We start from the raw sequence: 143,420 nt of genomic DNA on the forward strand, positions 1-143,420 counted from the left end.
GAGGGCATGTACCTCATCTGCCGATCCTGGCCCTGGTCTGCGCTTGTGGGAGGCAACCAATGGATGTGTCTCTCACATTGATGTCTCTCTTTCTCTCTGTCTCTCCCCTTCCCTTCCACTCTCTTTAAAAATCAATGGAAAAATATCCTCAGGTGAGGATTATCAACAACAACTACAACAAAAATGTCTGCTGTTTATGCCGAAACCGGTTTGTCTCAGTGGATAGAGCGTCGCCTGCGGACTGAAAGGTCCCAGGTTCGATTCCGGTCAAGGGCATGTACCTGGGTTGCGGGCATATACCCAGTAGGAGATGTGCAGGAGGCGGCTGATCGATGTTTCTCTCTCATCGATGTTTCTAACTCTCTATCTCTCTCCCTTCCTCTCTGTAAAAAATCAATAAAATATATTAAAAAAAAAAAAGTCTGCTGTTTAAACATGCAGGCTATGGCCTGTTGTTATAATAGCCCAAGCTGACTAATGCAAGGACTAGAGCTGCCCCCACACCTGACTTTCTTGACTCAATACTCTTTATTGGGTATACAGTGAGGTCTTTTTTAGAGTGAGTGAATTGTGAATAAAGTGATTCCATATTATATTTTTTCAATATGTAAAAGTTGATATGCATCAGGAATTTTTAATATAAAATGTATACATAAAAATATAAAATATAAAATTATTTATTTTTATATAATTATAATAATTTTATATAATAACTAGAGGCCCGGTGCATGAATTTGTGCACCAATGGGATCCCTCAGCCTGACCTGCGCCTTCTCATAATCTGGGACCCCTCGGGGGATGCCAAACTGCTGGTTTTGGCCTGATCCCCGAGGGATGTGGCAGTGCCCACAGCGGCAGGCGGCCAGCGAGGAGCCCAAGCCTGGCTGCTCCGGTAGCACCCGGCCGCACTGCGCCTGCCGCCGGCTTCTGGCTGAGTGGTGCTCCTGCTGTGGGAGCACACTGACCACCAGGGGGCAGCTCCTGAATTGAGCGTCTGCCCCCTGGTGGTCAGTGTGCATCATAGCAACTGGTCGAGCGGTTGACCGGTCGTAATGGTCGCTGAGGCTTTTATATAGATAGATTATATTAATTATTTTTTTATTTAAATAATTATAATGTATAATTTACATGTTATGTAACACATAGTTTATGTTTTATTTATGTTTTTCTCTTAATGTAAGAAGCCACGAAACCTTGGGTGAGATGGTCAGGAACTGGGAGAGGAGTTATTCCCCAGAGACAGATGTCCCAGCACCCATTGCTCCCAGCACCGCGATGAGTGTCCTGACCTCTGACAGTGGAGCCAGCTTTGCCTGTGGCTGTAGGACAGGTAAGTAGCATGGCGCAGCATGCATTCTTCTGCACCGACTCCTTTCCCTCAGCCTCTGGGTAGTGAGGTCCATCCACGCCGTGTGTGACGCTACAGGCGGCTCACTTTCTTTTTAAATATATTTTATTGATTTTTTAGAGAGAGGAAGGGAGAGGGATAGAGAGTCAGAAACATCAATGAGAGAGAAACATCGATCAGCTGCCTCCTGCCCGCCCCCTACTGGGGATGTGCCCGCAACCAAGGTGCATGCCCTTGACCGGAATCGAACCTGGGACCTTTCAGTCTGCAGGCCGACGCTCTATCTATCCACTGAGCCAAACCGGTTAGGGCCAGGCAGCTCACTTTCATTGTCTCGTGTCCCATCCTGCCCCACTTCTCCGCACCTTGTTTGTGTTCACTGTGGCACTTCTGTTCAAGTCTGTCTCCCCGTATGTGGTGTGGGGAAACCTCCCTAATGTCCCTGTCGGGGGTAGGGCCCACTTGTCTTGCTCCCTTTTGATGACAGCGTGACGGCTGGGTATTGCTTTCCCTGCCTTCCTCTGTGCCCCAACGGCATGTGTTCCCCCGGGGGAGCCGAGGGTGGTGGGCAGGGTCAGCTCTTTTGGGACCAAGTGCAGCCATGGCTGGGGGTCCTGGTCTTTTATTCCCTTCTGACCCATTGAAATGTCCTGTCTGGGGCTCACTCACAGGGCCATGGGCACGTGCCATTCCGGTGGGATCAGGCCTGCTTCCCCGACTCAACCCGGTGCCCGGGAGCCTTGGCAGCCCTGCCTGCCTGTGGCAAAGCGGGAGGGGAGGGGGGGGGGCGTTCTTCTGTGGAGGATTTTCACTTGGAACTTTTCCTCCTGGATTTCCTGCTTATTTTCTTGGCCCCCATTTTGTTCTTTTATCACCACTGCCGAGTATTGGGTGTTGAAACATGAAAAGAAATTCTTCCTGCAGGTCTTGGCGAAGGGGCCTGCACTGGGCCTGCCTCTGCCATGTTTGCCTTGAACAGCTTCTGTTTTCAGCCCAATAGATTCAGGTGAAATAAACAAAATCGTGGAACTCATTCTAGTAAAAAACAAACAAAACCCATCAGATGTTCATTATTTTGCCAGAAGGTGGTAGCAAAGGTACAATCTGACTCTGGGTAAAATGTGCAGTGTCAGCACTCAATGAGAACAAACACGCCTCCCGGCCCCCCACGCCCCCAAAAAACACACAACACCCCCCCAAACCAGGAAAACAGTGACATGCCGCCTGCTTATTTAATTCTTGATTTTTACCAGCTAGTCCTGTTTTTAGAACTCAGAATTATTAAAAGGAAAGAACTAGAAGAGAAATAGGATTGTCACTCTGTGCGTTCGGTGAAATGGATGATTCTGAAACAATTCTGTAGTAGTCCAAGCTTCTTCATGAAACTAAATGTCTACCCCGTCAGCACTACTCGCTCTTGAATTTAGGGTCGGAAGTGACAAGTAGATGGATGGTAAGCGGATCGAGCTCCCTGCTTCTAGAAATGCGCACAGTGGTGCGCCAACCGGGCCATCTGACCACAGTCAGCACGCTCTCCAAAGGAAAGCGGTGGAACGAGAAAGCGGATCACGCCATAGCTGCTGTTTCAGAAAGGAACCCAATAAGAGAAAAAGCTGAGGGAGAGAACGGCGTCAGGACAACCTGTCTGCATCTTCTTACCCACCTCTGGGGAACGGAGGGCCAAGGCGGGCCGGGCAGCCTGTCCAGAGCCGCGGCATCTCCCAGCCCGGCCTTGGCAGGAGGGGCCTTGGAAGGCTTCTTTAGCCTTAAAATTCTGTCATTCTGTTTCCACAGAACAAAATCCCACAGGCTCCTCTGGCAACAGAGCCGCGGTTGCAATGCCTCAAGTCTTACGGTCAGGGAGTTCCGGGGAAGTCCTCAACAGTGTTCTAATCCGTGGCTCACTTCTGAGCACGGGCACAGGGCAAGGGTTTTGCAGGGAGTGGGGCTGTGGGCTGTGAGGAGAACCAAGAAGCAAAGAATGCCTCTCTGGGCCTGTGGATTCATTAGATGCCATTTCTCAATCCGGCAGTTGGCATGTATATGTGTGTGTTGTTTTTTAAAAATACATATTTATGAGAGGCCCAGTGTACGAATTTGTGCACGGGTGGGGTCTCTGGGTCTGGTTGGCAATCGGGGCCAATCGGTGCGGGGGCAGGGTAGGGGAGGGACCGCAGGAGGTTGGCCGACCTCAGGAGGTTGGCTGTGGGAGTGCACTGACCACCAGGGGGCTGCTCCTGCATTGAGTATCTGCCCCCCTGGTGGTCCGTGCGCGTCATAGCAACCATCGGAATGGTGGCTTAGGCTTTTATAGACATAGATTGATTTCAGAGAGGAAGGGAGAGGGAGAGAGAAACATCAACGATGAGAGAGAATCATTGACCAGCTGCCTACTGCACTTGATCCTGCTGGGGATCGAGTCGACATGTGCCCTGACCGGGAATCAGACTGTGACCTCCTGGCTCGTAGATGATGCTCAGTCACTGAGCCGCCGCGGTGGGGCAGCCGTGGGCACATTTGAAGGGGAGCTTTGGACAATGCAGGAGGACACGCGGTGAGCAAGCTCGTTCATTCTGTGGCGCAGCTGGCCCTGTTCCCACACGCACCGGCGATGGCCCTCCAAGCCCAGGGCAGCTGAGTCTGCTTCAGAGCCCCAGGAGGAAGGTTGGAGAGGATCCAGCCGGGGAAGGAGGTGAGTGAGGCGGGCTGGGCGCTAGGGAGAGGAGGGGACGGGCCAGACCCAGGGGAGGCCCCTTGTCCAGAGCAGCTGCTACTGGGCTCAGCCAGTTTTGTTCGTTTGGAAATGTAGGCCCAGGAAAGCCAGGTCTGTTTTTATCTTAACATCGATAATGACTCTTTAAAAAGTCATCATTAAATGAGCGTCAACCTATGAACCAGGAGGTCACGGCTCAGTTCCCGGTCGAGGGCACATGCCCAGGTTGTGGGCTCGGTCCCCAGTAGGGGACGTGCAGGAGGCAGCCGATCAATGATTCTCTCTCATCATTGATGTTTCTATTTCTCTCCCTCTCTCCCTTCTTCTCTGAAATCAATAAAAATATATTTAAAAGTAAATTTTAAAAAACCCTCAGCATTATATAGGTTAAGAAGCAACAAAAGCCAAAAATTGCCCCCAAATCTAATCACATTGGAGCCTTGACATGACCCATGAACCACCAAATTTCAGACTCTGCATTTACAACAGCTTCTGTGGAGTCGCTTCCGGGTGCAGAGAGGGGGTGTGGGGATGTGGCTGCGGGAGCACAGAACCTGGGTGTGAGCCTCCAGAAACAGGCCGACTAAATAAGGAGGATTTTGGTAAGAGTAATAAAATGACAACAACAAAAATCCTTGCTTTTTTTTTTAGGCTCAAAAGTCAGAGAAATGTTTAATAGACACACAGGCTGATAGAGATCAACGGCGGGGGTTGGCCCCCACAGATGAAGAGCCCTAAGCAAAGGCAAGGATTTTCCCCAAAGTTTTTAGGTTTTACTGTGTCAACACCTCATAACGGCCACGACTCATCCACAGGCAAGGAAGCGGAAGTGTGTCCACGTCCCAGGGCACAGAGCACGGCTAGTTGCCCCCCAAACTTCACTGTACAACCGCAATGCTCAAGCGTGGGGAGATACCGCAAACTAACAAGGTAAGCATTTTGATCAAAGGAACGGCTGTGTGGGGAACGGTTACGTTTATTTACAGCAGCGGTTCTCAACCTGTGGGTCGCGACCCCTTTGGCGGTCAAATGACCCTTTCACAGGGTCGCCTAAGACCATCCTGCATATCAGATATTTACATGACGATTCATAACAGTGGCAACATTCCAGTTATGAAGTAGCCACGAAAGTAATTTTATGGTTGGGTCACAACATGAGGAACTGTATTTAAAGGGCCAGAAGGTCGAGAACCACTGGTTTACAGTGATGTCCGTTACCTTATTGAATAGTCGTGTTGCTGCTCTGGAAGGAAAGTTATTGCATATCCAACTCAACCCATTGTTCTGACCTTCATGGGTCAGAGACAGCTTTCGAACGACCTAAAGGAAGGAGCAGAAGGTACCTGTTTTACTCATCCAATGCTGCAAAAAAACCCCAAAACATTATATCTTAAAGTCCCAGTCTCTTCAACCGCCTGTATCTCTAGATTGTATTTACTATGTCTTTTTGGTTCAGATACTTCAAGAAAAAAATGGTTTATTTGCATTTCAAATTCCTGGGTTCTGCGTCGGTTATGACTCAGATGTTCTGCTGACTGTCTCAAGACTGCTGTTTTATAACGCTTTTCTGACAAGACGCCAGGAATGTTGAAAGAAAAACCAGCTTGAGAAACCTTAGTCAAACTGAGGCAAAGATGAGCAAACGTCACCCACGCGAGAAAGAATCCCAGTTGTCAGCAGGTGTTTCAAGTGGCTGGGTTCTTGTTCTGTTGAATGCCATTGCGTAAGCCAACATCTCCTGGCTGCAAGCCCTCTGTGTACCCCCTAGGGCTGGGAGGTAGGATGCATTCTCATTCTTGCCCTCAGAATGGTTGAAATTCACAAATACGGTCATTGGTCTTTTCTTCTGAAGTTCAATTGAAGTTGACAGATAATGGCTGAGGGCCCACTGTGTTCCGGGCAACAGGCTGAACATGGTGCTGTCCCTGCAAGAGACCAATTGGAATACACAGCTTCTGAGGAAGACCATGAAGTGCTGCCACGGTGTTTACAGCCTCATGGATGAGGTTCTCTGAGGAGGGGATGTTTTCTGGAAGAGGAAGTGCTGTGAAACCACAAGGTGCTGGTGTCTTTTGATCATGAAGTCCCTTTCCCCTGGGAGCCCAGGGCGTGAAACTGAACTTTGTGCAAACCATCAGCGAGTTGGTGGACAGGCCCCTCCCCAGAGGGGCCCATCCTTGGAGACCTTGCGTCAGTGTGACTACATTCCGTTCCCAGGCACCTCGCCAGGGGCCAGGCTGTCCCAGGAGCGAGGGCCTTGCCGTCTGGGTTCGTCCGCTTGGGCTGCCATGACAAATACCCCAGACCGGGGGGCTTGAACAACAGAAATTCATTGTCTCACAGTTCTGGAGGCTGGAAGTTCGAGATCAAGGTGTATCAGGGTTGGTTTTGGGTGAGGCCTCTCTCTCTCTCTCTCTTTTTAAAAAATATATTTTTATTGATTTCAGAGAGGAAGGGAGAGGGAGAGAGAGATAGAAACATCAATGATGAGAGAGAATTATTGACCCGCTACCCCTTGCACACCCCACACTGGGGATGGAGCCCACAACCCGGGCATGTTCCCTGACCGGGATTCGAACCGTGACCTCCTGGTTCATAGGTCGATGCTTAACCACTGAGCAACACCAGCCTGGCCCTAAGCCCCTTTTCTCTATTTCCCTTCCCCCCCTCGCTGGTTACCCTGGCTGTGACCACTCCTCTGCAGAAAAGACCCAAAGGACTTTGTGATCACAGACGCTCAAGGTAACACTCTATAAGGGGTTTTCAGCTCTGCACTCTCACTTCTGCTGCTGTTTTCTCTCTACACCATCCCTGGAATGTCCCCCCTCATTTAACTGCTTTTGAGTCTTCCAAGCTCAGCGAAGCCTTGTTTCACCTGGGAGGCGGCAGTGTCTGCCACAGGCAGCAGATGTCACTGTCCAGCAGCTCAGGTGTCCCCCTAACCCAGCGCTTAGGGCAGAAGCCTCAGGCTCCCTGAGCTGGAGTGGCTCCCTCCTTGGTTGGCTGGGTCAAGTGTAAAGTCTGTGCGTAGCATTCCCCTGGGACAGGGCCGCAGGCCCGTCTCCATTCCAGGCAGGACGTTGGAGACGTGCTTTGCGTGGGGTCCGGTGCCGGCTCTCGGCAGCCGCGGCCACAGCACATTGCCTCATGCCCGAAGAAGCCACAGTTGCCCTTCCAGGCTGACCCAATGGCATTTCATGGTATCTACCCTGGCCCCTTGCCCTCTGGACTCAGATCTTTAGGTTGCAGCCAGAATCTCAGCTCCGAAGATGGAGCCGGGATCGGGTGCCACCCAGTCCTGTGCGCAGGAGCCAGTCTGGATGTGCCTGTCACTTGATAGCAGACAGACACTCTTCAGCGGCGACTCAGGACTCCGGGCGCCAGGAAGCAAGTTGAGGTCAGGGAGTTTGTTTTATCTACTGATTTGGAAAAATATTTCGCCTCCCTGGAACAGGGGTGTGCATTCCGTGTGCCTGAAGCCATAACACTTGGCAAGTCCCATGTCGGATGCCGAAAACTGTTATACAATGCAGTCTAATTTAGATTGTAAGGCTGCCAGAGGGAGCCGGGTCTCGCCCTTGGTCCAGAAGTCCCCTCTGACAATTCTGAGGGCCCAGCAATCAATATCAACCCATAATGATGATGATGGTGGTGACGATGAGGAGGATATCCACTGCTCAGGTTTGACCTGCAGTTCAAGAAGCACAGCTTTGGGTGATCAGAAGCGAGAAGGTGGCACCCAGGGACATGGGCGTACTTGTGCAACCATTTGGCCAACCCGTAAATGAAGACAAAGGTATCTGACAGTGTGAATTAGAATGGAACATCTCCCAGCCTAGTTTTTCTTCCACAACGGACTCTGGCAGCCAGAAAAGCAAAGCCATGTTTCCTGTAATTTTTCAAAGAAGAGGCCTGTTGCATGCCTCAGATAATTTTTTTTCCTCAAAATTGTCTTAAAAATATTTAATTCTACTTAATTTTGCATGGTCTAGATCAGTGGTCGGCAAACTCATCAGTCAACAGAGCCAAATACCAACAGTACAACGATTGAAATTTCTTTTGAGAGCCACATTTTTTCAACTTAAACTATATAGGCAGGTACATTGTTATTAACTTAATTAGGGGACTCCGAAGGCTTAGGAAGAGCCACACTCAGGGGCCAAAGAGCCGCTTGTGGCTCGTGAGCCGCAGTTTGCCGACCACGGGTCTAGATGAATCTTCAAGAGCAAGCAGCTGAGATTTTGTTCTCTGAGAAACGAACACTTAAAGCAGACAGGTGACCTCAAAGACGGTTGTCCAACACTTCCTTCCCAGATGATGAGTAATACTTGGGGGCATCTGCGTGCCTGCACAATTGTGGAAGAAGCATGCGTTTCCAACTTGTCACCCAGCAGATTCTTCAATCTTCTCAGCTGTATGTTCTGTTTATCACAGCACCGTGTGTTCTGTGGAACACTAGTCTGTAGACTAGGAGAGAAAGGTCCCAGGAAAGAAAGTGGGAACTGGAGTTAAGTACAAATGGGAAATGCCAGGTTGAATCAAGTTCAACTGGCGTTTTAATTGTAGGGTCATCCGGAGCCTTTAATGTAGTAAAGTACAAGGAGACTAGCAAAGAGGGGAGAACTACGCACATTAAAATACAATGAATATCCGAGGGCTGCCCAGACCTATCTAGATAAACCGTGTTCTCCTAGACCTGTGGTCGGCAAACCACAGCTCGTGAGCCACATGTGGCTCTTTGGCCCCTTGAGTGTGGCTCTTCCACAAAATACCACATGTGGGAGCACACGTACACTGCGATTGAAACTTCACGGCCCATTCACAGAAGTCGGTATTTTGTGGAAGAGCCACACTCAAGGGGCCAAAGAGCCTCATGTGGCTCATGAGCCGCGGTTTGCCAACCACTGTCCTAGAGCATCTCCTGGAATTCAGGAATTTAGGAAAAGAATCACTATATTCCTCAAGACTCTTCAGGTTACAATAGGGGCCAAACAGTAGTTTAGGCAAAAAGAGAAAACCATTTGCTCAGGTAATCAAGGCCAAGGCAGGAGCAGCCGGCTGGCCAGGCCGCTGGAGCCGCTTCTGACAGTGGTCACTGGGGGAGGACCGTGTGCGGGCACCGGGCTCCGTTAGGCGCGCTTCACAGGCACCGAGTCCTCCCGTCCTCACAGCAGCCCCGCGAGGCAAGTGCTCTATGACCCTCTGTTTACAAAGGTGGGAGCACGGGCGCAGAGAGGTTGTGTCCCAAGGTGCCCTAAGCGGCCTGACTCTAAGCCCACACTTGGCACCACCACGCACTGTGTCTCCGGGGACGTGACTGCAGTCACAGTTCACCTTCTCGGTGTGACTCTCGTGTCCTTGGGCCTCTCTCTCTCCTCGGCCAGCTTTCCCAGGAGACTAGAGGCCTGGCTCCCGCCTCTGCGTGTGCCCCCTCACCTCCTTCCCAGGAACGGCTCCTCCTCCTTCGGGCTCCAGGCATGGGGCTCTGGAGAAAGGCTATGCTTCGGCCCCGGCCTGAGGCATGTGCCCAGTCCTGGCGGGCGGGCGTGTGGGGCGTTCGAATCAGCTCTGCTCACACGGCGCTGTGAGGCCAGGAGAGCAGAGAATAAGGATTAGCTGCGCCCACTGTGCCCATATGGTCCTCAGGGGCTGATGGGAGCAGTTCTCCCAGAGAAAGGGGGTGTGTTTCCCAGAAGAGGCCTTGGGCACTGATATTCCGAACCCCGCACACTGGGGCCTTCTCGGGTTGGATGGGATGTGTGGGGAGAGCGCAGCATGGCTCCTGGCACCCCAGTCGGTAGTGGATTCATCATGGCTGCTCCTTTATTCAGGCTGCAGCAGAGAAAGCCCTTCCTTTGGACAGGAGTGCGACACTAAGCCGTGGGAGAACGAGCCAGGATCGAGCTGTGTGTAAGAGCCTCAGAGCGAGAACAAGACGTGGCCGGCAGGCAAGGCCTCGGTCTCAGCGGTCAGGACCAGCACAGCCAGGTCAGGAGTCCAGGGAATGAACAACAAGATCCAAAACGGTCAGAAGGCACAGACCTGCTCAGACAGACCGGGCCCGGAGCCAACGCCCGGAGCCGGATCTGAGTGAGAGGGCAGAGGCAGCGGCCCAAGCCGGCGGGAGGTGCCGCGGCGGCGAGGTCTGGATGGACCCTGGGGCTGGGGCGCAGGATCCCCGCGGGTGAGGTCAGGGAGCCGCCCTCAGACGCAGAACCGGACACAGGAAACAATGCCTGGGACTCCAAGGTCAGGGGTTGATGACGGAGCCAAGTGATGCCAGAGAGAACTTCCTCCAGTTCCCAGACAGGAAAGTCAACAGAGCACACGGGCTTCCTTCAGCCACCTCGACCCACAGACCCCACAGGCCATCGCCGGCTGTCGGCAGGGGCGGGTGGTCGGGTCCCAGGCGGGGCCGTGCTGCGGGGCCCCGACATGCCAGTGGCTCCCGTCCCGGCTGGCGGCTTCTTCGGGCCAGTCCGCACGCCCGCCAGCCTTGCTCTCGGGACCACAGGCGTGGTGCGCCTCCTCGTTAGTGATGGCACCAGGTGGACCCTCACCACCTCTGCTGGGGTGAATTTCACATTCTACTATAATAATTGCCAGGGACTCCGTGACCTAGGACACGAATGTATTCCCTCACAGTTCTGGAGGTCAGAAGTCAAAACTGGGTCTCACGTCTGGCCAGTGTAGCTCAGTGGTTGAGCATTGACCCAGGAACCAAGAGGCCACCGGGTCGATTCCCAGTCAGGGCACATGCCCGGGTTGCAGGCTCGAGCCTAGTAGGGGGCGTGCAGGAGGCAGCCGATCGATGATGTTTCTCTCTCATTGATGTTTATATCTCTCTTTCCCTCTCCCTTCCTCTCTCTAAAATCAATAAAAACATTACAAAAAATAGGTCTCACTGGGCCCAAATCAAGGTGTTGGGGAGGCTGCAATCCTGGAGGCCCAAGGGAGGCCCCCTGTCCTTCCCCTTCTCAGCTTCTAGAAGCCGCCTGCATTTCTTCCTCTTCCCGGGGCAGCCCAGCATCTCCCAGCATCTCCCCAGACCCCTCCTGCGTTTTGTTTGATAAGGGCCCCTGTGATTACATTGGACCCCACTGCCCCTCCGGATCCTCCCGGTCCTCCCCTCGTCTCAGCTCCTTGGCTTAGTCCCGCCTGCCAAGCGCCTTCGGCCACGCGAGGAAACACGCACCGGCTTCGAGGGTTAGATGTGGGACTCTCTGGGGGACTGTTGATCAGTCCACCGTTACTGTGTGTTCCCCTTTGAACCTCCAACCAGCTTTGGCTGTGTGTCCTATGCACACACCATTGCTTGCACCGGTGGTTCCAGATTTTGCAAGCACCTGCCTGGCCCTCCAGCTGCGTGCCCCGGATGTCTTAGCTCTCATTGTGGAGAACGGGCTGGAAGGTACGTGCTGCTCCCCCTTCTGTAAGAGCTGTGGCATGCGCTGGAGGCCTGCGTCATCCAGAGAGCCCTGCCAACCTTTACGTTTCCTCCATGAGGGGAAGAATTGCGCAGCCACCTCTGGGCCCTCGCTACAGCCGTATACACCCCCTTCACGTAAGCAATGGAAGGCAAGTGGGATGGAGAGGTCTCTCTGGAAAATCTCGCCTCCCTGTGCTCCAGGAAGAATGCAGAACATTCATCACAGTCTTTTTTGTTTGTTTGTTTTAATATATTTTATTGTTTTTTACAGAGAGGAAGGGAGAGGGACAGAGAGCTAGAAACATCGATGAGAGAGAAACATCGACCAGCCGCCTCCTGCACACCTCCCACCGACACAGTCTTGTTTGTAATAGTGAAAAATTGCTAACAACCAAGATTTCCTTCGGGAGCAGAATGGATAGATAAACTACTGATAAGACCCTACCAAAATCACCAGGAATGAATTAGAAGTATGCATATCAATAAGGAAAAATATTAAAACTGTAACATGAAGGGAAAACAATAGACTTATGTTGTTTATGTACATAGGATGTAAAAGTGTAAGAATATGCTGGGGATGAATGCGCCAGCCTCAGAACAGTAGTCTCTGGACCAGAGGGATGGGGATGGCACTGGACAAGGTCATACAAAGGACAGAAGCCACATTGGTGAATTTCACTTTTGTAACGATAAAAAAATGTAAGTGATTGGGAAAAATGAAATATTTGTTATATCTAAGTGGTAGAAACCATGTATATTTCGAAATATCCTATATAATAAAAGCCTAATATGCTAAGTGTCTGGTAGACTGGTCGGCCATTAAACCAATCAAAACATAATATGCTGAGGGAGAAACCAAGATGGCGGCATAGGTTAACGCCGGAGATTGCTGCCTCGAACAACCAATTCAAGGTTACACCTAAAAGACTGAACGAACATCATCCAGAACCACAGGAAGGCTGGCTGAGTGGAAATTCCACAACTAGGAGGAAAGAGAATATCATACCCAGACTCAGAGGAGGCGCAGTGCTGAAGTGAAATACTCAGGTGCGGAGTGCGCGCGCAGAGCGGGCTGGCGGCAGAGGGCATGGTTGTTGTTTTCAATCGGGAGGGAGTTTCAGACTCTGAGCTCCAGATCTGGGCGAGTCTCTAGGGACCCAGACTCAAACGGGAGAAGCGGGACTGTCTGGCTTCGGTCGGAACTCGAAGGCAGCTTTCTCTCCGAGGTTTGCAGCGGTTGCTGGGACTCTGTGAGGCAGAGCACCTAGGGATGGAACTGAGAGCAGCCATAACTGCTCGCTCCGCCCGCCCTGTTTGATCCAGTGTGACCTGCCCTGCCTAAGCCCTGCACAGAGCCATTTGCCAGATAGCCTCAGGCAAAGGCTAGATTAGCACCTCCCCAGAGGACAGAAGTTTTCCCACTGCAGACACAGCTGACTCTCATAGCCAGTTGGCCTGGAGGTCAAATCCCCCCAGTATTAACTACAACAATCAAGGCTTAACTACAAGACTGCGCACAAAGACCACTAGGGGGTGCACCAAGAAAGCATAAAAAAAATGCAGAGACAAAGAAACAGGACAAAATTGTCAATGGAAGATATAGAGTTCAGAACCACACTTTTAAGGTCTCTCAAGAACTGTCTAGAAGCTGCCGATAAACTTAATGAGATCTACAAGAAATCTAATGAGACCCTCGATGTTATGATAAAGAATCAACTAGAAATTAAGCATACACTGACTGAAATAAAGAATACTATACAGACTCCCAACAGCAGACCAGAGGAGCACAAGAATCAAGTCAAAGATTTGAAATGTGAAGAAGCAAAAAACACCCAACTGGAAAAGCAAAATGAAAAAAGAATCCAAAAATACAAAGATAGTGTAAGGAGCCTCTGGGACAGCTTCAAGCATACCAACATCAGAATTATAGGGGTGCCAGAAGATGAGAGAGAGCAAGATATTGAAAACCTATTTGAAGAAATAATGACAGAAAACTTCCCCCACCTGGTGAAAGAAATAGACTTACAGGTCCAGGAAGCGCAGAGAACCCCAAACAAAAGGAATCCAAAGAGGACCCCACCAAGACACATCATAATTAAAATGCCAAGAGCAAAAGACAAAGAGAAAATCCTAAAAGCAGCAAGAGAAAGAAACTCAGTTACCTACGAGGGAATACCCATATGACTGTCAGCTGATTTCTCAACAGAAACTTTGCAGGCCAGAAGGGAATGGCAAGAAATATTCAAAGTGATGAATACCAAGAACCTACAACCAAGATTACTTTATCCAGAAAAGCTATCATTCAGAACTGAAGGTCAGATAAAGAGCTTCACAGATAAGGAAAAGCTAAAGGAGTTCACCACCACCAAACCAGTATTATATGAAATGCTGAAAGGTATCCTTTAAGAAGAGGAAGAAGAAGAAAAAGGTAAAGATACAAATTATGAACAACAAACATGCATCTACCAACAAGTGAATCTAAGAATCAAGTGAACAAATAATCTGGTGATCATAATAGAATCAGGGACATAGAAAGGGAATGGACTGACTATTCTTGGGGGGGAAAGGGGCGTGGGAGATGCGGGAAGAGACTGGACAAAAATCGTGCACCTATGGATGAGGACAGTGGGTGGGGAGTGAGGGCGGAGGGTCGGGCGGGAATGGGAGGAGGGGAGTTATGGGGGGAAAAAAGAGGAACAAATGTAATAATCTGAACAATAAAGATTTAATTAAAAAAAACAAAAAATAAAAAAAACCATAATATGCTAATGATATGCTAAGGCCGCTCAACTGCTTGCTATGATGTGCACTGACCACCAGGGGGCAGGCACTCTGACCAGTAGGTTAACTTGCTGCTGGGGTCCGGCTGATTGGGACTGAGTGAAATGGGCCAGACATGCCTTGGAACCTTCCCATGGCCCCTCCCCGGCCCCGATTGTGCACCAGAGGGGTCCCTCGGCCTGACCTGTGCCTCTTGCAATCTGGGACCCCTCGGGGGATGTCAGAGAGCCAGTTTTGGCCCAATCCCACAGGCCAAGGGACCCCACTGGCGCATGAATTCGTGCACCGGGCCTCTAATTTAATAATAAAGCATTAATTAATTTAAAAATCTAAGCATAAGACATAGTGTAGTTATTTGGATGATTTTAAAAAGCAATTGTTTTCTATAATTCCATGTTAAAAAGAAATTTGAAATAGTTCCATTAGGGCCCTGGCTGGTGTTGCTCTGTTGGTTGAGTATCATCCCATGCACCAAAAGGTCACTGGTTTCATTCCAAGTAGGGACAACTGCCCGGCCCTGCAGGCTCAATTCCCAGTAGCTGGTATGTAGGTGGTAGCTTTTCTCTCTTTTTCTCTTTCTCCTTTTCTCTCTCTCCAAAAATCAATAATAATAATAAAAAAAGAAATAGTCCCATTACGAAGTCAAACTACATATTGAGCCAATGAATGAGTTACAGTTTTTCAACACTGCACCCCAACTAAAAATTGATGTAGCACGCCAACTTCAAGCCCTTCAATTATTATGTAATTAATAATTTGCCTCCTTGTCTTCTTAAACAGCATGGCCAGTGGGAATTTATTCTCTTATTCTCCTTTTATACAAATGCCACTTGAAAAGGGGAGAAGGAGGGTTTATACCAACACTAATTCTTACTTAAAATCTCTGGTTGGATGATTTCAACATGAACTCACAGGGTAAGATCAATGTTCTAGAATTTTTCTCCCCCAGGAACTTATGCAACAGATATTGGAGCTAGATGAAAACATATGCTAGCTAAAACTTTTACAATGAATGCAGAATTATCTTCACTATAATAATATTGAGTATCAAAACAATAATATGAGAATCAACCTCAGTAGGTCTAGGTTTCTGCCTTATACAACATGTTCCAGGCAAGTTCAAAAGTAATTGCCATTTAGGAATTTAACTCCTGCCCTTCCTTTTCTAGTCACCTGGCACTTGGTACAGTCTTTACTCTGAGCATCACTTGCACTAGTTCTCCAGTCTTCTCATCGGCATGAGAAACCTAGCTCCATTATCTTTATTTATTTACTCATTTGATCAACCCCCTGGTATGTAACTAGTCTACCACCTCTGCTGCCACCCCTTCCCCTGCCCGTGTCCTTACTCCTTGGGGGCTGTCCCCATTTGCTGGGCTGCCTTTCCACAGAGAGACTGTTCTCAACCTTCCCGACACCCCATCTAGTGTCTCCCTGTGGGGAAGCCCTCCTCTTCATGCCAGCACTCCCACGAAGGAGGATGGATAAGATGAGGTGCAGGTGGGGGGGGGAGGAGGAGGGATAAAATGAGGTGCAGGTGGGGGAGGAGGAGGAGGAGGGGAACTGCATGAGGTGCAGGTGGGGGGAGGAGGAGGAGGAGGGGAACTGGAGGAGGAGGGGAACTGGATGAGGTGCAGGTGGGGAGGAGGAGGAGGAGGGATAAGATGAGGTACAGGTGGGGGAGGAGGAGGAGGAGGGGAACTGCATGAGGTGCAGGTGGGGGAGGAGGAGGAGGAGGGGAACTGGAGGAGGAGGGGAACTGGATGAGGTGCAGGTGGGGGAGGAGGAGGAGGAGGGGAACTGGATGAGGTGCAGGTGGGGGAGGAGGAGGAGGAGGGATAAGATGAGGTACAGGTAGGGAGGAGGAGGTAGAGGAGGAAGAGGAAGAAGAGGAAGAGGTGGTGGAGGAGGAGTTACATAATATGTACTATATAATATAACTAGAGGCCCGATGCAGGAAATTCAAGCAAGGGGCTAGCAGCCGTGGGCAAACTACGGCCCTCGGGCTGGATCCGGCCCATTTGAAATGAATAAAACTAAAAAAAAAAAAAGACCGTACCCTTTTATGTAATGATGTTTACTTTGAATTTATATTAGTTCACACAAACACTCCATCCAAGCTTTTGTTCCGGCCCTCTGGTCCAGATTAAGAACCCATTGTGGCCCTTGAGTCAAAAAGTTTGCCCACCCCTGGGCTAGGCCCTTGCAGCCCAGGCTTCTTCCAGAAGGTCGTCCGGAAGGTCGTTGGGCTGTCAGGTCTAATTAGCATATTTCCCTTTTATTTTTATAGGTATGTTCATAGACTGACGCTCACCCAGTGAGCACACCGGCTGGGCTATGTGTGCTTTTGAATAATGAAAAGCCCCTCCTCCTAACCTCGCTACATACACGTGGAGCCATTTAAGAAAAGAGCTTTTGAAGAACCTGCTCCCTGCTTGGCCTCCCCGGGCTACGGGTCTCTGCTCAGCCCTGGCGGCCAGCTCTCAGGGCGGTCAGTCCCTTCCTCCCGCAGCCCTGGGCCGTGGAGCAGGGGCTCCTCTCCGCTCCCTCACCTCCGCAGGCTTTGTGCAGAAACGCAGGAGGGTTTACCTCCAGGCTCTGTCTCCTACAGCCCCACTTCCACCCGCGTTTCCTTTTCTAGATACGCCCCAGGAGTCACGTGGTTTCCCCAGGGCTGCGGCTGCTCTGCATGTTCCTTCCGGATCTGGAGCTTTCCTGGGGTTCTTTGGGCATGTGGCTGGCATTGCACCTGGCCCGGAGCTTTCCTGGGGTTCTTTGGGCATGTGGCTGGCATTGCACCTGGCCCGGAGCTTTCCTGGGGTTCTTTGGGCATGTGGCTGGTATTGCACCTGGCCCGGAGCTTTCCTGGGGTTCTCTGGGCGTGTGACTGGCATTGCCCCCGGCCCAGAGCTTTCCTGGGGTTCTCTGGGCATGTGGCTGGCATTGCACCCGGCCTGGCCTGGCCGTCGGTGCGTGTCTGTGGGGAAGCCACGGCGAGGATGGAAAGTATGCTTGTCCCGGATCAGCAGCAGAGACCCCGAAGCTTCTGGCAACACCCACACCACAATCTCCTCTTTCTTCAGCCAGAGGAGAGCGTGCCAGGAGCTGTGCTGGGAGCAAAGGGCCCTGCCTGGGGTTCTGGCTGGTCCCACATGGCTTTACTAAAGATTGAATAGCCCACTTGGCAAACGCACTTGTAGAGCAATGTGTGCTGACGTCTTTTGGGGCAAAAGAACAATACTGGAGTCCTGGGGGCGGAGGCTGGAGTTTGCCCCGAAAGGAACAGACAGCCGGACCACCAGCTGTCCTGGAAAGAGGTCAGTCCTGGGGAAGGAGGTGGGAGCATTGGCGGTGGGGGAAGAGCACCCTTTGTTCTCTGAGGCCGGGCCAGTGAGGCCGCCTGTGGTGGTGGGTGCCCTGGGTCTGGGCCCCGAAGGCAGAGGGGCAGGACTCCGGGACAAGGTGCAGGATTTCAACCGATGCTCTGTTTCTCCTCCAGGATTTTGGAAACTCACACACATACGCACACAATTTAACTCATCTAGACTAGAAAACAATCCTTGGACTTATGGGTAGATTTCATCACGTGCAAAATGCAGAGAACAGGCCCTAGCACACAGGGCTGCTGTGGGTTCCGTGGGACAACCCAGCTCAGAGGAGCTGCAACTGTGCTCATTCAATGTGTTTCCTTGCCAGCCAGCGTGGCTCAGGGGCTGAGTGGCAACCTATGAACCAGGAGGCCACGGTTCCATTCCTAGTCAGGGCATGTGCCTGGGTGCGGGCTCGATGCCCAGTGTGGGGAATGCAGGAGGCAGCCGATCCATGATTCTCTCTCTTCATTGATGTTTCTCTCTCTCTCTCCCTCTCGCTTTCTCTCAAATAAAAATATATTTTAAAAACTGCGTTTCCTTTCCTCTCCATAGTGAGCTACGCAAGGAACTCCTCCCAGGTCAGCTTCTGCCTCACACACCATGGACTTGCCGGGGCCTCCACTCCACCCTGACAAGCTGCTTCTTTCTCCACAGGTTTTATTTCGATAAAATATCCTTGTGTGTGTGTCTTGGTGGCTCACAGCAGTTACTTATCTGTTGTTCCCGCAGAACCGTAAAGAAAATAACGACACAAAATAAAAGATAAAATGTCAAAGTGGAAAGCACCTCAGGTGACCCAGGTTAGTTCCACAACAGGCTCTGCTGGTGTTCAGATGGAGACAATTCTGTTTATGGGACTGTCCTCCCCACCACAGGGCATTTAGCATTTTCAGTTCCCTTCGTTTTTGTGACAACCCAGAGACACCCCGCACAGTTCCCGATGTCCCTGGGGTGGGAGACAGTAATGTTCTGTTGAGAACCACTAACGCCTTCACTTTCACTGGGAGACATGGAGGGCTGCAGAGGTCGTAATGACTTGCTGAAATGACAGAGTGACTTAGCCAGGGGAGAAACCCAGCTCTCTAACTCCTGTAGGGAAGTCTTATTATTTGCTTTACCTGGACTGAGAACCCAAGCTTGAGAGTGGTTAAGGACATGCCTGAGGCCACACCGTTGGTAAATGGCAAAGCCTGTGTCAGCCCCAGACCCGGCTGGTTTTAAAGCCCACCCGTGACATTCCCTCACATGACGCTCATCAGGGAGCTCACATCCCGCGAGAGAATGGAGACCCTGGCATGCTCCACGCTTTCTGCAGGGAAGGGGTACTCTACATCTGCTCTGGTATTTCTAACATTTCCCAAGTTTCCTCATAAGATCCTATAACAGCTGATACTTCACAGTGATAGGGGATGCCGAAGCATCTAAACATCTTTTGGGTATTATCCACCGATTCACCCATCTTGAATCGGGCAGATAATTCAACTTGCCCCAGTCATGACCTGGCCCTCTGTCCCAAGGTTCCCGGGGGATTGACTTGTTGGGACAAAGTGGCGGGAGAACGGAGTCATCACAAGACCGGCCACAGCACAGCCACGCCGAGTTCCACGCGCCCGCCACACCACCTGCCAAGACCAAGTTCTGTGAGTAATTGGAATTATATTGCTTCTGTCATTTTGTTTGAATTTTAAAACCTATTGCGGCTTTATAATTTAAGAAGTGCTGTAAGTCGAGAGATTTTTATCTCCCTAATTTTATGTTTGTGCACCTCTAAGTAACGTTGCCGTCAAAAGTCATTTGAGATAACACTAGACGGCTTGTGAGAGCTTTCCTTGTAACCACTTTTATTTGCTTTAAGTGGAAAGCGATCCTTTTAAGAAGCAGCATCCTAAATGGTTTGGACCTTTCTTCAGGAGGTGCTGGTAGGGAGTGTGTTTCTTTGAATGCTGCCAATGGTAGAACTCTTGCTCCTGCGGTCACGGTCACGGTGTGTCACCGTCGTTGTAGCCGACGTTTTGTGTCCCTGTGTTTTCCTTTCCTGAACGCAGTCTTGGTGGAGCTGCCTCTCACGGCGTCCCGCTCCTCTGTACCCTCATCCCTGGCCTCGGGCTGGACACGGGTCCAGATGATGTCAGTCAGACGTGCTGGAATGCGAGGCTTGAAGCAGTGACACAAGGACTGGAAATAGTGGCAGCCGATTCACCCCGTGGTGGAGGCCCAAAGAGCCCGGCTGTGACTTTCTGTGTCTTGACTCCCAGTTTTACCTGCTTTCTGTCTTTCTCAACAGCTGGTCAGCGGTTGCTTTTTTTTTTTTTTTTTTTTAAAATATATTTTATTGATTTTTCACAGAGAGGAAGGGAGAGAGATAGAAAGTTAGAAACATCGATGAGAGAGAAACATCGATCAGCTGCCTCCTGCACATCTCCCAGTGGGGATGTGCCCGCAACCCAGGTACATGCCCTTGACCGGAATCGAACCTGGGACCTTTCAGTCTGCAGGCCGACGCTCTATCCACTGAGCCAAACCGGTTTCAGCTGGTCAGCGGTTGCTTTAATTCCATGGGCTAATCCTTATCTTTCCACAAATCCCTTTGTTTATTTACTAGTGACCCGGTGCACAGATTCGTGCACATTGAAAGGAAATTAATTAGAAGGTGGCCGGCAGGGTGGGACTGGGCAAGACGGGCCCGTCTCGCCCAGTCCCACTCTGGAGCCAACATCCCGTGGTCCCTCCCCAGCTGGCCACACCTGGGGTGGCACTGTGGCTTGAAGGGCCTCTGTGGAGTGAGTGGGGTCCCTCTGGCAGGTGGGGTCCCTCGGCCTGGCCTATGGGGATCGGCTGAAACCGGCTCTCCGACATCCCCCAAGGGGTCCCAGAGTGTGAGAGGGCACTCTGCAAAGTTGCTGTTGTACAGGGTGTGGAACACAAATGCAAGTGTGCAGTAAACCAGATTCAGGGCCAACAGTGCCCCAGCAACAACATAGCCCACAACAGAAGGTGGAATCACGCAGCCCCGCTAGGAATTGAGCTCCCTCCTCTCTGGTTTTGGGGTGCATCACCTGAGAACCGCTGCTGCCAAGTCACTGCAGCTCAGCAGCTCCTGTGTTGAGCGCCTGCCTCCTGGTGGTCAGTGTGCATCATAGCAACTGGTCAGAGGGACACTTAGCATATTAACCTTTTATATATATAGATGTATTTATTTAATTAATTTATCTTTATTGTTGAAAGTATTACAGATGCCCCCTTCTTTTCCCTATTGACCTTCTCCTCTCCCAGGCCTTCCCCACACTATTGTCTGCATCCATGGGTTATGCACATGTGCATACAAGTTCTTTGGTTAATCTCTCTGCACCTCTCCAAAAATCCCTTTATTTTTGATTAATTTAGCCAGACTCGATATTTGTTACATGCAACCATTGATGGAGTCATAAGAGTGAAGCTTGGTTTGTGATAAGGCCAGGAAATTTTGTTTGGAGTCAACAAAACAATGTGGAAGTAAAGTCACATGTACAGGATTTATTGGGGCTCCTTGTCTGGCTATTTGTTCTAGAAACACTTATTGAAAGACTAGAGGCCCGATGCACGAAATTCATGCAAGGGCCTTGGCCCTGGCCCCCGCCCGCCGCTGCTGTGGCCAGGGGCCTCTGCCACCTCTGCCTTGGCCCCTGCCTGCTGTGGCTTTGTCTGGAAAGAAGGATGTCTGGTCTAATTAGCATATTACGCTTTTATTATTACAGATGCCGTGGGGACTAGTGTCTTTAGAGTTGGAGAGAGCTGGTTCTCTCAGCGCCGTGTGTGACTGTGAGCATTCGACTTAGCCTCTCTGAGCTTCAGCTCTCTCGGAGGTTAATGGGGAATGACGGCTTGGAGGAATAGTGACCATCTTGGTGTCCCACTGTCGAGGGGAGTGTGCTAGTGGGACCTGGTTAGGAAGCAGCAAACGTCGTGATCCTCAGCAGGATACGTGCATGCTGCTGACAGGCGATGAGCCCCAGGAAAGGCTAGGGCTTTGCCATCTCGGCAAGTTTCTAGAGCCCAGTGATCTGGGCATTTGGAGATATTCTGAGCAGCGGTTCTTAACCTGTGGGTTGCGAACAATGAAAATACATCCTGCATATCAGATATTTACATGACAATTCATAACAGTAGCAAAATTACAGGTATGAAGTAGCAACGAAAATAATTTTATGGTTGGGGGTCACCACCACATGAGGAACTGTATTAAAGGGTCGTGGCATCAGGAAGGTTGAGAACCGCTGTGAGGGAGAGCCAGCCTTGCTCACCGCTGAGAGTGAGGCACACCGCTCGGTGAGCCTGTTTGGGTGTCGGAGGCATGGGTACCCCGGTTGGGCATGCTGCTTTCGCTCAGTTACTGGGCAACCCAGAGGGTGTGGGTTCAAATGGGGCCTGTAGTAAGACATGGTCCTCCCAGCTGCCCTGTGACTGGGGCAGTGGTCGGCAAACTCATTCGTCAACAGAGCCAAATACCAACAGGACGACGATTGAAATTTCTTTTGAGAGCCACATTTTTTAAACTTACACTATGTAGGTAGGTACATTGTTATCAACTTAATTAGGGGACTCCTAAGGCTTAGGAAGAGCCACATCCAAGGGGCCAAAGAGCCGCATGTGGCTCGCGAGCCGCAGTTTGCCGACCACGGGACTAGGGTCTTATGACCCAGCAGAACCAACAGTAGGGAACATTTCTTTGGGAATGTTCTCTTAAGATACAAATAAGGAGCAAGAAGAAAATCAATCGACTATAACCTCACAAGCCATATAACTGTGGACCTCACCGTGGGCACATCTCCCCAGTCTCTCCTTTTTATGCTTGTAAATAACTTTCCATTTTTTTCAGCAAAGCAGGTCATATAGAACATGGGATTTTGTAACTTACATTTTTCATGTATGTTGACCACTTCCCATCTTACTCCTCATTCTTCAGCAACAGTATGTTAAACCCCTGTTTCATGTTTCACTGCGTGTATATTTCAGGGTTTTCTTGCTCTCTTAGCTGGGGATAGTTAGGTTGTTTTCAGCTTCTAGCAATTGTGACAGGTTTTGCTGATCGACACATTTTATTTTGGGTTAACTGCCTAAAAACAACTTGTGCAATGGTTGTCTTCTGTATTAGTCATGCTTTTTACGTTGTATGTTTTATAATGCTTTCACGTCTCAGGGGCCTGGCTGGCTGGGGAGAGACCGCCCCTTCACAGCTAGCTGCTTCCTAGAGGTAGCCAGTGACTCTCCTGTGAGCACCTTTCATAGGCAAATCAGCCACCCCACGGCCCTCATGAATTGTCACACCCCTGCCCGACACCATGCACCAGACAAATGCAGAGCACGCCTAGAGCTCACAGTCTCACAGAATTGTTCAACCATTCCTTCCTGAACTCGCTCCAACTTGTCTGCCATCCCCGCTTCCGTCCCTCCGAATCCACAGTGAAGGCTCTGGCCCACCTTCTTCCTTTGCTCCTCTGCCTCCTGACCGAGGGACCACGGTGCTTCCCACGAGGCCCTGTGTGGAGGGCCTGCCCCCTTCCCTTAGGACAGTGGTCGGCAAACTGCAGCTCAGCAAACCACAGCTCGTGAGCCACATGTGGCTCTTTGGCCCCTTCAGTGTGGCTCTTCTACAAAATACCAGCTCTTCCACAAAATACCGACTTCTGCGCATGGGCCACGAAGTTTCAATCACACTGTATGTGCACGCCCGCATGTGGTATTTTGTGGAAGAGCCACACTCAAGGGGCCAAAGAGCCACATGTGGCTTGCGAGCTGCGGTTTGCCGACCACGGTCTTATGAAACGTAGGTAATAAACTCTTCTTTCAAAGGCAGTTGCCTCTGTCTGCCACCTCACCTTCCTGATGAAAACAAGTCCGTCTCTCCTGGCTGCAAACATTCCACAGCTGCCCCGGGTCCCAATTCTGTTTTGTTTTTTTTTAATTGATTTCAGAGAGGAAAGGAGAGGGAGAGAGAGATTGAAACATCAATGATGAGGGAGAATCACTGGTCAGCTGCTTCCTGCACTTCCCCACATTGGGGAATCTAACCCCCAACCTTGTGCCCTTGACAAGAATCGAACCCAAGACCTGCCTCAGTCTGCAGGCCGGCGCTCTATCCACTGAGCCAAACCAGCTAGGGCTCCCGGGTCCCAGTTCTGTGCGAATGCTCAGCAGGTGCCCAGCTCTTGGCAGCGTCCACGCAGGACGTGTGCCTCTGAGGCTCTGTACACCGTGGACACATCCCCCCTCCCCCACTCCCCGCCATAATACCAAATACTCTTCGGCTGCTGCAATTTGTTTGTTTGTTTGTTTTTTTAAACTGGATTTTCATGTGTTTTCCCTTGTTCAAAAGAAGAATAGACCAACCCATTATTTTGCTTCATCGTCTTTGAATAGAAGCAAGAGGCCCCCTGGGTTTTATGTGGTGGAACATGTCTACGCCGCCCAAATGTAGACTTTGCACAATGTGGCTCTTGCCCGCAAGCCCAGTAACTGGACATGCGACAGATGTGTCACCCGCAGTGTCCGTTTGATGTGCACAACCCTGGCTGCTTCAGAATGACCGCCACTGGGAACCCGCAGCTGCTGCTCTGAGACGAGGAAACAGGACTTCTAAGAAAACGAGTGATTCCTCACTAGAGGACAAATCGAACAGAAATAGAACCACGGGGTGAGGCACACAGTACACGTTTCCCCTGCAAAATAAGTGTGATAGATTAAAACAAGACACGTGATACAGTGCTGAGTTTAGAAAATTAAGTCAAACATTAAAGGATTGGGTAGCACCTCTACACACTTCAGGCTCGAACAAAACCCCACAGAGTTCTTAGCATAATGTATTAACGCGCAGTAACCTCCATCGGGCGAGGAATGACAGAGCCGCGGTGCCTTGGTTCTCGGTTTGCTTGGTTTCATCTGGTGGCAGTGGGCCCTCTCTTAGCTCCCCAGGGCCTCCCTTCCTGAAATGCAAGGATTGGATGGCCGCATTCTCCCATTCTAAAATTCTAACGTGAATAATTTATGCGGGATCCTCTCTATGACTCTTCCAGGCCCATCTTTAGGTCATTAAATGGAACCTCCTGCCCCTCCCACCCCCCCGCAGAGACTTTGCCTCTCAATTTATTAGCACTACCAAAGACTTTTGATGTGCCACAATATAGACACATGCACTTACATTTTATAATAAAGAAATGAAAAATAAAAAGATGAATGGCTGAAATGGAAAACTCTGACAATTATCCCTCAAAGCAAGGAGGGTAGCTCGTGTTCAGCACAGTTAGAGTCGGGGGTCCCACCATTGGGTTGGCAGATGGGGGCTCAGAATTGCTCTCTGATATGGAAGTGACCGTTGACTTGGGCAACTTCAATCCTCATGCGGGTAGACTCCAGACCCCTTGTTTTGCCCGTGGAGTGCTTGTTAGGAATATGAGCGATAGTTAAAAACTGGATTCAAACTCCAGCCCTGTCACCTATGACCAGGGCGAAAGCAGACACATTATTCCAGGCTTTGAAGCTCAGTTTCATCATCTCTAAAACAGAGCTGACGAGAATCCGGACTGGGAGTGACTGTGGGGATTGGTGAGACAATGCACGCAGGGCACTTAGCCCCTTGCTCTTGCTGAGTGGTGCTGGAGAAGCACTTCCTGTTGTTACGCTCTATTGCAGCGGTTACCAACCTGTGAGTCGTGACCCCTTTGGCGGTCGAACGACCCTTTCACAGGGGTCGCCTAAGACCATCCTGCATATCAGATATTTACGTTTCGATTCATAATAGTAGCAACATGACAGTTATGAAGTAGCCACGAAAATAATTTTATGGTTGGGTCACAACATGAGGAGTTGTATTTAAAGGGCCAGAAGGTTGAGAACCGCTGGTCTATTGCCTCTGCGGACCAAAGAGGGGCCGCATACTAAACCTGACAGGCTCAGAGGAGGCCTGCAGGGTGGGCCTTGCAGACTCAGAGACCAAAAGTAACCACCCAGGAGGGTCTGAACATTAAAATTCCCAACGAAAAGCAGGTCCTGGGGGTAGTCACATCCTAGGCCTGTAGCTTCCTTGACAGAGGTCAGTCTTTACAGTAACGGAGCCTGTCTGTTGTCCTTTTGCATCGGAGATAACGTACCTGTGAAATGTCAGAGTAATCTCCTTTTCCAGACCTTTCAGGGCACAGCCACACACCAGAGCACAAGCCCACAGACACCCTCATTGTTATCTTGTTCCCAGAAATGCCATCTCCCTGTGCTGTCAATGCTGATGGTTAACTGTCCTTTACTCTTCACCCAACCTCAGAGGCTGCCCTCCTTTGCTTTCTCCTGCCCCCTTCATCTCCAGCCATGGACTTCCTGTGAGCCTCCTTCCACCTCCTCCTCCGATTCTGATGTATCAACTCAGCTGCAAAACTGCCATTTTCTCAATTCCTGGAGATTTCGTTTCCCAGCAATTGTCAGTTTGGCCCAAATAAGCTCATACCAATTCTCTACAGCAGTGGTTCTCAACCTTGGCTGCACATTAGAATCACCTGGGAATCTTTTTAAAAACCTGATTTCTGGGCCTCCTCCTCCGGAAATTCTGTTTCTTTGTGATGCGGTGGGGCCACAACATTAGTCATAAAGAAACAGAATTTCTGGAGGACGAGGCCCAGAAATCAGGATTTAAAAGATTCCCAGGTGACTCTAATGTGCAGCCCAGGGTGAGAACCACTGGTCTACAGGTTTAGACTTTTCTTATGTCGACACCTTGGACCTCAGTCCTGTGCTTTATGGTCTTGTAGGATTAGGAAAGCTGAAGACAAAATGAGATGTGATTTGTGAACACAATAAAGGATGTTGGAGGAAAGGAGAGTCTAGTGTAAGAGATGAACCATGTTGCGCATGTAGAAAGATCACAGTGGAGTTTACAAAGGCAGAGATTAACTTAAAAATTATATAAAACCCCCCTCCAGTATCCGACTGGGGAGGAACATAACGTCTGGTCTCCCGTGAAACTGTAATGCCTCGGACATTTTAATAAGCAGAGGGCTGGCGGGGAGGGCTCTGCCTGGCATTTTGATGGTAACAATAGGAAACAGCCAATGGTTTCATACCCTGTTCATGTCCCTGGAGAATAACATGAAATAGATGTGAAGCAAAAATAGGTCTTTTTCTGCTTGGGGTGGACATTTGTGTTTTTTGGTCTTTTGAGCATCCAGCTCTTCTTTGTGAGCACCCAGCTTATGGGACACGTCTGGGGTGGGGGCAGCACCCATCTCCCACCCCGAAGACAAAGGGCGCATCTTCTTTTTCCAACCAGGGAGCATTGGGGAGGAGAGTGAGAAGAGAGATGGGGAGGGGGGGGGAGCTAATGAAGGGCATGCACTCAGCCACGAGGGCTCCGCTCTGGATCCGCAGAGGAGCCTGGGAAACAGTGGTGGGAGCCAGGGTCTCAGCATGGTCTTGCTTAAGTGGGGTGGGCCCTGGGGTGTTTATACACCGACCTTGGGTGGTGCTGGGCTGCTCCTGGGGGCTCGCCGTCCCGCCCTCTGGCTTCTGTGTTGGGGAAGCTCCAACCAGACGTGGGCACTGGCCATTAACTCTGGGCGGGAGCACACCGGCTTGTCCTGCATGGCTTCAATTTTTGGCCAGAGAGTCATACCTCTTCCCTTAGGTGACTTGAAACTCGCCATCTTAGTGCAGTATGTTGTGGATGCTCTTATAGAAAAGACAAGAGGTAAGCAACAGCCAGGGTGTGGAGGAAAGGGAACCCTTACCCTGCTGGTGGGAATGTAAATGGGTACAGCAATTATGGAAAACAGTGGCAGTTCCTCAACATTTAAAAAATAGAAGGAACATATGACCCAGCAATCCCGGTCCTGGGTGTACACCCAAAGGAAATGAAATCATATCTCAGAAGAGACACCGGCGTTCCCGTGTGCATGACAACATTATTCCCAACAGCAAGGACATGAAACAGCCCGCATGTCCTCCTGGGCAAGTGGATCATGAAAATGGGACACACACACAGTGGAATATTATAAGGAATATACAAGGAAACATTATGAAGCCACAGGAAATGCTGACATTTGGGACAACGTGGGAGAAACTGCAGGGTACTGTGAAAAGTGAAATAAGCCAGGGAGAGCAAGGCCAATATTGCATGGTATCACATGTGGGATTAAAAAGTAGCCGATTCCATATAAAATGGTGGTTGGCAGGCACTGGGTGCGGGGGAGGAGGGGAAGTAGGGAGATGTAAGTCAAGAGTGTAAACTTGCACTTGTAAGAAGTTCTGAGGGCCCTGACCGGTTTGGCTCAGTGGATAGAAGTTCTGAGGGCCCTGACTGGTTTGACTCAGGGTTTGCGGACTGAAGGGTCCCAGGTTTGATTCCAGTCAAGGGCATGTACCTTGGTTGCGGGCCCATCCCCAGTAGGGGGCGTGCAGGAGGCAGCTGATCTATGTTTCTCTCTCATCAATGTTTCTAACTCTCTATCCCTCTCCCTTCCTCTCTGTGAAAAATCAATAAAATAAATTTAAAAAACGAAGTTGTGAGGGTTAATAGTGCAGCATAGTGACTATAGTTAGTAATGTGGTATTGGCCACTTGAAAAGCTGCTGAGAGTAGATTTTAGGCATTCTCACCACACACACACACACACACACACACACACACACAACTATATGAGGTGATGTATGTGTTAATTGTCTTGGTCTTGGTAAATATCCACAATATGTATCACACAAGTTGTACAATTATATTTATCAATTATTCTACAACAAAGTTTGAAAAAATATTACCAGTTCTAAAAATTAAACAAAACCAAAGTAATAAGGTAGATTTTTCACCTAATAGTTAAGATCTATCCATGTCACTCTCTGTGAGAATAAGAAATAGCATAATACAATTTCTATACTGAAATAACACATGCATGCACAAGAAATACTCTTTTTCAATGATTTAGACCCATCTACATATATTAGAAACAGAAGAGTCATATGGAGCAAAAGGAATGAAGAGAGCAATGAAGGGAAGACATTAAAATAAGACAAGAACCTTGCAGATTGATACTGAATGTGCCAAGAGCTGAAATAAAAAATTTTGTACCTGAGGTTAAAAATAACACCACCAAAGTGATTCACTAGAACAGGAATGATTTACAACTTGAGATACTTAATACACTTACATACACTTGAATATAAGAAATTGCCCAAGTAGAAAGTCATTTCCATGTCATACCTCAAGACTTCCAAGAGTCTGTAAAATGACAGATTTGAGTTAAAATAATCTTTGTTACTCCCCCTCCCCCTGCTCCCCGTCACCCCGGCAGTTAGTACAGGGAAAAAGAAATAAAGGCTGAAAGAATATTTTTGTAGGATGGATGAAGAGCAAAGAACATTTAATGCCAAAGGAGTTACCAACAATTGGAAAATATCAATGTGGGGGTTGGGGGCCTGGGTGAAAAAGATGATGGGATTCAGCAAAGAAAAAAACACTTATAGACACAGACACCAGTGTGGTGATTACCAGAGGGAAAGAGGGGTAGGGGAAGGTAGAAGGGGGCGTAAATGATGATGAAAGAAGACTTGATTCAAGGCGATAAACGCACAATACAGTATACAGATGTATTACAGAATTGTGCACCTGAAACCTATACAATTTTGTTAACCAATGCCACCCCAGTAAATTCAATAAACATTTTAAAAAATTGAAACACGAGAAATGTTCATGGGTCTTATTTAAGAATAATAATAAGAGCCTGGCCAGTGTTCCTCAGGGCTTGAGCATCGACCCATGCACCGAGAACTTGCCGGTTCAATCCCGGTCAGGGGGCATGTAGTAGGCAGCAGATTGATGCTTTTGTTTCTTATCGATGCTTCTCTTCCTCTCCCTTTCCCTTCCTCTCTCTCTAAAATCAACATATTTTAAAAAGAAGAAAAGACAAAATATATAAATAATAAAATGGAGATAAACACATAGCTATTAAAAAAAATAAAAAAATAACAGTGTAAGCTTGATGAAACAATTTTCTCCACTAATGTCAGAGTGAAATTTAATGTTAGCAACATGATCACCAAAAATATAAGAAGACAAATGTTAAGAATTTTCCTGATGTTTTCCTCATGGCATTCTATTCTATTTTAGTCTCATGCATCAGCTACCCAAGATTTAAGACCTCGTGGAATGTACTCGCTGGAAAGAAATAAAAACTATATCTTCCCACATTGTACATGGCGGTAACAAAAACTTTCCTCATCACCTTTAATTTCTGTTCACAGCATTACAAAAAAATAATGTTCTTATTTATTTTTGGGGGGATCCGGCATTTTCCTCTTTAGCAAGGAAACAATCAAGAATTAGGTGATGAGGTGTTGGTATAGCAATGTGTTAAGACCTCAAAGCTGGTATTTAGGATCTTTGGCTTCTCATATTCTTTGCATAATCAGAAATCCAACATAATATTGGAATATTCTGAAAATTATTTAAAAAGTTTATATGTATATGAATTTATACACATATGCTAATTTTTATTTTGGATTTATCATTGATGAAATTAAATTTAAGTGCCTACTTCATATATCATTCTTGAAGGAGGGAATGCAGGATTAAAGGGAAAATATCCTCGCCCTCATGGTGTTTATATTCTCACGGATTAATGATGGCTAATTTAGAGCACAAAGTGTTCAATATGTTGATGCAATGACACCAGGAAAATTATTTTTATAAGATGTTTTTGAAATCGAATATATTTTTGTCCTGCTCAAGTGTCTCTTAAACATAGCCCATGTGGCTGTCATAACACGACTGACGACCACAAAGAGTTAAATATAACTTGGGTCAAATCACATCCCCAGGCAAACGAATGTCTGACACAACAGGCTTAAGCTGGAGCACCATAGCTCTTGACACACTGTGGATGTTTGAAGGCTGAATTAAACAGGAACATTAAACCCCGGGCCTGACATCTTTGTAGCCTGTGTACTTAGTACATTAGGATGCATTTTACACTTTTATCACTATTAATATACACTTGATCTAGAAATTAAATACATTCGTTCTAGCACAATCCTCTTTTGCTTCCATATATTCTTTTTATTCCTCCCCTCATCCTCAAAGTCCTGACCCTTTGTACAGCCACTTCTATTTTTTCCTGTTTTTTGTTTGTTTGTTGTTTTTCCCCTATCACTCTGATGTGCCTCCGTCTCCTTAAGGGAGCCGGGCTCCCGCTGTCTTTGTGAACTGTGTAGAGAGAGGAAAGACTATTGAACCCGCTCTTGTCTCAAGCTTACCAGGAAACATCTGAGTGGGGGAACCCAGGGCTAATCTCAAGGTAATTGCCAAGTGGTTCCCCCAGGGGAGCCACCGTCACCAAACCAACGTTATTAAATAAGGTCTGTTGTGATCGGACAATAGCTACTTCCAAACAAGTTACACATAGCCACCTCATTTTGGGTTTGGAAGTCATTCCTTTATTTCATCACATTTAGTGAACACTTACTTGGCGTGCACTCTTTACCAGGCATTCAAGGGCCTGTAAGACCTGCCATTTATTCATTTCCCACTGCATTCGAAGGACTTGGCATCCATCCTTTCTGATCCTTCCTTCTGCAACACCAGGCCGATGACATGATCTCCATGTTAGAAGTGAGAAGACTGAAGAACAGCGAGGAAACTGAAGGTCAAAGAGCCTCGGTGACCACCTCAGGACGTGTTTGTGAGGCTTCTAAATGCCTCCTGTCTCCATGGAATCCGGCTCCGAAGCCTGGTCCGCGCAGACACCCCTCCCAGAAAACGGAAAGAAAACCGGCTGTGACCGGGAACCCTAGAACTCGGATGGGGAGGAAGGTGCTGCGGAGGCTTTGGAGTCACGTAAAGGCTGGAGGGACAGCGTCGGGCCCAAGAGTGTCGGACCCGATGGCTGTGCGTTTTGGCCTGAGGAAACTTTTCTAAAATTTCACTTTTTATGTGTCTTCTCAAATCCTTTCTGGACGAACGCAGGGTACAACTAAATAAACCAATGAAGTACAGTCAATATTGGTGTGCGTGAAGTTGAGGCCCACCCACTGTTTTTGTGAATGGAATAATCTACATCAAATGATGTGTCCATAAGTCAGTGATATGGGAATTCTTCGTGTGGCTTGCAAATCTTAGAAAACTCATGGTGATACTCAGGTTAAACCACGGACCGGCTCTGTATTTTCCGGAAGTCTTTCTAATGTCATTTTGTCTCAGAACAGCTCCAAAGAAATGACAATAAGACTGGTTGATGGAAACTTAAGAGGGCAGGAATAGCCCTGACTGGTTTGGCTCAGTGGATAGAGTGTCGGCCTGCGGACTCAAGGGTCCCGGGTTCGATTCTGGCCAAGGGCATGCACCTTGGTTGCGGGCACATCCCCAGTATGCAAGAGGCAGCTGATCGATGTTTCTCTCTCATCGATGTTTCTAACTCTCTATCCCTCTCCCTTCCTCTCTGTAAGAAATCAATAAAATATATTTTAAAAAATTAAAAAAAAAGAGGACTGGAATACAGAAACAAATGTGACCCATCAGGCGATAAATCTGCTAGGGCCGTGTTTTCACAAGCACCCCTCAAGGCCACATTTGACTGCCATTTATGATGAAATTGAATCAGAAACTTAACTAGAAAAAACACATGACCACTATTATTTTTAGTGCTGGCAAAAAAATCTTAGATTTGTATTAAAACAAAACAAAAGGATGGGGCCAATTAACAGAGTCCCTGCTAAGGAAGGCTAAGACCTAGAGGCAAAGTTTTAATTTTTTCATTGATTTTCCTCCCACATCTTGAATGTTTTCTCAGAAACACCAACTGCATGTTAAAAATAAGATCCCAGCACTCATTTCACGCCAAACATATTCCTGAATTCTGTGCAATATTGTTTCATCTTTTCTGCCTCTAGGGGGAAGTGTGTTTTCAACAATTCTGTCCTCGGAAGGTATTTTCTTTGTGGGCTACGGCGTTGGGGACGATCTCCAGTGTGACTTCAGGGATGGCTTGACAGGAAGAGGAGACTCTTTGACAACCTGGAAGGGCTCCTTCCGACTTTAGAGGGTGCCACCAGGATTTGGGGGAGAAGGTCAGACGGACGACAATTGGTGGAGAAAACTCTGTTGGCATTTCTAACAAAGAACCACATGCTAAGGTTTCCCATGTAACGCTGTCTGGCCGGCGAGCAGAGGATGAATGTAGACAGGGCTGTTACTTCACAGAGCTGAAAAACAAGTAGTCGAATATTTTATAGAAAATTTGCCACCGTATTTTAGCAACTTAAAGTTAAAAAATATGGTTTGTAGATATTGATGAAAACATTTCTGAAGCCTATAAAAAAGTAGTAGTGTCTGTCACATCTTGTTTAGGGCTAACATTGTTTTTAAGGTTTTCTTTTCTTTTTTTAAGAAGTAGTAATGTGTTTATTCACACGTTCCACAAACTAAATTTCATCAAACTTTAAAAATAATTTCTATATCTGTAAATAAAATTAGCCCCTTTCAGTACTGTGGGTTACAAATATTTCCCCAGGTTTTTTTTTTTTTTTTTGGGGGGGGGGCTAATTTTATTTTGCAGTGTTTCCCTGTAACTTTCTTTTGTTTTTATTCAACAATTGTAGCCTGAAAGAATGCACTCAGTGAACAGGTTAGCAATTCTTTGAGAGTTAAAAAGGTGGTGTTCCCCCCTCCCCATTTCAGTATTTTACAGATTGGAAAGAAACAATATTTAAAAATTGACAAGTTATTTAAATATTTTTTTTCCTTCTTTCTGGGTGTGATTCATCTTCACGTTTATAAATGTTGCAAAAAGTCTATTATAAAATGTTAGTAATCTTACTGTGTTGTATATTCTCAAAACTTCACTCAAAGTGAATTTTTGGTATAAAGGATGGTATCATTAAAGTGAAAGCTAGCTTTGTTCCCTCTCTCACCTGGTGCATGAGGTGGGACCCGCTTTATTTCTAACCCAATTCCACATGGACATGTTCCCAGGGGGTGAAGTTATTAAATATGCCGTGCACATCCTTTAGGCCCCAATTCTTCATCTAGTGAGTGCTGGGTGACTCCCAGTCTTTTCCAGCCTTAAGATTGGAGAACTCCACGACACTCATAATATTCACACAGATTTTCAGCTGCTTGGGAAAAATCTAATTTGATGGAAAGTAAACAAACCCATTAAATTAAAATCTGTATGCTTGTATCACTTGGTGGGTATTCCTATAGCCTATTTTCATTTGAAAGCCCCCCTCTTTTTTGGGGGGTGGTGGAAATCATCATTTCTGCTCTTTGGGAAAACGTAAGGGTGCGTTGAGCGGCAGTGAGAGCAGCGGCACCGGCTTTTCTGGTTCTGCGGTCCAGGTGGGGGCTCTGCCCTTCCCGGCCTGGTGCTCTTGGAATCTGAGAGCTCTGAACCGGAGGCCACCGAGGGGCCCACACGCACCCACACGTCAACTCCCTGCCCTGCGCGTGACCCTGGGCGCTGGGCAGCGCCTGCAGGGGGAGAGGCATGCGCGCCGCCCGCCCGGTGGCACTGAACTCCCAGGCTCCCGAGTGAGCCCAGGCTCCACGGTGCGCAGAACCCTGTCGCCACTGGCCGGCGCTCCCCAGACACAGGGCACAGCCGGCAGTAACGGGACACCCTGGTTCCTGGCGCGTCCTGGCCACCAATTTGGAAATCCATAAAAACCCTTGGCTTTAGCCATTGTTCTCTCTTCCTTCCTTCTTTCTTTCTCTGTTTCCTTCCTCCTCTCCCTCTCTCCTGCCTGCCTGCCTCCCTCCCTCTCTCCTAGGAGTTCAGGGAGGATTTCATTGCTGCGAAGCTCTAAATTTCCATGTCCATCGTGTGGGTCTTCCCTCGCTTGTGCGTTTAAGTTTTGTGCAGATAGATGCCTCTTTTGCTACTGGTTGGCAGCGCCAATGAAATGAATGAAGTTCTCACAGGGGTTAGAAGCCCCTACCTCAGGGGTCATGGTGCATAGTCTGAAAGGTGCATGACCCGGAGGATGAAAAGTCACCCATAATTACATTTTCGGTTCCAGAAAGACCTGCACGGAGGATGCTATGAACGGGGGCGAGCGCTGACGCCTGGAGATGCCGCATCTCTGGAACCCCGATTTGCAGCGATGGCTCTTTGGGGTCTTGGTGTCTAAACGAACGAACACAACAAACACACAGGAACTCGGATGCCTGGGCTCCAGCCACGGGAGGCACTAGTGGCTCCCAGTTCCTGCCGAAAGGGGGCGTGCGCCTCAGGCCGATGCATATTTGTGGAGAACGGCACCCAGGCGTCACATGAAAGACCATTTTAAAAACATTTTCAATTTATTTTAATTTGTGGGACTTCAGTGTCCCCAAGGCCGCATGTTCGCATTGCAAATGACCTCAGCGTGTTACCACGGGATGGGGGTCAGGTTCCATTCGGAGCTCCCTGCAGGGCCGCGGACTCCGCGGGCCACGGACGGCTCCGGCTCCGCGGCCGGTTCCAGCCCCGTCCCCACTGCGGTTGCGGCTGTGACCAGTGGCAGGACCGGGTCCGAGGCAGGAGCTTCCTCGGAGTTGCAGGACCCAGAGCACCGAGCCTGGCGCGCTCCGGAGGAGAGACAGTTGGACTGCCCGCCCAGCGCTCGGGTCGGAGCAGAGCGGGCGCCTGCACTCCGGGACCCCCAGGGTAACGGTTCGGGAGAAGGTCTCGTTGTTTGGTTACCTGGGCCCGGAGGACGCCTGGAGGATGCTTCTCAGGCTCTTCGCCGCCTCAAGAAGCCCAACCCTTCGCTCGCCGTTGGGAGCAACAAGTTTCGCTTTCCTGCTCACAGCACCGCGGCCGAGGGTCTGTGCGTGGGGCCGGGCATCCCCGCAACGCGGAGGCTTAGCGGGCACCTCTGGCGGACACCTCTGGGGGGCACCGGCGCTGCCCGGGGGCGGGGGCCGGGCCTGGGCTCGGGGAGGAGGGGTGCGCTGAACACTGAGCCAGCGGGGCGCTCCCGGTCCGATCCCGGATCCCGCCGCCTGCTCAGGGTCCCGGGTCCCTGCTCCCTTACCTCGTGCCCAGGGAAGGGAGGGTGTCAGAGGGAAGGTGGCCGGAGTGAGGAAGAGGCGAGAGCGAGCCGGACCTACGGGCGTTTGCACCGAAACTACCATGTTTGAAGGACCACTCCTTTCTCTGATCCTGTTTATTTTTGCACGTGGTGTGCGTGCGTGCGTGTGCCTGCGCGCATTCCTGTACTTTCGAAAGCATTTTCATTTTTAAGGCTGGATGCTGGGGAGAGCGCGCCCGTGCTACGCCGGGGGAGAGGCGGGGGCCCCGGAGGCGGTGCGGGGCGGTGGGGGCTCCCGCGGGCGCAGACGGGGGCGACTTCGGCTTTAAGGGAAGGCCCAGGGCTAGCGGGGAGCCGGGGTTAGGGACGGCGGAGGGGTGGGAAAGGAAGGGGTGCGGGGAGGAGCCCTGATGTAAGAATGTTAATGAGCGCTCCCCCAGCCCAGCCCCCACCGTGCCCCACCCCGCCCCGCACCCGCTGGAAATACAAGCCCGGCCTCTGCGCGCCCCGTGTGGTAACGCGCTCCGCCGCCGCCACGCTATTTGCTATTTAAACGCCGGTTATGGATCCAGGAACCGGCGCGAATCAATGAGATCAAACGCGAGGGAGATGCACCGTCAATTACAAGCACTTGGACAAGTCGAACTTTTTTTTTCTTTTACAAATGCGCTTTCAAAAGCCACCTTAGCAACGCCCAAATAGAAGCCACCTCTAAGCAAAATAGTATATATAAAGGGAGGGCGAATATATATATATATTTATAATAAGTATATATATGTAAATATTTACAGGCGCACAGGTTTACTCCCGGTGAACTTTTTTTTTCTTTCTTTTTTTTTTTTTTTTTTTTTTTTTAACGAGTGACCTTGCAAAGAAGGACTCTGGTTCCTCTCTATCTTTTGGCGAGTGCGCGCAGGGGGGTATCTGGTGTTCTTAGAGCGCCCGAGGGGGCGCAGGGACCGGGCGCGGAGCGTGGGGAGGACCGAGGAGGGTGGGCGGGGGGCCGAGGGCGAGCGGGCGGCGCGGGCGGGCGCTTTCCTGCGGCACCATGCCGTCCCTGCGGGCGCTGGCTCTCTCCGCGTGCGCCCTGCTCGGCTGGGCGGTGCTGGCCGGCAGCGCGGGCGGCGGCGGGCGCAGGGGGAGAGAGACGCCGCCGCCACCGCAGAAGATCGAGGTGCTGGTGCTGCTGCCCCGGGACGACTCCTACCTGTTCTCCTTGGCCCGGGTGCGGCCGGCCATCGAGTACGCGCTGCGCAGCGTGGAGGGCAACGGGACCGGGCCGCGGCTGCTGCCGCCCGGCACTCGCTTCCAGGTGGCCTACGAGGACTCGGACTGCGGCAACCGCGCGCTCTTCAGCCTGGTGGACCGCGTGGCGGCGGCGCGGGGCGCCAAGCCCGACCTCATCCTCGGACCCGTGTGCGAGTACGCGGCGGCGCCCGTGGCCCGGCTGGCGTCGCACTGGGACCTGCCCATGCTGTCGGCGGGCGCCCTGGCCGCCGGCTTCCAGCACAAGGACACGGAGTACTCGCACCTCACGCGCGTGTCGCCCGCCTACGCCAAGATGGGCGAGATGATGCTCGCCCTCTTCCGCCACCACCAGTGGAGCCGCGCCGCGCTGCTTTACAGCGACGACAAGCTGGAGCGCAACTGCTTCTTCACCCTGGAGGGTGTCCACGAGGTCTTCCAGGAGGAGGGTCTGCACACGTCCGCCTACAGCTTCGACGAGACCAAGGACTTGGACCTGGAGGACATCGTGCGCTACATCCAGGCCAGTGAGCGAGGTGAGCGGGAGGGGCGCGGGCCCCGCGGCAGCCCAGCCGCTCTCCCCGGCTCCCCCGGCACCTCCGTGCGCTTCTTTGCGGCACGAAGGACTCGGGGAGGGCGCGTGTCTGGTTGCCACGACCCTTCGACCCTTGGTCTGTCGCGGGGTGTAGGTAGAAAGCCCCGCGGAGGGGATGGGGCCTCGGGGAGGGGCGTCCGAGCCCGCAGCTCCAACAGGTGTGGGGAAGCCGCCTGCGCTTTTTCTCCCTGGCTCCCCCTTCGCCTGCACCTGGCGAGCGATTAGGGGCGCGCTGCGGGTGGGTGCCAGGCTCCAGCTGGGACATGAAAGCATTCGGAGGCCCGAAGGACTCGCCCAGCCCTTTCCCGACGTGCGCCCCTCCGGGTGCGGGAGCGCGGGCGGACTCGTTTCAGCCGCGCCACCACTCGGCTCCCCGCTCGGGTCTCGGGTCCCCTCTGCGGCTCCCTCCGCAGACCCCGCCTTTCTCTTAAAGGCTCATTGACCGCCCCCCTCAGTGCTTCCGTGGCCCCTCCGGCCTCGTATAGACGAACGTGTGTGGTTCCCACCGAAAACGCCTGCCCTGCCGCGCCTGCACCGGCGGCCGCTCCCCGGCGTGCGCGGCATCGGTCGCCTGCGCGCTGGGAGGGCGGCTTGGCCGGAGCGCGCTGGAGAAGCGGCGCGGACGCCCCTTTCCACGGGCCTCCCAAGTTCTCCCCGCGGGTCTGGGGTGGGGGGTTGACTAAGGTACCGCTACAGGGAGCGGGAGGGGAGCAGGTGGTCGCGGATACATAATCGCGAACGCGCCCATGTGGCCCGTCTACTGCCGAGTAGACGGTGGGGAAGGGCGGGCCGAGAGGGCAGCCAAACGCAGTTCCCTCCTGACCGGTGTCAGGTTTGGGGTGCACAGAGCTGGAGGGATCCCGCCTCTGCTCCCCCTCGCGCCTGGATTGTAAGTGGTGCAACCCCAGCAAAACTCCCCACGACCTCACGCCCAGCGGCCGAAGGGGCCAGGGCTGAGCCAGGTGCAGAGCTATCCCCGACTGGGCACGGTCGGCCGGGCACCTGGGCGCTGGCCGTGGGAGCCGGGAGGTGTCAGCAGCCGGTGAGAGTGGGTGGAGGGGCCCTGGAGGATGGCGCAGTGGCCACCGCCCTTCCCAAGTTGGCCACTCAGCCTCGTAGGGAGCACACGCTTCAGCGCGAGGAGGAGGGGGGTGTTGACAGTGGGGGTGCGTGGCCAAGTTTTGAGCTTTCAAACTCCAGTCGGTCTGCGCAGAATCCCTGCCAGCCAGCCAGGCGGGGCGTGCCGGCTGCGCCGATTATGAAAAACGGTGCTTGTCTCCTAGGCTGAGGACTGGCCACGCCCGGCCGGCGGAGCAGCCCACATCTGCTTCTTGCCTCCAGCGTTCCGGGCTCCTGCGGGCTCCTGCGGGCCCCTGCGGGCCCCTGTGGGCCCCTGCGGGCTCCTGCGGGCTCCTGCGGGCTCCTGCGGGCCCCTGTGGGCCCCTGTGGGCTCCTGCGGGCTCCTGCGGGCCCCTGCGGGCCCCTGAGGGCTCCTGCAGATGCGGGGCTGCTCTGGCCTCCGGAACCCCAGGCTCAGCCTGGGAGCTAGGAGTTGGAGATTTCCCAGGGCTAGTTGGGGTGGGTGTGTCCCCCAACCTCAAGATCTGCTCTGAAGATCTCAGTGCCCAGGGTGGTCCCTGAGCACATGGCCTCGGGGTTCCCGGCCCAGGGGACCTGTCATCCCAGATTAGGGCAGATCTCAGCCAGGGGCCCCTCAGCCGCACAAGGGGTGGCTGAGCCCAGGCAGCAGGGAGGGCAACTGTGCCCTGGTGGGCCTGGGGGCCTCCGAGGGGTTGGACTACAGCCTGTTGCTGCGGGTTAGCTTTTCATTACAAAAGCCTCGCCCACGTACCCAGTCTTTGCTCCTTTTCGTCTAAACTTGAATTTCGTGGTGGAAGTTTGCTTGGCTGACCTGTGTATTTTACAGGGGACAAAGGGTACCATTCCTACTCTAAAGTGTATTTCTAACCGTGACTTGGCAGATGTCAGAAATACAGAACAATTTCTCCCCCTCGCCCCGAAACCCCCTACCCCCAGGGGAGAGCTGCTTGATGACATGGCTCTCTCTGGGGATCTTTTCCCTTTTGCTAATCGCCATTACTCTGCCATAAGCAGTTAATGGGTTAACTGGGTTCAATGGGGTTTCATTTCCAGAGCCGTTGTCCAGGCTCAGGCCTTCACTGGAGAGGGAGCTTGGGCTGCTACTAAACCTCAGATTCCTCAGGTAAAGTGGGGGGCGTAGGGGCACCCCCATCTTAGGGATGCTGGGAGGATTAAATGAGTGAACACAGGCACGGGCGCCAGGTGCGTGGTGCACAGTGGACGTGAAGTGTTATCGCAGTGGCTGGCAGTCTGTGTACGTGATGAGCCTCACTGCCACTAGAAGGCCAGCCGTGTCCTGGGGAAGGACCCGGGGTAAGAGGCGGGTGCTCCGGACTTGCTGTGTCCTCTCCACGCAGCAGCTGCTTGGCCTGGGCGCTCACTTACCTGCTCTGAGGCGGCCCTTCCTCTTTTGTGAAATGGAGAGCTGGCCCAAGAGCCAGGCCCTTCACACTGCCGGTCGGTGGTTCTGATGGGTGCTCACTCAAGTGTGAAGATGCAATGGACTGTGTTTCTGTCTTTGAATATTCCGTATTAAACATCATAGAGCTAGAGAGTCCGCCCCCCCACCCCCACCACCTTTGGAGATCACATTTTAGCACTTTTTTGGGACTTAAGTTCATCTTCAAAATCAGATACAAATATTTGAATCTTTTAAAAGGTAAAAACTAACAATGCCACTATCTCAAATACTAATATGACTAAAATTTCATTTGGCTATATGCTGTACTGTAGAAAGAAAAACTAATATATAATAAAAGTATAATATGTTAATTAGACCGGACAGCTGAACAACCTTCTGGATGTCATTCCAGACGTCCTTCCAGATGAAGCCGCCGTGGCAGGGGCCAAGGCAGAGGCGGTTATGGGCAATCAGGCAGGCAGGTGAGTGGTTAGGGGTAATCAGGCAGGCAGGCAGAGTGGTTAGGGGCGGTGAGGCAGGCAGGCAGGCAGGCAGTTAGGAGCCAGCGGTCCTGGATTGCCAGAGGGATGTTTCACTGCCAGTTTAAGCCCGGTCCCACTGTGGGATTGGGCCTAAAACGGCAGTCAGACATCCCCCAAGGGGTCTCGCAAATCACCTGGATTGCAAGAGGGTGCAGGCTGGGCTGAGGGAGAGTCCTCACCCCATGCACAAACTTTGTGCACCAGGCCTGTAGTTAATAATGTGTCATTACTCTGGGCCTGCATGGCCACTGTAGAGATAACTGTGTTTAATCAGAAGAGAGCCATTTATTTTTAGAATTAAGCTGGGGGAAATGACCAAATGGTTGATCAGCAGAATTTTTAAGCAAAGAACCCATGATAAGTGAAATAACTGACCCAGCAGCGGGGAAGAAGCACTGCAGGCTGCCCTGTGGAAATGCTGAAAACCTTGGGAGTAGCGGGAGCCTTGTGAACAACAAAAATAAAGGTGCAATCTCTATTTTGCAAATAAAACCCGTTGTTATGTAGTGTAGGATCAGCCAGAGAGAAATCACTTTTCTTGAAAACATGTTATTTTTACGTAAGTTAGTTATACAGTTATATTGTTTACAAAGTAAGAAAATTCCAGGTGTCAGTACAAACCAGACCTACTGTCTCCTTCTCCCCATTTCTCACTGCCCAGAGGCAACTGTTTTCAACGCTTGCAGCTGTTTCTGTAGGTATTTGACCTCATACCTCTAAGTCCCATGTTGCTTTTGATTTTTTCAGTTTTAGATTTTAATCTCTTACCATCCCAGAAGAAGTTGCTGATTTAGTTCTCGTCTACTCCCTATTAACCACACACTCAAGTTTTCCTTCCAGTCTCTCCTCCAAGATGATTGCATTATAATTTTTGGTTAGCTCAGTAGTATTTAGTGTCTACATTATTATTACCTTCTAAAAATTATTTGTAGCTGAGCCATACAGGCTACTACGATGACATTTCCTTTCTCGCCCTACTTGTTTTCCTTGGGGTTAAAAAAAAGTCTATTTTTGTTTGTCTGCTTAGTTTCCTATGGAATTACTAAACCATCTACCAATTTTATATTTTAAGTCTCCTGAGCTGCCCCAGTTTAGTTATTTTCTAAACATGCTGCATTGTTGTAACTCCGGGTTCCTTCTTCAACATCCTCCTGCAACTCCCCCCCCCCCCCCCCCCCGACTAGGTCCCTCTGTGTTCTCTCTTGGTTCATATTCTTGTTTTAGTGGAACACATCCTCCAGGAGCTTTCTCAGAAAGGATGAATGAGAGCTAAAGTTTGAGACATCTCATGACTGAAAATTTCTTCATCCTACCATTACACGTATTTACAGAATTCTAGATATGAAATTATTTTCCCTCAAAATTTGAAGGATTGTCTTTTAGATTCCAATGTTGCTATGAGGGAGCTGGAATTGATTCCACTTCTTTATCAATAGAATGTTGTGTTTTTCTTTTTGTCCTGGAATTTTTTGGACTATTTTTATTGCTCCCAATGTTTTTACATTCCATTTTGATAGATTTTTATGCCAGTATTTTGCCTTATGCACTTGAGGATATTCAAGGGTAGGCCTCTTCAATCCAGAAACTCGTGTCTTTTAGTTTTGGGAAGATTTCTTTTTTTAAAAAATTTAAATATATTTTTATTGATTTCAGAGAGGAAGGGAGAGGGAGAGAGAGAGAGAGAGATAGAAACATCAATGAGAGAGAATCATTGATCAGCTGCCTCCTGCACGCACCCTACTGGGGATTGAGCCAGCAACCCAGGCATGTGCCCTGACCGGGAATCGACTTGTGACCTCCTGATTCATGGGCCAATGCTCAATTACTGAGCCACGCCAGCCGGACAGTTCTGGGAAGATTTCTTAAATTATTCCTTCAGTAATTTTATCATCTTCATTTTCTCTGTTTTCTCTTTCTAGAACTTGTTTTATTTGGATGTTAGATCTCCTGGATTGATACTTTACTTTTCTTATCCCCTTTCTCCCATTTACCACCTGTCTTTACAAAAATCCTTCTTGCCCTGGCTGGTTTTGCTCAGTGGGTAGAGCGTCGGCCTACTGTCTGTAGGGTCCCTGGTTTGATTCCCGTCAAGGGCACATGCCTAGGTTGCAGGCATGATTCTTAGTAAGGGGCATGCAGGAGGCAGCCAATTAATGATTCTCTTTCATCATTGATGTTACTATCTCCCTCTCCCTTCCTCTCTGAAATCAGTAAACACATATTAAAAAAATCTTTCTTACTTATTCTTTTGACGACTCCCAGGGTGACCATGGAGATTGGTTTTCCATCTCTGCTATCATGTTTTCAGTTTGCGGCACATGCACACCTTGCTTTGTTGCTATGCAGAAGCACCCCGTTCCCTTCAGGTACAGAGTTAAATGACAGACGGATGCAGCAGTCACATAGACAGTATGAAAATACGATTTTTAATATCGATAAAACTTACTGAGAACATGGACTTAGATCTGCTGCCAAAAGGGCTGCTCGTTACTTTCCCTCTGAATTAGGCAGGTTCATCCACTGAGTTCCAGATCAGCTGTCCGGCTGCAGGCCCCCTCCAGCACAGGCCGCTGGCCACATGACGAAGGTCTGCACACCGTGTGCTCTCCGAAAGCAGACACATCTCAAAGAGGAAGGAAGAAAGGGCGGTGTCCAATGTGCCCAGGGTTTTCTTCTCAACTCACCGGTCAGACAATTCGCTCTGTGGGGACAGAGCGGGTAAGTGAAGGCAGTTTGAGAGCTGAGTGTCACCGTATTAGAAGTTGCTCCAAACATAAACCGGAGCCTGGGGAAAGGCACGCGTACCCCCATTTCAGGTCTGCTACCTGGAATGTTTCTGTCTCCGGATGGACTTCTGTAGCCATCCCTTCGCGCTTCTCTCTGCCGTTCCTAGGGTGCCCTCGGGCGTGCACAGGAGCGAGGAGCCTCTTACAGAGGACACTGGCGAGATCAGGAAGTGGAGGGTGACATGGAACATTGCAACTTCTGTGGCAACTTGGAGAAAACAGGGCAGATTGACGGAAACTGCATCCAGAAACTTAGAATCACACCACCCTCCCTTTTAGAATATTAAAAATTTGACTCTTAAGTTAGTATTTGTATATTTAAATATACTTAAATACAGTAGAAACTGTCTACATGTTTAAATTAAAAAAATTTAAAAATATTTTTATTGATTTCAGAGGAAGGGAGAGGGAGAGAGAGATAGAAACATCAATGAAGGGAACCATCAATCAGCTGCCTTCTGCACGCCCCCTACTGGGGGCCGAGCCCACCACCCAGGCATGTGCCCTGACCAGGAATCAACCGTGACCACCTGGTTCATGGGTGGATGCTTAACTACTGAGCCACACGGCTGGGCAGAAACTGTCTTACTTGACCTCAGCGTTAGCAGCTTAGAGGATTAGCTGATGCCTCTTCTCTATAAACATTTTGCCCACTGGTGAGCGCTGCCAGGGGGCCTGCAGACCTCTCACACTTGTCCAGAAGCTCCCCAAGAGCTGTCCCAAATCTGTTCCTGCCAGTTCTGCTTACTCATTTAAGCATGTAGTTTGATGAGTTATGTAAACTGATGAAACACGAGTAGGAAGAGAATGCTATTTTAATGAAAACTATTTTAATCTCCTGATAGACCGTCTAAAGGCAGGTTTCTAAAAATACTTGCTGTTGAGCTAGGCTGGAATGAAACAACCATCCGAGATTAGGGATTATCCTACCAACCTAGGCGGATTCTCCGCTCTGCCCGCTTTGCCAGCATCTTGAAGTCCTTGCTCCAACTTAGACTGAATCGTGATTTTTATGCAAGAAAAACAGTACCCTGCCCTGAACTTGGAAGCTAAGGGTTCCCTTTGAGAGTTAAGCCACATGGTCAACACACAAATAATCCAAGTCTGCTCAGATACACACAGTGCCACTGAGGTCACTCTTGCTCGGTCCAAGGAGGCACTGACATTTAAAGAGAGAATGTGTCTGCCAGAAGGAATGGGCCTTGATGATGAGGGGGACGGAGAGCAGCAGATGGGCCAGGACTGTAAAAAATAGAGAAGTGACACAGAGGCCAGTGCCGGGCGGATCCCAGCCAGGACTCAGGGAAGCTTCTGCTCTGGCCCGAGGACCCAGCCTGCTTGGTCTTGGGCCGGGGAGATGTCTCTTAGGCACGTAGAGTCATCAAGCCCCGATGCCTTCCATGCCTGAGTCATCCAACGGAGGGACCTGCTTCTGAGTTCATCCTCACCACCCCCCCAGTCAGCGTGCCTGGGTACCCGGCGGCGCAGACATGTTCATGCGCTTTGGTCCTCGTTGAACTTCAGTCATCTGCCTTTCAGCTCATCTGAAAATGGCTGAGTCAGGTGATGAGGACTCTGTCCTCCACTAGTGATGTGCTGGCAGAAGGAGGTGCTGCGTCCGGGAGGGAGAGGCAGACTTCAGACTATGAGGAATTATCAAAAAGTGATGAGGGCTGCGGGCAGGCCGCCGGCGCGAGTCTACCTGACCCTCCCAGAGACGCCCCCTCATGGAGCCCACGCTCTTCAAACGTGTCCAGCTTCAGCCCCTTGTTGGCTGTTTTGTGGGACACCTTCACTCTTTTTTGATTTCAGGGACTAGAATTAATCATTGCTGAAACAAAGCTCTAAATCATAATGAGTAACGAGGTGTTTCTTCGAAAACCCCCTTACAGAATTTGATTATGTTTCCTAAACGTGTAAGTATTTTCATGGGCACACACAGCACCTACTCGTACAGTGGCAGCTCTAACGAGTTCTGTATTGTTTAGAAGCAAGTGCTCCGGAGCCTGAGGCCTGGACACGGAGCCCCTTTGCATAAGGAAGGTCGGAGCCGTGATCCGACGCTCTCCGTGCAGGTTGCAGCACACGGAACGCCAACAAGCCCTGACCCTCGCATTGCCAAGGCAGCTTTGGCTCGGCCTGGAGTTGGCCTGACGTCTTCCCGCGCCCCTGCTTTCACAGAGAGCAGACACAGCTCTGAGAGCCATCGCGCGGGGTGGCACCCAGCCTCTCCAGGTCGCTCCCCTCCTCTGTGTGCACCAGGCACGGGGTCCCCGTCATGGGGACGGACAAGGGACAGCGACAGTGATCACGTTTCCTGGGTCATGGCCAGGTCCCTGCTTCACTCCAGGCCGTGGATGCTCTTATGAGCAGGCAGCAATACTCTGGAGCTGCTCAGCGCGCCGCGTGCCTGACAGCGTGGCTCTGAGCGGAGAGAGCAGGGGAGGGCCCGGCGCTGTGCCTGTCCCGCTGATGCTGCACAGCTCGGGAGGAATGTTTCAGAATCCAGGCAGCAGAAAGCCCAGGCCCCTCCCTCGTCCTCTGATTTGCCACATGAAGGGCCTCCCCAGAACCATTAAGTTTGCTTTTTCGGGAAAAGGTATTTACCATGCGATTAGGTATAAAAAGCACTTGGCACTCCTCGCTGTCTCCTATTGGGCAAATCTGGCGACTCATTGGGAGCAGTTTGTAAAACTTCATTTTGAAGGAATCTTATGTTTTGGGAAAAGATGTAAGAAATTAATAAAAAGCCATCTGTGCTACAGACGTCACCAGGTTTTTAGCAATTGTTAGCATTCTGCCGCTTTTGCTTCATCATTCCAAATCTCTCCCTTCTCCCCTCCCCTCCCCTCCCCTCCCCTCCCCTCCCCTCCCCTCCCCTCCCTTCCTCCCCCCTCCCCTCCCCTCCCTTCCCTTCCCTTCCCCTCTCCCCGCTCCCTCCAAATACGTACACATGTAACCACACGGACAATTACTATCTTGTAAGGAACTATTTGAGAGTAAGTACAGCCATCATGCTCTTTGACTACTAAGTACTTAGGTGTGTTTCCTCAGGAAAAGGACATTCACTTGCACATCCACAGCAGAACTGTGAAAAAACAAATGCAATACTGTTACCTGGTTTTCAGACCTTATTCAGGTTTCTCCAGTTGTCTCAATAATGCCCTTTATAGCAAAACTTTTATTATTATTTTTTAAAGGGCCAGGGTCCACTCGAGGGGCACACATTGCACTGAGCTTTCTGTTCTTCCGTGTCTTTTCGTCTAGGACAGTGGTTCTCAACCTGTGGGTCACCACCCCTTTGGGGGTCGAACGACCCTTTCACAGGGGTCGCCTAAGACCATCCTGCATATCAGATATTGGCATTCTGATTCATCACAGTAGCAACATGACAGTGATGAAGTAGCCATGAATATAATGTTATGGTTGGGTCACAACATGAGGAACTGTGTTTAAAGGGCCAGAAGGTTGAGAACCACTGGTCTAGGACATCCCCCCAGCCTGTCTTTGTTGGTCACGAACTTGACCATTTCAAGGCGCATAGGCCAACTCTCCTACAGACTATCCCCACACTGGCTGCTCCCCCCCCCCCCCCCCCGTTAGGTTCAGGTCACCCACTTTTTCGGCTTTGGTCCTGGGTGGGCTGCGTCCGGAGGCTCAGGAGCCTCTTCCTAGGGTTGGTGACATTGGCTTCCATCCTTGGCTATGGTGGCATCCTCTGCATTTCGCCACTGTCATGTCACTACTTTTCCCCTCTGTAATCCAGATGTGTTCGCGAGGACACTGGCAGGGATGTGAGGACCCCGCGCCTTGCCGGCCGTCCCCCGCTGGTCTCGGCGTCCTCACCGTGTCCTGACAGGGCGTCTCACACGTGTTGTTGTTCCTCCCTCCCAGTGGTGATCATGTGTGCGAGCAGCGACACCATCCGGGGCATCATGCTGGCGGCGCACAGACACGGGATGACCAGCGGGGACTACGCCTTCTTCAACATCGAGCTCTTCAACAGCTCCTCCTACGGTAACGCGGCCCCTTTCCCTCGCGGGCTGGGGTGTCAGGAAGGGGCAGGAGAGAGCCAATAATGTGAGTTGCGTCAACAGATTTCATTTTCACAGCTAGGAGTTTAGAAATTGGGGATCCTGAACACGGTTGTGACTTCTAAGTTCTCAAGCTTTGCTTCTCTGAGAACTCAGCAAGGAAGATCCCACATAACCCTGATGCTAGGGCATCTGTCTCCGGATGGTCTTAAATCCAGGCCCTACACACCCCTGCCTCGTGCACTTCCAACGGCAGGTTGCCTCCAGATGGACTGCTGGGATAATTTTTAATAGGATGGAATAGACTAGAACAGTGGTCGGCAAACTGTGGTTCGCGAGCCACATGCGGCTCTTTGGCCCCTTCAGTGTGGCTCTTCCACAAAATACCGACTTATGCGCATGGGCCACGAAGTTTCAATCGCACTGTATGTGCGCGCCCACACGTGGTATTTTGTGGAAGAGCCACACTGAAGGGGCCAAAGAGCTGCATGTGGCTCACAAGCCGCCGTTTGCCGACCACGGGACTAGAACATATCAATGTAATGGAATAGGATACGTCAAAGTGGGTCACACATAGCATATGTATTGTTTCATAAAACTTTTATGTTAGTAACTAGAGGCCCGGTGCATGAAAATTCATGCACTCAGAGGGGTCCCTCAGCCCGGCCTGTGCCCTCTCGCAGTCTGGGAGCCCTCGGGGGATGTCCGACCGATGGCTTAGGCCCGCTCCCTACCTTGGCTGGCCTGGCGCTGCCCGCTCGCCGGCCCTGCCCCCCGCCAACCTGTGGTTCTGCCTTTCAGTCGATTTGCATATTAAGCTCTTATTATATAGGATACGTTCATGTGTATATATTTATGCATGTTACTCATATGTTTGTAATGGGCCACAGTGTGAAAGAAAGAAAACAGTCATTACTGTAAACTGAAGTGCAACATTTTGAAAGTCTCTGCTCCCAGCCCCCCTTCATTTCAGATTACTTATTACTTATTAGTTAAGCTCCCATGTAGAAGCTCAGGAGGCATCAACATAGGCAATGGAAAGCATTTAATTTCTTTCTTTAAAAAAAATACTTGTATTGATTTCAGAGAGGGAGAGAGAGATAGAAACATCAATGATGAGAGAGAAGCAATAACTGGCTGCCTCCTGCATGCCCCCACCCCACTGGGGATTGAGCCTGCAACCCAGGCATGTACCATTGACAAGAATCAAACTCAGGACCCTTCAGTCCGCAGGCTGACACTCTATCCATTGAGCCAAACCAGTCAGGGCTTTACAAAAATATTTCTAATAAAATGAGCGCTATAGTATGGGTACACAGTATTTTATTTATTTATTTATTTATTTATTTATTTATTTATTTATTTATTGTTTCTATTTATTAAAGATTAAGAATGCATTGAAAATATAAAAAAATATATACAATTTAATGAATTATTTGCACAGTATTTTATAATGTCGACATGTCATCTTAACTTTTTCTGTCTCCTATTTTTAAATATTTGTGTTGCTCCCAGAACGAGGCTAATTGAGTGTGCATGCCTGTATGTACACACACACACACACACACACACACACACTCACACACATTTGTTCTGTAAGATAAATTTCTAGAAGAATTTCTGGGTCAAAGGTTATATGCATTTAAGTTTTGATAGATATTGCCAAGTTATCCTCTAGAGCAGTGATGGCGAACCTTTTGAGCTCGGCGTGTCAGCATTTTGAAAAACCCTAACTTAACTCTGGTGCCGTGTCACATATAGAAATTTTTTGATATTTGCAACCATAGTAAAACGAAGACTTCTATTTTTGATATTTATTTTACATATTTAAATGACACTTAACAAAGAAAAATCAACCAAAAAAATGAGTTCGCGTGTCACCTCTGACACGCGTGTCATAGGTTCGCCATCACTGCTCTAGAGAGCTTACCAATTTACACTTTGCCACAGTGTTTGAGATGGTCTGTTTTCCTACATCTTTGTCATCTCACTGCTAAATTACTTTACTTATTTTAATTTCTTTTCATGTCCATAAGCAAAGATTCGCATTTTTTCTTCATTTGAACTCTGCCACGTTCAGTGCCCCCACGCCCCACCCCCGCCTTCCCTCTGAGAGGCGTCCGTCTGTTCCACGCTTCTATGTCTCTGGACCTATTTTGCTTATCGGGCTATTTTGTTCATTGGGTTCCACAAGCTCCTTCTGTTTTTCCGCGCCCTCAGTCATAGTGAATTGCACCCAACCTCAGTGACACAAGAGGACAGTGAGGGCTCCAGGGGCCGTGTCTTCATTCCAGGCAAGACAAAGGGGAAGATGAGAGGCAGCTGACTCAATTCCGTGTGAAGAGCTCTCTGGAAGCCCCTCACTAACTCCTGCCTACACAGCATTGCCTGCCCCTCCTTGTGAGCGGGGCCAGGAAATGTGTACATCTAGCTGAACCCACCGCAACCCCTGATCAACGCAGGAATCGTTAGGAAGAAGGGACGATGGCTGTAGGTAGAGAGGCCCCTGTCCATGCTTGTCCCAGACCCCGAAGCACCTTTCCTCCTCAGAGCAGAGACCGTGAACAGAGCCTGTGGCCGGCAGAGTGGCCCTGAGCAGGGCCCTGGGCCCTGGTGCCCATCGTCGGTAAAGGGCCTTCTCTGAAACGTGGTGCCCTAAGGATCCTGCATGTTCATGCAGAGTTCTGCAGCACCCTTCTCCCCCGTGCACCCTCACCCTGAGCTCTAATGCCCATTCTAGAGAAAGGTTCTATTTCAATTAGTATTTAATTGACATTGGATTTTTTCTTTCTTTTTTAAAAATTTAAATTCTTTATTGTTGCAAGTATGGCATGTCTCCTTTTTTCCCCATTGACCTCTCCCCACCCGCTCTTGCCCCCCAGCACATGCCCTCACCCCTACTGTCTGTATCCATTGGTTATGCTTATATGCGTGCATACAAGTCCTTTGATTGATCTCTTTCCCACCCCCCACCCCTCCCTTGCTTTCATATTGGATTTTTTGAAAACATTTTGACAGTGTGTTCATATTGACTGATTACTAGGTTGTTTGATCCTGATGAGCTCTCAAAGATACTCTCATGTCTGCCTGAATTGTATTATTACAGGAGCTCAGCATATATTATGGGGGAATTGGAATGATGGAACATAAGACTGAAAGGATAGATTTACAAAATCTAGAGCAGGGGTCCTCAAACTTTTTAAACAGGGGGCCAGTTCACTGTCCCTCAGACCATTGGAGGGCCGGACTATAGTTTAAAAAAAAACTATGAACAAATTCCTATGCACACTGCACATATCTTATTTTGAAGTAAAAAAACAAAACGGGAACAAATACAATATTTGTATTTGCATGTGGCCCGCGGGCCGTCGTTTGAGGACCCCTGATCTGGAGAGAAGATGACGTACGTTGTTCCCTTGAGTTTTTGTTAGTACCATGGTGGCGTCTTCTTTGCAGTGAGTTGGGTGGAAGGCTACTGGGGCAACCCCGCTGGGACTGTTCGGAACTTTCCCATCTTCTGAGAACTTGGAGGGCACAGGATGTGTTCCTTTCTGCGTAAATGTAGCAAGTGCAATGGAAAAAACAAAGTTTTAAATTTTATTTAATTTTAATTAATTTACATTGAACTAGTCACCCATGTGGCTAGTGACTCCTGGGCTAGATGGGTCAGCTCAGCGCAGTCAGTGACGTTTCCAGCCATTTCTTCCTGGAAGCCCTGTTTTCCCGAGCGTTGGTGGCACCGGCTACTTCTGGTTCTCTGTGAGCTCCTGTCTCCCTCTCCTCCTTCTGCCCCCCCAAAACAGCCAGCCCTCCTTCCCACTCCCCTGCACTCTCTCACCCAGTGCAGTCAGCCCCTGGTTCTGACCCTTAGGCTGTAGAAATGACACCCACATTCCTCGAGCCTTCACCCCTCTTTCTGTTCAGACTGTTGTTCCCCACCCAGCCTGGTGCTACCACCGGGCATTCTGCAGGCCGTCACCTTGGGTTGACCGTGACCCTAACTGACACCCTTATGATGTCCATCCGCCTCCTCCATCTGACTCTGCTCTTTCCTCTAATGACACCCCCTTCTTCCCCCTCTGCATCACCGCTGACGCCTCTCGCTGTTGTCCCTCACTCCCTCGCTCTGCGGAGTCTTGAGATTCCTCTTGCGCCGTCCTCTGCTTGCATTCCCAGGCCCTCCCTGTTTTTGTGATTAAAAGAGCAGTAACTAATTATGAGGGAACATTTCCTAGATTCAGAAAAACACACCCCAGACAAAAGAAAGGGAAAGAAAATGGAAGAAAGAGAAAAACTCGCCCATGATTCTCACCACCCAGAGAACCGCGGTTGATTTTGGGGGTATGACTCCCCACGTGGAACCTCTCGCCTGGATGCCTGTGGCTGTGAGCCTTCCGTGCCCCCCACCCTAATCCATCGCGATTTCCCAGGCCTGGTTCTGATCATGCATCTCCGTTCCACTCATAAATCTCCAGAGGCCCCCAGTTGTCTGTGGAATTAAATGTGTCCCACACGCCAAGCGCCAAGCCGACCTCTGCTTCCCTCGTGCCCAGCAGCCCCGTGTGGGAGGCGTTACTGACACAACACACTGAGAAACCCACAGCAGCAAGTCCTAGGATCAGTTATGTTTGCGACTAGACACCTATTTATTTTGGCTTAAGCTTATTAAGCACTATTGTTTCCATTCTTTTTTTTCTCCTCAGAAAACAAAACTTCAAAATCATTATCTTTTATTTTTTAATATGTTTTTATTGATTTCCGAGATGAAGGGAGACAGAGAGAGACAGAAACATCAGTGATGAGAGAGAATCATGGATCGACTGCCTCCTGCACGCCTCGTACTGGGGATCGAGCCTGCAACCCGGGCCTGTGCCCTTGATGGGGAATTGAACCATGACCTCCTGGCTCCTAGGTTGACGCTCAACCCACTGAGCCACGCTGGCCGGGCTTATGTTTAGATGATGGCAGACAGATTTATTGGATTGGATTTCATTTCTTTCAAAATAAAAAAGGTTTTCCCTATTGTAGTAGCAGAGGGTGGCTGTTTCCAGTGGCGTGTGCTTGTTCTGGTTGCACAGCCCAGCACCAGCAGGGTTAAGCTTTCCCAGGAGAGAGCCCTCCCCTCCCAACCCCCAGCTGAGAAACTCCACCCTCTTTGCCTCAGACACACCACTCCTGCTGAGTCTTGGCACCGCAAATCAATGAGAAACAAATCAATAAGCATTGATCGCAGGCCTCTGAGGAATGGCTTCCTCCACGGCGGCGGGCAGAGGTTCTGGGCATCTCCACACTCTGGGGCCTTCCTGACAGCAGCTGGTCCCCAGCCGACCCCACAGCTCCCTCTCTGAGCACAGGCATCACGGCTGCTCCTCACACCAGGCCTCCTCCGTGTTGGGGAGGCTTCGTGTGGGAGGAGGAGGACTTTGTCAGGTCCTGTTGGGTGGCTTGACATTCAGGCTTTGCTCACTGAGCACAGATCCAGCCCTTAATGAATTTTGCCCGTGGCTCTGTCTTATTGTTGAACAGCTGCTGCGGCCGCATTTGCACCTTAGCCTGTGCCTCCTGCTCTGCCCGGCGAGCCTTCCCGTCCTCCTCGCCGCCTGTTAAAATCCTTCCTTGGAGCTGGCTGCCTCTTCCTCTACACCCTGCACTGTACCCCCTCTTTCTCCCCAGGGAGCTGCCACCTGTAATAACTCAGCTGTCACCCGGCTATCTCTACTCCTTTTCTCGAAGGGGGTGGAGACTGTCCAAGACACTTATGAAGTCCACGGGGGTGGCTCCACGGACCTCTGACCAGGGCTCAGTGACCCCATGTTGTCCGGCTTCAGCCGTGACGGAAATCCCAAGGCCACCAGCTCCTTTTCTGTAAGAGTGGGGACGGGCCTCGGAGCCCTGGCCTCACACTCCAGCGTCTGCCAGGGGCCTGGGCTCAGCGCGAACAAATGACTTTGGAGTCGGACTCCAGGGGCTGACTTCCCTGCTGTGTTCCCAGGTCTCCAGGGATCACAACGACAATTCATGGGAGCATCAGCTTATTGTCCACCCTGGACGGCCACATTTCCTTCGGGGCGCTGAAGGCCACGCATTTTCTAAAAAAGCGAAGTAATAGAAAGTGCTGGTTTCACCCACGTCATTTGCCTTTGCTTTTGTGAAGGGAGAGCTGGGAGGCAGCGGGGCACCCAGCTTCCCGTGCCTCGGTTTCCTCTCTGTGAAATCGAGACGATCATTGTACCCACATCCCTGGGTCCTGGGAGGAAGAAGTGAGTTTCTCACTATAAAGTGCTCGATAACGGGAGATGATTGCTATCTCTCTGCTCAGTGCGTGGGAGCAGTTTTCATTTCACGGATGCACCGGTGAACACCGTCCCGTAAATAATGTGATGGTGTTGCCAGCGCTAAGCCCTCGCACTCACCTAAACGACTTCTCATTCTGAAGAGTTCCAAAATGCTTCAAGAACTATTGATAATCTGAAACTTGTCCGCCTTAGCAGTGCCACCTCTCTCACCCTGCGCACACCCGTCGTCACACAGCCATTCCTGCCACCCCCTCCGCCCAGTGTCAGGCCGATGGCACCAAAGCAACAGCTTGGCTGACTGAGTGTGAATGAGAAAGAGTGAAACTTACTTCTCTTAAAAAATGTGTTTTTATTGATTTCAAAGAGGAAGGGAGAGGGAGAGAGAAACATCAGTGATGAGAGAGAATCACGGATCGGCTGCCTCCTGCACACCCCACACTGGGGATCGAGCCTGCAACCCAGGCCTGTGCCCTGACCGGGAATTGAACCGTGACCTCCTGGTTCCTAGCTCAATCCTCAGTTACTGAGCCACGCCGGCTGGGTGAAACTTACTTCCTGTACCGCCCATCCTGCAGTTCTCGGGGACTGAGAGTACAATTTCACGGTGACTATAAGTAGTTGAGGCCACAGAGCTCTTATTTCTCTCACATTTCAAAGGGACACGTGTCCGGAGGGCCTTCTTCTTTGAGGATCGCGATGCTCGTTGTCACATGGTATCCAAGTGCAAGACCATGACAATACCTCTTGCCCCGGCTGCCCCTAGTAACCTGTCGAGACACATGGGAGTTGGGAAGGGAGAAAGGGCCCTTTATGGTGACTGGCTTGGAATGATAAATATTTTCATTTCTCCCGTAGGAGATGGCTCGTGGAAGAGAGGAGACAAACACGACTTTGAAGCGAAGCAGGCGTACTCATCCCTCCAAACAGTCACGCTGCTGAGGACAGTGAAACCCGAGTTTGAGAAGTTTTCCATGGAGGTGAAGAGTTCTGTGGAGAAACAAGGGCTCAATGAGGAGGATTACGTAAGTGCCTGATGGCGAGCCGAGGCCGCCAGCATTCTGAAAACAGTCCCCTGCTTAAACCAGAGGTGACACAGTGTCCCGTCTGAGCCATTCGAGGATTCCCAGGCTCACGTCTGAATGTCACTGTGCTTTCTCTGCGTGTGTTTTTTTTCTGGCCAGCTCCCTCCACCCCCCACCCCCCACCCCTATCCCAGCACCCCCCAGCACCCCCACCCTGCACCTACGCTTTCCAACTGCTACAGGGAGCAAATTGCTTGTCGTGGGCGCTTGTGGTGGGCCGAGCAGATGTCTGTAGACTTCCATCACTTGGCCGGCGAGGAGCGTGCTGGGGAGAAGGGGGACGAAGGGTGCGGAGCTCGCGTGCCTGATTTTCCCCGAGCTCGGAGGCAGGCGGTATTTCGGGGTTGAGAGACTGTCTGTCGGCAGTCGGTCTCGGCTTTCTGACAAGCCTCTTCTCTCCGTGGCTGTGCCATGGCCCCTTTGGCTGCAGGCTGTTTCCTCCCCCGTATCCCAGAGCTGCCCATCAATTAGTGCTGTTGTGACTGCGGCATTTTCCAAGAGTGGACGGGAGTCAGGTCAGGCCAGACTATGGGAGACACAGGGGCACTCGTCTCTTTGATGCCACCTCACGTGGCGCCATGTGTTGCTGTCGCGGGCAGGCTTTGCTGGGTGCCCGCACATCCCGGAGCCACTTCTGTGAAGAGCAGGGTGAGCAGGAGCCCCAGGCGGGTTGGGTAGACGTGCTGCGTTCCCAAACTGTCCACTCCCCGAGTCCAGAGCAGAATAGAGCACCTTCTTAATTTTTTAAAAATTTGCTTACATTTTCAATGACAGGTGACTGAGTATTGTTTTGTATTGGTTTCCAGTGTACAGCACAGTGATTAGATAATCGTATACTCTACAAACTGATATTTTCAGTATCCATCCAGCACCATACAGCGTTATCACAGTATTATTGACTGTATTCCCTATGGGGTACACTACCACCTGATTATTCTGTAGCTATGAGTCTGCTTCTATTTTGTTTATTTGTTCATTAGATTCCACACGTAAGTGAAATCATATGGTATTTGTCTTTCTCTGACTGGCTTAGCTCACTTAGCACCGCACGCCCTGCGACTATTCCGTAACTTCCAACTTGTACTTCTCAATCCCTTCACCTCTGTTACCCAGTCCCCCACCCCCTTCCCTCCGGCAATCACCAGTCTGGTCTCAGGGGAGCGGCTTTGTAATGACCGATGGATGGCGTGGGTAGTCCCTGCCCAAGGTGGATAGCAACCACTTCAAAAGAGAAGGTCACTTCCAAACAGGCCTCTCCCAGCTTCTTTCCTTGAAGTACCACGGGGTATAGGCCTTGGCCTTGGGCAGACCTCCATTCAGAGCCTGGCTCTAGCACTTCCTCGCTGTGTGAGCTGGGCCAAATGACTTAGTCTCTCTGGTCCAAATTATTTCTCCCTGTTGGGAGGATTACAGATAATCTATCTGAAGCACTTAGCAGTATCCCTGTCAAAAGCTGGAACTCAATAAATGAGGCCTCTTTTGTACTATTGTTATAATATTATACCTGTCTCCATAGGAATTTTCCATCCAATGACACACGAAGGGTCTTATAATCAAATTGAGTAATGTTTTCCAAGCATGTCAAGCTCGCAGATGGCAGGCCGCATGCCTCGTTCATTTAAACTACATGCTTGTCTAAGATGTTGCTTATTATACCTACATCATTTAGAATACCGTTTGTCTCTCTAAATCAGCACTGCCCAGTGATTACGCAATGTGAGCTGCCAGAGAGCCACATATGTAATTTAAAAGTTCCTAGTAGCCACATTTAAAAGAATGACAATAACCAGGTGGAATTAATTTTAATAAGACATTTTACTTGGCTCATAAAAAAGATTATTTCAACATTAACCAATGTAAAAATTATGAAGGAGATTGTATATTCTTTTTATTGTGTGCAGTCTTTGAAGTCCAGTGTGTATCTTGCCCTTACCACATACCTGCAGGTCTAGGGCTCAGGAAACATGCGTGACTGGTGGTTGCTACACCGGACAGTGCGTTCGGAGTTATGACTGAAACAGGCCCAGCGGCATAGAACCCAAGTGTAAGGAAAGCCATGGCAGTGTCACCACCAAAGCCTTTGCCCCAAGAACATGAAAGGACAGAGAGGGCGCGGAGCTTCCTTCCGCGGGCTGTCTGCGGTGGCCTGGGCCAAATGGAAGACACCCAAGTCTTTCACACCTGCCACTGTGTTATTTTACTTTACCAGGGTTATATTAATCTATGGCTTCAGAGCTCAACAACGGTGTCCTTTTTATCTGGCATCCTTCCTGAGGTGGTTGAAGTTCAAGTATTTCACTATAGGCCGTCCAACTTAATGATACTCATTGGGAAAAAAGTGGCATTCCAACATATTACTGGATCATTCTTTTTTGTTACCAGTCTTTCTTCTATTCAGACTATTAAGTCTTATTTTAAGGGTAGTGCAAGAAAACTTTTCATTGGGAGGGTATTCCTACGACAAAGATCCGTAATACATTCCAAACCAAGTGCATTAGAGATTATTGGTAGTTGTAGATTATAGTACTGCTTCTCTCTCATGGTGGGATCATCTAAAACCCTATATAATAAAAGCCTAATATGCTAGGTGTCTGATCATCTGGTGACTGGTCAACTGTTCAACCAATCGAAGTATAATACAGTGGGGCCTTGACTTACGAGTTTAATTCGTTCCGTGACGGAGCTCGTAACTCAAATTACTCGTACGTCAAATCTTAAAGTGAATGAGTGAGACACGTGATGCTGGGCTGATGTTGTGGCATTCACTGTGATGTTCGCTGCACCAACTAGCGGTGGGGTATCTGAAGCTGGCTAGTAGCCCGAATTTTAGCTCACAATTCAAAGCAAAACATCGGAGACAGCTCGTATCTCGAAAAACTCTTTAGTCGGGACACTGGTAAGTCAAGGCCCCACTGTATGCTAATGATATGCTAAGGCCGCTCAACAGCTCGCTATGATGTTCACTGACCACCAGGGGGCAGATGCTCCAACTGGTAGGTTAGCTTGCTGCTGGGTCTGGCCGATTGGGACTGAGCGAGATGGGCTGGACATGCCCTGGAGCCCTCCCGTGGTCCCTCCCTGGTCCTGATCATGTACTGGTGGGGTCTCTCAGCCTGGCCTGCACCTTCTTGCAACTGGGACCCCTTAGGGGATGCCAGAGAGCTGGTTTCGGCTCAATCCCGCAGGCCACTCCCCTTGGGAGGGCGCCAGGCAAAGGGCTCACGGCTGGTGAGCACTGCTGCTGCTGCTGCTGCAGTGCGAGCCTCTCCCGTTCGGACTGATTTGGCGTGAGCCCGTGGAAGGCGCAATGGGGCCAGGATGAGTGGGAGCAGCAGGTAGGAGCTGCAGGTGGCATTGGACTGCGGGTTTCAGCCCAATCCTTGCAGGCCACCCTGAGGGACCTCACTGGTGCCCGAATTCGTGCACCGGGCCTCTAGTTGATTTTATAAATACAGAAAATGGTAATTTTAAGTAGAAATTGGAGCTCATTGTAATTGCTTATTGCAGTGCTGAAGGTGGTCTGTCTGTCATATCCATGCCTGTGTTCCTCAGGCTCTTTGAAGGCCAGTTGCAGGTTTGTCAGGTGAGCATAGACAGGTGGCTATGGTGACCACAGTGGGAGAGGGAGACCCGGGCGCCCAAGAACCAGGAGCCAGTGTGGCTGGGACTCATGGTCAAATGTGCGGGAGATGCTAAACAAGACCAGCAAGACTTAGTGGTCTTCATTCTGGGGCTCAGCTCTTTTCTCGGTCTTTCTGCTTCTCTAATTTGTACTCATCTGCTTACTTAGAACTTAAGTTCAGGACACCCATCATGGGCTCTTCAGCCCCTGCTCTGGATCCTACATCCAGAAACTTCCATGGACTCTCTGGTTAGTCTCCCAATTTTCCACGCATTTTCTACACAGTCACTTGGCCTGTGAGTAAGGACACATTTGTTTCTTTTCAATTCTTCTAAGTATGCTTAATTAAAAGTTTACTCAAGTGTATTAAATGAACTAAAGTATTTAGTAATAATAGCTTACTTTTATTGGCTGCTTCCCATGAGCCGCGCATACAGGAAGGGAATACAAAATAAACTTTGATGGGCCTGGCTGCGTCCCAAGGCAGCACTGAATACAAGCAGTGAGGTGGGCACCCTTGCCTCGTTCTCCACTTTACTAGGAAGAACATAACAGACTTCATCCCTGTTCATCTCACCACGTAAGCATGATGCTCACTGTGGGGTTTTGGGGAGCGCCTTCATGAGATTATGCAAGTTCCCTTTTACTCCTTGTTGGTGAAATTTTGTTTTGTCAAAATGACATCTTTTTTTAGGATAATTAAAAGCAAAACACAACAAACACCACACTTTTTATAATGCAGGTTGAGGGAAGACTTTGAACACGGGACCTTATTGCAGGTATTCTACATTGTATTCTATCCCTGACTATGTCATACATGTTCGTGTCACATTTGTCATATTGGCATGTTGGTGGCATGTGATCGTCTCAAAATGCAAAAATTCAAAACTTTAACATTTTTTTGTAAGGCTCTATTGAAACATTGGAAGGATGGAGTGGCTATGATTTTTAAAATCAATTATTATTTTATCTTTTAAACTTACCAAATTTTGATGGCTAATGAAATTTTGTTTCCAGAAAGTTGATTTCCTCTCCCATCCTGGCCCTTCTCCCTTCCTTCCTCTCTCCTCATTCTATATCCACCTCTTGCCCTTTTAAGTATCGACTTTTTAATTGAGCTAATTGGATATTTACATCCAGTTTTAAGATGCAGTACAGAGATCACTTGTATACATGCCCGTTTCCCCCACTGGTAACATTTTGGAAAATTACATATAAAATCACAGATGGATATTGACACTGATACAATGCACTGATTTCAGATTTCCTCAGTTTCATTTGTGTGTGTGTGTGTGTGTGTGTGTGTGTGTGTTAAGTGCTATGCAATTTTATCATCTGTGTGGGTTGGGGTATTTGAATTTTATCAAATACCTTTTCTATTTCTATTGAGATAATCAAATGTATTTTTCTTTATTCTGTTATAGCATAATTTGTTGTATTACTAGATTCCCCCCCCCCAGTTTTATTGAGATATAATTGACATATAACCATGTGTAAGTGTAAGGTGTATAACATAATAATTTGATATATATGTTTATAGTGAAGTGATTACTACAATTACTTCAGTTAACATCCATAACCTCATTTGGCTACAAACATTTTTTCTTGTGATGAAACATTTAAGATCTCTCCTCTTAGTAGCTTTCAAATGTGTGCCAGTGTTCACTACAGTCACTGTACTGTACTCGATGTCCCAGAATTTATCATCTCACGAATGTAAGGTGTACCTTTTGATCACCTGCATTGCTAGATTTTTCTAGTTTTAATACTCTCTGCGCTCCTGGAATAACTCCGGTCTCTCTGTACCTCATGACGGTGACCTTCTCTATTTCCCCGGCCGTATGTTTGGTTCAACATAATTGCGGTTGAACCTATACAAGTTTGCCTACATGGCATTTCCTGGGCTGGGTCGTTTCAAAGGCCAGTGCTGCCTGTAGATCAGTGTCTCTGGGTCCAGTGTTTACACTGGTTTCATTCACCGCTGGGGTGGCGGGGTGGCGCATGTGTGTGGTGTGACAGAAAATAAGGCTGCGTAGGGCCGCTGTCACTGGGCTCTGGGTGTTGCATATACCGTAACGGTCTAGTTTCAGGACTTGTATCTCCTGACAGTTTCTCCCCCATTTCCCTGGAGAATTTGATAACATTTTCAAAAGCACCTTTGCCCTCCTAACAGTGAACCAGGTGGAAACCAATTCCATTCTGACGTGTTATGTTTCAGTAGGGCCCAGTGGCGACCACTGGAGGCGGTATGCCCAGTGGTGAAACACGCAGGCTTGGGGTGTCATCTCCCCCGGCTCTGCCTCTTACTATCCTTATCTCGGGCGCATTTCCGAAATTCCGTGCCCTGGTTTACTGACTATAAAATGGGGGGATAATGTTTAAACTGAGAGGCTGTTGAAAGAACACAAGAATTGTATACGCAGGTGACATCTAATGCAATGCCAGGCTCGCAGCAAGTGTCCAGTGGATGGTAGCTGTTCTCTCTTTTAGTTTTGCTTCTTCTTCTCCTGACCAGGGGATTTGCTGCTCTTGCTTGCCCGATGTTCCCAGAACTGCTGACCCGTCACATCTTAACTTAGCTCCACCTTCTCCAGGCCGCCTCCTGGCTCTCCCTCCTCCCACCATGGCCCGCCTCACAGGCTGTGATCACACACACGGGCGTGGGATTTTCTGACGAAGTGGGCCTCTGCCACCAGCTGACCTCTGTGGCAGCAGAAACATGTCTCTTTCTGCTCAGCCTGCGTTCCCTCCCTTAGCCGTGGCACATGGGGAGCAGCCAATCAAAGGAAGCCGTTACCACTGGGTTCATTATTTTAGTTATCAGAGACCCAGAGGACATAGGTCAGCCCCCTCCTTGTACGGTGGTGGGAACGGAGGCCCAGGAAGGTGAGGGCCTCCCCGAGTGTGACCAGCAGACTGCGATCGGGACAGCAGCGCTGGGGGACACGGTGCCTCGCCCTCACCAGGTGCAGAGCCAGGAGCGGTTCCGCTTCCGCTGTGACAGCTGGTGTTTGGGGGGAGGTAGTATCGGGTGTTCACAGTGGGCGTCCTGAAGACCCTCTGGGGTGTTGTCAGAAACCTGAAGTTAGACTCCAAGGCCCTCAGGCACCCGGGGCGGCCCCGACGGTGTTGCCAAGCGCCTGGCTGGCTTCTCTGTGGTTGGGGGTGCCCCCGTGTGCAGTGGCTTTCACTCAGGGTGTCTTTGTGGAGGCGCTGGCCTCTGCCCCGCAGGCGGTTCCAGTGCGAGGCACGCTGTTTGGCTTTAGAACGTGCGGTGTGGCGGCCAAGCGGGATTAGGTGCACCCCCTGACTCCTGGCTCAGCGACTTTTTCCACTACATCAGTCTGGCCCTTTAAGAATGATGTGCCCGACGTGGGGGTGAGCCCATGACCCGGAGATCAAGTGTCTCACGCCCCGCAATGAGCCTGGCTGGCGCCACGGGCTGCAGAACGTCCTCCCTCTCTTTGCACCCTGCCCGCCCGAGTGCACACAGGTGACCAAGGCTGGCGAGGACGTGTCTCCTCTTCATCTCCTCTGGACGGTGACCCATCATTTCCTCGCCTGGCAGAGGCTGCTAGGAGTGCTCCCGGGAGCATGGCCGTGAGCTTGACCCTGGACCACGCGGTGGCCCCCTCTGCAGTGGGAGCCTCATGACCTAAAGATACGTAAGCAGGCGCGTGAATGCCCACGGCCGTGAGCTCCGGAGTCCGCAGATCCCTCCTGCACAGACACAGGCTGTCACACTGGCACTCCCAGAGGTCTGGGCAGGGTACCTCGTAGCAGCCCGATCCCAGAGAAATGACATCAGACACGGGGAGTGGGTTCACTTTAGAAGGAAGCTACTTCCAAATTCGTCCACGTTTCCATGACTCTTCAGTGGATGAGGCTTCCTTTTTAAAAAAATACATATTTTTATTGTTGGTAGCACTACAGATGTCTCCCATTTTCCCCTCATCTACCCCACTCTCCCCAGCCCCTACCCACCTCCCCCAGGCCTTCACCACCCTATTGCACGTATTCATGGGCTATACGTATAAGTATATAAGGTCTTTGGTTTATCTCTTCTCGTCCCCCAAACCCCACACCAAGGTATGTCAGTATGTCCCATGTCGCCCTGCTTTGGGTCTTATTTTGTTGGTCAAGAGGGTTTCTTGACTTCGGTACATGAATTCTTTATGACAATGCACAACATGTGCGTAACAGCACATGTGTCTATTTCTGGAGAGAGGAGCCATCAGCCCTCATCCGATTCAGTGTCGCAGAAAGGTATGAATCCTTGAACGGGGCAGGCTGGTCCACGTGCCATTTGCCCAGCTATTGTCTCAGGCCCGGATTGTTCACATGGAGAGGCTACACCATTGTGCATGTGCATCTGCACCTGAAGAGTCACATTTATATTTTATTGATTGCGTAGCTGGGTATAAAAGTTTTAGTGTGAAGCTGATTCTCCCTCAGGATTTTGATGTTATTGCCGCATTGTGTGCAGTGTTTGTTGTTGCCATCCTGACTAGCTATGTTTTCCGCACTGCTTTCTTTTCGTCTATCTCTAGAAGCCTTTAGTGTTTCCTCTGCGTTGTCGAGGGCAGCGGTCAGGAACACAGAGCTTATACCAGGTAATTCAGCAGAAGGAATTTAAAAGGAGAGACTAAATTTAAGGTGTAGGAAGAACTGAAATGCCAAATAGGAGAGGAGGGTGAGCCAGAGATTAGCACAAAGCGATGACCACCCCGAGAGCTAGAAGAACCAGGGAAGAGAGAGTTTCACCAGCATCTGAGAGTGAGGGCACTCACGGGAGCTGGAAGCACGGAGGAAGCACAGCTTCAGTTGGAGATGAAGTGAAGGCAGAGCGAGAGGGAGGAACATCTCAGCTCCCCCTTTCCTGCTTCCCACCAGGATCCTTGTCTGGACCCAGGGGAAGTCAGCTGGGAGGGAAATGCACGTGCAGGCCCTCCTCCTCTGATGGGGGACAGAGCAAAGCAGGGGCAGCGAGGGGGTGGGGGTCGCATAGGCAGACAGTTGGCGCCTTGGCGTTCTGAAATTTAACAGTGATGTTCCTGATGTGGGTCTTTCAAAAATCGGTGTGCAGGGCACTTGGTTTGCTCTTTCTGGAAATTTAGAACTTGGGTGTGTGTTCTCCTCGGTTAATTCTTTCATTTTCTCTCCTATTTTCCAATTCTGCCTTTTCCTTTTGTTTTTGGAGAGAGTGCCTCAATTTTATCTCCCAACATGTCTTGTGAATTTTTAATTTCTATCATATTTTTAATTTCCAAGAGCTCTCTCTTATTCTCTGAGTCCCTTTTAAAAGAAGAAAACACACACACACACACACACACACACACACACACACACACACACATACACCCTGACCTTGTTTCTTAGATGTAATCTCTTATTTTTCAGAGTATACCCTTTCATTAGTTCTAGAATACACTTCTTTAACATTTTAACTTATCTAAAGTTGGGATTCATTTTTTAACTGGTGGGCTGTCATAATTTTTCTTTCTAAGGGCATGTGAAACAAAGGGGCTTCTTATACCTAACATTTATTGAGATAAGATTTTTTTTTTTTTTAGTTTTCTTTTACTTGAAAGAAATTGCTTATTTCTTTCAAGTTTATTCTTAAAATAATACTTTTGATTTCTTTCTCTTTCATAATACAAGCTTTCCTTAAACTTCTGGCAATCCACAGCTGTCTGTTGAGCCATTAAAGAGCTGTCCGGAACCTCTGGGTGTATGGGAACATTCATTTACTGTCATTTCAGTCAGGATTTTGGAGAAAATATTTTCAGTAAAATTAAATTTATTGGAGTGATATTGGTTAATACATTATATATGTTTCAAGTGTACAATTCTGTCATACATCACCTGTATATTGCATCGTGTGCTCACCACCAAAGTCTAGTCTCTTTCCCTTAGCGTATATTTATCCCCTTTACCCTCCTTATCACCCTCACCCTTCTTCCCCTTTCGTAACCACCATGCTGTTGTCTGTCTGTGAGTTTCTTTGTTTCTTTGTTGCTTTCTGTTTTATATCCCACGTATGAGTGAAATCACATGGTTCTTGTCCTTTTCCGTCTGACTTATTTCACTTAGCTCAATACCCCCCAGCCCATGTTGTCACAAATGGCAGTATTTCATCCTTTCTTATGGCTGGGTGATAGGGAATGTGTGTTTAAATGGTTGTGATTTACTAGAAGTCTCTCTGGATTGTTGAATCTCCATTCTATGCAAGTATTCAGAAATGGTGGCTCCATCTTTTTGGGGGGTTTGGGATGTGGTGGTGGTAATCTTGTTATATTAAAATCAAGGAAGAAAGAGGGAAAGAGTGTGTTTTTGAGAGAGGGAGCCAGCACGATTCTTTTGGGCCAGAATGCTCTAGCTCCTTTAGAAGTTCCCATTTGGTTACAGTTTCCCTTCTGGTGGCTATTTTTCCTGATTTACTGACTAGTGCTTACTTTCGTACCCTCACAGTCATGCCTGGCTTCTGTCATTCTTTCAAAGTAATTGTACAAAAGCAGCATATATTAACAGTAATACATACTCCCCAAGAAAAGGCTTGTTCTTTTACAGGTTTGTCGTACTGGTGTGTGAAGACTTTATGTCCAGAGCTAACCCATTTCCTTAAATATAGCTCTTATGCCAGTTTCACTAGAGAAAAAAAACATATATAGGAACATCATCTAGAAACCCTATTGCCCGTGTAAGTAAAAGTTTAGGTTTTAAAAGTGGATTTTAAAAAAGCCAAGTTGACTCAATCGTAAAGTTAAAAAATGGGAAACTTACATAAAAATAATTAGAGCCTGAGCAGTGGTTGAGCATTGACCTATGAACCAGGAGGTCACGGTTTGATTCCCAGTCAGGGCACAGGCCCAGCTTGTGGGCTCAGTCCGCAGTGTGGGGCGTTCAGGAGGCAGCTGATCAGTGATTCTCTCTCATCATTGATGTTTCTATCTCTCTCTCCCTCTCCCTTCCTCTCTGAAATCAATAAAATTAAATTAGAAGATAATTAGGCCTGCTCGTGTCCTGGCAGGTTATTTGTAATGTATCACAATGCATTGGTAGACATTTTACATCCTTTCTAGAACCCATTAGGACTCTTTTATTGTAAAACAAAATACTTCAGAGAAAAGGTTAAAAAACAATGGACGACATACATGTTAAGAGAGTTCCCACGTGGGGCTGTGTTACCTTCCAATGCAACCTTCCATGGCAGAGACCATCTCTTCTGGATAGGACCCACTTGCTAGTAATCTCCAAGGTCGCAGACAGCATTGTTGCAGAGCCACAGGCAGTCCGGCTGAAAGGTGCTGTGGGAGAGAAGGCGAGAGAAGGCAGAGCTCCCGACCCTGGGCCTTCACAGGGGACTTGGGCTGAGAATGCCTGTGGCTGGGTCCTTTGTTCTTAGGGCTTCCTCTGTTGTAAAACCCAGGATTTGAGCCACCACCTCCAGCAGCTTTCATATTCCCAGCTTTCTGTTATTAGTTGAAAGTATCTTTCCAACTTTCTTTAGTCTTGTTTTTTTTATAAAAATATATCTTTATTGATTTCAGAGAAGAAGGGAAAAGGAGAAAGAGATAGAAATATCAATGATGAGAGAGAATTATTGATCGGCTACTTCCTGCACACCCCCTACTGGGGATCGAGCCCACAACCCAGGCCTGTGCCCTGACCAGGAATCCAACTGTGACCTCCTGGTTCATAGTTTGATGCTCAACCACTGAGCCACCACGGCCGGGCTCTAACTTTAGTCTTAATTTAGAGGGTGTGTTTCCCTGTGATTTTCTGGGTATGGATTTTACTTCTCCCTTATTGAAAGATCACAGTGAAACAATCATCACCTCCCCCTCCTCCCGCTTCCTGTCCCCCCTCCCCCCATTTTAGGATAATTTTATTTCAATAAGGTAATCTGCTGCTTGTGATATTTCATCAGAAAACTCGCTTGGAAATTTTCATGACTCTGGCTTTAAAAGACAAAAGACCAACTTTTCTTCAGCTCCAAACAGGTCAGCATTCTATGGCGTGCAGCGGTTTGCGTGTGCAAAGCTCACCTGTGTGTCCACACAGGAAGGAATCGCAATGTTTTCTGTCCAGTTTGCTTTGCGAGGGCACAGCTGCAAGTGTCGTTTTGCAAGACACAAAATTAGAGCCTAGTTTTCAAGAGTGGGTCCGCAGTGTTTTTTATTTTTATTTAGTATTTTTCCAACTAATCTCAGAGGTGGCTTTTTGTTGTTATTGTTGTCGGAGAGAGGTGTTTTAATTATATAGAGTGTGCGGAGTCCATTTTTTAATGAAATAATGCGCATCCTTAGGACTTCAGCTTTCCAATTCGTTTTCATGCTTCTTAATGCGACCTCTGTTCTGGTCGCGGAGAACCTGGCCAATACTGTTTTTATTTCTAACCAGGTATTCTGAGCAGGCGGTGATTTTATAACCTTGGCTATTTGCTCGTTTGAGGTTAGCAGGCCACCCATAGCTTGTTTTTTCTCCTTATTTAAAAGTTGAGAATTTAACTAATTAAACAAATGTTCTGGCGGCGGCGTTGGGAGCACGGTAGCATTGTCAGGGAGGCGGGTGTCCGCGGGGCCCCCTCCCGCCCAGGTCTCCGTCGGCACTGGGTGCGAGGTAGGAGCCGGGAGCCGGCGATGTCCTCCGCCAAGGTATTTGACCAGAGACAGGGTTTAATAAATCATTGTTTAGATAGGCCAGACATTACACTGCGGAAAGTCCAAAATGTTGCAAAACAACGCGCTCATTTCCTGCGACGAGGGGCAGGCCGGGCAGGGGAGCTGTCTGAACCAGCTCGTGTTTGCCAGGCTGTTGCACAGAAGCCGTGCGGGAGGTGACATGGGATGAAAAATGACCAGATCATCAATAACATCCTGGCCAGACACTTCACCCCCTCTTGTCTGACCTAATATCATTTAATTGGAACTGGGTACTCTTTCCGAGATGGTGAAAAGTTAGCTGTTCAGCAAAGCCAGTGAAAGGGGAAAGAACTGCAGCCGATAAAGGCCCGGCTTGCCCAGCCCCGGTGAGGTTGTGCACAGGCGGGCTTTTGTGTCTGCGCAGCACCATCTGAATAGAAGGAGACTCCCCCTCCTCTGCCACCCCCCTTTGCCCTCACCCCCTTTCTCTAAAGCCAGCCAGAGAATAATTGTGCAAATGAAAAGGCCCTTTCAGGCACTGGAGGGCTTTGCTAATTGTATTTGAAAGAATAAAAGCAAACCACAAGTTGGCGTTTAACAACAGAAAAATGACGAGTTCACATGCCAACATATTAATCAGATTAGTTTTATTAGGAACATGCAATCAGGCGGCCGGCACTGCCAGAGGAATGACTTATTAAACGCCGTTCTTTTTCCTCGCCAAGGACATAGCACTGGGCTTTCAGAACATATTTAAATGAAGATGTGCTGAAATCTAAGAAAAATACATCACCTTCCTTTTCTTGAAATGAAAGAGAAAGTTGCTTTCAAGTTGCTCATTCCTGTAGCTTCTAGAGCTTTCCTTGGGCCACACTGGAATGTGGAGAAGACTCGGGACTCTCCTGCCGGGAGTGGTTCTGTTTGCTGAGAAACCTGTTCCATTTGCACGTGGTCCCCACCTCGCGGCCCGTGTGGATTGATTCGCTGCGAGAACGTGTTGGCCGGTGTGACCTGGAAGTGCTCCGGGGAGAGCCCTGAGCCTGTGGACGGTGACCCTCCCCCGCTGTAGGCTTCGCGCTGCCCTTCGAGAGACAGTCGCTGTGGCTTCCTTCCGTCACGTGCGGTGATGCGATTCAGCTAGAAAGCGATTTTGCAGTAACAGTGGCAATGAACTCAAATGTGCACGGCTAAATAGCAATGCCGCGTGGAAAGGCACTTCACAACGGAAAGGCTAAGCTATCAGCCCCCCCCCCCCCCCCCCCCCCCGTAGAAGGGCATTTCAGCACATTGGGCCCAATTCTTCACAATGAAAACACAGATGAACGTCTTCTTAGAACAGCCAGGCCACTCCATAGATGGGCTGCAGACCCATCAGCAGTGCGGGCTCCAGAAAGAACACGCGTGGGCGCTGACCACTGGGCCCGTCGGTGTAAGTGAGGAAGCTTGAGGCATGACTACAGAGGGTGAAAGCCCGGATTTCTGTTTTTCCTGCCTTTCTCCCCCTTTCCCACGCCTCTGTGCTCCTGGGGCCGCAGGGGCTCCGCACCCCTCTTTCTTCTTGGCGAGGAACTCGTGTACGCACAGCTGTGGGGCGCAGCAGGTTAGCTTCAGCTCACATTACATTTCGAGGAGGAGCCTGGACAAGACAGGCTGCAGGTAAACAGGTCTAAAGGAGCTGCTCCGCTGTCCGGGGGAGTAGACGAGAGCGTGTCTCAAATGCCAGGACTTATCCTTTTTTTATATTTTTATATTTTCATTGATTTCAGAGAGGAAGGGAGAGGGGGAGGGGGGGAGAGAGAAGCATCAATGATGAGAGAGAATCATTGATCAGCTGCCTCCCGCACACCCAACTCTGGGGATCAAGCCCGCAACCCGGGCATGTGCCCTGACCGGGCATCGAACCGCAGTTTGATGCTCAACCACTGAGCCATACCTGCCGGCAGGATTATACTTTCCACAGGAGTGCTCTGCCCAGGAAACGGTTCCTTAGGCCGCCCCGTGGCTGGAGCAGCGTGGCGCTTTCAGAGCTTAACTCCCCGACATGAAGGTCTGCATTTTACTACCAGGGCTGCAGCCGAAAGACTCTGCCTGGCACATAATTTGACAGGCCCCAGAGGGAATGCCCACGTGTGTGCAGCCTTCCAGCTGGGAAGAGGGGAGGCCAGGAGGCCCCTGCCAGCCCCGCTGGCCACCGCGCTCACAGAGGACTCCGGTGTTTGATGCGGACAGCAGCCGCAGGGTTTTAAAGTCTCGGGGCAGAGTTCTGGTTCATGAGGCCTGGCCATTGACGCTGCTGTTCGTGTGGGTGGATGTGGTGAGGTGCCCAACGTAGTGGTCCAATAAATATTAATTGATGGGCATTAGAACAATCGATGACCCCGGGGCCTGCCAGCCTGTGTGCCAGAGACTTTAATCTATGAAATGGAGAAAACCACACTGACTTGCTCTTGGAAGTTATGAAAAATGATTGTAAAGGGGTTTATGAGCCTGAGCGCTGTGAGTGATAGTGTCCAAAGAAAACAGCCCGGCCGCCGGGAGCAGCGCATCCCTGTGGCCCGCACGCAGCGTACAGTAGCAGTTCTCAGTGACATCCTTTCTGGGCCCCGGCCAATGGTCAAAGGAGAGGAGCTAGAATAATGCATTGCTGGGGACTCAACCCCCTTCCCAGTCAGGAAATTTGAAAGTAGCTCAGGCTGTAGGAAGTTATTTTGGATTAGTCTTTACCTCCTGCTCTTTCCCCCTGCTGGAGTGAAATTTGCTTCATTTTGCAAAGTTCTAAAAATCTCCCTCCCACAGGCTACGATATAAAGGTAGGGAGGAGGTGAGCAGAGGATTTTTTTTATTATTATAAACATTTGACAGTTGATCTAAAGTTGGGGACCTGGATTAACTATTTCCTTTACCCAGTCATCTTATGTGGGATGATGACTAGATCCCCGAAATCAGCCGTGTTTCTGCCTTATCCTGTGGACCATCAAGAGCTGTAATTCATTAGTCAACAGTCCTGTGTCGGATGGTACCCACTGTTGCCCTACAAATCATATTCCTTTTGATTTTAGGGCATTTTTTCTTTTCTGTGCTCAGCAGCAATGTATAGTTACGGTAACCATGTGTCCAGGAATTTCTTGGGTAGAATAGATATCAGACACAGTTCTATGCCCTCTAAGTGCATGCGTGTTGGTGTTGACTCCGTGACCCCGAGTGTTGCTGTGCAGATGGTAAAGCCTGCAGATGGCTGTTGATCAGAGCTGGACGCATGCCTCCCTGCACCCACCGAGTCCCTCCTCCGGGCCAGGCACTGTGCCAGGTCCTGTGAGGAGCTTTCACACCCGGGCGGATGTCTCTTGAAGGATGGGTCAGAAGAGACCAGTACGGAAGAGCCTCCCAAGTGAGGCCGAGAGGGAATCCAAGCGTAGATGAAACATGGCATTAGACCCATTCAGGGAATCGCAAAACAGCCTGGCTTGAAGCGGGGAGATTGGTAGATGAGTCGATGGAAGAGGTTCCCTCTTTTTTGAAATCTGCCTCTCCCGGGCTGCCAAGACACCACCGTCTCTAAGCTCCCTGCCTACATTGCCGGTCTGCCCGTGTGACTCCTCTTTTCCACTTGCTCGGCAAATATTAGTGTATCCCAAGGTTCTTCTCTTGGCCCCTTTCTCTCCAAACACTATTTCTGGGCAGCACATCCACTCTCCTGGGTGGGATCTTCATCCCGGTGCGGGTAACGCCTAAATTTATACCTGAGTCCAACCTCTGAGGGCAGGACCCCGCTCCCACTTCCCACTGGCCTCTCTGCCTGAATAACACCGTGTCTACCCCGTCTCATCCTCCCGTTGATCCGCTCCGTTCTGAGCTCTCTGGAGCATAGAGAGGAATCAGGAGGATGGAAGTCTGAGCTCAAAGAACTTGTTCTGCACACGGAAGTGGGAAGTAGGAGGTTGGCGTCAAATGATTTTCAAGGGTTGTGACAGGAGAGCAGCTCGGTGCTGTTAAGGTCAAGGGTCTTGTTACTCAAAGGTTGGTCTGTGGACCCAAGGAACCATAATTCTCCAACCCTCACACCTACTGATCAGACTCTGCATTTGAATAAGTTCCCAGGTGAATGTATGGTCTAGGGCAGTGGTCGGCAAACTCATTAGTCAACAGAGCCAAATATCAACAGTACAACGATTGAAATTTCTTTTGAGAGCCAAATTTTTTAAACTTAAACTATGTAGGTAGGTACATTCAACTTGAAATTCAACTTTAAATTCACGGTTTTCGTCTTCCGTTTTTCTTTGCTTCTTCTTTGTAGCCATCTCAAACAGGGCACCTAAAAAAATGTTTCATTTTATAATAATAAAGCCACCAACACAAAAGAATTACAATTCTTAAATTGATGACAAAAATACCTGTATGATTTGCAGCTGGTTGGAAAAATACAGGTAACTTTATGCTTCGAGTAGGTATTTTTGTCACCCACACGCGATTTGCGGACGCGACTAGCACTAACCACTGCACAATGAGACTGCTGACTGACTGGCTCACTCAACTCGTGCATGAATCGAGCGCCTCCCCCGAGCTGCGTATCCCTCGGCCTGCGCCACGTCTCTCCTTGCCCGACAGACCGACCACCACCCCCCACTTCTTCTAAGCCACTTCTTCAAATAGACTCGCCCAGGCCGAAAACCGACCTCTGCGCATGGGCCACGAAGTTTCTATCGCACTGTACGTGCGCACCCACACGTGGTATTTTGTGGAAGAGCCACACTCAAGGGGCAAAGAGCCGCATGTGGCTGGTGAGCTGCGGTTTGCCGACCACTGGTCTAGGGCAGTGGTGCGTGGACCACTGGTGGTCCGTGAGGTCCAAAAGGTTGGCGGCCGCTGGTCTAGGGCAGTGGTGCGTGGACCACTGGTGGTCCGTGAGGTCCAAAAGGTTGGCGGCCGCTGGCCTAGGGTATGTGTAGGAGAGAGTGAGTTGATGAAACCGAGTGGAGATGAAATTTATCCGACAATGGTGGTCGGAGAACTCAGAGGCTGCGGCGCAGAATGAATGGATGGGGACGTTGATGCACAGGGGCATTAAGACGGCCCAGTGTGAGTGCGGTATGTGGGTGGAGAGGAAGTGTGTGAACTGACCGCCAAACCTCCTTAGTGCATTCGCATGCCCTGGCAGTGAGGGGGGGCCGTTGCAGGAGGTAACGGTGATATTTGACACAGGATTTTTGATGTCTTAGCCCCTTGAGAACAGAGTCTCTGCTAGGAGTTTTCCATATCTCAGCTCTTAAAAAATATGGCAGGTCCTTAAATAATGACATTATGAGAAAAAAGCTCCAGGAGATTAACCTGCCCCCCCCCCCCCCCCCCCCGCTTTTACATCAATTTACAATAAAACAACAACAACCCTGGAGCTGACTTTACCCATCTGGTATCCAATACCATCTTTTTCTTTCCCTTGATCCTATTTCCCTGACAGTCAATTAAAGCTGTGTTTGCTAGGGCAGACTTTCTCATTCTTCTTTCCTCCCTCCTGATACGCGGATACCATCTTGGCCATCTTACACATGGTAGAGGAGTCATATTAAGACTTGAAATAGGAGGCTGTTCACCTTGGTTCACCATCCCTGAGTGAGTTTGGTCTTTAGGGGGTTGCCTGGCTTGATAAACACATTAACGCTGTGGGTGCAGGTGCTGGGCTGGAGACAGACGACTTGAGGTCTACTTGCAGCTCTGTCCTCGCTCTCTGTGCAACATTGAGTGAACCAGGCAACTGTGGTGGCTCCACTTCCCCACCTACACAACACACTGGTTGGCCTGTATGAGCTCACAATTCCCTTCAAGTCGTCAACGTTTGCGTTTCCGCCATCCTTTTGGGCTGTTGTGAAATGCCCATGAGGTTAAAAGAATGCATCTCCCTGAGACATGTGCCCAGGGGTCTCTCTTGTGTTGTGGCAAGTATATTCATTAGGCTCAGTGTCATTCGACCTTTAAAATATTGGGACTAACTCCATGGTAGTCCTGCTGCATCTGCATCTAGAACACTCTGCATGATTTTGGTAATGTTCTTAAGAGAAACCAGTCTCCTCACACTAGTAGAGTATGTCACCCTAAACATTTTTAAAAAAAGAAATGTAGTTCCTTTTAATTGCCCAAGGGGATGAAACAATTTTCTTATGAAGTAGACTTAAAAAGATCAATCTCTTCAAAAATGTTTAAGATGTGGCATGATCCAACCTGTGAAGACTATGGGGCTTTTCTTGAAATTTGAAGACTTAACTGAATTCTCCAGCTGTAGACCTGAAGGGATACTTTCAGGATAATTACAAGGAATGCCTGTTTTTCCTGGTAGTTAGTAAGCATATGAAACTCATTACTCTCATAGTTTCCAAAAGCTGTCCTAAATGGGTTCCAGAATGATTTAGATCAGCTCATCATGATGGGCCCCAAATGGGATTAAGATCGTGTTGATCACTTGGTGTGTTGCCTTATTCTTTGAGGTTGATGTTTGAGATCTTTTAATGTCTTTTTCTAAAAAAGTCTTTTTTAAGGATAGTTATTGGTTTAAAATGAAAAAAATTGGTTAAATGATAACAAAACATAAATGTTGACCTTATGTATTTTCATATGTTCCAATAGGACCAACTGTGGAAAGGTTTCCACAATTTTCCAGGTTTTGGTTATTCATGTAGGGAATTGATTAATAAAGAAAACATTTTATTATGGGAATTTTAAGTATATACAAAACTAGTGAGTGCAGTATAGTGTAACTCCATGTCCCTGTCACTCAGCTTCAACAATTTTCAACTCAGTCTGATCTTATCAGTACCTTTTCATCACCATTACCCCACTTCCTGATAATTCTGAAGCAAATATAAGCCACCCTCATTTCCTCTGTAAATGTTGTAGCATGTATCTAACAGGCAAGGCTCTTTATTATTTTATTAAAATAAAATTTATGTGTCTTGACTAACGTGAGTAATGCTGTAATGAACATCGGGTGCAGATATTTCTTTGAGATACCGATTTCATTTTCTTCAGGTATATACCTGGAAGTAGGAGAGCTGGATCAGATGGTAGTTCTAGTTTTAATCTTTGGAGGAAGTGTCATACTGTTTTCCATAATAGCTGCACCAATTTACACTCCCAACAACAGTGCACAAGTTTTCCATTTCCTCCACATTTCCACCCATACTTGTCACCTCTTTTTTTAATTATTAATAATAGCCATTCTAACAGGTGTGCATTGATATCTCATTGTGGTTTTGAGTTACATTTCCCTGATGATTGGTGACGTTGAACACCTTTTCATGCATCTGCTGATCATCTGTACGTCCTTTTTGGAAAAAAATGCCTATTCAGGTCCTTTGCTCATTTTGTTAATCAGATTGTTTTTACGTTTGCTATTGAGTTGCATGAGTTCCTTGTATATTTTGGATATTACACCCCTTATCAGATATAAGATTTGCAAATATTTTCTCCCATTCAATAGATTGCTTTTCATTTTGTTGGTGGGTCCCTTGCTGTGCAGAAGCTTTTTAGTTTGATGTAGTCTCACTTGTTTATTTTTGCTTTCATTGCTTGTACTTTTGGTGCCATTTCCAAAAAATCTATTGCCAAGAGCAATATCAAGGAACTTTCCCCGTTTTTTTTTTTTTCCCCTCCAATAGTTTTATGGTTTCAGGCCCTACAGTTCTTTAAGTGTTTAATCCATTTTGAGTTAATTTTTGTGATGGCATAAGATAGGTGTTCAATTTCATTCTTTTGCATGTGGCTACTCAGTTTTCCCAGTACCATTTATTCAAGAGACTACCCTTCCTCCATTGTGTAGTTTTGGGTTCCTTGCAAAAAGTTAGGTGGCCATATCTGTGTGGGTTTATTTCTTGGCTCTTGATTCTGTTCTATTGGTCTACTTACCTGTTTTTATGCCAGCATCATACTGTTTTGATTACTATAGCTTTGTAATCTAGTTTGAAATCAGGAAGTATGATGCCTTCAACTTTGTTTTTCTTTCTCAGTATTGTTTTGGTTATTCAGGGTCTTTTGTGGTTCCATACAAATTTTAGATTTTTTTTTGTTTTCTTTATGTGAATAAGACTACTGGAATTTTGATAGGAATTGCATTGAATCTGTGGATTGTTTGAGGTAGTATTAGTATCTTAACAATATTAATTCTTCTAATCCAAGAACATGGGATATCTTTTCTATTTATTTATGTCTTTAATTTCTCTCATCAATGTCTTATCATATTCAGTGTACAGATCTTCCACCTCTTTCATTAAATTTATTCCTAGGTATTTTATTGTTTTTGATGTAACCACTCCTTATTTCTATTATCATATTTGTTTTACTCATTCTTTTTAAAAAAAAAGATATTTTATTGATTTTTTTACAGAGAGGAAGGGAGAGGGATAGAGAGTTAGAAACATCGATGAGAGAGAAGCATAGATCAGCTGCCTCCTGCACACTTCTTACTGGGTATGTGTCCACAACCAAGGTACATGCCCTTGACTGGAATCAAACCTGGGACCCTTGAGTCCGCAGGCTGACGCTCTATCCACTGAGCCAAACTGGTTAGGGCTGTTTTGCTCATTCTTGAATTCATTCTTGAGTGGAATCATGCAGTATATACTCTTGTGTCTGGCTTCTTTCACTCCCTGTCCTGCTTTTGTGATTCTGCATGTATTTCATGTATTAATATTCATTTTCTTCTCTTTTTGAATTGCTGAGTAATATTTTGTTGTATAAATATAAGTATAATTTGCTTATTTATTTTGTATTGATGGACTTCTTCCTCCCCAGTTTGGGACTATTATGACTAACGCTGCAATAAGCATTCTGGTATAAGTCTTAGAGTGGACATATATTTTCATTTTTATTGCTTGCATGAATACCTAGGAATAGAATTGCTGCGCCATCGCACAGAGGTGTCCTTTATAAGAAACTGCCAAAGTAGCATTGTTTTACATTCCCACCAGCAATGTAGGTCGTGGATAATATTTTATAGAGATCGCATTTAGTTCTGTTCCTCTGAAGAGAAATTTTGTGCTATCAGGCAGTTTGACTAACCACTTTGAATTTTGGGAAGTGTGTGGTTTTTTTTTTGTTTGTTTGTTTTTTTAAAGAAGAAAGTGTTTCTGTTTTGGTTTATTTTTAGTCTTAGTTTTTGGATAAAGTCTTTACTTCTAAGATGTAACCCATATAGAGTCTTACTGGGAAGCCTGAGCCATTTCCCAAGTTCCTCTAACCTGGTGGCATTCAAACTCAAACTCCCTCTGTGCAGAGGGCAGCGTCCGAAGCTCCTCCGCTTCTGCAGCCTCCCAGCTGCTGCTTTTACTGGACGTCTTGGTGTCGGCCCTGTGCGTGCGCGACCAGCAGTCTTTCCCTTAGCAGGCGCCCTGGACCAATTTTTATGGCAAGCTCAACTTTGTGGGGCCCAGGCAAGAGCTAAGAAGTCTGTGAGAAAGGCCTTGAGCCGTTACAATGGACACATACTCTATTAGTTTGTCACGGGGGACTCCGTCCAACCCTCACTCAGAACCCACTTACCCCACTTGACGTAGAGCTGTACTACACTTCGGGATTTCTTCCCCCAGTTGATCGAACATGAGCAGTGGCAAGTACCAGAGGGCAGGATGACATGCTAGAGGCAGTGAGAGTAGCAGATAGTGGCAGGTGACAACCCCTACTGAGTGCAGTCTCCCTGTAGTAGAGGCAGGGCGAGGCCCTAGGGAACCTAACACACCCACCGTGCGGCTTGCGCATCAAGGAGCTGTGGAGCGCCAGGGTAGGCAGGCGCACCGAAGTAAAGCAGACCCGTGAACGAAGGGATACACGTTTGCACAAATGTAATACGGAGGAAAGGAGGAGTGAGGTGGCTCAGGGAGGGCTCGAGCAAGAACAAGTTTGAGTGGCTCACAGAAGGTGGGTGTATCCATTGGGTCCTGGGAGGAAACAGAAGACACACCGAAAGGTACTATTACACAGGTGTGTGCACAGCTAAGGAAAACCACCAACGGAGGGCAGAGAACCGCTTGCCTGCAGAAGTGGGAAGCTGTTACCACCCTAGATCAGAAGGGGCAAGAAGGAGAGCTTGTGTTCCCCACTCATCAGTTCCAAGAGTCCAGCAGCATGGAACCCTCTACCTCGTTTCTCCTCACAGGCGGCCGGGCAGCTTTCCTTGCTGCATTTTGCTCTTGTGAGTGGATGCCACGTACCAGCATGAGGCCCCATCCTCAGAACTGCTGTTCCATTCATAAAAGGGGCAGCCAGCTGCTGTGGTATAGGAGACGAATGAGAGGCCATATATGAATTAATGATCTTCCCAGGACTGTTTAATGATCCATTTCATTTATTCTTAAAATATATTTTTATTGATTTCAGAGAGGAAGGGAGAGGGAGAGAGAGATGGAAACATCGGTGATGAGAGAATCATTGTTAAGCTGCCTCCTGCACGTCCCCCATTGGGGATCAAGCCCGCAACCCGAGCATGTGCCCTGACTGGACATCGAACCATGACCTCCTGGTTCATAGGTCGATGCTCAACCACTGAACCACACCAGCAGGGCAGATCCATTTTGTTTTTGATGACGATAGCGAGTGGTACCTTTCTGCTTCTATTAACACGTCAGGCTAAAAGGTCTGAGTTCATGTGTCAGTCTAGGGCACTGCTACAGGGGCAGAGCTGAGCCCAGGATGGAGACCGTCATTTGGGCAAGTGAGGGCAACCCCCACCCCAAGGGAGTCCTAACTTCAGTGCAGGAGAAAGGAGGCTGCCGGACGGTATGGAGGTGCTTTGGTCAAGCATAGAGCTGGACCCTGCTCTCCCTGACCTGCTACCTGACAGTTAGTAAGACACCTGCCCTTTGCATCGCCTCAGAGGTCAGTCGGGATAAGGATGAAGATTTCCAACTGCACTCTCTTCAAGGCTAAAAGCGACCAGGGGAGCTCCATGCAGGCAGCCCTGTGTAGAAGAACAAATGTTAAGTGTCTGTCAGGAAGAGGAAGGACCGCCTTTCTGGTGCTGAGGAGATTGTGATACCACTGGATTTATGGAGTTCCTGCTCTTTAAATTGTAGATTTTTAATTTTATGATTCAAAAGAAAATTGAATGAAAACAGATAGTATCCATGTTTTTATTGTACAGAGCTCATGTGCACAGTGTTCATCAAATAAATAATATTCTTTAACTTTTTGTCCACATGCTACATCCCCAGGACACGTCCTTCTGCTGGCCACCATCTCAGTGGCCTAGGAGGGGGGGACAGGTCCATTTTCAGGATCATACTGCTAATTAGACAATATGCTGCTGCCATTCTTCCTGCTGTGATGGGGAAAGGCAGGTCTTGAGTCCATTTTTCCTCTTACCTTCCTGCCATCAAAATTTCCCTTCCCCCACAACTTCCCTTCAGTGGAATGGAAGGCTAAGGGTCATGTCTTTTCAAAAGACTCGAGCCCAGCCGGCGTGGCTCAGTGGTTGAGCATTGACCTAAGAACCTGGGTTCAATTCCTGGTCAGGGCACACGTTGTGGGCTCAGTCCCCAGTGGGGGATGTGCAGGAGGCAGCCAGTCAATGATTCCCTCTCATCATTGATGCTTCTGTCACTCTCTCCCTCTTCCTTCCTCTCTGAAATCAATAATAATATATTAAAAAAGACAAAAGACTCTTGAGATATGCTGCCCAACTCTCCACTTTCCTTATTTGCATTGGGAACCATTGGTTTATGGGAAGGAAGATGGAGCCACCTTGTGATATTCTTGAGTTCATTGAATACCACAGGCAAGATCTCCGGGCAGCTTAGCCTTGCATTGAGCTTTGGGAACTTTCTCCCGGGACGCTATGGGGCAGCTTTCCAGGCTGTCTCAGATACCCGGACCACCTGGGAGGTGGATTACTGCTGTGTTATTCACTATCACTGTACAAAACAGCTGAGACAGGCAACATCTTTGCTTACTTGTTTGAAACACAAACACTGAGGAATTCCTCTACGAATTTGCCTCCCCAAAGAGAAATGAGAAAGATGCCACTCCTGCCACAGATGGGAGCCATGTCATGAATGGCCACTCTTTATGCTCAGTTAAAAAATAGCAACATTTCTATTCGGCTTTCCCGGTGAGAGATGAAAAACACTAATAAATAGACACGGCCGACAAGTGCAATCAGAGAGACAGGCCAAAGGCAAAAATGGCATTCTTCCATCTGGCATACCTGCCGCTGGCCAGCTCCGGAGGGAAAATCAAGAGAACTGAGATGAAATGACAGAGAGTTAATGCCAGCATGCTGCCCTGTTCTGGCCAAGTTCCCAGGATGGGTGGAAGATGGTGCGTGATTTCCATCTTGTTGGATGATACACAGCACGATAGTGATCGCCTGGGGCTTGTCCCTCATGGTGGCCCCCTTCACAACCGCCTTGCGCAGACTCCCTCTACGTGTCCGCATGGAGCTGTGACGCTGTTTGTGTCCTTATGGAACTGTGACACTGTTTGGTCAAGACTGCAAATCCCCAGGGCTCTTGAATTGTATTGTTCTCTCTGTTTGTTCAACATCTAGCAGGGATGGCTGCATTTAAGAATTTAATGAAGACTTATGGCTGATGACAGTAAGGAGGAGATTTCTGGCTAAAAGGATGCTAAATACTGGAGAGGTTGTGCAGTCTGTCCGTCAGGACTTTGAGGTCCAGGTGTTGTTCTGACAGGCTGGGTAGGGGGCAGACCAGATGAGCTACTTCCTTTTAGCCTGGAGGTCCAGTGGAAAGTGTTCCAAAGGCAACTTAATACTCTGGACTTTTTTTCCCCTTATTTTTTCAAAAATTTGCACTTCTAATTTGCAGTGTCTATAATGTGCTAATGGGCTTTCCTCCCACTTGAAAACATGTGTGGATGTGAGAATGTTCTCCTGGAGAAAAGAAGGTCTCTAGGGTTTTGCTTCTGGCTCGAGGGCCTATGAGGTAGGTGTTATGAAACCTCCTCCGCAGTAGGTTGGGGTGCCAGCAAACCTTGGTGGGGGTCAGCAGCTCTCCTGCTAATTTTGGCAGGAGAGGGAGACACTCAGCTACTTTGAAAGAAAGGAAGTACAATTTTCAATCCATTTGCAAATCAGGATAGAATGGGCTTTCAGACTTGGACATGTGTTTAGAACCAATCTATTTTCTTCTACCATTAAACCTGGTAGGAAAAAGTAATCCAGGTTCATGTTTCTCAGCCAGATGATCGTGCTTTCCATCCTGGGTTGTAGCGGGGGCAGCACAGAGGGCATATCAAGAAGGAGGAGGCCCAGTCGCTGTGGCTCAGTGGTTAAGCATCGATCTGTGAACCAGGAGGTCACAGTTCAATTCCCAGTCAGGGCACATGCCTGAGTTGCAGGCTTAATCCCCAGGGTGGGGCATGCAGAAGGTAGCCGTTCAATGATTTTCTCTCATCACTGAAATTTCTATCTCTCTCTCCCTCTCCCTTCTTCTCTGAAATCAATAAAAATCTATTTAAAAAAAAAGAAAGAAGGATGGGGGAGAGTCAGATGAGGGTGGTGCTGGGGCCATGTCAGTGTTTCAGGTGGTCAGCAGTAGGCAGGCGTTATGATGGCCTTGGTTTAGGACTTTGGGAAGGCGTCAAGAGGAGGAGGAAGAGAGGCGGAGGCACTTCACAGTGGAAGCAGGGCTGTCCTAGGCTCCCCAGGAACAAGGAGTTCGAAGGGAACAGCCCTCAGGTACAGAGTGCAGGACGATTGAGGGGGAGCAATGTTCTTTTGGTCTTCCAAGTAAGGGGAGGGTTAGGCCAGAGCTTTTCTGAGCACCTTGCATCTTCCACTTTCCGTGACTCTGTGACTTCCCTCTGTAGCAGGATGGTGTGTATATAATTATCAAAGAGGAGAAAGAGCTTTTGAAAAAATATGTTTAGTGGCCCGAGAATGAAGTTACACAGCCAAAGTTCACTTATTAAAACTCATTAACTCATCAGCATGCGTACTTTCTCAAGCCACAATGACTTCATGGTCTAAGTGAAAATTTCATATTCCTTTGGAAAATTTAATTAGCATAGCCGAATCAGCAGAAAATTATCTTTGACCAGTAGATGTTATTTCTACACATTCTGCTTTGCCTAAGAAAATAATGACTCTGAGACTTAAGCGTGATGGCTAAGAGCAAGAGCCATTGTCTACTGTTTGCTTTCATGGTCCCAGGAATTGTTTTAGATGTTCTACATGCCCTCATTCATTTCATCCCCAGAAGAGCTCTAGGAGATGAATAGGTGCTAAACCCCCATTAAACCAATGAGGAAATTGAAGATCAGAGAGGTTAAACAACGTGTCAGGGCTAGGATTAGATTTTGCGTCCAGCAGCTGATTCAGAGCTCTCCTGTGAGCCAGCACTCTTTTCTATCCTCCACCCACCCCAGAGGGTCAATTGACCAGCTTGGGCTGCACCCATCATACTTGGACAGAATTAAGGACCGGACATTGAGGAAGTAAGAGAACCAGTTTGGGTGTCAAAGCATGAACAAAGTTTCCGTTAATTATAAATGGGTCAGTAAGATATGTTATACCAGTAAGTTGATTAATACCACTACTAGAAATGAGAAGCTAACCAGGACCCCTCGCTTTATAATTCGCCATCTCTAGACAATAACAACAAGAACTAACAGTGAATACTGACTCCTTTACATCTATTGATTTGTTTAAACACAACGGCACCCCCCCTAAGATAGGTAGTACTATCTCCCTCGTCTTCCAGATGGGGAAAACTGAGACCCAGCGTGGTGCGGAAACACAGCCAGGAAGTGTGAAGCTGGGCTCCCTGCAATTATTCTGACCTGCCTCTCAGCAGTAGGTTTGGTCAAATCTGAAATATTTGCTTCTGAGACACAAACAGGGCTTTACCGGCCCTTTGGGTGGGAAGAAGCCAAGTAGAACTGGATGTTGAACTGTGTCTTCTGTGAATGTTTCTGTATTTGAACTGGGGGTGGGGCAGGAAACAGCCTCAAAGGCCTCACCCTGATCGTCGGTCCGTGGGATGCCCGCTCATTCTGCTGTGTGGCATTACATTCCTGATGCTTTCTCCTGAAAGAAGGCTCGGTTTTTCTTCATACTTTTGTACAGTATTTGTCAGCTACTCAGTGTTTCAGGATCGTATTTGCTCATTTCATGTTTATTGAATGTTGCAATGGGTTTAAATGTGATATTAGAACTTACAAATGGTGCTTATAGGAGGAAATAAGGCTCAAAGGGATTTAAGTGAATTTCCCAAGTCCACAGGAAGCTGTAAGTTTCCTTACTTGAGCCAGGCCTTTTCCCATTCCTGTCCTTGGAGCTTGGCAGGGAGTGGAGCTGGGGAGCACTGAGATGCACTGCAATGACTCAGGACACACATTAGAACGAGAAACGAAGATGTCATTGCTGATAGAATAGAGAGCATAAATGGCGGCAGGCAGGAATGATGCAGCCCAGTCCTCTTTGCATCCTGAGCATTCCAGCAGGCATTCAATAGCATTTGAATATGAGCGAATGGATCCCTACCCTTCTTTTAGTTAAGTTCCAAATTCAGAGCGTGGAGAGATCAGAGGGGCTTTTGAAGGTGGAGAAAACCTCAAGGGGGAGGTGGGACTCAAGTTGGCTGGAGGCAGAGAGCAACGTGGGGAAGGAGGGCGCCTGTGCAAAGGGAGCTATGGGCAAGGGCTGATGCACCCGGAATACATAACCTAGCCAACAGGTGCAGGTTTCTTAAAATTCTGTACTATCTTGTCTGCTTTCCAAATTCCCAAACTGGGGAAAAGTTTTCCTCACTAAACCAGTGCCAGGAAAACCATGCCACCATTCTCGTTAGCTACGCCTCTGCCCGCCTCTGCCATGCTTGCAGGCCTGGAGTCTAACGTGTTGATCATTTTTATTCGCTTATATTATTCCTCAACTTGAGTCATTTGGCGTTTGGTCTCACCAATGGGGTTTCCTTTCCAGGTGAACATGTTTGTGGAAGGGTTCCATGACGCCATTCTGCTCTACGTCCTGGCTTTGCACGAGGTGCTCAGAGCTGGTTACAGCAAGAAGGACGGAGGGAAAATTATCCAGCAGACGTGGAACAGGACCTTTGAAGGTGAGGCTCCAGTTTTTACGTCGACGGCACTTTGCAGCTCCTTGAGCTGCTTCTTTGCTGGTTCTATTTTGCTCTTACAACTGTGGGGCCTTGCTTTCCTCAGCTGTGCAGTAAGATCAATAAGTCAAAATCAAGCCGGCCCACAGGCTTGCTGTGAAAATTCAAAGAGATAAAGCACATGCAAGGGCTTTGAAAAAGTCCCACTGAAATGGGGAGTGGCTTAGCTCCTTCTGATTGTTGGGCAAACTCCATGTTTCTTAAAATTAAATTCATCACAAGCCTCATTCACAACAAACAATCAATCTGTGAAGAGTTCTGTAGTCAGTTTTAAAATGAAAGATCCCAGATATACATTTCTCTGTTCAAACCTGAGTGGTTTGAGATGATGAGCAGGTCTAGTGAGCCCTCACTTCTTTTATTTATAAAATGATGAAATTAGCTGTGGCTTTCTTAACAACAACCAAAAAATGGCCCATCATCTCATCACTCAAGCAACCTCTGTTGACGTTTAAAAATTGTACAAGAATGAGACTGTTCTTGGCTGGAAAATTTAAACAGTCCAGGAATGCACAAAATGAAAAGTGAAAGTTTTCCTCCTTGCCCTGGTCCCCTCCCTCCAATGTGATCACTATTAACAATTCCCTATGATTCGGTTTAAAAATATTTTGTCTCCTGCCAGCACATATGCATTTGAATTATATTGTATCTAAAAAATTTACACAAAAAGCATCATACCATGAATACCATTCCTCATCATAGCTATTTTACTTCCATGCCAAAAACGTTCCATATGAGTACTCATAGATTCAGCACATTTTTCAACGATAGTTCCATAGTTTTCCACCATATGGCTGTACAAGGACTTCTTTAACCAATCTCCTATTGATGCACACTTGGGCTGTTTATAGTTTCTGCTATTATGCATCTTACGTGTCTTGATGAATTTCTGTGAGTACATCCAACAGGGAATATTTCTAGTTGTGGGATATCATTAGATATTGGCAAATGTCTTCTGGAAAGGACTACTAGCTTATATTCTTGCCAACAGTATATAGAGGGCTGGCTTCCTCTGGCCTCACCAGCACTCAAAGAAAATTAACACGAGACTCAACATGAGCCCTGCAGTTATCAGCTTCATATTTACTCACTCATTTGTTCATCAGATATTCTTGAGCACCTCCTATGTGCCAGGCACTGTTCAAGATACTGAGGATTTAGCAATAAGCGAAAGACATTCCCTGCAGTCATATGAGCTTCCATGGTAGTGGAGTTAACTAATGATAAACAAATAGATACGCCATTTCAGGGGCTTTAAATAAAGCAGGATAGAGAGATAGAAAGTGTCGTGTGGGACTATTAATTTAAATAGAGTGATCAGGGAAGGTCTCTCTGGTAAGTGGCAGTTGAGTAGAGACCTGAAGGAAGGGAAAGAAATTATGTTCATGAGAGAACATTCCAGAGAGAGCAGCAAATGCAGAGACCTTGAATGTATCTGTGGGACAGTCCTGAGTGCCCCCAGACAGGCAAGGAGGCTGAAACAGCATGTGAGAGGCAGTGTGATAGGAGTTCAAGTCAGAGAGGTAGTAGGGGCTAGATCCCGCGGACCTGGGAGCTGCACCAAGGACTTTGGGTTCCACCCTGAGTGAGATAGAAAGCCACCAGATGGTTTGAGGAAGATGATCTATCTTGAGTCTTTAAAAGGGGTCCTATGGAGGCTGTGTGGAAAATAAACTATAGCATGCTAATGGGCCTCATGTGAGAGCCACTAACATAGAGTACAGATCGCTGGACCAGGAAACCTGCGTCCTGGTCATGGACTTCACCCTCAGTCCCTTGGACTTCTCCATCACCTAACCCTTGGAGGTTGGATTAGTTGATGACTGACAAGAGTCCTTTCAGTTTTGCATTATGCTACCTCCTCCTTTGAATCCTTGAATGCACTGGGGCTAGGCCTATACTTATTTGCAATCTAACTAATGACATTTTCAATGATGGGAACAAGTACTTCTAAGTCTAGATTTGAAGCACACATTTTTTTTTTTTTTCCAATTGGGACTCCTATCCACTCCACTGTCTTGTTCTGTTCTCAGTTATTAGAAGGGGTAGGGCAGTACAAAGGGTCATGTTCCATCTAGAAATGTCTTGGCCTTAGCTATGGTGACAAGTGGTGGATTTCATTGCTCCTTGGTGGTTTATGTGGATGCCACATCTTACTCAAAACTAGAGTGACATCTGATTAACTTTTGACAGATTGTAGAATGTGAACAAATAGGCCTCCAGGATTGTCTTGCTCAACCTTAGACTGCTTTAGCTGGGAGCTGGAATCAAGTAGGATAATTCAGGGGGCATATTAGGACAGAGTCAAATTTTCCAGAAGTTGTGCCCAATACACTGAGAAACTGGTGTGTGTGTGGACACAATCTTGGTAGGCCACATCCCGTTCTTAGCTATTCCTCACTACGTGGTGTGGTCATTTGTTCTTGGTCTTCTGAGAGAGGTTGTTAAGGGAAGGGCAGGTGCCCACAATGGCTGGATTCAGTTTTGTTTAGAGGGCGTGAACTAAATTTTCCCATAGGCCGTCTTGGTCTTCCATTCTAGGGCCAAGTCTACACAGGCAATAGGAAATGAGTTCTAAAACAATCAACTGTATGAATTCAGCTTAAATGCAGAACCTCATTTGTCTAAATGTAAAGACAATTAAAGCCAAGGTAAGTTTCCATTCTCTTTACTAAACAGTGATCCAGCTGAGGGTAGCCCCCAAAAGACCTCTAAGAAAAACTTTAACCTTTCTAAATTTAAAATCAATTTTCATTTTAATGGTCACCATAAGGGACCATTAAGTTCTTAAGGGAAAAATACTCTGGATGTTATTTGACAAATTTAGATTTTACTACCGAGAAACCTATGACCAACTCTCAACCATGGCCCGGGAAGAAGCTAAATTGCTCTCTGTGTGAGAGGTCAGAGTGACAAGGTAAATAGGATTGTGGCTCAAACCATGAACTCCACTACAGGCCCATAGAAATGAGGGTGGGATGTCTCAGTAATTATACAGGAAAGTTCTGCCGCAGCCTGCCCATCACACCTTATGTACAGTACTCTCAGGTAAAGTCTCACTTGCTAATCGGCTGCCCTGAGGGTTCTCACCTCATTTCTTGGCAGAATTGTAATAGCTTCAAGTATAGTGAGGTCTTGGATTACCAGGGCCACCTTGTCTTACAGAACACTCTGCAAAAACACTTACAGAACACACTATCATAAAGCCCTCTGAACAGAATAAAAAAGGTTTCAGATAACCAGTATGTTTGGGGATATATATATTGTTAAAAAATGGCATGACTTAAAAGTTGTATAGGCTGTCAAGGATAAACAAGTTCGAGGTAGGTGTACCCTTTGTAACCAGTCTATATTAAGAAGACAAAACATCCAGATGAATGGCAACTCCATTCTGTTTCTGGCAAAGTAGACCAAAGTCTGGAAAAATCGGCAGGCCTTCAAACCACAACCCAAGGACAGTAAACCCAAATACTTGTCCTCTCCAAGCCACACTTGAGGATGGAACTTTCCCTTGGGATCCCTTTTCCCAGACATTCATTTTACTTCCGGAGAGAACCAGATCAATGGAAACACCAATTAAGAATTACACCGACTCTGCCACAGTTTGAAATAAAGGAAAATAAATAGCCGTGGTGACTTAGCATGTAGCTGACATTTGCACTCTATTACTTAGTTAATGAAAATTACAATATAGACATTTAATATCAACTAAGGAGGCATACTTGCTTGGTTGATTAGCTGTTGTAAGCCACCATTGCTGGCCAAAGCGAATTCAGTCTTTCTGGTGGGCACTCAGGGCTCTCCATACTCTGGCCACTCTGGTCCAGCCTTTCTCTCTGCTCCCTTCCATGCACACGGGCCACCTCCCAGAAACCTCATGGCCACTCTGCTTTCCAGCGTCAGTGCCTTTGTAAACGCCAATAAGGCTAGCCTTTCTGCCTCAAACATCCCCCGCTCTCTGATGGCTGCTTGTCCAAATCATGGACTTCACCCACGTACCCATGAAAGACTGCCTTGGCACTGGGCCTCCTGCTCTGCGTGGTGTGGGCACTGCCGGGTGTCCTCTCCCAGAGTTCAGGCCTGGCGATAGTAGCGATGACAGCAGAGGAAAGCAACCAACTTCTCTTCAACCTGCGTTGAAAGGGCTTTACCTGTTTCATCTCGTCAACAGCCTCTTGGCCGGGAGGCACTATTATGACTCTTTCATGGTCCGGGAGACTGAGTCTCACCGGGCAAAGTCCTTGCTCAAGGTCACGGCGCTTGTAAGCATGAGAGCCGGGATCCAAATGCAGACCTCTGGGTTCCACAGGCTAAATCCCTCCTCGGGGCTGCCCCTCTCTTGAGCGGAGAATGTGTCCCATTCACCTTTGCCTCCGCGGCAGCATCACCACGCAAACATTTGGGCAAACAATAAATGACTTACTGTTTCTCTGTGAGATAATGAATAGTCACTGAACTTGTGGTGGTGATCCTTTCACAGTATATGTAAGTCAAAGCTTTATGCTGGACACTTGAAACTCAAACAGTTATGAATGTCAATTATACCTTAATAAAACTGGAAAAAACTCCCCCAAACAGAAACAGAACAGCTAATGAAGATAGTGGGAGAAAGATGAACTCTTCCTTCACTCTCAGCTCCCATGACCGGGGGCCGGCACTCCCCATCCTGCGCACCACATTGCCCGGAGCGGAGCACATTGGCTGGGTCCTGGGCCTGGAATAGGGTTTCTCTTCTGACGTTTGTCTAGTGATAACACGAACCCGTGACAAGTCCAGGAGCCGGCCACACCTCCACTTCTCCTGCCTGGCAGTTTGCTTTTGTTTTAATTTAATAGAAAACTCTGGGCTAAGCATGCTGCTTTCAGGATTAGCCTTACTCTTCTTTAAAAACACACATGCATATTTCTCAAAGAAGGTCATTTATTTCCTTTTCTTTTCGTTTTTAAATGGAGAAATGTTAAGAATTTAGGAATGCAGACACAGATGAAATTACAATGTCTTTCCCAAGGCCAACACAAACGCTCCGCGTCTGATGAGGTTCCCTGTGGCCAGAGGGCGCCTGAACAATCCCGTCCGTTCATGCCTCATTTTCGTTGGCTCAGCGTCGCTTTAAGTAACCAACTTGGTGCTCCTCTTGTGTCATCCTCTAGGTATTGCCGGGCAGGTGTCCATAGACACCAATGGGGACCGGTACGGGGACTTCTCGGTGATCGCCATGACCGACGCAGAGGCGGGCACCCAGGAGGTAAGCGAGCGAGGCTCTGCCATTCTCCTGCTGGTTAGGATCCCAAGGAATGTGTTCATCCTGATGTCCCAATAGCTGTCCCAAAGGCAGCCTCCAAATGAGAATGAGCCCCAAACCTGGGGTTTCCAAGTAAGGGGGGCTCACGTTGGTTGAGGGGATCAGGGAAGACTTCAGGAATCGGTCCCCTGGTTACCCCAAATGGGGAAATCATTCCTTTTAAGTGGCCACCAATCACAGATCAGTCCTACGATGCAGGAGGGATGTGGGTGAGAGAGGTGAAGTGAGATGGTGTATTTCTCTCCTCCCTTACAACCTGACTTTGTTTTGGGCGGGGGGTGATGGGGCTACAAACTGGACAATTGTTAACGTTTCCAAAGATGGTGGTGTTTCTGGACAGCATCTCGGAGTGGGAAGAGTGCCCTGGATGCAAAGATGAGCCTCTGACTCTCACTGGGAGGGCGCTTTCTGGCTCAGTTTCCTGGGCTGTCACACGGAGATCTTCCTTGCTCTCTCGTGATTATGAGCCCCGAATGAAATGAGACCTAGGAAAGGTCTTTAAATGATCAGTCTATAAATAAAGATTATACACATACTAGAGGCCCAGTGCATGAAAATTTATGCACTGGAGGGGGGATCCCTCAGCCCGGCCTTCCCCCTCTCACAGTCTGGGAGCCCTCAGGGGCCAGAGGCGACCCGGGGATCAGGGGAAGGCGATGCCCCATCACACCTCTGCTGCTGCCACTGCCAGCAGCGCGAGCCTCGGCCAGCCCTGGTTACCTGAGCCTCGGATGGCCCTGGGAGGCTGGAGGCTGAGGGGACTGGGCGCCACCATCTTGTGGCTGTGGGTGCCGCCATCTTTGAGGGCATGGCAGTCAATTAGCATATTCCCTCCTTATTGGCTGTGGGCACCGCCATCTTTGTGATGGCATGAGGGTCAATTAGCATATTCCCTCTTTATTAGATAGGATGCAGTGTTTCAGGTCAGATCTGCTGCTTGGGCTGGTTTGGGTCTGGTGGGTATTCTGGTCTCCCCTCTGTGAGGGAGCGTCACTGTGGGGGTGCAGGGTGACAGTGTGTGAGGTGCTCTGTAGGGTGTCAGGACACAGTGATTGTGTTCTGGTGATTGTGGAGAACGCTTTTTGCCATGCCATGGAACAGCCTGGAGAGCCAGCTACACCTCCTCAAAAGGGATGGGCGGAGGTGTGACAGCCACTCGGAGGAGCGGGCTGGTGACAAGAGAGATGGAGCCCGAGGACCCGGATGGCAGTGCCTTTAGATCAGGGCTGAGGAGCTGATGAAAGGCATTTAAACCTGAAACTGAGAGAGACCCTTGGACTGAGTATAAATGAATAGTGATTTTCCAGGAACCAGAGGGACCAATCAAAGAGGAGTTCCGCCTGGAAACGGGGTGCAAGCAGGGTAAACTCCTCAGCCAGGAGAATCTAATTCCGCCTTAGGGGCGTGTGAGGCCAGGAGTCCCTAAGAGCTACTTTCTTTAACACTTCCATTATGTGTGGGGCCGACCGAGTGGTGTGAGGCCATGCTCCTGTCTTACACTTCCGGGCCCGAGCAGACCTGGTCTCCCAGCCCAGAGGAACGTGGGCCTTCGGAAGGGCTGGCCACAGGGGCTGCTCGGCAGGGATGGGTGGACAGCAGCCTCGGATCAGCAAGGGAAAAGCCGTGAACCTGAGATCATGGTTCCCTGTGTAACCACCCACCTTGCCTTGAAGGGCCACAGCCCTCCCTCAGTGATGCTCACCTCCAGGGCGACTCAGCAGCTGTAAATCCCAACTTACAAAGTCCTCAAACACACGGCTGGGGTCAGGGTGCACCACCGGGAGCCCGCCCTGCGCCTCCTAGGGAGACAGGTGACTCTGACCTCTCAGCTGGTCCCCTTGCTTTTGGCCTTGAAACAGGTGATTGGTGATTACTTCGGAAAAGAAGGTCGCTTTGAAATGAGGCCCAACGTCAAGTATCCCTGGGGGCCCTTGAAGCTGAGGATCGACGAGACGAGGATTGTGGAGCACACCAGCAGCTCCCCCTGCAAGTCGTGTAAGTCCAGGGGCGGAACCGCTGCTGCGCCATCGGCGGCGTCAGCATGATGCGGGGTTAGAAGATGTGTGATCCAGGGGCTCAGGTTGGAAGGTTCAGATTTCTCTTCTGTTGTGGTCAAAGCCACAGAAACAACTCACGAACTGGCGTCCCACCTTCACCAGGAGCTTCTAGGTCTTTCTTCTCTTCCATCTGTTTCCAAACTGGCTAAAGCCTTCTCCCTACTTGTTCATCTCTTACTATAACCTTACTGTGAGCAAACTCTGAAAATCAGAATGAGGCTTGCTATGAGAGATGAATGAGGAAATGACATTGAGTATTAGAGTTACCATTTTAGAGAAAATCAAAACACCAAATAATAGACATCACTCACTTACTCATTCCTCGTAGCAAGTCTCATTCTAATTTTCAAAGTTTGCAGTTTCCGCTGATCCCTCAGAACCAAACAGATGATGTCCCTTAAACACCCACAGATTACAAATTGGGGAATGAGTGTTAAGTCTGTTATTTATGTATGGCCTGTCATAAATACAGAAGCAAGTGGACATTCTTATAAGGAGCTTACAAATAGGAACAGCATTGGAGATCATTGCTTTAGAAGACCCTTTTTTTTTATAAGCGAGTGAGGGAGAACAAAGTTAATAGCGTTCTTTTAGGCCACTTGGTCACATATGCTAATATATGTATGCACATTGTGTTTGGGTCTGTGGGTATTTTTGCGTAGGCAGTGATTCCAGGAAGGAGTGAGGCAGAAATGAGTAGGAACACAGTCTCTGGAGTTATCGGGCCTGGATTTGAAGTCCCATCCTTATCACTTACTGGTTTCGTGGCCCCAGGGGCATTCCTGTGTTTTTTTAAGCCTCAGTTTTCAATCCCCAGAGGGAAAGTAGGGGAGGGTGGGGGTAAGGGGAAGAGATCAACCAAAGGACTTGTATGCATGCATGTAAGCCAAACCAATGGACACGGACAACAGGGGGACCAGAGCATGAGTGGGGGGGGGGGAGGGGAGGTTGGGGTTTAATGGGGGGATGAGGACACATTTGTAATACCTTAACCAATAAAGAAATTAAAGATTAAAAAAAAAATGAAGGGAATCTGCCCAACTCTTAGGACTGTTTTGAGAATTAAACAAGATGATGGGTTGAAGGCTGTACCCTAAACTCTTTATAGACAAGCTAGCTATTTATCATTTTTATATAATGACTAGGACACCACTGAACTTGACTGTTTCTGCTGTTACTCACATTTTCACAGTGCTATGTAGGACATTTCAACATGAAACTCTGGCTTTGGTGAGAGAACATCTAAAAAGAGAACGTTAACCCAACGAATTTTTCACCAAAGCTTCCAGCGCTTTGGTGTGTCCCCACCCATCTGTGAAAGTAAGGCATGCGGGTCGATTCCACGGTCTGTCCAGTTGTCCTCTCTGACTGTAAACTCACACAAGTGTGGATGGAGCTGGACACCTGTTCCACTTTCCCTCGAGTCCGCTTGAGCCGGCGTTCTTCCCGCTGTCCTGTAGCAGGCAGTGCGCTCATCTACTGTGCTCCCTGTAGCAGGCTGTGTGCTCATCTACTGTGCTCCCTGTAGCAGGCTGTGTGCTCATCTAGTGTGCTCCCTGTAGCAGGCTGTGTGCTCATCTAGTGTGCTCCCTGTAGCAGGCTGTGTGCTCATCTACTGTGCTCCCTGTAGCAGGCTGTGTGCTCATCTACTGTGCTCCCTGTAGCAGGCTGTGTGCTCATCTACTGTGCTCCCTGTAGCAGGCTGTGTGCTCATCTACTGTGCTCCCTGTAGCAGGCAGTGTGCTCATCTAGTGTGCTCCCTGTAGCAGGCAGTGTGCTCATCTACTGTGCTCCCTGTAGCAGGCTGTGTGCTCATCTAGTGTGCTCCCTGTAGCAGGCTGTGTGCTCATCTACTGTGCTCCCTGTAGCAGGCTGTGTGCTCATCTAGTGTGCTCCCTGTAGCAGGCTGTGTGCTCATCTACTGTGCTCCCTGTAGCAGGCTGTGTGCTCATCTACTGTGCTCCCTGTAGCAGGCTGTGTGCTCATCTACTGTGCTCCCTGTAGCAGGCTGTGTGCTCATCTAGTGTGCTCCCTGTAAGCAGGCTGTGTGCTCATCTACTGTGCTCCCTGTAGCAGGCTGTGTGCTCATCTACTGTGCTCCCTGTAGCAGGCTGTGTGCTCATCTACTGTGCTCCCTGTAGCAGGCTGTGTGCTCATCTAGTGTGCTCCCTGTAAGCAGGCTGTGTGCTCATCTAGTGTGCTCCCTGTAGCAGGCTGTGTGCTCATCTACTGTGCTCCTGTAGCAGGCTGTGTGCTCATCTAGTGTGCTCCCTGTAGCAGGCTGTGTGCTCATCTACTGTGCTCCCTGTAGCAGGCTGTGTGCTCATCTACTGTGCTCCCTGTAGCAGGCTGTGTGCTCATCTACTGTGCTCCCTGTAGCAGGCTGTGTGCTCATCTAGTGTGCTCCCTGTAGCAGGCTGTGTGCTCATCTACTGTGCTCCCTGTAGCAGGCTGTGTGCTCATCTAGTGTGCTCCTGTAGCAGGCTGTGTGCTCATCTAGTGTGCTCCCTGTAGCAGGCTGTGTGCTCATCTCCCTGTAGCAGGCTGTGTGCTCATCTACTGTGCTCCCTGTAGCAGGCTGTGTGCTCATCTACTGTGCTCCCTGTAGCAGGCTGTGTGCTCATCTACTGTGCTCCCTGTAGCAGGCTGTGTGCTCATCTAGTGTGCTCCCTGTAGCAGGCTGTGTGCTCATCTAGTGTGCTCCCTGTAGCAGGCAGTGTGCTCATCTACTGTGCTCCCTGTAGCAGGCTGTGTGCTCATCTAGTGTGCTCCCTGTAGCAGGCTGTGTGCTCATCTAGTGTGCTCCCTGTAGCAGGCTGTGTGCTCATCTACTGTGCTCCCTGTAGCAGGCTGTGTGCTCATCTACTGTGCTCCCTGTAGCAGGCTGTGTGCTCATCTACTGTGCTCCCTGTAGCAGGCTGTGTGCTCATCTAGTGTGCTCCCTGTAGCAGGCTGTGTTGCTCATCTAGTGTGCTCCCTGTAGCAGGCTGTGTGCTCATCTAGTGTGCTCCCTGTAGCAGGCTGTGTGCTCATCTAGTGTGCTCCCTGTAGCAGGCTGTGTGCTCATCTAGTGTGCTCCCTGTAGCAGGCTGTGTGCTCATCTACTGTGCTCCCTGTAGCAGGCTGTGTGCTCATCTACTGTGCTCCCTGTAGCAGGCTGTGTGCTCATCTAGTGTGCTCCCTGTAGCAGGCTGTGTGCTCATCTACTGTGCTCCCTGTAGCAGGCTGTGTGCTCATCTAGTGTGCTCCCTGTAGCAGGCTGTGTGCTCATCTACTGTGCTCCCTGTAGCAGGCTGTGTGCTCATCTACTGTGCTCCCTGTAGCAGGCAGTGTGCTCATCTACTGTGCTCCCTGTAGCAGGCAGTGTGCTCATCTACTGTGCTCCCTGTAGCAGGCTGTGCGCTCATCTACTGTGCTCCCTGTAGCAGGCTGTGTGCTCATCTACTGTGCTCCCTGTAGCAGGCTGTGTGCTCATCTACTGTGCTCCCTGTAGCAGGCTGTGTGCTCATCTAGTGTGCTCCCTGTAGCAGGCTGTGTGCTCATCTAGTGTGCTCCCTGTAGCAGGCTGTGTGCTCATCTAGTGTGCTCCCTGGAGCAGGCAGTGTGCTCATCTACTGTGCTCCCTGTAGCAGGCTGTGTGCTCATCTAGTGTGCTCCCTGTAGCAGGCTGTGTGCTCATCTAGTGTGCTCCCTGTAGCAGGCTGTGTGCTCATCTACTGTGCTCCCTGTAGCAGGCTGTGTGCTCATCTAGTGTGCTCCCTGTAGCAGGCTGTGTGCTCATCTACTGTGCTCCCTGTAGCAGGCTGTGTGCTCATCTAGTGTGCTCCCTGTAGCAGGCTGTGTGCTCATCTACTGTGCTCCCTGTAGCAGGCTGTGTGCTCATCTACTGTGCTCCCTGTAGCAGGCATGTGTGCTCATCTAGTGTGCTCCCTGTAGCAGGCTGTGTGCTCATCTAGTGTGCTCCCTGTAGCAGGCTGTGTGCTCATCTACTGTGCTCCCTGTAGCAGGCTGTGTGCTCATCTAGTGTGCTCCCTGTAGCAGGCTGTGTGCTCATCTACTGTGCTCCCTGTAGCAGGCAGTGTGCTCATCTACTGTGCTCCCTGTAGCAGGCTGTGTGCTCATCTAGTGTGCTCCCTGTAGCAGGCTGTGTGCTCATCTACTGTGCTCCCTGTAGCAGGCTGTGTGCTCATCTAGTGTGCTCCCTGTAGCAGGCTGTGTGCTCATCTAGCTGTGCTCCCTGTAGCAGGCTGTGCGCTCATCTAGTGTGCTCCCTGTAGCAGGCTGTGTGCTCATCTAGTGTGCTCCCTGTAGCAGGCTGTGTGCTCATCTAGTGTGCTCCCTGTAGCAGGCTGTGTGCTCATCTAGTGTGCTCCCTGTAGCAGGCTGTGTGCTCATCTAGTGTGCTCCCTGTAGCAGGCATGTGTGCTCATCTACTGTGCTCCCTGTAGCAGGCAGTGTGCTCATCTACTGTGCTCCCTGTAGCAGGCAGTGAGCTCATCTACTGTGCTCCCTGTAGCAGGCTGTGTGCTCATCTACTGTGCTCCCTGTAGCAGGCTGTGTGCTCATCTACTGTGCTCCCTGTAGCAGGCTGTGTGCTCATCTAGTGTGCTCCCTGTAGCAGGCTGTGTGCTCATCTACTGTGCTCCCTGTAGCAGGCTGTGTGCTCATCTAGTGTGCTCCCTGTAGCAGGCTGTGTGCTCATCTAGTGTGCTCCCTGTAGCAGGCTGTGTGCTCATCTACTGTGCTCCCTGTAGCAGGCTGTGCTAGTGTGCTCCTTAGCAGTAGTGTGCTCATCTACTGTGCTCCCTGTAGCAGGCAGTGTGCTCATCTACTGTGCTCCCTGTAGCAGGCAGTGTGCTCATCTAGTGTGCTCCCTGTAGCAGGCAGTGTGCTCATCTACTGTGCTCCCTGTAGCAGGCAGTGTGCTCATCTACTGTGCTCCCTGTAGCAGGCAGTGTGCTCATCTAGTGTGCTCCCTGTAGCAGGCAGTGTGCTCATCTACTGTGCTCCCTGTAGCAGGCTGTGCGCTCATCTACTGTGCTCCCTGTAGCAGGCAGTGTGCTCATCTACTGTGCTCCCTGTAGCAGGCAGTGTGCTCATCTACTGTGCTCCCTGTAGCAGGCTGTGTGCTCATCTAGTGTGCTCCCTGTAGCAGGCTGTGTGCTCATCTACTGTGCTCCCTGTAGCAGGCTGTGTGCTCATCTAGTGTGCTCCCTGTAGCAGGCAGTGTGCTCATCTACTGTGCTCCCTGTAGCAGGCTGTGTGCTCATCTACTGTGCTCCCTGTAGCAGGCTGTGTGCTCATCTACTGTGCTCCCTGTAGCAGGCTGTGTGCTCATCTAGTGTGCTCCCTGTAGCAGGCTGTGTGCTCATCTACTGTGCTCCCTGTAGCAGGCTGTGTGCTCATCTAGTGTGCTCCCTGTAGCAGGCTGTGTGCTCATCTAGTGTGCTCCCTGTAGCAGGCTGTGTGCTCATCTACTGTGCTCCCTGTAGCAGGCTGTGTGCTCATCTAGTGTGCTCCCTGTAGCAGGCTGTGTGCTCATCTACTGTGCTCCCTGTAGCAGGCTGTGTGCTCATCTACTGTGCTCCCTGTAGCAGGCTGTGTGCTCATCTAGTGTGCTCCCTGTAGCAGGCTGTGTGCTCATCTAGTGTGCTCCCTGTAGCAGGCTGTGTGCTCATCTAGTGTGCTCCCTGTAGCAGGCGTGTGCTCATCTACTGTGCTCCCTGTAGCAGGCTGTGTGCTCATCTACTGTGCTCCCTGTAGCAGGCTGTGTGCTCATCTAGTGTGCTCCCTGTAGCAGGCTGTGTGCTCATCTAGTGTGCTCCCTGTAGCAGGCTGTGTGCTCATCTAGTGTGCTCCCTGTAGCAGGCTGTGTGCTCATCTACTGTGCTCCCTGTAGCAGGCTGTGTGCTCAATCTACTGTGCTCCCTGTAGCAGGCAGTGTGCTCATCTAGTGTGCTCCCTGTAGCAGGCTGTGTGCTCATCTAGTGTGCTCCCTGTAGCAGGCTGTGTGCTCATCTACTGTGCTCCCTGTAGCAGGCAGTGTGCTCATCTAGTGTGCTCCCTGTAGCAGGCAGTGTGCTCATCTAGTGTGCTCCCTGTAGCAGGCAGTGTGCTCATCTAGTGTGCTCCCTGTAGCAGGCTGTGTGCTCATCTAGTGTGCTCCCTGTAGCAGGCAGTGTGCTCATCTACTGTGCTCCCTGTAGCAGGCTGTGTGCTCATCTACTGTGCTCCCTGTAGCAGGCTGTGTGCTCATCTAGTGTGCTCCCTGTAGCAGGCAGTGTGCTCATCTAGTGTGCTCCCTGTAGCAGGCTGTGTGCTCATCTACGTGTGCTCCCTGTAGCAGGCTGTGTGCTCATCTACTGTGCTCCCTGGAGCAGGCTGTGTGCTCATCTACTGTGCTCCCTGAAGCAGGCAGTGTGCTCATCTACTGTGCTCCCTGTAGCAGGCAGTGTGCTCATCTAGTGTGCTCCCTGGAGCAGGCTGTGTGCTCATCTAGTGTGCTCCCTGGAGCAGGCTGTGTGCTCATCTACTGTGCTCCCTGTAGCAGGCTGTGTGCTCATCTACTGTGCTCCCTGTAGCAGGCTGTGTGCTCATCTAGTGTGCTCCCTGTAGCAGGCAGTGTGCTCATCTAGTGTGCTCCCTGTAGCAGGCAGTGTGCTCATCTAGTGTGCTCCCTGTAGCAGGCAGTGTGCTCATCTACTGTGCTCCCTGTAGCAGGCAGTGTGCTCATCTACTGTGCTCCCTGTAGCAGGCAGTGCGCTCATCTACTGTGCTCCCTGTAGCAGGCTGTGTGCTCATCTACTGTGCTCCCTGTAGCAGGCTGTGTGCTCATCTAGTGTGCTCCCTGTAGCAGGCAGTATGCTCATCTAGTGTGCTCCCTGTAGCAGGCAGTGCGCTCATCTACTGTGCTCCCTGTAGCAGGCAGTGAGCTCATCTACTGTGCTCCCTGTAGCAGGCTGTGTGCTCATCTACTGTGCTCCCTGTAGCAGGCTGTGTGCTCATCTACTGTGCTCCCTGTAGCAGGCTGTGTGCTCATCTACTGTGCTCCCTGTAGTAGGCTGTGTGCTCATCTAGTGTGCTCCCTGTAGCAGGCTGTGTGCTCATCTAGTGTGCTCCCTGTAGCAGGCTGTGTGCTCATCTACTGTGCTCCCTGTAGCAGGCTGTGTGCTCATCTAGTGTGCTCCCTGTAGCAGGCTGTGTGCTCATCTACTGTGCTCCCTGTAGCAGGCTGTGTGCTCATCTAGTGTGCTCCCTGTAGCAGGCTGTGTGCTCATCTACTGTGCTCCCTGTAGCAGGCTGTGTGCTCATCTACTGTGCTCCCTGTAGCAGGCTGTGTGCTCATCTAGTGTGCTCCCTGTAGCAGGCTGTGTGCTCATCTAGTGTGCTCCCTGTAGCAGGCAGTGCGCTCATCTACTGTGCTCCCTGTAGCAGGCTGTGTGCTCATCTAGTGTGCTCCCTGTAGCAGGCTGTGTGCTCATCTAGTGTGCACCCTGTAGCAGGCTGTGTGCTCATCTACTGTGCTCCCTGTAGCAGGCTGTGTGCTCATCTAGTGTGCTCCCTGTAGCAGGCTGTGTGCTCTTCTACTGTGCTCCCTGTAGCAGGCTGTGTGCTCATCTACTGTGCTCCCTGTAGCAGGCTGTGTGCTCATCTAGTGTGCTCCCTGTAGCAGGCTGTGTGCTCATCTACTGTGCTCCCTGTAGCAGGCTGTGTGCTCATCTAGTGTGCTCCCTGTAGCAGGCTGTGTGCTCATCTAGTGTGCTCCCTGTAGCAGGCAGTGTGCTCATCTAGTGTGCTCCCTGTAGCAGGCAGTGTGCTCATCTAGTGTGCTCCCTGTAGCAGGCAGTGTGCTCATCTAGTGTGCTCCCTGTAGCAGGCAGTGTGCTCATCTACTGTGCTCCCTGTAGCAGGCAGTGTGCTCATCTACTGTGCTCCCTGTAGCAGGCTGTGTGCTCATCTAGTGTGCTCCCTGTAGCAGGCAGTGTGCTCATCTAGTGTGCTCCCTGTAGCAGGCAGTGTGCTCATCTAGTGTGCTCCCTGTAGCAGGCAGTGTGCTCATCTAGTGTGCTCCCTGAAGCAGGCTGTGTGCTCATCTAGTGTGCTCCCTGTAGCAGGCTGTGTGCTCATCTAGTGTGCTCCCTGTAGCAGGCTGTGTGCTCATCTACTGTGCTCCCTGTAGCAGGCTGTGTGCTCATCTAGTGTGCTCCCTGTAGCAGGCAGTATGCTCATCTAGTGTGCTCCCTGTAGCAGGCTGTGTGCTCATCTACTGTGCTCCCTGTAGCAGGCAGTGTGCTCATCTAGTGTGCTCCCTGTAGCAGGCAGTGTGCTCATCTAGTGTGCTCCCTGGAGCAGGCAGTATGCTCATCTAGTGTGCTCTTTGGTGCTTCTTAGGAAAAGTGCAGGATCCCCTAGAAATCTTTCTCAAAAATAAAGGAAAATGTTCTCAAGTGGGAAACTGAGAAACACCGTCCAGAGAACGAAGCTTTTCAATGAATGAAAGAAAGGTTAGGACGTATGAATTCAGGGTTTGAATGACAACTATTCATTGAAATGTCCTGAGATTTTCTTTTGATCTAGTATGTGATGGGTATTTGCTAATATTCTGTATGTGATGGGGAAAATAAATGTGTACTCTTATCATTCAAAAACAGAAAGGTTAGGAGGAGACTTTTCTGTTTCTCAAAATGAACTCTGATGATCTATTTTTTTCTCAAGCAGGTGGCCTAGAAGAATCAGCGGTCACAGGAATTGTGGTGGGGGCCTTACTAGGAGCTGGTTTGCTAATGGCTTTCTACTTTTTCAGGTTAGGACCTTGTAATCGGGTTTAAAAATTCACTCTTATTGCCTTTGTCACTTGCCTTTGCATGATCTTTCTGTGACCTGCCCATATCTTGCTCTTACCCCAAAAGCATGGTGGTTGGAAGAACAAAGCCATCTGTTGGTGGGCCCCCTGGTGTGGTGGTCAGTGGGCTAGCGTGCTAGGGAGAGGGCAGGGGCTCCTGCTGCACTGCCCTGTGGGCCACAGAACAGCTACTATCCTTTGATACAGATATTCTGACCCGAATCCCTACCACCCACTCAGTGTGTATGTGGAGAGGGAATCTGCACAAAGGGGAAATAGATGGCCCCGTTCTCAGGCTTCCTCTGGGTCAGAAGGAGGTGCCTGGGTTCACCTTCTGGAGAGGAGGCGGCAGCTCCTAGCGGCCCATGCTCTCAGGCTGGTCGGTGCTGAGCATTTGGAGACCCCACACACTTGGTTACCACTGTGGTTAAGCCCCAAGGCTTGTAAAACTGTCATATTTCTCTGTGTCCAAGATACCGACAGTTTTGCACCACAAGGGCGGTCGATCCCTTTGTAATCTTTGGTGGTTGAGTTTGTGGTTTATTCTTAAGCCATTAGACCACAATTTCTTCATTTCTGCATGGAAATGTAGCTCTGGGTGTCTGTGGCTCTTGGTGGGAACAATTGTATTCCTGTTCCTTTGGCTCAGTGCACGTAATCTGATCTTTATCTGGGGCCTGTCCTGGGAGTTGGGGAGTGCTTCTGTGGCCCAATAGGCACGACTGAACCCACCAGGCGCCCAGGGAAGAAGGGAAAGGCTTGTTCTATGGCATTTCAGAAAGCAGGCCAATTTTCCTCCTTGAATAAGGTCAGGGCGCCTGGGGGCACTCTACTTTAATCTCTGACCAGGGTTTCATATTCTGTCACTTCTCATTTATCAACCCCAACCCAGATGTCCCCCAAGGGCATTCTTTGTAAGAGAAACCATAGTATTTTGTAGCCAACGGAGGTTTTATTACTACATTCACTTTCCCTTTACCCAGGAAGAAATACAGAATAACCATTGAGAGACGAAACCGGCGAGAAGAAAGAAACGTCGGGAAGCATCGGGAGCTCCGGGAAGACTCCATCAGATCCCATCTTTCGGTGGCTTAAAAGGAAGCCTTTGCTTTCAGCCCAAGATTCTTTGGGGAGATTGATGGGATGAAAGACATGTCTGGAACAGAGGCGTGCTCTTGAAGAACTCATTCTTTTAAGCATTTAGTCATTTCGTTGTAAAATTTCTTTAGAAGCTCAGGAACGACTATTAGTCATCAGATGCCTCTTGGCCTTTCATCTCATGACAAGAAAATACCAGAATATAATGTCACTCTGTTAAACGTGCACACTGCTTCCAGGGCCTGTGTTGGATTTATGGTTTGAGAATCTGATGTCTCCCTATCTTGCTGGCTTTTGGGGGCATTTCACACAAGGCTATAAAATGGGGTTTTCTCAAATGAAATGTTTTATAGCTAGGATAAAACCATTTTTACAAGTAGAATATTGTTGGGAAGAATTTAACACCCAAGAAGAGGAGAATGTAATGAAATATCTCAAGGTGGGAAATACGCTCGTGCCTCTCTCTAGTGCTGGCTGGCCGGGTTGAGTTGAGGACGGCTCTGTCCAATGTATGCACTCAGGTCCTGACTTCCTCTCTTGTCAGAGGATTCCCTCCTGTCTCCTTCAGTGTCTCATAAAAGCTGCTCTGGACAGTTGTAACTATCACCGAGACAAGAGGATGTATACAAGAAAAGCAAATCTAAAATGTTTCATTTTTTAAAATGTAAAAAACAAAGCCCTACTTCCCACTAACATTTTATTTTTAAGTATTTTGATCTTATATTTTGCTATTAGAAAATGTGTCTATTTTTTCATTTTTAAGATTAAATTTCACTTATATTTGAAAAACATGGGTATAACAGTGATGAAAGATGCTTCTCTCTCCCAACGCCCGCTCCCCCCCCCGCCCCCCCCGTTGTCCTCTTCCCCTGGGCCAGACTCAACTGCAAACTGCTGCTTTAATTCCAGAGACCTAGAAATGTCTTCTGATTACAGACCCTGCAGGAGCACATTAATTTACCTGCTTTAAATGCACATTGTTTTAGGGATAGATCCCTTCCAACTCTGGCCAAATGATGAGTTTCAGGATCAAGGGTGAAATGTATTAGAATTAAGTAGGATGTCATAAGGGGAGGCAGCCCTTTTTCCTCAAGAAGAACTTTATGAGAGTTAGAACTTGACAGTAAACACAAAATGATAAATACATGGCATTTTGCCAAAACTTACAGTGATGATTTGGGTTCAAAGAGAGAATCTGCATAGCGACTATATTCCCTTTCAGTTAATTCTGCAGAGCTCTGTAGTCATCCACCAGTATCCTGTGTAACAATGGTTGTGGGTGTGGGTATAAGGACTTCGGACAAAGTTGAATAAGCCTTTACTGAATCTCTAGGCTGCACCCAGTACTCTGCACACAGGTTGACATTCAGGCTGTCACTGTATGATTTGTGGAGAAAATGGACGGTGAGGGCAGAATGGGACATTGCTGGACTAGCTAGCATATAATTAGGTCACTCGGTCCTTGATAACATTTGAGCATCTGGAAAATAGTTTTAAACATCATCTTACTATCTGTAACAGACCATGTGTAGGGAGGTCAATAGTGGAGTTTGAACAATTCCTGGGAGGTCATAGCTCGTACAGGTGAGGGCGGAGGCCGATGAGTGGAAGCCGTGTGTCTTGGAAGTTGGTCCCACCTTGCTTCCTGGAGGAGCTGGCTCCTGTGACTCCTACTCCAGTCAGTCACAGGGAATGGATTATTTCTGGGTGAGGCGCATGTTCCCTTTATGGCTTAAAAATGTTATGCAGCCAGCTGGAGAACATGATCAAAGAATTAAGGATGATCAACTGGAACAATGATGTTGTAGTTCTCCATGTTGGATGCAAAGGAAAAAGTACTAAATTTAAAAAAGGATGGAAAAAGAAAGCAAGAAAGGCACGCCCCAGAAGCCCTATCATAGGAAGAGAGCCTGGGAAGTGAAAACGAGAGAAGCAAAGCGATGAGCAGCTCAGGACTCCTCCAAGCGGAGGCCTGATTCCGTTTGGTTTTATGGATTGAGAACTTATTTCTCTCTAGTTTTTGTTTTTCAGTGATGTTTGTCATGACTTTTAGAGATACTCATTTTCTTTTATCATGTGTTTGTAAAGAGACATTTCAATTTTGAGCCTATGTGCTTATTTCAGGGGGAAAACACTCTACCTGGTTGCAGTCGTTGGGTATAAACATTTCTAGCCTTCCTATAATCGACACAGGGTCCCATTAACTCACATTTTTAAAGCAAATATCTTTTATTTCTACTTTAGGTAGAGGAATAGTTCTGAGGTTAACATTATTATGTCCCCAGATAAAATTGTAAAAATGAGAATTTTAGTCTTTTAAAAATGGCAGAACAAATCATGAGGTTTCTCAGATGTGGATGCCATTCTCTTCCAATCTTAAAGCAATCATAGGGCTCTTAAGATTGATTGCTTTGTCTGCTGTCTATACTTTCTGCCTTGAACTCATCATATGACTTACCAAAACTCTCTTATGTTTTGGAAGACTCCATTCAGTTGGAAATATTTGCAAAAAGTGTAGGTGTTTGGCCCAAGGTTACCCTGGGTTCAGACCTGTGGAGATTGTAGTTTCGGAGTATGTTCCTGACTGCTAAGCAACGTCTTTGACAACTAGTAATTTAACCTCCGCCAGGAGCCACATATCACACAGTCAAATAAATAGGGCTTTAGTTCCTAACCCATTCTATACAGTTTTCCCCTGAAGGCCAGGGAGTTCGGGTTTAAAAAGAGGTCAGTGCCAGCTGGCCAAGCCAGCCGACATCGACGCCGGTCAAGGTATATACTTTTCACATCTACTTATGGTGTTGGAAGTAAGTGTAGCTTTTATGTTCATCATTGTCACCTTCTCAGATTGTTTTCCTGGACTCAGAAATAAAAGCTTTCTCCAGAGGGTCACTTCCATCCAGAAAACACTCTCTGTATAGAGGGTGCGTCCTCCTCCCACCCTGACCGCAGGTTCTGCGAGGAATCCCCTGTAAACATTATATTTCTTGGAAGCACCATTAGCGTGTCCTTTCCTGAACCACAGACACGGCTCCACTGGCTTTAAAACAGTTCTCTACATTTCAGAAGCAACATTTCACGGAGGGAGGGGAGACGTGTATGGAAATAAATTCCTGACATTCTAAGACTTGATGGCCAGACACTGCTCCCTTATTCACAGGCTTCTAGGGTCACAAATTTCTTCAAGGCCCCTGTGCCCTCTTTGCCCCCAATTTCCCACTTTCCTTCTGTCTGGCGCTGGGTTTCAGAGGGTGAGACAGGCTGTTGGCAGTGAGACGAAGGCCATTGTGCAGGTCTCACACAGTGACAGGAATTCAGAAGGGAGGTCCCGTGGCACCCCCTTCTTGGGAGTACGCAGTGGCTATTGGTGGAAGTCTCTGTAGGAAACCACATAGAATATCAGGCCGTGTCTTAAGGGAGTGTTTCTAAAAGGAAAGGCACGCGTTTCTATGTTTCTTGGGACACAAAGAACTTAGATGCTGACTGGATGCTGGCAGAAAGCCAAATGCCCACCGAGAGCAGGCCCTTCATCTGTGTTCGGGGGCTTGTTTGGTTATGCGCTGTGGCCCAGTGCTTCCTGAGGGAGCTGATCATGGGCCGACCTTCAGTGGGAAAGCGAAATTCTCTAAGACCAAGGCCTGTGTCTGAGGGTCAGGGTGGCAGCGGAGAGAAGGAGGTGGTGTTTCTTAGGGTTGTCTTTGGAAGTGCGGAGTAGCCAATAATTTAGTCCTCTTCAATGGCCAGGCTCAGCCAGAAGCGCAGGCCACACCCAGAAAGAATCAGGAGCGCCATTCTCTGAAAGGAACAGAAGGTACAATTGCAAATTGCCTCATCTTCCCCTCCTTCCTCCCGCACCCCACTCACCTCTGTCCTGGCTGCGAAGGTGCGCCAGCTCTTCCCCGTGCAGGCAGAAGCTTGCCGAGGGACCCCCGCACTTCCTCAGGAAGACGGCCACCCGCCCGGTGCTGGCTGTGAGCGGGCAGAATGATTCCCGTCCCTGGCTTGCAACCAGAACCCTTATGTTAACTTGACCACACACGCCCTGGGGGCACTTCAAGCCTGGGATGTGCATAGACGCCAACAAGCCTGGCCTGGTTTTCAGCATGCCGGTCTCCCAAACATCTCTTGCAGGCGTACCCCACAGCTAGACTCTAGGATTAAAACAACTTTCAAAAGGTGCTGGATTGGAGCTGGTTCAAATTTCTCATTAACCACTAACGTTAATTCCTACCAAAGGCAAAGCAATTCTACACCAGCTGATGCTGTTCACGTTCGTGTCTTCAGCTGCTTCAAACACCGGGGCAGGGTTGCCATGGGCGCGAGGCTCAGAAGTAAAAATCCATAGGCTGTCCTCGCTCTCTGATGGGTCGGGTGTGGGGTGATTCCTGGGGGAGAGATTGGAACAACCAGAATTAAGATTTAGCAAAAAATGTTGCATTGTTCTGATTCAGGAGTTAAAGACCTACATTTCTACGCAGGAAGGAATAAAGGGCCCATTCACCCAGGGTGAGTCGCAGCAGAGCCCGCCAAAATGTTTCTCATTGGGGAAGAGAAAACGCGGCCACAGCACATGATAACTGGGCAGAGAAAGGACATGTTGGGCTTTGAAGTAGGCTGTCCTATGCATTATTCAATACCAAAGCTGAACGTGTTCCATGTGGCGTGTCTTACTAACAAGAGAGCCATGAGGTGCCCAAGGCAGCCGGGAGAGGCTGGGCGTTTGCAGACCGTTGTGCTGGGACCTGGGAACCTGAGCTTTGTCCCCTGTGCCTGGTGGGTAGTGACACCAAGAGGAGGTCCAGACACTGTGGAGGGTCCCTCTGCAGCCCTTGTCTTCTGGGCCGGGTTAGTCATTGTTAATGTAAACACAGGACCGCCCAACAATACGACCTTACCACGAGTCCGGTAGCAAAGGAAGAGTAAAAGCGGCACCTGCTACATACGGTTGATTATTCTAATGTAAGTAGAACTATCTGCATATAATGTGATTTAATTTATTGTTGTGTTGTGTAGAAGATGAGAATTAATGACTGTGGATATAACCTCTGTTTTGTATAATATATTTTATTTCCGGTGCAAACTGGTCCTTTAAAGTATCTACTTCATTTGGTGTTTGGATATAAATGTGTATGTGTTCTTGTAAATGTTTTTATTCAGCAAGAATGCCACATGCTCACAGTATAACAATGTGTTCTCATTAAAAATACATCCCACAGCAAGCCTTTCCTGTTTGTGATTCAGCCACCCCCACTGCCCAGGTCCATACCCTCCAGGGACCGGGTGGGCTCCCAGGAGGAGCTTAAGTAAAAGATCAATCCGTGGATGGGGTGGGTTTTATTGTTTGCCTGGTGCCTATGAACTAACTCAAGAATTTTCTTCCCAGCAAAGGGAAATTTACAGAAATAAGAAAAGAATATTATTCAAATGAGGGGTCTTCCTTGAATTGGCCAGTGAGGGAAGAAAGCTGAGTAGTATGATCTCGAGTATCTACAGCAAGCATGTCAAACTCAATGGCTAACACAGGCCAAATAAGCAAGGTTTAAGTTTATGTGGCAGCAAAAAACCAAAAGATTCAATTTCCATAGAAACGTAGGTTGATTTAGAAAAGTATTGTGTAAAAAAAAAGCGTAAGAGCAATGATAAAATTCATGTTTTCTTCCTGATACTTGGCATCTCTTCTCTGCTACCATCTTTCCTGCTTCGGGGGAGATCTTGTTCACAGGGATTACTTTCAAACCGACCCACGGTGAATGTCAGTAATTCTGGATCTGACAGGAGACTTATTTCCTTTCATAATTGTAAGTAACTGCTCACGCCGTTATATTGGCTGGGCCGCAAAAATATTCGTTGTGCGGGCCGCAAGTTTGACATGGTTGGTCTACAGCTTGAGAACACCGCACTGTTACACCATGGGCCTCATCGACCTAGGATGTCCCTGCCCCCTTTGGCGAGGCCCTGAGTTAGTTTGGTCACTCTCAAGAGCACCCCACGAAGCAGACCAGCCAGCTCAGGCATCCCCCGTGGCCTCCGAGCTGTAACACGTTGCTTCCCTGTCTGGGAAGTCACTGGTGGTTTATTTCAAGCCCCAGAAACACGTGGCGATTCTCATGGTCGGAGAAATGTTCCCTCCGTCCTGCTGCTGCCACCACCGCCACCACCACGGGGCCTCCTGAGACCACAGCACCCCTCACCCAGGTGCAGGGGCTTGAGGCGATCCTGCAGCAGGAGGCTGCCTTGGGGGTGGGGGTGGGAGTGGGGGGCAGGGCGAGGGGCCCTGGAGGAATGAAGGGGGGCCAGGAAACGTCCAGGAAACACAGGATGTCTCCCCCATTTGTGTTGCTGTAACAAAATGCCACCGACCGGGCAGGCCTCTGGAGGCTCTGGGTCCTGGTGAGGGCGGCTTCCTTCTCGCTGTGTCCTCACGTGGCCCGTGCGTGTGCGTGTGTGTGTCTGTGAGTGTGTGTCTGTGTGTGAGTGTGTGTGTGTGTGTCTGTTTGTCTCTGTGTGTGTCTGTGTGTCTCTGTGTGTGTCTCTGTGTGAGTGTGTGAGTGTATGTGTGTGTGTGTGTGTATAGGGTCAGGAGAGAGATCTCTCGAGTCTCTTCTTTTTGTTGTTAATCCTTACCCAAGGATATTTTCCCATTGATTTAGAGAGAATGGAAGGGAGAGGGGGAGAGGCACATTTACTGGTTGCCTCCTGCATGGGCCCTGACCAGGGCCGGGGTGGAACCTGCAACCAAGGTGCGTGCCCTTGGCCAGAATTGAACATGGGACCCTTCGGTCCGTGGCTGACGCTCTATCCTCTGAGCCACGCTGACCGGGGCTTGGGTCTCTTCTTTTAAGGACACTAATCCGATCAGATCGGGGCCTGACTTTTGTGTCCTCATTTAACCCGAATTACTTCCTCAGAAGACCCTTCTCCAAATGCAGACCCCTGGGAGTTCAGGCTTCCACGTGTGCGTTTTAGGGGAACACAAGCATTCAGCCCATCACGCGGTGTTCCCGCCGCTTTCCCGTATCGCCTCGGGACCAGGGCTTCCCTGAATCTTTCCACCAGGTCCCAGCTCCCCAGCCTCCTGACCTCTTCACACATCCCCGGGCCCACGATGCGCCCCAGGTGCCTCAGGACTGCGGCCATGGGGGCGTGTGTCCCGGGAGGAGCTCAGGGAGTGCCCAGCACCATTGATTTAGGGCCCCACCCGAACCTAAACCCATGGGCTGCTGGGTGGACTTAAATAGCAACTACTATTGGATTGGGAGAGGTTCCAGGGTCTGTGTGTCTTTAAAAAAATAGCAATTTAATGAACCATCTATTAGCACCAAACTAGAACCAAGCAAAATAATTCCTCTGCGGGCTTTGTGCATCCCTGACTGCCCTCGGCTGGGAGGCTCTGTCCCCATTTCTCAGAGGACGCCGCGCTGAGCCAGACCCCCCGGATTTACAGCCTGGCCCGCTGCTCTCGGGTGCAGACCGGGTGCAGATGGGAGCAGCCAGGGCCCAGCTCCACTGGGCGGCCCCGAGGACCTCAGACCTGGCTCACCAGGAGCATCAATGGAAGGACTGTTACCCTCTCCCGGTTCCTTGGAGAGGGAGACACAGCCCACAGTTGACCATTTTTGAGGCCTTTCAAGGCAGTTTGGCTTGGTGACAGGTAGTCTTGCCCATTTGGAGGATGAGATGAGAGGCAATGAGGCGGCAGAGTCCCTCTTCTGTGCACTGTCCCCAGGGCAGAGGGTCCAGACAACGGCCAAGAGGGGACAGTCATGGCCGCACTGCCTCTGAAGCTCAGCGCGTCTCATTCACACCTGCTCTCTGTGGATGGAGGTGCCACAGCTGGGCCAGCGGGTCACACCGGCCACGCCTGCTGCCTCTGCCCCGGCTGGGAGGGCCGCTCCCTGGACACCGGCCACTGGGAAAACGAGGCTAGATGTGACCTGTCAGAGCAGCACCTGCTCCTCTGCGAAGGACCCTCCTGTCCTCCCCAGGGGCAGCCCTCACTGCCCGCTCCCTGGGGGAAGCTGGGACCCGTTCCGGGGCAGCAGCAGCATCTCTGAAGCATGTTCGTGGGTGGGGGCATTCCCCAGTGTAGACAGAAGAGGGTTCTTATTCCACTGCCCCTCCCGTGGCCCAGGAGAGACCAGGAGTCACTCAGGACGGTGGGGAATGACTGTGACCAAGCCACACAGCTCCTGGTGGGAGGGCAGCCTCCTCCCGGGCCCCAATGCCCCAGGGACCAGCCAGACACAGCCACTCTCCACAGGCCCTGGCAGTCAGAACGCGGGTCGGGTCAGCAGATCCAGGAGGCAGCACCCCAGGCCCCATCACCCCTCCCCCCGCCCATCTGTTAGTACAGGGGCCGGTGCTGGCACCGCTGGGGGAGGGGGGCAGCTCCGTGGGTGCTGGCACCGCTGGGGGAGGGGGGCAGCTCTGTGGGTGCTGGCACTGCTGGTGGGGGGCAGCTCTGTGGGTGCTGGCACCGCTGGGGGGGGCTCTGTGGGTGCTGGAGAAAAGCCAGCTGTGTGTGAAGGGCCAGGTTACCCCGCAGGGCGTGCTGGGCGGTAGCAAAGGCATTTTACATTTTCAGGCAAAAACCCAGCAAGAGACTGACCTGCGACCTGACTTCTTAACTGCGGCCCTTTATGACTCTCAGCATCTCATGAAGAAGGAAAACGAGGACGCACGCGCCTTCTCAAGCCAATGGTGGCGGCGATTTAAGGAGTGCTCTGCTGCCCGACCGGGCTCAGCACCGGGGGTTCACCTGGTTAACCCGCACGGCGACCCAGCCACCTGTCGCCTCTATGGAGGAGGCCAGGGCCAGTCTCCTCGCTTTAGAGCTGTGTGACCCGAGGCACAGAGAGGGTAAGTGACTTGCCCACGGGGCCCAGCTTCTACGTGGCCGGGCTGGGGTTGAAGTCAGGCTGCTGGCTCCAGGCAGCAACGATGCCCAAGGGCCGAGCCCAGCAGCGGGCAGTCCTCTCAGGAGACCAGGCTTCCTCCTGTCACCGTCCACACCATGTAGCTCTTGTGATGTTAATACTCCGTCATGTGTCTGCTTTGCCATTTTCTTAAAACTGGGACATTCTTAATGGCCTCTAATAAGGACTCTTGAGCTTAAGTCCCTGTTTTTCCATTGTTTTCCCCCAGCAGCCCAGCCTCGCTGAGCCTCAGTTTCCTCTTTGTACAATCAGGACAATAACAACTCCGTGTGGGTCTCACGCAGTGGCTGCCCGCAGCGGCCAGGGAGCCGAGCGCACAGCTCTCAGGAGGCCGCCCTCAGCACCCGCAGGGCCCAGGCTCCTGCTGGGCTGCACTGAAGCGTGAGGCCAGGCCTGTCTCCCGCCAGCCTTCCTGCTGCTTGTAAACCAGTGGCTGAGGCACCTGCCACCCATCCTCTAGGGCTGGGCGAAGCCGGTGTCCCAGCCCAGGTTGCTAATACTGTCCCGCTATCCACCTGGAGGACCCTCACATTCTGACTTGTCAGGTGACTAGCAAGTCAGTTCCAACCAAACTGCAGGCCATGCAAGCCGCTCAGCCCTGCATTCCCCACGGGGGGCCTCTGCTTCTCCAGGGCTCTTGCTGCTCCTCCAGTGCCCTCTGCTCCTCCAGGGCCCTCACTGCTCCTCCAGGGCCCTCACTGCTCCTCCAGGGCCCTCACTGCTCCTCCAGGGTCCTCTGCTCCTCCAGGGCCCTCACTGCTCCTCCAGGGCCCTCACTGCTCCTCCATGGCCCTCACTGCTCCTCCATGGCCCTCACTGCTCCTCCAGGGCCCTCACTGCTCCTCCAGGGCCCTCTGCTCCTCCAGGGCCCTCACTACTCCTCCAGGGCTCTCACTGCTCCTCCAGGGCCCTCACTGCTCCCAGGCCCCTCACTGCTCCTCCAGGGCCCTCACTGCTTCTCCAGGGCCCTCTGCTCCTCCAGGGCCCTCACTGCTCCTCCAGGGCCCTCTGCTCCTCCAGGGCCCTCACTGCTCCTCCAGGGCCCTCTGCTCCTCCAGGGCCCTCACTGCTCCTCCAGGGCCCTCACTGCTTCTCCAGGGCCCTCACTGCTCCTCCAGGGCCCTCACTGCTCCCAGGACCCTCACTGCTCCTCCAGGGCCCTCACTGCTTCTCCAGGGCCCTCTGCTCCTCCAGGGCCCTCACTGCTCCTCCATGGCCCTCACTGATCCTCCAGGGTCCTCACTGCTCCTCCAGGGCCCTCACTGCTCCTAGGACCCTCACTGCTCCTCCAGGGCCCTCACTGCTCCTCCAGGGCCCTCACTGCTTCTCCAGGGCCCTCTGCTCCTCCAGGGCCCTCACTGCTCCTCCAGGGCCCTCACTGCTCCTCCAGGGCCCTCACTGCTCCTCCAGGGCCCTCTGCTCCTCCAGGGCCCTCACTGCTCCTCCAGGGCCCTCACTGCTCCTCCAGGGCCCTCACTGCTCCTCCAGGGCTCTCACTGCTCCTCCAGGGCCCTCACTGCTCCTCCAGGGTCCTCTGCTCCTCCAGAGCCCTCACTGCTCCTCCAGGGCTCTCACTGCTCCTCCAGGGCCCTCACTGCTCCTCCAGGGCCCTCACTGCTTCTCCAGGGCCCTCACTGCTCCTCCAGGGCCCTCACTGCTCCCAGGACCCTCACTGCTCCTCCAGGGTCCTCACTGCTCCCAGGACCCTCACTGCTCCTCCAGGGCCCTCACTGCTCCTCCAGGGCCCTCACTGCTCCTTCAGGGTCCTCACTGCTCCTCCAGGGCCCTCACTGCTCCCAGGACCCTCACTGCTCCTCCAGGGTCCTCACTGCTCCCAGGACCCTCACTGCTCCTCCAGGGCCCTCACTGCTCCTCCAGGGCCCTCACTGCTCCTCCAGGGCCCTCACTGCTCCCAGGACCCTCACTGCTCCTCCAGGGTCCTCACTGCTCCTCCAGGGCCCTCACTGCTTCTCCAGGGCCCTCACTGCTCCTCCAGGGTCCTCACTGCTCCCAGGACCCTCACTGCTCCTCCAGGGCCCGCAGTGGGGCACTTCAGCTGTGTCACAGCCGCTTCCATGGTCACAGGCCACCACTCACCAGCTTAGAATAACAGCGATAATGACAGTGAAAATATTGCCACAGCACGTCAGAGACTTCTGCTCAGTGTGCCCTTTGAAGCGAAAACATTAAAATGTTGTTATTTAATTTTACTCTAAACTTAGCTGCTTTGATGGGAGAGAAGAAAAGTAAAGCCCTTGATGCCCACGCCCTGCCCACCAGTATGGACAGTTTTCCTGCATTTTACTCTCATTTCTACCCACCCAAGGTCCTATATCTTCTCATTCCAAGAAGGTTTGGCCCAAAGCCTTTCTCAGATTGTATTTAAGAATTAATCGGCCCTGGCCAGGGAGCTCAGTTGGTTAGAGCAGTGCCTCGATATGCCAGGGCACATGCAAGAACCAACCAGTGAATGCGTAAATAAGTGAGACAACAAATTGATGTTTCTCTCGCGCAATAAATAAGAAGACTAATTGCCTCTCTGGCTCATTTCTTTCCTCTGAAAGAAACCACGGGTGACGGGCTACAGCTGGCTTGTGCCGGCTTGTGAGAACAATTTACTCAATTTTCAGAAACTTTGTGAGCTGGTTGGTAAACAGAATCATTCTTAAAAACTACATTATATAAACCTACAATTAAATAAATTTCATTAAAAGCAAAGGTAATAAATACTCAAAACATCATCTAATTATCCCACTACATGTGGCTGTTACCTATGCATTTGAGGTTGTCTATACCCACTCTATCTGCAAGGTCTCCATGCAGAAGTACAGAATAAGGGTGCCACCATACATCTCTTCCCGGCTCCCCATTCAGTGACGTCACACTGGCAGCTTGACATCAGCCATAGTACGGGTATTTACACCCGGGAATCAACAGATGCTACAAACCATGGCATGTTCCCTTCGGAGACCTGTTTGCTAAGGCTTCCCCACACACCACTGTCTGCCCTTCCCTTCCACCAGGTGAACCCGGCCATCAGTGACCTCTCTTTCCCTGAGAAGGAAATCGATGTTCTGGGAAGCTAAATGGTGTGTTCAAAGTCTCACAGTGGACAGCCAGTGAGCCCAGGGCTAGAGCTGCAGGCTTAGCGGGGTTATGCCACGGAACGCAGGGCCTGACTGTCGGGGGAACTGCCGGGAGCCGGTCCATGCTTGCTGTTTCAAGGGACCTGGCATATATGGCATACTGTTCTTAATATGTTTGCTCACCTTCTTGGCACTATGTGTTTTAACCAAGGTCTCTGAGAAAGGTTGTTTCCCCAGGTAGGGATTTTCCCCTGAAGTTAGGGAGGGAATAAAACCTCTTAACTAAGTGCCAGGTGGGTAATTAATCACTTTAACTAGAACTCAGAACTTAGAATACAGAGCTTAGAACACAGAACTAAGAAGACAGAACCAGGAGGCACAGAACCTACAAAGAACGTTCTCTAGAGACAGAAGAACTTCGCTGGAGAGAACATGGCAAAAGATCCTGGACAGAAACTGGCCTCAGAACCTAGAGACAGAACCTAGGCACAGAACCTACACAGAACGTTCTCTAGAGACAGAAGAACTTCGCTGGAGAGAACATGGCAAAAGTTCCTGGACAGAAACTGGCCTCAGAACCTAGAGACAGAACCTAGCGAGAGAACATGGGAAAAGATCCTGGACTGAACCTGACTACAGAAATTGGCAAGAGGGAAGAACCTGGCTGGAGAACCTGGACAGAACCTGGCTGGAGAACCTAGCAAGAGAACATGGACACAGAACCTGGCTGGAGATCCTAACCAGAACTTCGCTGGAGATCCTGAACAGAACTTGGCTAGAGATCCTGGCTAGGCTGCTGATCAACTGAACGCTGTCTCCGTGTCATTCCTTCTTCGCCGACTCCATCCACACCTTTGGGGACCCCTGGACCCGCTGGGGTTGGACCCCGGCATATGGCGCCCGGACAGGGACCCCTAGGTAAGCCCCACTCTCAGGATGGATAGGACTCCACCGTAGGAAGAAGGTGGATAGTCTTCGCCGACTCCGTCCACACCTTTGGGAACCCCTGGAACAGGATTCCCCTAGGTAAGCCCTCCCCATTGAGAACCCCACACTCGGGACGGATAGGACTCCACCAGGGTACTGCAGACCCCCCTACAGAGGATAAGTAGGGTAAGAAGGTGGATAGTACAGAACTTAGATTGAGAAGATGTGCCATACTGAGTCCAAAGAAAGAAGACTCTGTATTGATTCTTAGATTGAGAAGATGTGCCATACTGAGTCCAAAGAAAGAAGACTCTGTATTGATCTTTAGATTAAGAAGATGTGCCATACTGAGTCTAAAGAAAAAAGACTCTGTATTGATCTTTTAACACATATGCTTGCTAGCAGAGGAATTAAGGTTACTCCCAGTCAGACAGAACGTTTTATACAAGAAGTATGTCCATGCTTTTCTGAGGAAGGAAAGGTAAATGTAAAGGCATGGGAGAAGGTAGGCCCAAGGAGCCTTATCCTTAACCCCACTGCAGCCTTTCCACCCTGGGAAAGTGCAGGATTGGCAAGATCTCCCTGGGGTGATAGATCAGGACTCAGGTAATAGCGGAAAGCGCCAATCCTACTCTTAAAATGGATACAAGAGAGCATTTTGGGGTTTTCTTTTTAATGCCCGCTTTTAAAAAATAAAAAAGGGGGAATTTGCCGGGAGCCGGTCCATGCTTGCTGTTTCAAGGGACCTGGCATATATGGCATACTGTTCTTAATATGTTTGCTCACCTTCTTGGCACTATGTGTTTTAACCAAGGTCTCTGAGAAAGGTTGTTTCCCCAGGTAGGGATTTTCCCCTGAAGTTAGGGAGGGAATAAAACCTCTTAACTAAGTGCCAGGTGGGTAATTAATCACTTTAACTACGAACAATCATGCTTAAGCTACATAATCTTTACTCCCTGGAATGAAGATAAGAAACGCCCTAACCTTTGTAATAGAGATTGATAGGATTGAATCAACTGGTATAAATACAGACGTAACAAGACAGCAAAAGACAGAACTTAGAACACAGAACTTAGAACACAGAACTTAGAATACAGAACCTACACAGAACGTTCTCTAGAGACAGAAGAACTTCGCTGGAGAGAACATGGCAAAAGATCCTGGACAGAAACTGGCCTCAGAACCTAGAGACAGAACCTAGCGAGAGAACATGGCAAAAGATCCTGGACTGAACCTGACTACAGAAATTGGCAAGAGAACCTGACTAGAACCTGGTAACTGAACCTGGCTGGAGAACCTGGACAGAACCTGGCTGGAGAACCTAGCGAGGGAACTTGGCTACAGAACCTGGCTGGAGAGTCTGGAGAACCTAGCAAGACAACATGGATACAGAACCTAGCTGGAGATCCTGAGCAGAACTTCGCTGGAGATCCAGACCAGAACTTGGCTGGAGATCCTGGCTAGAGATCCTGGCTAGGCTGCTGATCAACTGAACTCCGTCTCCGTGTCATTCCTTCTTCGCCGACTCCATCCACGCCTTTGGGGACCCCTGGACCCGCTGGGGTTGGACCCCAGCAGGGAACCGCCTCCTTAACCATGGCCCTGGACAAAGTTTTGCCCTGAGCCTCTGCCAAGAGATCAAAGGTTCTGATTCCTGTAACAGAAATTCTTAAAAATCCAAAAATGCTTTCATGGCCCCAGCTAGTGATCTCCCAGGAAACCTTCAGTATTTCGGCGAGGTTTGCGTATGCATAGCAAGTTGGGTGATGGGAAGGGGGAGGGGGGCACAACGGGATGAGAATCACAGAGTCTGACAATTGGAAGCTTTGCTGTTGAAGTTTTTAGACCCTCCCTCTTCCTAAATTGGCAGCCGCCACTCCACAATCCACGTATTCATACAAGGCACACATGGGAAAGTTGGAAACATGATAAAAACATAGAAATAAAAATTCAATGAGAAACAATTGATATATCATAGGCCTTCCAATGAGACTTCATTCCATATCATTTTGCACAATGCTACCTCTTGTGACATTTTTAATATTATAGTGTAGAATCAACCCAGGCACACGCATAGTACAGCACAGAAATTTCACCGCCTTCCTCAAGAGCCATGGATGTCATTTCCTCAGGAGTCATGGAATGAAGAATCCCGCATCGGCTTCCATTGGGAAACCATCTGTGCTAACTCTGAAAACTCTAGAGAACCAGCACTATCTTTTAAACGTGTTTTTAATGTACTTCATTTTATTCCATAAAATTAATGAAAGAAATGTAGTAACTGATAATACATTAATGGCTTGCCTCATCTTTTCAGGACGTGATCTATGTGGCCCAGCTACTGCCCTCAAAGGCCTCAAGCTTCTTTTTCCCTCCTGGCCGAGCATGCTCAGTGCCTCCATAGGCCTCGCATCTATGCTTCTGTAAATGGTCTTTCTGACTCAGTCTTTGACTCTTAATTTCACCCCCAGCCCCCCATCACTGAAACTTTATCTTTTTTTTCTATCTTAGGAACTCAGGTACATTGTAAATGTTCCCTTGATAACTATAGTAGAGGCCCGGTGCACGAATCTGTGCACCAGTGGGGTCCCTCGGCGTGGCCTGCGGGCATCGGTCTGAAACCAGCAGTGCAATGTCACCTGCCGCTCCCGCTCATCCCAGCCCAGCTGCGCCTGCTGCGGGCTCAAGTCCAGTTAGTCCTGATTGGGAGAGGCTCATGATGCCACAGCAGTGCTCACCAGCCATGAGCCCTGCCACTGGCACCTGTTGGTCAGTTGAGCGGCGCTCCCTCTGTGGGAGTGCACTGACCACCAGGGGGCAGCTCCTGCATTGAGCGTCTGTCCCCTGGTGGTCAGTGCATGTCATAGAGACCGGTTGACAGGTTGTTCCAGTCATTCTGGTCATGCCAGTTGTTCAGTCATAACAGTCACGTAAGCTTTTATATATATAGATGGTGTTAATAATAGAGTTTGTCTACATGCTATGTTATGCTACTTAAAAATGGGCAGGGAATGTTCTCCATATTGAGCCTTAGACTTGGGTATTCAGATTGCTATGATCCCCTGTGTTTTTTAAGTATGAGTGATGCTTTTTGATATATAAATGAAGGACTGTGACTAGGCAAGAAATGGAGACAGTACATCCATGGCCCTCATGGGTGGTTGGGGTCATGTAGATGCTCACACGATTCCTCTATTATTATATCCAAGCACAGTATTGAGTGTAGAAAGCTTACACTGTTTACTTTAGCACGGAACTTTCAATGGAGAGAGAGAAGATCTGGCTGAGTAATCTTGGTAGATTGTCCGTTGCGGTGCTCCTGTACTGTGTAAGATATGGAGTCCAGGCATGCCCTGTCTCCGTTAAAGCCACTCTCTGATTCCCCCACTCCATTTGGTGAGGAGGATTCCTGTTGTGACTCCGTCTTCTCACCCTTTGCTTGAGAGGCTCATGGTAACTCTGCTGAACTGGTCAGTACCCAAGGGATTCATTCCTTAAATCCCTTTCGAACATGCACAGGAGACATTCCTGCAGCCAACTTAGGAAACTATTTCTTGAGGAACAGTCATCACATTTCTGAAAAATTATGGTGGCAGCTGATCCAAAATCTTGGCCTTGAACTCCAGCCAATGTTTTCTTGACTCCGAAGTGTCCTGCCAAAACAAAGCAATTGCACAGCTGACAGGACCTCTCTTGTTACCTCTTAGGAATGACCATCATTTGCAGCCCACAATGCCCATGGGGGTCTCCCAGGGATCACACAGTCACTCTGGGTGCATGTCAATGAGTCATCTCAGGTCTAAGGCCCTTCTCACATTTACCTTCTCAGGAAAACACAGATCCTTGTTGGAGGAGAGTGAACATCACGAGAAGGAGCTGTTTTCACTGTAACTGTGTGTTCCTTTCATCCTTCCAGGTGTCTACTGGTTCCCTAACAGGATCCTTTGGTGTCCTAAGACACCCTAACTTCTTCAATTCTTCTCCCAGGTGCTGGTTCTAGACTCAAGGTGGCCATGACCAAAGCTGCCACTATGGAAGACATCATATTTGGCTTTAAAAACAGGCAGGCCCTCTCCTTCTAAAACGTGTATGTGTTTAATTTTTCTGAAAAGTCATTCTAGGCTTGTCTGTTCATTTTAAGGCAAAGTAGGTTAAGGATCATTTGGGCTGTAGATTCTAGGATCTAGGAGCCTTGTAATGGGGCAGTTAGGGAGCTGTATCCTTAAACTTTGTGAACCTGGGTGAGAAGATGAGGATCGGGAGGCTCACGGGGGACTAAATGCTGCCAATAACAGAGGATCAGAGGCTCTTCAGGGTTGGTTATTGTACTTAAAAGGCTTCTCTGTCCTCTGCTTTCTGAGATAAATGTATCTGGAAGAAGCACTGAAGAAATTTCATTACATTCATGGGAAGAAAGATGTGGGACTGGTTTTGACCTGGAGGCTAGAAGTCACCCAAGGTAACCCAAGAGAGATGCATGATTAGTTATCAAGAGAGATACAAGATTATAGAAAAATTTCGCTAAAATATTTGTTTTCTGTTCCTGCATGGCTGTTAAAACCCATGTCCTGGTTTCTGTAAACTGACAAGCTCCCCACCCACTTTGTACCCGTGGCGCCTGCTCTGACTGCTCTGGTATTCATTCAGTTCCTTCTGTATTTTGGGCCCCTGGATCTTTCCCTTGAGTTTAGGTGCACTCAGCTATGCATTTACAGGAATGCTTGTTGGATACGTCCTTCTGAAGACTGCTTTGACAGCTCAGGTAGTACAGATTCTAAGGAGGAGAGACTGGGTGGGCCTGTGCTATCAGAAGATCTGGATCTAGCAAACCAGGCAGAATCAAGGAGGCCTGCAGTTAGCAGAAGGGGTGTCTTGCATGAACTTCTTCAATCCCTTTTGTATTCCAAGGTTATTATCTCAGCTCTGTCTTCATTTACACTCCACAGACTCAATAGTTCCCAAGTCCAGACCTCTTATAACTCTTCCGTGTTCTTTCCCCTGCCCTTCTTCCTGTTATCTATCTCTCACCCAATCTCTCCTGAAGTTAAGGGCCAATGGGGGAATTGGCAATGTCTTTTTTTTTTATTGTGGCAAAAGCTACATAACATAAAATTTGCCATCTGAGCTATAATTAAGTGTAGAGTTCAGTAGTGTTAAGTGTATTCGATCTGAGGAACTTTTCTATCTTGTATATCTGAAACTGTAACCACTAAGCAACAACTCCATCTTTCCCCCTCCTCTAGCCCCTGACTACTATATACCTCATATACTTGAAGTCATATGGTATTTGTTCTTTTGTGACTGGCTAATTTCACTTAGATTAATGTTTCAAGGTACATCCATGTTGCAGCATGTGACAAGATTTCCTTCCTTTTTAAGGTCAAATAATATTCTACTGTATGTAGACACCATATTTTGTTTTCACATTCATCTCTCGGTGGGCACCTGGATTGCTTCTGTCTCTTGGCTATTGTTAATAGTGCTGCTATGAACATGGGTGTGCAAATAGCTCCTTGAGACTCTGTTTTCCATTGTTTTTGGTATATACCTAGAGGTGGGATTGCTGGCTCATATGGTAGTTCTATTTTTAACTTCTTGAGGAACCTTCATACTGCTTTCCACAGCACCTCCACCATTTTACATTCCCACCAACACAGCACAAGGGTTCCAGTTTCTCCACAGGCTTCCCAACACTTGTGGTTTTCTGTTTTTCTTTATAGTACCTGTCCTAACGGGTATGAGGTGGCAATGTCTTTCTTACATTTCCTCACAAGGTCCCTGGAATTATGGATGTCTTAAAATACTGAATCAGCCAACCCTTGGATACTCAGTTAACTTTCAATGGCAGATGGGGATTCAAATGATCTTCAAAATTCAAAGAAGAGGTAACAAATTAAGAGTTTCTGATCAAGAGGGGGAAACATTCAGAATATTCATATTTTCTTTCCATTCAAAATTATCACTCAGTTAATATTCACCACCAAATCTCTCCTGGTTTCATTACACAGACTTTATAGCGCTCTCCTTACGAGCCTGCAGTGTGTTTTCCTAATCATGGAAAGCCCGGTTCAGCTTGGCTTCTGCTTCTCTTCTGTGAGCTCATGCTGGAGTCACTGTGCTGCATCTTTTATAAGCTTGGACCAGGCTAAAAACATAAGGGTCATTCCCTTCTGATTCTAAGTCTTGGTCTTTCCTTAAGCTGGAGTGGGTGGTTTCTTTTGGAGGTCAGAAAGGTCACCTTGGCTTTAAGTAATGACCACCAGCGACATATCGTTTTCACTGCAAATGACTTTCTTGTTTAACAAATTTTATTTGCAGTTGATACTGGATCAGAACCTGGTGCATTTAGCTTGGCAGCCCATGTTCCTGTCAGCATCATGCCATTCCCAAAGAGGGTATCTTATGGTGCCTTTCAGCCTGGTGTGCCTCTCCTCTAACTCATGGCTCTAAAATAAGAAGTCCTAGTTCCTACATTCCCTTTCATTTCCTTATCATGTCTTGAGTTACAGCCCTGCTACAATTCAATGCAACAAAGTACATGGCAAAGGGAGAATTTACAACTCACAAATGATGAATATTTTTATCTTATTGGGAAGGAGATTGAAGGCAACACAGGTACCAACCTATGCCTGACCAAACACTGTTAAACATTTCGTCCAATACAACTGAATGCTTCTGACCTTGAAACTCATTGGCTGCTGCTATTTACAGAGAAGTCGGTTTGGGACCATCGTATTTATTGGCCATGTGATAAGGGTGGTAGTTCTCAAAATCAAGTGTCCTGGTGAGGCAGCAGCAGGTGCCCCTACCTATGCACACTTGAAAATACCTTGAGGATTATGAGGTACATCTTGGACATATTGAATGTAAATTGCATTTAAGTTTTCCTAGTAGAGATGCCAAGTGGGCAGAGAAAGATATGGAATGCAGAAATGAGATCTTGTCCAGAGAGATAAATTTAGGAGTCACTGATATATATAGCTACTGAAGTCATGAATATGGATGGGTGAACCTGGGATGAATCCTTGAGGAACTTCAATATTTAATGACAGGAAAGAAGAGGGTGAGCCGCCACAGGAAACAGAATGAGAGGCAATGTGGAGGGTCTGAATACCCTAAAATCAGGGCATGGATTTCCATTTAAAAATCCATGGGAGATTCTGAAAAAAAAAATTAAAAATAGAACTACCATCCAATCCAGCAATTCCACTTCTGGGTACTTACTTGAAGATGAAAACAATAATCTTAAAAGATATATGCACTCCCATGCTCATTGCAGCATTGTTTACAATAACCAAGATATGGAAGCAACTTAGATGTCCATTGATAGATGACTGGATAAAGAAAATGTAGTTTACATATACAAAGGAATACTTCCCATTTGCAACAACATGGGTGGACCTAGAGAATATTATGTTAAGTAAAATAAGTTAGGCAGAGAAAAAACAAATATTGTATAATTTCACTTATATGTGGAATAAAAAAAACCCAACTAACTAACAAGCAAAATGAAACAGAAACAAACTCATAGATACAGAGAATAAATTGATGGTTGCCAGAGGAAAGAGAGGAGAGGGCTGGGTAAAAAAGCAGAAGGGAGTTAAGAAGTACAAACTTCCAGTTATAAAATAAGTCATGGGGTGTAATGTACAGCATAGGGAACTTAGTCAATGACAGCATAATAATTATGCACAGTGACAGATGGTTACTAGACTTATTATGATTACTTCCTAAGGTATATAAATGTTGAATCACTATGTTGTACATCTAAGATTAATATAACTATATTAATAGTTACTATAACTAAAAATAAATTAATAAAAACCATAGGATAAAGGATTGGACTTCTCAGAATTCTACTACTTCTGAGATCCTTGATTCTAAGATACTTCTGATTGTTCCATATTGTGGCATTAATGATAAACACTGTTGGATCTTTTTTGAATCCTGCCAAATCTCAAATAACCCCCCTGCCTTTGAACTCACAATGCATATTCTCTGTACTCATCTTAAAGCACATCCTACCTTGTACTGTGTTTGTTTGTGACATCTCATTTCTCTCACTAGACTAGGTTTTTCTTAACTGCTAGGAATTCTGTCTTCTTTCCAGAGTGGAATGGCTAAAATTTAAGTTGAATTCTCGAGCATGAACTAGAAAATCTGATTGAACTCAAAAGTAAATAAAATACCCATCCTGTAGAGACTTAAGGGTCATGGAACATTCCCCTGAAGTTTTCCACCTGAAGGGCATCCAGATGTCTGCTTAAGGTCATACGACCACTACCAATCACTGGCTTACAGATTTCTGATTCAAAACACGGAAGATGAAGTAATTCTTTCTCAGACTGACCAGGCTGTCTTATGCCTAAGTTGATCATTTTCTTATTTTATCTAGTACTTGTAAACAGGATCCTTCAACAGTTGAGGAAGAAAGGAATGTTGCATTTGGCCAAAGCAGACTTCAGAAATGGATTTAGCATCAGATATTGTATAATCTGTGAGATCGTCAATATTATCAGTTTAGTCTTACTATAGTCCAGTTTCGTGACTGTGTTTTTGACGGATGTCCATCCAACACAACACATTTAACGTTCAGCTGAGTTCATTACAAAATCAAAGATTTGGGGGGAAAAAAAGGTCCATTACTATGGGGCAGTTGAATAAAGCACAGAATGAATGAAAGATAAAATGAAGCCCATTTTTATCAGTATTTCCTAGTTGTTGGAATATTTAACATTGCTATTTCATTTGAGAAGAGGCATAAAGGCATATGTACATTTGTTTTCTGGTTTGACCAATATGTTTTGAGTAATTAAGAATTTTGAACATTATTAGACCATTTATAATTATAAATTTAAAATAAAAATGAAATGATTTCAAGGTTTTTAAGAAATCTGCTTTCAATTATCCAACAATCCCTCAAAAATCACCTTTCTGAAGCTAGTAACCATTAAGTTACTCTTAAACCCAAACTAAATACCAGTTAATACAGCGGACAAAAAGCCAGATAGGTCTGGTTTGGGTATCAGTAGTGTCTTTGTTGTGGAAAGATATCAGTTTTCAAGTTTTCACTACACTGTACAGATCTGTGTGTCTCAGGCAACTTTACAGCTCAAACCCCACTCCTTGGGGATGTATAGCAACTTGTAAATCCATGAGAATTTTTCAGCAAAGTTCTATTTCTTAGCTTATTCATGGATTAGACTTATAAGAGCAGATTCATTCTAAGGCTCTAATGAGCAGGCTTTTTTTTTTTTTTTTTTTTTTACACTGAAAAGAACATTTTCTTATTTTTTCCAACATTCAGCTTATGATGGTTTTAGAATTTATGTTCTCAGTTATATACCCCATTGACTTTGAAATCTTAGAAAATACTCACCGTGGTTCTTCCCAGCCCAGCACTGTTCAAAGCCTTTCTTTATGTCGCGGTAGAAAATGGAGACCCACAGAACTGTTTCACATGAGTCTGTTGCTCTGGTTTACTTCTAAGAACATTGGCCCTGCTCTTCCGACTAACCAGAGTCATGACAGCGGTCTAATAACTGAGTGTCGTCTGTTATTAGGGGTGGAGAACATGAAGAGAAATTCCACGCTAAGTCTCTTAGCGTTGGGCTGTGGGTAAGTTCTTTTTTCTTTCACTGGAAAAGATCTGAACTAGATTTTAAAAACTAGATGTCTTCAGAATGAAATCTATAAAACCCAGCTGGCAGATACTAATGATCCCAGCGCTCACCTGGCTGGATGTGCCAGCATCGTGTCTGTAAACTGGTCTGAGTCACTTCATTTCATTGACTTCTATGGGGCTATCAGTGTATGAGCTTTAACAAAATATTTTTATTGATTTCAGAGAAGAAGGGAGAGGGAGAGGGAGAGAGAGAGAGAAACATCAATGATGAGAGAGAAACATTGATAGGCTGCCTCCTGCACGCCCCACACTGGGAATCAAACCCACAACCTGGAATCCAACTGTGACCTCCTGGTTCATAGGTCGACACTCAACCATTGAGCCATGCTGGCTGAACTGTGCTTTTTGAACTTTCTTTTCAGAGCTGAATTTTTTTTTATTCTTCAATACTTGCTCATTTCTGTTTTGTTATTTCCAAATTCCATTCTAACTTCTTTCTGCTTCACCTCAGTTCAAATGCATTTCAAGGATATCTATCTTCCTTTGGGGCCACAGGACATAAAATATTTGAGCCTAGAGGTCCTTTAGAATTCACCCACTAGGATGTCCTCATTTCACAGATGAGAAAAATGAGGCACAGAGAAGGGAAGGGAATTGCTGGTCATAATTTAATGGGATTTGTCTCAGATATTAGCTCTTCTGAGTAGTGACTCAGTTACCTGCTTAGAGAGGCAATATAATCCGAAGCAGGGATCAGAACCAGGACACATGTCCTAACAGTATGTTCCTGCACAGTATGACCCTGTATTAGTTTTCTATGCTATGTAACAAACTGCCACAAACATAGTGTCTTAAAACAATATGCACCTACTCTTTCACTATCATATACTAGTATATATATATACTATATCTTATACTACATATTCTGTACTATATATCTTACTATTTCTGAAGTTCATGAATCTGATCAAGGCCTAGCTGGATTCTCTGGATTCAGGCTGCAATAAGCAAAATATCAGCCAGGCTGTGTTCTCATCTGGAGACCCAACTGGGGAAGTGTCCTCTTCCAAACTCTCTCAGGTTGTTGGCAGAGTTTATTTCCCTGCGGCTGTGAGGCTGAGGGTTCCAGCTTCCTTCTGGCTGTCGGCTGGAGGCCATCCTCACTTCCTAGAGACTATCCTCACTCCCCTGACCTGTGGGCCTCCTGACACAGCCATTTACGTCTTCAAAACCAGCAAGTGAGAAAGTCTCTAGCAAGACAGCCTTACTTAGCGTCACAGGACCCAGGAGAGGCATTGCATCACTGCTGCCTATTCTATTGGTTAGAAGCAACTCACAAGTAGCACCCAAACAAGGGCATGAATACCAGAAGATGAGGATCATGGGGGGGTCACCTTAGGGTCTGCCCACTACAACCCCAAATAAGTGATTTGCCTGGGCTAACATAGCAAAACATTCCAGGCAAACAGTATTTTCCCTGTGGCTCACTGTCCAATTGCAAACATGTTTCTAGTGGTGTTTCTCCAAGCTCTATTCTACGTCATCCAGTAATTTTACCCTTTTTATTTTATTTTTAAAATACATTTTTATTGATTTCAGAGAGGAAGGGAAAGGGAGAGAGAGATAGAAACATCAATGATGAGAGAGAATCATGGATTGGCTGCCTTCTGCACACCCCCTACTGAGGATCGAGCCTCAACCCAGGCATGTGCCCTTGACCAGAATTGAACCTGGGACCCTTCGGCCCAAAGTCCGATGCTCTATCCACTGAGCCAAACCAGCTCGGGCAATTTTATCCTTTTTAACAATGTCTTCATGAAGGAACAAAAGGTAAAGTTTTCAGATTTATGAGTGAATGAGATCAGAGTGTTAGCAAATAATTTGGATGACACAATTAGGTTCCATTGTTATTTCCATGTTATGTAATGGAGAATAATACTTTTGACTTATATTAAAATGATTTTTGCATTTGAATTTCCTTCCATGTGACCTTTTCTTCTGCCAGAGGCATCCATCAGCCTTGGGGAAAATTAGGATTTTTTTTTTTTACAGCAAGAATGTAAGGACAAAGGCAATGCTGAATTTATAAATTCCAAAATGGAAGTTTTGAGTTCACGACAGTTTGAAAGACAGGCTTTGGTGAGAGAAAATAGAGTTCCTAAGCTTCTTTTAGCTTCCAGTAACATTTTTGATGACTGAGTTTTAACAAAAATAACAGGGCAGAGGGAACTTAGGTACAAGGTCACAGGAGCCTCTGACACTAAGGAGGGAAGGAGGCTACCATGTAATCTCGGAGGCTGTGGGCAGGAGAAAGGAGCCGAGTGGGGCCGGAGGTCAGAGGGCAGGGTCCTGAGGGATCTTGTCCCAGGCCCACAAGTCAAGGGCTGCGGGGATAGGGGGGTTCCTCATTTGGGATGACTGGTCAGTTTCCTTAGGTGTGGCTGCGGGAAGCTGGAAACTCTGGAATTGGCCTCACAATGAGCTGGGCAGCCGTAATGTCCATGTGGTGTGTCACGGACAGAGGGGCAGCTGACCACTGCTAGCCTCCCATGTCTTTGGTGTCATTCCTGGAGCCCAGAAATTCTCACGCACCCCAAGAACCCCCTCCTGCAGCCAGTCCATATGTTGAGAAGAGCGGCAGGATCTACTCAAAAGGACCAAATCCGTGTCTTCCGGCTTCAAAGTCTTGTTTGAATGAGACGTCATTTCCTGGAAAATGATTATTTTTTCTTGCTGCCTAGCGTGTCTCACGAGGGTGACTAGCTCTGCTCCCCAAAACGTACAAAAGCCACATTTTCTTAGCACAACCAACAGCCGTGTGTGCAAGCTGTGCCTCGCCGCCCGGAATCACGAGTGAAATACCAGGCGACGTTCCCCGTTCCCCGCGGCGAATGGGAGTCCCGGCCTGGAGTGAGAAGCGGCAAGCGCGGGGTGTCACCGCGAATGGGAGTCCCGGCCTGGAGTGAGAAGCGGCAAGCGCGGGGTGCCACCGCGAATGGGAGTCCCGGCCTGGAGTGAGAAGCGGCAAGCGCGGGGTGCCACCGCGAATGGGAGTCCCGGCCTGGAGTGAGAAGCGGCAAGCGCGGGGTGCCCCCGCGAATGGGAGTCCCGGCCTGGAGTGAGAAGCGGCAAGCGCGGGGTGCCACCGCGAATGGGAGTCCCGGCCTGGAGTGAGAAGCGGCAAGCGCGGGGTTGCCGGAAGCCGGTCCATCCTTGCTGCTTGACACAGTCGCTGCAGGAAAGAAACATCTGCACAGCATATGTTTCAAGGGACCTGGCGTATATAGCATACTGTTCTTAATATGTTTGCTCCCCTTAGCGCTGTGTGTTTTAACCAAGGTCACCTCTCCAAGAAAGGTTGTTTCCCCAGGTAGGAATTTTTCCCTGAAGTCAGGGAGGGGATGAAACTCCTTAACTAAGTGCCAGGCGGGTAGTTAATCACTACAAACAATCATGCTTAAGCTACATAATCTTTACTCCCTGGAATGGAGATAAGAAACGCCCTAACCTTTGTAATAGAAATTGACAGGATTAAAATCAACTGGGATAAATACGGATGTAACAAGACAATAAACAGCAGAACCTCTCTGGAGATCCAGACCAGAACTTGGCTGGAGATCCTGGCTAGAGATCCTGGCTAGGCTGCTGATCAACTGAACACTGTCTCCGTGTCCTTCCTTCTTCGCCGACTCCGTCTACACCTTTGGGGACCCCTGGACCTGCTGGGGTTGGACTCCGGCATCTGGCGCCCGAACAGGGTTCCCTTAGGTAAGTCCCCCCGTATTTGGGACGGATAGGACTGCACCGTAGGGTGCTTCAGACCCCCCCTATAGAGGATAAGTAGGGTAAGTGGGTAGTTAGTACAGAACTTAGATTGACAAGATGGGTCATACTGAGTCTAAAGAAAAAAGACTCTGTATTAATCTTTTAACGCATATGCTTGCTAGCAGAGGAGTTAAGGTTACTCCCAGTCAGACAGAAAGTTTTATAGAAGACGTATGTGAATGGCTTCCTGAGGATGGAACTGTTAATTTAGAAACTTGGACTAAAGTAGGAGAGCAATTAAAGAACTATTACAGCTACCATGGATCTGAGAAGGTCCCGGCAGTTACCTTTTCTCTCTGGAATTCAATTTGTGAAACCTTGGCACCAGAGGCAAAAACGGTTGAACTTTCTCAAAATTTAAATAGTCCCTCGGCTCCACCCAGAGAGGATACATCATCATTGTCTCCAGCTCAATCTAAAAGCAATTTAGCTATGCCTAGTGATCAGGAGGAGAATAAATATCATAAACATGACCATTGGTCCTTTCCAGTCAGTAGAGAGGAGAATGGCCCTCCCATTCAAAACAGGCTCCCCAAATTAGAAAGGAAGCCTAAACCAGGTCCTGTGGCTCCTATGAGCTCCATGTCTAAATTTCAAAGGGCCATAAGAGAAGCTGAAGCTAATGGAGATCTTGAATTCTCACTCTGCTTCCCAGTTACATATGAGAATGAGTCTGGTGGGAATAGAAACCCCACCTTGGAGCCTATACCTTACAAAGTACTTAAAGAATTAAAATTGGCCTGCTCTGAATATGGACCTCTAGCTCCTTACACACAAACCTTGGTAGAAACCCTAGCCAGTAAATGGATGACTCCTTATGATTGGTCACAGGTTTGTAAATCCTGTCTCTCAGGAGGCGATTACTTATTATGGAAAACTGAATATGAAGATCTTGCTAAGAAAGCTGTAGCCACTAGCGAAAAAACCAGAAAAGGAATAACCCTAGACATGATATTAGGAGAAGGTGATTTTAACACGGCTGAGGAGCAAATGAATATGCCCACAGAGGCACTTACCAAAGTAACCAGTTGTGCAGTAAGTGCCTGGAAATCCCTACCTTATACAGCAGGAGAAACAACCACCCTTACAGAGGTTAAACAGAAGGTCGAGGAACCATATCAGGATTTCCTTTCTCGCCTCATACAGGCAGTCAAGAGAGTAATCAATAACAAAGAGGCAGCCGATATCCTAATCAAACAACTGGCTTTTGAAAATGCTAATAATACCTGTCAGGCTTTATTAAGGCCGATTCGCAGAACAGGAACTATAAATGATTTTATAAAACAGTGTGCTGATGTAAGTCCAGCATTTATACAGGGTGTAGCTATAGCTGCAGCTCTCAAAGGGGAGACATACCCTCAATATGTACAGGCTATAGGACAAGCCAGCAATACTACAGGTAATAAAAGAAATATGAACTGCTACTCTTGTGGCTTATCTGGGCACTTTAGCAGAGAATGCCCAAATAAAAATAATAATACTCAGGCCAGATGGCAAGCTCCTCGACAGCCTGGAAATACATTAGGGAATAATATTAATCCTCCAAAAACCGTTTGTCCCCGATGTCAGAAAGGATTCCATTGGGCAAAGGAATGTAGATCAAAATACCATAAAAATGGTCGGCCTTTAAACTCTACAAATAGCTCCCAAGGAGGTTATATCCCATCACCTCAATCGGGAAACTTGAGAAGGGGCCAGCCCCAGGCCCCTGCAATAATAGGGGCATCAACCTTCAACCCCTTTGCAAATTTCGATCAGTCAGTGACCTCTTCAGGGCAACCCCAGGCAGTGCAGGATTGGACCTCCACTCAACCACCCATGCAGTACTAACCCCAGACTCGCCAGTAGCAGCCATTCCTACGGGAGTGTCTGGGCCACTGCCTGAGGGAACTGTAGGTTTAATATTAGGACGGAGCTCCACCTCGTTACAGGGGATCTTAGTCATCCCAGGAGTTGTTGATGCAGACTACACAGGAGAAATACAGATTTTACTTTCCCCACCCACCACAACTATACAGATTCAGCCCAACCAGAGAATTGCCCAATTGATCCTGTTACCAATACATAAAATAGGGACAGCTGTTACCCAGGAAGCTAGAGGGGCCGGAGGCTTTGGATCTAGTGATGCAGCATTTTGGATACAAGAAATCCATGCTACTAGACCTACAAAAATTTTACAAATTCAGGGAAAACCAATTGAAGGTCTATTGGATACAGGAGCAGATGTTTCCTGCATAGCAGAGAAGGATTGGCCCTCTTCATGGCCCACGCACACCACCTCCACTTCCCTAGTAGGACTAGGCAAGGCATCTAATGTAAAAAAGAGTTCTCAGATTCTAACTTGGACTGATGAAGATCAACATTCAGGAACATTCTGTCCCTATGTAATTACGACTATCCCCTTTACATTATGGGGAAGAGATATCTTGTCTCAAATGGGAGTTGTATTATATAGCCCCAGTGATAGAGTAACATCACAGATGCTAGACATGAGATTTAATCCAGGAAAGGGATTAGGAAAGGAAAGTAATACCTCACACTCCTCGACAGGATCTGTAATTGGGGCCATTGCCCTTAGGACTGCTGATCCCATAGTCTGGAAATCGTCACAACCAGTATGGGTTGAGCAATGGCCCTTAACATCTGAGAAAATATCAGCAGCCCGACAATTAATTGATCAGCAATTAGCAGAGGGACATATAGAGCCATCAAATAGTCCCTGGAACACACCCATATTTGTAATAAGAAAGAAATCAGGCAAGTGGAGACTTTTGCAAGATCTAAGAGCCATAAATGCCACCATGGAAGATATGGGATCCTTACAACCTGGATTGCCCTCCCCTGTGGCAATTCCACAGGAGTATTGTGTTGTTGTTATTGACTTACAGGATTGTTTTTTCACTATACCTCTTCACCCAGCTGATTGTCAAAGATTCGCATTCAGCATACCATCAGAAAACTTTAAACAGCCTTATCAGAGATACCAATGGAAGGTTCTCCCACAAGGGATGAAAAATAGTCCTACATTATGTCAAAAGTTTGTAGATCAGGCATTGCAAGTTATTAGAAAGAAATTTTCAGATCTATATCTTATTCATTATATGGATGATATTTTACTAGCTCATAAAGATCGGGCTACTTTACAGGAAATTCTTACTCAGACCATCCTTGCTTTAGAAGAACATGGTCTAAAAATAGCCCCAGAAAAGATTCAGACTGAACCTTCTTTTTCATACTTAGGCAGAATATTACATACCTCTACTATCACCCATCAGCCTCTACAATTAAGAAAAGATCATTTAAACACATTGAATGATTATCAGAAACTATTAGGTGATATCAACTGGGTCAGGCCATATCTAAAAATAACCACTCTTGACTTAAAACCTCTATTTGACATTTTAAAGGGAGATTCTAACCCTAAGTCTCCCCGACAATTAACTGTAGAAGGAGAAAAGGCTATAGCAAAAATAGAACAGGCCATCAATAAACAGCAACTACAGTATCTAGATTATTCCAAATCTTGGGCCTTAATTATTCTAGCCACTAAATATACTCCTACAGGATGCTTGTGGCAGGAAGGACCATTAGAATGGATACATTTACCTGTCACTCCTAGGAAGATTGTACCACCCTATCCCTCCCTAGTGGCCACTCTCATTATCAAAGGTAGACGACGCAGTATCGAACTCTTTGGAAGAGAAGTTACTGAGATAATAATACCTTATAAAAGAGAACAATTAGACACACTATTACAATTTGAAGAAGAGTGGCAAATAGCTATAGGTAACTTCCCAGGACAAATTTTACATCATTTGCCAAGATCACCTATATTGCAATTTCTCTCCCTACATCCGTTTATATTTCCTATCAAATGTTCAAAAGAACCATTATCACCTCCTGCCTCCTTAGTATTCACAGATGGTTCCTCTAATGGTAGGGCAGTAACAATCATTGACTCAATAACCCATGTTCAACAAACTGTAGAGACGTCAGCTCAGAGAACAGAGCTTTTGGCAGTCATTTATGCTTTTGAACAATTGCAACAGGTTCCCTTTAACTTGTACACTGACTCTCAATATATAGTTAAATTATTTCCTCATATTGAGACCGCCTCTCTCCCACAAGGAAGAACAGCCATTTTCTCTTTGTTAACTCAGCTACAAACTTGCATTCACAAACGAGAAAAGGCTTTCTATATTGGACATATTAGAGCTCATTCCTGCCTACCAGGACCCTTAAGCGAAGGAAATTATCAGGCTGATTTACTAACTCGCCCAGTAGTTTGTACAGCTCTAGAAGAAGCCCGGCGGTCTCATGCCATTCACCATCAAAATGCTTCTGCTCTCCGTCTATATTATCGCATATCTAGAGAAGCTGCTCGAAGTATTGTGCGTGACTGCGGCCATTGTCCTACTCATTTTCCTAGCCCTGCTACTGGAGTTAATCCAAGAGGACTTAGACCCTGTGACTTATGGCAGATGGATATTACTCATGTCCCATCTTTTGGCAAACTTTGCTATGTGCATGTTTGTATTGATACCTTTTCTCATGTTATCCTTGCTTCTGCACGTACAGGAGAAGCCTTTAAAGATGTAAGTCAACATCTATTCCAATGCTTTTCCTACCTAGGAATACCAAGGGCACTTAAAACTGACAATGGGCCTGCCTATACCTCTAGAGCTTTTAAAAACTTATGCTCTACATTCGGCATTGCACATACTACAGGAATACCCTACAATCCTCAAGGCCAAGCAATGGTAGAAAGGGCTCACCAAACTTTAAAAACACAAATTAAAAAATTACAAGAAAATGAGTTTAAATATTCCTCTCCTCATCATGTTCTACAACATGCTCAATTTGTAATTAATATACTAAATGTAGATTCTGAGGGAAATTCCCCGATGTACAGGCATTGGAACCCTGATCTAACTAAACCTAAAGCCCTCGTCAAATGGAGAGACTTGCTTACAGGAGCCTGGAAGGGACCTGATGTACTTTTAACCCAGGGGAGAGGATATGCTTGTATATTTCCACAGGACGCAGACTCACCTGTGTGGATTCCAGATCGTCTAGTCCGACCTTATGTCTCACCGCCCGCCATCTCTGCCTCATCATAGCACACCTGACCAGTGCCCGTCTGCAGCAGATGTGCAGCCCTGAGCTGGAACAATCTGTCCATTGGGAGGATCACATGTGCCTCCTTTTTGTCTTTCCACATATCCCAGCTTTGCCCCACATCTCCTTTCCTTTTTCCTTTTTTTTAAAAAAAAAAATCTAACTACTTGTTTGCTGGTTCTTTGGCCTTTCTCCTTCTTTCCTGAACACAGCGTTTTCTAGAATCTCCCTACCCTACTGTTCCAGGAAGGGCATCTCCCTTTTATGCCATGACTAGGGGTGTTTGGTATATGCCCCATACATGGAGTTGTCTTGGGCCAAGAGCCTGACATCCTGGGCTGAGAAAGCCCTGTTCCAGGACTCTCCTTTGCCCTGTATTGGCGCCTCTTACCCTTGTGCCAAGAGGGACCCTCTTCTTATAATCCAATTGCCCATAGCTGTTGCCTGAACTCTCTGTTCATGCTGAGGTTGAATCCTCATGGTGGCTGGTACCATGGATCTGTCTCTGGCCCAATGGCGTAAGCTGGGCCCTCTCTAGAGAAGAAACCTGAGTTACCTATGATCAATGCCAGAGCCCCGCCAACAGGCGAGGGAATCCAAAGGCAGTTGCTGGGCATGGAGGCCAGAGGGACATAGGCTATCAAGGAGACAAAACTGAACCTCACATCACCCTACTTGGCCCAGAGATGGCTGGTAGTCAACGACGGGTAAGACTCCACAGGGTGGGGCAACCTAAGACAGGCACAGTCGGGGGCCGGTAGGAGAAAACTTGGGGTGCAACAAAGGTGGGGCACAGACCCCCCTCCCCAATGGTGCAGGGGCTTGAACACTCGCCCCTTCTGAGGAAGGTCTCCTGTCCCCATGGCTGCTTCCTGCTTCCCATGCCCAGCTCAGATCGGGACCCAGGTAAAGACAGAGACTGGCTGATAGCAGCTGCCCTCTCACTGCAACAGGACTTGTTTCCCATTTCTACCTGGGACCACAGGGAAAGGGGAAGCTGAAGGAAAGGGCTGTGTCAGGATGCTGCCTTCTTCCCTTTCTTCTCCCTCTTTTTTCTAAAACACTTCCATGCCTTGTAGTTCTTTTGCTTTCTCTTCTTTTTCTACTACCCTCCATTTTCCATATCAGCTGGATCCAGAGGGCACAGCTTACTCCTCCTCGGACATCGACACCACCATCAACCACGGCCCTGATGGACCCTTTGATGCAGCCCTTTAACTTGCTGACGCTTTGGGAAGCCTGTCGCCAGTGACGCCGCCTGCTAGCCAGACCAACAAAGACAACCAAACCAACAACTTGAGGACAGCTGAAATCTCTTGACTGAAGAGGCTGGCAACCTTCTACAGGAATGGGGCTCCTTCTGCGCTCCATCCACTATGTTTATAGCTATGCTCACTATCATTGCTTGCCACTCTTCTTCCGAGACTTAAATGGCCCAATCTGAGAGGTGGCCACTGATTTGCATGCGCTATCATTTAAAAAATAAAAAAGGGGGAATTTGCCGGAAGCCGGTCCATCCTTGCTGCTTGACACAGTCGCTGCAGGAAAGAAACATCTGCACAGCATATGTTTCAAGGGACCTGGCGTATATAGCATACTGTTCTTAATATGTTTGCTCCCCTTAGCGCTGTGTGTTTTAACCAAGGTCACCTCTCCAAGAAAGGTTGTTTCCCCAGGTAGGAATTTTTCCCTGAAATCAGGGAGGGGATGCCTCTCCTAGAAAGGTTGTTTCCCCAGGTAGGAATTTTTCCCTGAAGTCAGGGAGGGGATGAAACTCCTTAACTAAGTGCCAGGCGGGTAGTTAATCACTACAAACAATCATGCTTAAGCTACATAATCTTTACTCCCTGGAATGGAGATAAGAAACGCCCTAACCTTTGTAATAGAAATTGACAGGATTAAAATCAACTGGGATAAATACGGATGTAACAAGACAATAAACAGCAGAACCTCTCTGGAGATCCAGACCAGAACTTGGCTGGAGATCCTGGCTAGAGATCCTGGCTAGGCTGCTGATCAACTGAACACTGTCTCCGTGTCCTTCCTTCTTCGCCGACTCCGTCTACACCTTTGGGGACCCCTGGACCTGCTGGGGTTGGACTCCGGCACGGGGTGTCACCGCGAATGGGAGTCCCGGCCTGGAGTGAGAAGCGGCAAGCTCGGGGTGTCACCGCGAATGGGAGTCCCGGCCCGGAGTGAGAAGCGGCAAGCGCGGGGTGCCACCGCGGCGGCCAGGAGCGGCGGGGCAGCGCTTGGGAAGAAAAAGTAGGGGTCTCAGTCAGGAATCTTTTGGTTGCAGCTTACAGAGACCCAACGGGAATGAGGCTAAAGGGCCAGAAGGGAACTTACTGGCTCTTGGAATCCAAGAACCAGCCTGGGGGAGGCAGGGAGGCTGAGCGGGGAGAGGGACACACAGCCGGCCTCTCCCCATGCCAGCCCCCAGCGCTGCTCTTGGGCGGCCTCCCTGGGGTTTCTCCTCGCACCCCCTCGCTGCGATAACCGCACCCGGAGTGAGGCCCCCCCAGGCTGGGAGCCCTGCCTCTGGGCCTTTGCTCCTGACCGCACAGAGGCTCAGAGAAAGGCGGCGGGGATTCCCACGGGAAACCTGGTCAGGGCTGCCCTGTAGCCGGTGACACAGAGTCCTGTGGGAAGGGACAGGCCCCCAAACAGCCCTTTCAGTGTGCTTATGGGGAGGGACGGGCGAGGGCCGGTGCGAATTTCAGGGCGCACAGGGACTTTCCGCTCGGCAGCCCAGCGGCCGGGCAGGGTGGTGCGGCCCACGGGCGCCTGGGAAGCCAGCGCGAGCATGGGTCTGTGGGGGCCGCGTTTAGGGCGCGGCAGTCAGCGCCCCTGGAGGGTGGTCGGTTCTGGGGTCACACCGAGAGGAGATTATAGACCAAATGAAGGGCCTTTGGAGGGAGGCAAGCGGGCTGCCGGGTAACTGAAACCATTCATGTTGTTGCTGGTGGGTCTGTCCGGGCCCCTGCAGGCCCCCCGGTGTTTCAGCCGGAGGGAGAGGGGGGCCCTGGGACACGGCAGCTGTCGTCAGCTGCTCAGACTCTTTATGGATGAAAACGGGAGCTTTGGGGCCGCAGACTGATTCGCTTTGAGCCCCTCCTCATAATGGAAACTGTCCCAGGCTGGGTGGGCGCGGGCGGGGAAGCAGTGAGATAACAGCACAGGGCGGTACAGGGTTCTGCCGTTCTCTCCTTCATCCCCGCAGCCCTCAGCGCATCTTTGTTCCTGAGCAAACAGACATCATTAGCAAGCAGACAACAAGGTCTACCGCGCAGCTCGTCAGCGCCCTCCCCGCGCCTGGCCCGGCGTACCAGCTCTAGGTTAATATTCGTTATGGATGAAAGCATATGGGATGAGTGAGGGCGTGGGCACCGTGCCGGGCGCTAGAGATGACCATCTAGTAACATGGACGACGCTCTCCACGCCCTGACGCATGCGGGCCCAGGTGGCGTGGGAAGGACAGAGGAGTGGTGTTGGCAGAACACGCTCCCCGAGCTCACAAAGTGGGAGAGGACTGGGAGCAACATCAGCGGCAGAGAGTGCAGGGAAGGGAAGAAGGCAGGGCCGGGGGGCCTCCTGCTCCGAGGTGCTCCGTGATCATGGAAGCCCCTGCAGGCCTCGGGTGCTCTGTTCTGTTCCTCCCATTTCCACATGGCACTCCCGGCTCCTGCCCAGTGACATGTGCAGGAGGGGGGGGGGGGGTGCGGGCAGCCAGGGCACTTGGGGTGTGCTGAGGGGACTTCAGCCTAGGCCTGTCCCCCTTCTTAGGGAGCAAGGCCACAGGCCTAGGAACCCCAGGGTGCTCTGACCTCCTTACTGCACCCACCCCTTGCTTGGAGAACTAGTGTTCTCACTCCCACCCCGCCTTCTCCAACCTGATCTCCTTTCTCTCCTGTGATGTGATGGATGGAGGTGATGTCATGTGATATGTACTCAGTATCATAAAGGTGTGAATAATGGACCAAGTTTCATCTCTTACTCATTCAGGGTTCATTTACATTTTAATAAGAGAGAACATGTTTAGCCAAGGCAATGGCATCCTCAACAGGAAATTTTGAGTCTCTTCAATAACAGTGGGATGATTTGTGGGAGGGGTTCTCAACCTTCCTAATGCCTCAGCCCTTGAATACAGCTCCTCATGTTGTGGTGACCCCCAACCATAAAATTATTTTCGTTGCTATTTCATGACTGGAATTTTGCTACTATTATGAATCGTCATGTAAATATCTGATAAGCAGGATGTATTTTCATTGTTACAAATTGAACATAATTAAAGCATAGTGATTAATCACAAGAACAATATGTAATTATATATGTGTTTTCCGATGGTCTTAGGTGACCCCTGTGAAAGGGTCGTTCGACCCCCAAAGGGGTTGCGACCCACAGGTTGAGAACCGCTGATTTGTGGTCAGGATTCACCACTTTGTTCCCACCTTTTAGAGTTTTTCACACTGTGGGTCACGGATTGGGAAATCGATGCTATGGGTCACAGCTAGCATTTCAAGAAGAATGACATAGGATGGAATAGGATAAAATGGCAGAGGTGAAAATATCAGTTCACAGCATGCACTAAGGACAAGTTATGTGTCACAAAACACATTTCAGATAACTACATATGTGGGCACAAATGACATAAAATATATTTGTGCTATGAGTTGTAGTAGAAACAAAAGTTTGAAAAATGCTGTCTGAAATTTACCTTCTAGAAAAGTACAATTTGCTTTTGCCTGAATGAGTTGGCTTTTCCTTAGAATGGGGAGGCTCTTGGCTAGTTCAGCTCGCCTTCTGTGGCTTCTAAGCGGAATATTTTAATTTTTTTCTATGTCTTCTATCAGAGGGGTGGAAGTTCCCCAGTTTTTCTAAGTCCTCTCAGGAAATGAAACAAAATGAAATGCTAACAATTGTTCCCGCCTTCCTTGGCAAATGATTTTCCTGATGTTTCCCCAGGGGCCATTATAAGAGACAAAAAGTTGATTCAGGTTTCTAATCGCCTTTGAGGCGTAGTCATTAATAACGCCTATCTGTCATCCACAGGAGTAAACGTGAATTTCCTACGAACTTTCCGTTGGTTGAAGGCAGGAGAACCAACACGGCTTGTTTAAATCAAACAAGGCCACTGTTTAAATATCGAATCTTGAGGAAGAAAAGCCAGACCCACTACTGGTATTGCAAAGCGCCTCCCTTTTCCCAGAGGCAAGCCGAGCACCAGGTGATGGAGCAGAAGTCACACAGTGTCTTTTAATGATCATTCCAGTTTCGGGGAAATGTAATGAAAGTGACGGTCTGTGGGAATAGATGGAAATGCCAAGTCTATTTGGTTTAAGGCGAAAGAGATTGCACTAGCCCTTCACAAGGACATGTTAGAGAGTTCCTGCCCCAGGGAAGCCACCCAGAGTTATAAACAGGCTGTTGATGTGATGAGATTTGCTGAGAGCCTGTGCCACCCAGATGGAAAAAAAACAAACCCGCAATTTTGGCCAAATTGATAGTGAGTAATGATTAACGGGAGGTTGTTTGTCTTGGCTGGGCTCCCAGGAGAGAGACTTTCCTTCTCGGGCGGCGGGAGGAGAGGCCTGCTCGGTGCGCTCCCCACGGCCCAGAGCGGCGAGGGCAGGGCTAAGGCCCCGCCGACAGGTGAAGTTCCCGGCTCAGGGGGCCTCGATGGGCCAGGCTGCCTCCTAAGTACATCCTGGTCATTTTGGAAGTATAACTGGAGGAAGCAGTGGGCCAGTCAAAGCCCTCAGACCCATGGAGGTCAGAGGTCACCTTAATCAGGTAATCAACGCAGAGCTTCAAAACATAGCCTGCCCCTCCCTGTCACACACATCACCGTCGCCCGCTGAATGCAGTTTGCTGGGAGAAGTCACCTCCTCGCCTTCTCTGTTACAGGTTTTAGTAGGAAAGCGTTTACCTAAAGGAATAGGTGGGGGAGGCTGGGAATAGAAATGTTAGTGGCCTTTCTCTCACATTTGGCCCCATGCAATTCAGACTTGTTCACAGTTGGAGAAATAAAAAAGTGTCTATAAAAAAGCCACGAATTAAAAGCGGCACACAGGGCCCAGCAGCCACGCTCTCAGGGAAGTACAGACCGGCCACACAATGTTCAGGAGGGAGGGCTGTGTGATTGACACCCGGGCCTGAGTGGTGGCAAACATGGTCTTTTAAAAGAGAGGTTTGCTTCGGCATGAATGGTCTGCCTCAGATTCTCCCAAAGTTACAGGAATTACACCAAATGGGCTCCCAGCTTCACTGGAAATGGTTTATGGAGCAGAGAAGTATGTTTGGAGAGACAGTTGAAGAAAATTCAGTCAACGCTATGAAATGTAAACTCATCTAAGAGGCTGGACCCTCCACGAATGCCTGTGGGAGTCTCTCCCACGCAGGGTTCTTCCGGGAATGTGGCCCTGGCTGCCTGCTTCGCTCACGCAGCCTCAGGCGTGTGTTCCTCCTCTGAGCGAGTGGGCACGTGGATACTAACGCCTTCCCTGTCCCTCTTGCTTAGCGGAATGCACGAGTTTCCCATGTAAAGGTCGGGAGGAAGGAAAATGAAAGAGAAGGAACAAGAAAGGATATCAGTGTGAAAAATGGAAGGAGGAGAAAGAGAAAGAGAAGCAAATCTTACTGGAGCCTGGAAAGCAGGATGCGGGCGTACATGGAGGCAGGCCTCGTTTATCCTGCTGCGCAGTCCGGCTGCGGCCAGGACTGACGTCTGCTCCTTATCCTGGGCACAGGCAGGCTCTTGTCTATCTGGGTCTAGGATATGACCAGGAATGAGATTCTAGGATAAGCAGTACTCACCAGGCCCCCTAGAAGGCCCCAGTCAGGTTAAGCGGATCTTAGAGATGAAAGAGAAAGAGAAAAGGAAAGAAAGAAGGGCCCAGAAGACATTATGCGGGACAGAAGGAAGCGAGTGAGTCTATTTCAGATACACAGCAAATGCCTTGCAGGTGTGCCAACTAAGAGGAGATACAGGAGGGTGGTCTTGGCACAGAGTAGGAGCTCAGTTAATAGTCTGATAATGGGACCTGGGGTGGGCAGAGAAGTAGGTGCTAAAAGGCATCAGGGAATAAATATATGGAAGTATTTACATTTCAAATTGATGTGCCAATGATCTCTCTCTTTCGGTGAAGCGGGTCTTCTAAGGATCTTGTGGGCAACATATTTTTGGTTCTACTGTGGTCAGCAAGCGGACCACTTCCTCATTCCAGACTCCCAGGTCTGTTCTTCCTGGGAATTGTAGCCCAGGCTGATCTCCCTCCGGGCACCACCGCTTCCCCGAGGGACCACCTTTGTGTCCCCCTCTCCTCTCACTCCCCGTTTCCAGCCCTAATGGCACTCAGCAAGAACTGGGACCACCATGCACAATGTGTGCAACTGCTGCTGCTTGCCAGCGTCCCCTGAAGACCCAGACTTCCCCCAGCACCCTGCTTCTGCTTTCTGGGACCCCCCTCTCACCATGGGGGGCTCTGCAGATGACCACGACTGGGACAGCAGGGCCTGAGGGGGGTCCCAGCAACCACCCCCTGAAGTCCCGAGTTGGAACTCGGAATGTTTTAATGTCAAAAGCAGAGTTGAAAGCGGCGATGCGATTTCACGGTAGTGTTAGTGTAGTGCTGGGTTTCAGGCACAGAACCAGTTAAGGAAGCATCTGGGGGTTGGCTCAGAATCTAACCACAATGTTTCTATGGCAAATTGGCTATTAATTTGCCAATAATCAACTTAGAAATGACTATGAAAATCAAGACATACTCTCTGAGAACTAATGAAACTGAATATGGTCTGACAATTTCATATTTTGCACAGCACTCAGATGGATCTAACTTGTCTGAATTAGGGCCGTCACATAAAGTAGATTGAATGCATCCTATTCCAACAGCCTTGCCCTCATTACAGGCCGATTTGCCCACAGGGAGAGAGGCAATAAAGTCTGATACTCTGGTGGTACTAACACCTTCTGGATGTTTATAGAAGGAGCAACCTTGGGCCAAGTGAGCAAGGAGAGAGGAAGTTCCCGAACCACTTGCAAAGGGTTGAGGCTGCGGAGCAGATGTCTCCGCGCTGCCCAGACGGCGGCCACATGGCCCAGCAGCGCTACCGCTGCTGAAACCCCAAGTCTGCAACCCAGGGTGGTCTGGAAATAGAGGATTGTTTTCCCGAGAGCGGTTTCAAGAATGTAGCTCCTCACCTTATAAAAGGAATGTGCAATGATTAACTGGGTCTAATATTAGCATCTGCAAAATAAAGGGCAACTGGGCCGGCTCTGAAAGAGAACAAACCCTGCACGCACCCGCTGCCAGGCGAAACCGGTTCCTTTTTGGTCATAAATCTTTCTTGGACGCCGGAGAAGAATTTCACTTCCGTCAGAAACACTGGGTGGACCGGAGAGAAAGAACATGCTGTTTTGGAGATGAAAGCATCTTGAGTTTCAAACTCTGGGTGTCTTTTCTGCCTGTTTTGCTGGCTTCCTCCTGATGGTGTCCTTGCCTGGGCCGTGCCTGGCATTGTTTTTGATGGGATGGGGCAACGGGGGGGAAAGGGCAGCATGGGCCCGTGGCCTCAAGCTTTAGCTTCAGTCAGAGAAGACCAGCTTTTGACCTTGAATCTCACTGTTCTCCAGGGTGGCCCCCTGGTTAAACTTCCTTGAACGTCACCCCCTTCATGATTGCGAAGAATACGTCAACAGTCTTTAGGGTGTTCCTAAACTCAAGAACACCACGAATTGAGACGCGGAAGTTAAACGGACTTGTTTACTAAACAAGGTTGTCATGCTTGCCGAACCAGAGCGTCAAGCTAGTAGCAGCCACCTTGCTTATCTTTGTCTTCATGAAACCCTATGACGTAGGGCAGTGATTCTCAGAGTGGGGCCCTGCCAGTGTCAGCATCACCTGAGACCTTGCCAGAAAGGCACATCCTAAGGCCCCACCTCAGACTCACTGGGCTGCAATCTGTGTTGCAGCAAGCCCTCCACGTGCTTCTGATACACACTAAAGTTTGGGAACCTCCCATGTAGTAAACACTGTCACCACAGAATTGGTTATATGCCATCATATCTTGGATCTTTGAAGTCTCTCTCTTTTTTTTAAAAATCATCGTTATTGTTGAAAGTATTATAGATATGAAGTCTCTTCTAGCTAAAACTTTCAATGTTAAGTTCTAGGTTTCCCAGGATCTGCAGCAGCATGCATGCAGTAAGCAGTCAATAAATGCTGGGTTTCGATAGATGCTGGGTTTCTGAGCTAGTAGTCATCTTTTACTTTTCTTCCATTGTTCCCTCCCTCTCTTCCTTTTCCCTCCCTCCCCCCCTCTACCCCCTCTTCCGACGTCTTTCCTTTCTCCCTTCCTCATCCTTTCTTTTTATGTCCGCCCTACCTCACTTTAGAAAACACCCTCTTCCCCTTTACATGAATTTAGATGGGGCTGACAATCAAGTGGATCCTATCTCACCTGCCCCTTGGCAGGCACGTGACTGATGCTGGCCAATCGAAGTGCTCTACTCCTTGGACACTGACTGGTCCCATGGCTCTAGCAGTGCCACCGAAAACCTTTGGGGTTGCACTCTAAGAAGGAGAGACTCCTTATTCCTGACTCTGTGAGCACCAAGAAACCAGATGAACTTGGAACTTCTGGGAGGAATATTTATCTCCCGTGGGGACAGTCTGCCTGGGAATGAAGCTAACTCAGAGGAAAGCAAAGCCAAGTACTGAAGGGGCCGAGGGTCGGGAGCTGATGGCATCTTTTGAATCTATAGAGCCACCATACCTTGAAGCCAGAGTCCACTCTCTCCTTGGATTTCATATTTAAGTCAACATTCCTAGGATCCTGGGAACATTCATATTGGTGATTCTTTTCCTTATTGCCAAAGTAAGAAATACACATACAAAAAATCTGAACTAAGTAGAAGTATGACATGTGGAAAATTAAATTCCCTGTGATTATCCCCACTTCCCTGAAAATCACTGTCTATAGTTTTGTGTGTATTCCTTTAGATTTTTCTATCAACATACTAATAAAATGGGATGTTAATTGAGAATTTTCTTGATGTCTCAGTTTTTCTAGAGGCCCACTAAGTCCAGAATAAAACAATAGGTGCCAACACCTATATTCTAGAGTGAGGTTTCAGAATATGCAGGATTTGCAAAGGAAGCTATCCAGGTCTGCCATTATTAGCTCATAGAAGAGGTTATATTTTAAAAGGCTATGAATTAATAGGAAGATTGACAAGGCCAATGGGAGCACATCTCTGGAGAACATTGTAGGATGGTGGGATAACAACCCCCAGCTGAGTGTGGGGGCTGGGAACACTTCCCTTTCCCTATAAGTCAAATTGGGAAAGAAGACTCCGGGAAAATCACTCAGATGACCTTATATGCATATACCGAAATCTGGGTAATGCCGCGCCTGAAACCTCATTCATCCCATCTTCTTACCTACAAGGCCACAGAGGGAAGAGAGGAGACTGAACTCATAATCTGATTTTATTTGACTTGATTTCCTCCCTGATTGCCTGCCAATTGTCTTCAGTTTGGAACTGTTGCAAAACGTGAACTCATGCAGGCAGAATGCATCCATCTGGTTTGGTTGGCGCTGGGACACCTTCCTCCATCACATCCACTCATGACCTTTCTTTCATATTCTCCTGAGTCGTTGCTCCCATCCTGGGTTGTCTCTACTTAGTGTGTGAAGTGATTTAAAGGACCAACTACACATACAATGACTTTAGCTATGACTACACAGACGTGGATATCTTTAAAATAATTTCCGGGTCTATGTCCCAGTTAACATTGGAGTTTCTGAAACTATAATTCTTATTTTTTTTAAAAAAATATTTTATTGATTTCAGAGAGAAAGGGAGAGGGAGAGAGAGATAGAAACCTCAATGATGAGAGAGAACCATTGATTGGCTACCTCCTGCATTGGGATGGAGCCAGCAACCCAGGCATGTGCCCGGATTGGGAATTGAACCATGGTAAGTCGATGCTCAACCACTGAGTCATGCCAGCTGGGCTGGAGCTATAATTCTTTTTCTGGACTCTAAACCTACCTTTCCACCTCATTTCCTCTTCCTGCACCTAAGTAAACTCCCCATTCTGCCTATGACATCTCCCCTCATGGAATCTATCTACCCTTTAGGTTTTACTCCCTTGCAAATATTCTAAGAGCATTGTTTATAACAACCACTTGTTAACCTCAAATAAGTGCATTCCTTAGCCACGTCATCTCATTTCCTCCTCACACTATCCCTGGGAGCTATTATGGTCCCAATTTTGAAGATGGGGACGTGGAGGCTCAAATGGGGTTGGGGAATATGCCCCGTGTCACACAGCAAGTTAGCAGTGGAGCCAGGACAAGGATTCAGATGTCCCTGCCCTGCAAGGTCTGCGTTCTGTTCCTCAGGATCACATGCAGGTACACCAGTTCTCACTCATTCTCTCTGCTCTACAGCCCCGTCATTTCTCTTCAAACTC

General features: G+C 48.7%; 1 protein-coding gene and 1 long non-coding RNA gene across 5 annotated transcripts; one reads left to right on the plus strand and one right to left on the minus strand.

The window, feature by feature from the left end:
- Positions 1-28,354: 28,354 nt before the first annotated feature.
- LOC118656977 lies at positions 28,355-36,052 on the minus strand. Its single transcript, XR_004967785.1, has 4 exons — positions 35,326-36,052; positions 34,647-34,767; positions 31,111-32,845; positions 28,355-29,520 (listed from the first exon to the last, which is right to left on the minus strand). It is a non-coding gene; the product is annotated as an uncharacterized LOC118656977 (long non-coding RNA).
- Positions 36,053-36,676: 624 nt separating this feature from the next.
- Positions 36,677-105,636, plus strand: NPR3 (natriuretic peptide receptor 3). 4 transcript variants are annotated; one of them, XM_036310813.1, is made up of 8 exons: positions 36,680-37,437; positions 47,222-47,344; positions 54,513-54,679; positions 82,929-83,064; positions 88,272-88,366; positions 90,283-90,418; positions 99,196-99,283; positions 100,306-105,636. In XM_036310813.1, the coding sequence occupies exons 1-8, from the start codon at positions 36,705-36,707 to the stop codon at positions 100,415-100,417; spliced, it is 1,590 nt and encodes a 529-aa protein (XP_036166706.1). In that variant the 5' UTR covers positions 36,680-36,704; the 3' UTR covers positions 100,418-105,636. The 4 variants fall into 4 exon arrangements, with proteins under 4 accessions (XP_036166708.1, XP_036166709.1, XP_036166706.1 ...); XM_036310814.1 differs by having other exon boundaries at positions 99,199-99,283; XM_036310815.1 differs by lacking the exon at positions 47,222-47,344 and having other exon boundaries at positions 36,677-37,437.
- The last annotated feature ends 37,784 nt before the right edge of the window (positions 105,637-143,420 follow it).

The sequence above is a fragment of the Myotis myotis genome, unplaced genomic scaffold (genome assembly GCF_014108235.1).
Source record: "Myotis myotis isolate mMyoMyo1 unplaced genomic scaffold, mMyoMyo1.p scaffold_m19_p_5, whole genome shotgun sequence".
NCBI classification, from domain to species: domain Eukaryota; kingdom Metazoa; phylum Chordata; class Mammalia; order Chiroptera; family Vespertilionidae; genus Myotis; species Myotis myotis.

Coding starts and splice junctions, on each gene's coding strand:
- NPR3 (XM_036310813.1), top strand. CDS start 36,705: ATGCCGTCCCTGCGGGCGCTGGCTCTCTCCGCGTGCGCCCTGCTCGGC. Junction 47,345..54,512: donor CTTCAACAGCTCCTCCTACG/GTAACGCGGCCC, acceptor TTTCTCCCGTAG/GAGATGGCTCGTGGAAGAGA. Junction 83,065..88,271: donor GTGGAACAGGACCTTTGAAG/GTGAGGCTCCAG, acceptor GTCATCCTCTAG/GTATTGCCGGGCAGGTGTCC.